This window comes from Bufo gargarizans, chromosome 4 (genome assembly GCF_014858855.1).
Source record: "Bufo gargarizans isolate SCDJY-AF-19 chromosome 4, ASM1485885v1, whole genome shotgun sequence".
Lineage (NCBI taxonomy): Eukaryota > Metazoa > Chordata > Amphibia > Anura > Bufonidae > Bufo > Bufo gargarizans.
In genome coordinates this window covers 51284040-51428218 of record NC_058083.1, presented here as the reverse complement: position 1 = coordinate 51428218, position 144179 = coordinate 51284040, and the positions used below count along the sequence as shown (strand labels likewise).

The window sequence follows — 144179 nt, the reverse complement described above, 5'->3', positions numbered from 1 at the left end:
AGATGTTATCACATGACAGCTTTATGACCGCGATGATCTCACACATGAAATGGTTGATCCTGTTGGGATTACAAGCCTTTATAGGCATCAGAAGTGAAGGGACCACAGAGATAAAAAAGCTCATGATCCATACAAAGGCAGCCAACCAGTAACACACAGTCCATCTCATCAGCATGGGGTAGTAAAGCGGGTAGCAGATGGCAATGCATCGATCGTAAGCCATAAGGGCAAGTAGTAAACACTCCGTATCACCAAGAAAAGTACTGATGTACACTTGGATGCCACAACCAACAAGTGACATAATTCTCTCCTTTGAGAAGAGGTCCACAAGGAGCTTAGGCAAGGCTGATGAGGAGTAGAAAAGGTCAATGAAGGACAAATTGCAAAGGAAGAAGTACATTGGGATATGTAGTTGGGAGCTGATTAAAATGATGGTAATCATAAGAAAATTTCCGACCACAGTCACAAGGTAGATGATAATAAAGAACAAAAATAGAACAATGTTTATTTGGAGGTTATCAGAAAATCCTAAGAGAATAACTTCAGTGGCAGGTGTTTTGTTGTGGGTTTCCATCCTTTAAAGATGGTTAACAGGTTATATAAAAATGTTCTCCAAGATTATGGAATTTTTTGACTGTATACAGATTTAGAAGTTGGACAATAAAGTATCAACAGAAATATTAAAGTGTTTGATATTTAAGGTGCCTTTATTCATGTATGAATGTTTGACTGATACTAGGAGTGATGTATGTAAGTATTGCTGATTATTGACTCATACTCGCAGTTAGGAACATGTTAAAAAAAATATCACCTTACACTTGACTTACATACAAATGTCATGAGTTCATATGCAATTAGCAAAAAAATTCCCAACTAAACGTTTGTGTCCCACCCCAGCATTATGTGACTACTATTACAAGTTCATTACAATATCAAGGAATAGCAAAGAGTAAACATGAATTTTAGTTTTTCAAGATCAGAAGAAAAATTAATCACCAAATACTACATGTTATTGAAGCATATAAGGCACCCAGAAAAGTCAAGGATCCTTGACAAGTCAAGCCAAATTTCTTCAAAGTTTTAATTTACTTTGGAAATATGATAAAAAGTACAAGACAATTATGCTTGGAAGAAGTGAAAAGGAAAGAGCAAGAGGATGATGAGCAACTATATATAGACAAATCTGAGTATTTCACTGAAGACTGAACTTTCTGAAGGAACCCTTTTCAACTGGTCTTTATTAGATAGTTAAAGGGTAATACCAATCAAGCTAATCAAATCAAGGATCCTTAACCAGCTTAAAGCCAATTTTTTTCACAGAAATAGAGAATTAAACTTTATTTTGGATTTAACATGGGAAGACAAAGTCATTAGAGGGGACAATTCTGCTTGAAAGAGGTAAAGATGAAAGAACAGAAGGATGAAGAACCAGAAGAGAGATGGAGACTTTCCCCAGGAGTCATCTGCACGTTATTAATTACCTAGACACAAGACAGGAGCTTTCAGAGCAATCGTCTTCACCTCACCAAGAAATAAAATACTGTATAATGATGCCATTCAAATCAAGGATTCTTAACCAAGTCACGTCAAATTTTCCACAAATATCAAGAATAAAACCTTGTTTTGGACATAACATGAGAAGACCTGGTTTACTGAAGAAGAGCATTCTGCTTGAAGGGGATAAAGGTGAAAGTACAGGAGGAAAAAGACAAAGAATGGATTGATGGACAGATAGAGACGTTCCACAAAATCACTGAAGACCAGGACAAAAGACTAGATATTTTGGCAGAAACCTATTCATATGGTCACCAAGAGCTGAAAGTAAATAAGTAATAATAAGCAAACCAATTTAAGGATTATTGACCAGCTTAAGCCAAAATTTCTTCAACTATTGAAAAATAAACTTTATTTTGGATTTATAATGAGAAGACAAAGAATGAGAAATGTCACTGGAGGAGGCAAATATGCTTGGAAGATATAAAGATGAAAGAACAAGAAGATGAATAACATGGTAGAAATTCTAGAAGTCATGAACACATCACTAAAGACCTGAGTACAAAACAGAACTTTCAGGAGGATGCCTAATCATATACAGCAGTTACAAAGAGTTGAAATCAAAGCACTGATAACAAGTCAATTATTAACTCAAGGACCTCTGACCAAATTAAGCCATATTTTCCACAAATATGTAGCGTGAGCCATATTGAGAAAAGTAAACTCACTGGAAGAGACAAGTATACTATGTAGGTGAATCAAGAAGAGCAAAAAGATGAGAAACGAAAGGACAGATAGAAATATTATAAGCATCACAAACACATCATTAAGAACCCAGAAAAACTGAACACAAAACAGTACACAAAAAAAATATGGTCACCAAGAGCTGAACTGGTCATATAAAATGTGTCAATGAGTAAAAATGAAACCTAAGAATCAATATAATGAGATGTAATGAAACATAATAAAGAAATGTGGGGTTAGTGGTGCCATGGATAGGCTCGTTCCCACACACCCAGCATCCTTTTTATAGTGTTGAACATGAGCCACCACCTGGAAATTCACATCTCTAAATGACGTCAAAACACATGAGATTTATTAATTTTCTGCTTGCAAAAACAAGTCCTTATGGAGCCAAAGCCATAGGTAAGAATTTCTGCTACATTTTTAACAAAGAGAATTCACGTAAAATAAAAATAATATATGATTTAACTAGGAAAACCTACAAAAGTATCACAAAGAAAAACTGTCAAAAACCCATTGGTCCATTGAGCGGACACCTGGATGTTCGGGTTCGACGAGTTCGGCCGAACTTGAAAAAAAAATGTTCGGGTTCGGGACCCGAACTTGACCCAAAACTTGAACCTGAACCCCATTGAAGTCAATGGGGACCCAAACTTTTGGGCACTAAAATGGCTCTAAAATAGTCCTGGAAAGGTCTAGAGGGCTGCAAAATGCATCAAAATGTGCTTAAGAGCATGGCAACTGTTCTGCAAACAAATGTGGATAGGGAAATGACTTAAAATAACATAAAATACAGAAAAATAAAAAATAACAATCTGGATCTAGGAGTAGGAGGTTGACGAGGCGGTGGATGGGTGGATGTGGCGGTGTAGGTTGACGTGGCGCTATAGGTGGAAGCGGCGGTGAAGGAGGAATAGGTAGCCAACACTGATTTATGTTATTTTTCTATTTTTAAATTGGGGTTTCCCCAAAAATATTGGGACAAATAACAAAATAAAACTAAGAATAAGTGCACTTGAGTACAAGAATGGATGGTTGAGGCTGGTATAAATGTCTATTCTGCACAAGGTACGGACAAGTCCTGTAGGATCCATGCCTGGTTCATTTTAATAAACGTAAGCTTGTCCACATTGGCTGCGGCCTGTGATAATGTTCTCTGCCGTGCTAAACACACGTTCACACTATACACTGGCTGCAGGGCAGGTCAGCACCTCCAAGGCTGACAAAGCTTTTCCACATGTCGGCCATCCTAACCCTGCCTTCTCAGGTGCTGGCGGTGCCCCAGCTGCGTTGGCGACCTCTTCCTCCTATTCTGCCTTCGCCTCGTGCTTCCACTGTGCCCCCGCTGTCAGGTGGGAATGCCATCAGCAGCGTGCGCTTGTAGTTGCGAATCTTCCGATCAGTAACAGATGTTTTCACTAAATGTAGTTCCCTGTCAGCAATGCAGAGCAGGGGTTCATTCATGGCAAAATGGGGTTCATGTCACCCAGCAATACAACAGAGGATTTTGAGAGATTTAGGCCCCTGTCACCCAGGCACAGCAGGGATTTATTCACGGCAAAACTAGCTTCATGTCACCCAGCAATAGAACAGAGGATTTTTGAGATTTAGGCCCCTGTCACCCAGGCACAGCAAAGGTTTATTCACGGCAAAACTAGATTCTTGTCACCCAGCAATAGAACAGACGAATTTGAAAGATTTAGGCCCCTGTCACCCAGGCACAAAGTCTAAACTGCGTCTTTTATGCCAGGGTAAACAGTCCGCATAGATATATTGTTCTGAATTTCGGAGATGGGAAGCTGATACTGGTTGGAACGATGCTGCTCTCCGAAGTCAATTTTGCCATGGTCTTTCGAAGGATTGAAAGATGCATTTGCGTTTTATGAGAGACCTGCCTCGTTGGACTATGTCTCTAGCTTTCCGTATTGACAGGTTTCTTAGAGAAAGAGGAGAGACCACTCCTTCATGTCATATTCAGTCCAAGGACAGTGAAGCAGTCTCATTCCGTGCGCAGGGGCCTCAGTCTCTCTCAATCCCCTCTGAGCAGGAGACCATGCAGCTGGGTTTACTTGCCTCTGATAGTAGAGGATTCAGCTCTCAGAGGAGGGTTTGTTTCTCTTGTGGGGGAATAAATCATTTGGCTAATGTTTGCCCCTCTAGGAGATTCATGGAGTTTTCTGAGGGTAATATAGAAAAAAAAGAAAAAAAAAACATTGATTGGCAAGCAAAGCATATAAATGGTTGGAGTGAATTTTGCAGAGAGAATTGCCTCACGGCGTCTCCTTCAGAGGTTTCTACCAAGACTGTACCATCTTTTCTCTCTGAATTTTCGGATGTGTTTTCCGAGAGTGGTGTTCAGGAGCTGCCCCCTCACAGGGAGTACGATTGCCCTATCAATCTCACCCCAGGAGCCAAGCTGCCAAAATCTTGTTTATACAATCTCTGCCAACCTGAAAGAGTCGCTATGCGTACTTATATCTCTGAGATCCTGAGAAAGGGACACATACGACCCTCGAAGTCACCTGTTGCCGCTGTTTTTTGTTAAGAAAAAAGATGGTTCTATAAGACCTTGTCTGGATTTCAGGGAGCTGAACCGTATCACAATTTGTGACCCATATCCACTTCCTCTGATCCCGGACCTGTTTAACCAGATTCTTGGGGCTAAAGTTTTTTCTAAGTTGGATTTAAGAGGGGCATACAACCTAGTCAGGGTCAGGGAAGGGGATGAATGGGGGTTTATTCACAGCAAAACTAGCTTTATGTCGCCCAGCAATAGAACAGAGGACTTTGAGAGATTTAGGATTCTGTCACCCTTGGCACAGCAGGGGTTCATTCACGGCAAAACAGGGTTCATGTCACCCAGCAATTGAACAGACGATTTTGAGAAATTTAGGCCTCTGTCAGCCCAACACAGCAGGGGTTTATTCATGGCAAAACTAGCTTGATGTCACCCAGCAATAAAACAGAGGATTTTGAAAGATTTCGGCCCCTGTCACCCAGACACAGCAGGGGTTCATTCACGGCAAAAGTGGGTTCTTGTCGCCCAGCAATAGAACAGAGGATTTTAAGAGATTTAGGCTCCTGTCACCCAGGCACAGCAGGGGTTCATTCATGGCAAAACTAGCTTCATGTCACCTAGCAAAAGAACAGAAGATTTTGAGAGATTTAGGCTCCTGTCACCCAGGTACAGCAGGGATTAATTCATGGCAAAATTAGCTTCATGTCATCCAGCAATAGAACAGAGGATTCTGAGAGATTTAGGCCCCTGTCACCCAGGCATAGTAGGGGTTCATTCACGGCAAAAGGGGTTTCTTGTCACCCAGCAATAGAACAGAGGATTTCGAGAGATTTAGGCCCCTGTCACCCAGGCAAAAGTGGTTTCTTTAATGTCTATTCTTCACAAGGTACAGACAAGTCTTGTGGGATCCAAGCCTGGTTCATTTTAATAAACGTGAGCTTGTCCACGTTGGCTGTGGAGAGGCGGCTGCGTTTGTTTGTAATGACGCCCCCTGCCATGCTAACTAAATACACGTTCAGACAATACACTGGCTGCAGGGCAGGCCAGCACCTCCAAGGCATAAAGGGAAAGCTCAGGCCATGTGCCCAATTTGGAGACCAAGAAGTTGTAGGGTGTAGACCTGTCATTCAGTTCGTGTAGGCGTGTGCACACATACTGCTCCAACATGTTGGTGAAATGCTGCCTCCTGCTAAGACGTTCCATATCAGCTAGTGGTGCTGGTTGTTGTGGCGTGCTGGCAAACCTTCTGAGGTGCTGGCGGTGCCCCAGCTGCGTTGTCGACCTCTTCCTCGTCCTCTGCCTTGTGCTTCCACTGTGCCCCCGCTGTCAGGTGATACGGGCATCAGCAGCGCATCTACCAGCGTGCGCTTGTACTCGCGATCTTACGATCACGCTCCAGTGACGGAATTAAGGATGGTACGGGGATCCAGCAGCATGGCCACCCAGTAATCAGCACAAGTTAGAATGTGGGCAACTCTGCGGTTGTTGCGGAAACACTGCAGCATGTAATTGCTCATGTGTGCCAGGCTGCCCAGAGGCAACGAAAAGCTGTCCTCTGTGGGAGGTGTTTCATCTGTGTCCTCTGTATCCCTCCATCCACGCACCAGTGATGGCCATGAGCTGGTCTGGGTGCCACCCTGCTGTGAACATGGTTCCTCCTCCTGCATCTCCTCATCCTTATCCTCCGCCTCCTCATCCTCCAGAACTGTGCCCTGGCTGGACAATTGTGTACCTTGGGTTTGTGGGTGCAGGAACCCACCCTCAGAGCCACTTGGGAATGACTGGCCGGAAACCCTACAAAATGATCCCTCTTCCTCCTTCTCCTCCTGTGCCACATCCTCTTCCATTATTGCCAGCAACGTTTTTTCAAGGAGGCATAGAAGTGGGATAGTAACGCTATCTCCCCTGTTAGCTGTGCAGCAGGCCAATTAGGGTGCAGTTATTCATCCTAGACACTAGAGGGAGATAGGGAGCCCCTAGTATATATAATCAGGCCCAGACAGGGAGGAGGTAGTCTGTGTAGTCAGGAGTCTGTGGAGAGACAGAAGTGAGAGGTCACCAGCCAGAGTCAAGCTGAGGGCCTCCTCCTGACATGCAGCCTAGTTGCCACCCATAAGTTAGTGAAGGAGTATAGCCTGCCTAAAGTTCCTGAGCCTGAGTTAGCTCAAAGATTCACCCCAAGAGAAGAGAATACCTCCTGCTGAATGACAGCATTTCAAAGGCAAGTAATTTAGAAATTCCTGCATTCAGGGCTAGGGATCGCAGGTGGGTAGGGGGGTACTTCCTATTCCTCTCCAGCATTTGGGATATGGAGAGCTGAACGCTTCCATGTGACATTGTGGAGATGCTTGGTGACCCAGGTGTTGGTGTTGCTGGCAGATCATTTGTTTGTGGGGTGCCAGGTGGCACTGTTACTCCAAAGGTGGATGAACAGGCCGCGACTGCAGCAGAAGAGAAAGCAGGAGGAGCCAGAGACCTTTCTTGGTTTGAGAGGTGTCTACTCCACTGCAGCTGTCACCGCCAGATCTCTGAGAAGTTCTGATTGACGTTCTTCAGTACCTCCTGCGTGATGTTCTTTTGTTTTGGTTTCGCTTTGACATCTCTTCTCCCTCTTCTAGCTGTCATCTATTAGCAGTGATTGCCTCCCTTTATATCCCCTCCCATACTGCCTCACTTTGCGGTTTATATTACTTCCATTTGTGTTTTCACACCCTTTATTTGTGTTTTCCTGCTTGATTCTAGGTGACCCTGACTCCCTCCTTATTTAGTGCAGGGAGCCTGTGGTTGTGTTTCCTCACTATTCTAGGGTTTTCAGGTGTCACTCAGTCTAGGTACGTGGACATGCAACTTTCTATCACAGAGATCTTTGCATGGGCTGAGCAGTCAGGGAGAGCTATAGGGTGTCACGGATGGTGTAACAGAAAACAAGAAGTTACAAATAAGGATCCGACTGGCTTGATCCGAAACTAAGGACAAAAGGGTGACCCCTATTTAAGCCCTGAAACTCTCCCTGTCTTCTCAGCCCATGCAAAGATCTCTATGATAGAAAATTGCATGCCCTCGTGCCTCGACTGTATGACCCCTGAACACCCTATAATAGTGAGGGGACACGACCACCGGCTCCCTACACTTAATACGGAGGGAGTCAGGGTCACCTAGGATCAAGGCAACTGGAAAACACAAATAAATGGACAGACTTATCTGTAGAAGCATCAATTGCAGTTGGCAGCATGAGCACACTCCAAGAAGTTGTATAAACTGCAAGGTGAGGCACTATGGGGAGGAGATATATAGGGAGGCAATCACTGCTAATATATGACAGCTGGGAGAGGGAGGAGAGATGTCAAAATGAAAGCAAAACAAAAGAAGATCATGCAGGAGGTACTGAAGAGCGTCTATCAGAACTTCTCAAAGATCTGGTGGTGAGAGTACACCTCCCTCTACGAGTGGACTCCAGACACTCAGAGCCCACCTTCTCAGGATGAGACCTATGGAATGCCCTGAAAAGACGAGTGGCCTTAATGTACGCCACTGGAACCCACATCCTCTCCTAAGGACCATAACCCTCCCAATGAACGAGGTACTGAAGAGAACTGCGGACAATACGAGAGTCCACAATCCTAGAGACCTGAAATTCAAGATTACCATCAACCACAATCGGAGGAGGAGGCAAAGAGGAGGGTACAGTGGGTTGGACATAAGGTTTTAATAGGGACTTGTGAAAAACATTATAGATCTTCCAAGTCTGAGGAAGATCAAGACGGTAGGCAATGGGATTGATGACGGACAAGATTTTGTAAGGCCCAATAAACTTAGGACCCAACTTCCAGGAGGGAACCTTCAATTTGATATTCTTAGTAGACAACCATACCAGATCACCAACATTCAGGTCCGGACCAGGCACGCTTATATCTCTCACTCATGCTCTTTAGATTATCCTGAATCTTTAAGGATTTTATCAATTGCAAGACGCAGGGCGTAATTTACAAGATCACCTGCGACTGCAGTCTTGAATATGTGGGAAAAACTAGGCGTGAGCTGCGCAGGCGCCTGGGCGAGCACCTCACCGATATTGCCAACAATCGGGACACAGCAGTGTCCAGGCATGTCCACGAATACCATCAGGGTAACCCCAATTGCCTTAAAGCAATGGGAATTGAAAAAGTTGGACGTTCAATCCGTGGTGGAGACTGGGACCTTGTGTTACTCCAGAGAGAATCCCGTTGGATTTACACACTAGGTACAGTCTCACCCACGGGCCTAAATGAGCAACTCAATTATAGTTGTTTAATTTAGCTAGCCTGCCTTCGACTGTATACATGATAATTCTGTATGCTCTATTGTTTACTCTTTATTTTACATATATTCCCTTGGCCCTCTTCTCTTCTCATCCTTTGTCCTCCCCCTCTCCGCACCCCTTTTCGTTACTCTACTTCTTTCCCCCTTTTCCCCTTTTCCTATGGGTCCGTATACCGCCAGCATATTCACGATTCTACTATTTTCCCTTTTTGCCATTAAATGCCATACATACAATGAGCACAGCTGTATATCTGGAGCTGCGCTGCCCGACAGTGCCTGGAAACAGTGTCCCGATTGCCTGGCAACTGTCGCGCCATCTCGTGTATACAAACGAGACTGGATGCGGTGACGTCATCTCTATCACTTGCGTCCGCCCACTGACCTCTCCCTCTCTCCATGCGATCCGTCGTTCTGCGCATCACAAGCGGTGAGACAAGTAATGTGGACAAAGTCCAACACAGGGACACGCAGGACCCTAACAAAAGCAGTTGTAACATCATAATGGTATCGATCAGTAGCGGGACTCAAACGTCCCCACCAAATACAGAACCCCATTCAGGGAGAGCTAACATTATGCAAACAAATTACCCACGTTCTAACTCCGGAAAGGGCAAGTGATCGCCCAAAGAAAGTAAACTTGAATGGGGGACCCGACCACACATTAGACATAAAGGACACAAAAGGGAAGAGGAAAAGGAAAGGGAAAAGGGAAGGGTACTAAGGGGGAAACGATTGACAAAAACCCTACTTGGGAACGATTCAGGGACGCACCAAGTCACCAAATCTCTGAGAGTCTAAAAAGAGAATCAGAGGATTGTATCTTTTCTGGTAAATCCCACCTCTTTCCTGACTATCTGCAATCAACTCTTCCATCCTAAGGATATGCTTTAATTCCTTGGCCCATTCAGACAACGTAGGCGGGGCAGTGGATTTCCAGTGCCTTGGAATCACCATGCGCGCCGCTGCCAAGAATAGGCGTAGAGCGCCTTTCTTAACCTGCGAGATAGAGCCAGGAAGTAAAGACAGCAATGTAATCTGGGGTGTATTAGCTACAGACTGGTTCGAAAAGCTGGTATAGATACTCAAAACTTTCTCCCAGAACGGTTTTATCAACTGGCAGTCCCACCAGATGTGCAGCATGGAACCTCTCTCCCTTTCACACCGCCAGCAGTGATCGGGAACCGACGGAAACATCTGGTGCAGAGTAGTTGGGCAGTAGTACCACCTAGATACAATTTTGTAATTCTTCTCTTTAATTTGAGATGCCATGGACATCCCATGGGAGAGTGTACATATCTTCTCCACCTCCTCCGCCGAGAAAGTAACCTGCAAATCGCTTTCCCATTTTGCGAAGCAGGGGGCTCTGTCACCATTTTGGGATTGCAGCAAAACCTGATACATGGATGATATTGTAACGCGAACGTCGATGGAGGCCAGGTAAAGTTTATCGAAATCAGACAACTGACTCACTGCTCTGCCCTGAAACGTCTGAGCCATATAAGATCTAACCTGAGCATACCCTAACCATGAAACTTGTGCAAACGCCACATTCTGTCTAAGGCAATCAATGGAGGATAAGAGCCCCGAGGTAACTAAGTCCCTAACTCTCAGGATCCCATCCCCTACGGTCTTAATGAGAAAAGCAGATAGTCGAAGACCCGGTAAAAATGCAGGATTGCCATGCAGTGGGGTCATGGGGCCCGGTCTAGCTGACACCTGTGCCATGGAGATCCATTTATCCCAGATGGATAGAGCGTGTCTCACCAGGTATGGCCATTCCTCAGGGGGCGGACGTTTATCTAGTTCAAGCCAAGGCAGCGCTTGAAGAGGGAGAGGAGACAAGGACTGCTCCAAACCTATCCACAACTTCTGAGAACCCTTATGTAGCCAGTCCTTAAGTCTGGTTAGCACAGAGGCGCTATGATAGATGAGTATGTCTGGAAGGCCAAACCCTCCAAGGGATTTCTGTTTAGTCAGGACTTGCCTCCCCAACCTAGGCTTGCTAGCTTGCCAGATGAACTTATTCAAACCCTTCTGCAACTCTTGGAAGTACGACCGTGGCACATAAATCGGGACAGTTTGAAAGAGGTAAAGAAACCTCGGTAGGATATCCATCTTGAAGGCAGACATGCGGCCAAACCATGATAGCTTTTTGAGGGAGTATTTCTGCATGTCCTCCAGCGTTCTCCTCTGCAGAGGTAAGTAATTGAGAGTAAAAAGCAAATGTAACTGCGCGGGGATCTGGACACCCAAATACACCAAACTCTGCTCTTTCCATTTGAAAGAAAAGTTAGTTCTAAGGGCGCTTACATCCGCATCAGACAGAGAAATGTTAAGTAGCTCCGTTTTGGAGAGATTCACCTTAAAATTGCTCAGGTGGCCAAATCTAGCAAACTCCCTAAGCAAAGATGGGATTGAGATATGAGGGGATGACACATATAGGAGCAAATCGTCCGCATACAACGCCAGTTTCTGATGCCTGTTCCCAACAGTAACACCTGGGATGTCGGGATTGAGGCGGATAGCTTGAGCAAGGTGTTCCATTTGCAGTACGTATAGGAGAGGGGAGAGTGGACAGCCCTGACGAGTACCGTTATGGATCTCGAAAGGAGGTGCTAGAACCCCGTTAACCCTAACTCTAGCTGTGGGGTTAGTGTATAAGGCTGACACATACTCCATGAATCTGTCTCCCAATCCAAGATGCCGCAAGGAGGCTAGCATAAAACGCCAATGGACCCTGTCAAATGCCTTTTCGGCATCTACAGACATCAAACCAACAGGGATCCGATGCTCTTGGACATGGTGGATCAATGTGATAGTGCGTATGGTATTGTCCCTGGCTTCTCTGCCCAGGACAAAGCCCACCTGATCCAGGCTAATACATTGCGGTAGAATACGCCACAACCTATTAGCCAGAATCTTGGAATAGACCTTAATGTCGCAATTTATCAAAGATATCGGCCTATAATTACCACAGACCGTACTATATTTATTGGGCTTGGGAATGACAACGACATGAGCCTCTAAGGATTGTTTAGGGAAGGGACAAGCAGGAGAGATGCAATTAAACGCCTTTGCCATTAGAGGGCTAAGTAGATCAAGGAATCTTTTATAGAAAGCACCAGTAAATCCATCCGGCCCCGGGCTCTTATGACCTTTAAGAGATTTAATCACCAGCTTTACCTCAGCCTCAGAGAAGGGTAGATCTAGATCAGCTTGCTGTTCAGGCGTGATCATGGGCAGGGCCGTCTCAGCTAGATAGGAAGATATACGACCATCCAGGTCCGAGGGCCGCATGTCCGCGAACTGGCCTCTGATATTATATAGAGATGCATAGTATTCTCTGAAAGCTTCAGCAATATGAAGAGGATGATACAATATCTTACCATGCGAATCCTTAATCTCAGGGATATAGGATTGCAATGATTTAGGATGGAGAAGTTTGGCAAGGGCCGAACCACATTTATCGGCATTCTCAAACAAAAAACCCTGATATCGTTCCTTAGCGTGCGCATGTCTCCTGCTGATCTCCTCCCTCAATTTATCCCTCACTGAGGACAATTCTGACAACAGATCTGGAGTGCGAGAACCCTTATGAAGGGACTCAAGGCGAAGTAACTCATCCGATAAGCTCCTGATGCGTGACTCCCTTTCTTTTTTTAGTCTCGAACCGTGCTGGATGAAAACCCCCCTTAACACACACTTAAGTGCTTCCCACTGCAGAGGAGGAGCTGTGGAGTCATTGGCATGAGTGACCATGAAGTCTGAAATGGATTTCTCTATGGCTTGTCTACAAACCATATCCTTCAATAAATGTGCATTGAGCCGCCAAGCCCACTCTTTAGCTACTAAATCAGGTAGAGCCAGGGTAAGAAAAACTGGGGCATGATCTGACCACAATATCGATCCCATATCCACCTTCGGCTGAGAGGACAAAGCGTGGTGGGAGATGACAAACAGATCAATCCTACTATAGGAGTCATGAGCTGGAGAGTAGTAAGTGTAATCGCGGCTCGACGGGTTCAGCACCCTCCATACATCCACTAACCTATTGGATCGCAATACAGAGCGGACCCTAGTAAGGGTCGAATGCGGAATTAGTGATCTACCTACAGAGGTGTCCATCAACGGATCAAGAGGTAAGTTAAAGTCCCCTCCCAGCAGTACAATACCATCCAAGAAAGGTTCCAACTTTGACATAATAGCGGCAAATGCCTTACCTTGACCCGAATTCGGGAGATAAATATTACCTACTGTGTACACTCTCCCATGTATGACCAGCTTTACAAAGACGTATCGTCCGATACTGCAAGATCTAGAATCCAAAACAGAACATGGTAAATTCTTGTTCAACGCTATCGAGACACCTTTTGCCTTAGCATCTGGGTTAGTACTATGGAACCAAGTAGTATACGTCTTGGATCTGAAATTTGGAACATGGTGCGTCCTAAAATGTGTCTCCTGAAGAAGCAGAATCTGAGCCTTTTCTTTTTGTAACCCAGCCAGGATCATTGCCCTTTTGTTCGGAACATTAAAGCCCCTAACATTCAGGGAGACCAATTTGACCTCCGCTCTCTGGCTAGTCGGAGGCGCCATGTCCAAATTACAGGGAGACCCTAACAGGATGAGGGATAGGAACGGGGGTGGGAAATTACACGCCGGTAAAACCACACAACAGAGAGTCCCACAAAGACACAACGGTACACAACGGAGGGGAACGGAAAGGGAAATCAGACAAGACAAGACCACAGAAAGAACAAAGGACAAAAACTACAGACAGAGACAAACCCAGACAGGGGAGACACCCTAGAGTGCCAAAAAACCTCGGGACTGAGGTAAAGAAACGACTAAGCGTTAAATAGGGGACTGTCTTCCAACAGCAGGTATTGAGACCTGCCCGAGAATATAGGTGGCTAACTTTACACTCCAGCACGCCTCAGATAGATGGCGGACAGGGAAGGGGGAGAGCATTCCCCTAAGAAAGCACACAACCCCGGCACTAACACATGAAACCTGAAGTAACCAAAAATAGGACTGCGGGGAAGGAGTACTTGGTGAGATGGGATGCTTCTATCTAAAGAAGGAGAACCCCGACTCTAGAACATATGGAAGAGACCGGTATGTAAGGGCTGGGTTTAAGCCAGTAAAGGCTTCGTAGGGAAACCATGAAGAAGGGCACAACCCCCACCCCAAAACATAGATAAGAGTCACAATCAGAAAGGCTGTCTCCTGTCATCCGCCTCTCTGCCCCGTCTTGGAGAGGCAGCCTTCCAGACCGAGAATCTCGACGGAATCGGGGGGGTAATGGACCAGTCAGGGAGTTCAATATCAGGGAGGCCCAGCGCTGCTAAAAAATCGGCTAATTCAGATGGGTCTCGCAGTTCATAGCGCTTGCCCCCCCTCCTGACCACCAGCTGGAACGGATAACCCCACATGTAGGGGATGTCCCTTTCCCGGAGGCATTCCAACAAGGGACGGAGAGCTCTTCTCTGCTGTAGTGTGGAGCGAGCCAGGTCCTGCAAAAGAGAGACATGAGCTCCCCTGAACTCGATCGTAGCGGTGTTACGCGCCTTCCGCATAATCTCCTCTTTAATGGAATAGTAATGGAGGCGGCATATCACATCCCTAGGCCTGGCAGGATCCGGATTTGGGGGGCCGAGTGTCCTGTGCGCTCTGTCAATCTCTAGGTCATCCGAAATCGGCCTATTCAGGATCATCTTAAACAGTTCTTGTAGAGTACGGATAAGATCAGCAGAGGGAATAGCTTCAGGGAGGCCCCGTAGCCTAATATTGTTGCGCCTACTGCGGTTTTCCACATCTTCGTGTAGGCGATACAGCTGGCTGATGTGTAAATCTCTCTGCACCCCTCTATCCTCCAGCGTGTCTAGGCGAGAGGACAGTTCAGCCTGATGGGAAGACACATCGTCCACCCTTTCCTCCACCACTTGCAGATTCGTGGACAGGGTATGAAGTTCCTGCTTGTAAGAGGCTTCTAGGCGCGCAATAAATTGTTCCATCTCTTGCTTAGTCGGCAGTTGCCGGACATGAGCTCTCCAGTCCCATGGTGGCTCCTCCGAGTCCACCGTAGGGATAGCCTGGGGTGCGGCCTGTTTTTGTGGAGACTGCGCGGCTCGTACAGACGACGAAGAGTCTCGTGGGGCCTGGCAAGATGGCGCTGACCCGCCGTCCCCGCCAAACATGGCACCGGCCGGAGGAGGCGAGTCCTTCTTCTGATGTACAGCGGGCGAGTGGGGCTGGCTCATGCTGCGGCGTAGTACCCCTGATTTCTCCACCTGTCTCGGTGTCTGCAGGGGTTGATATGGGGGTGCAGCGACGTTCAGGTCACTCACAGCTTGCAGGAGCACCGTGGCGCCCACGTCGCGGCCTGTTACCTTCTGGCTCCCCGAGGCGAAAAACTGCTGAATGTTCTTATGCCTCACGTCCGTGGGGGTATTGACGGAACCGGCAGAGGATCCCCTTCTCGTCCGAACCATCGGAGCCCAAAAATGCAGTTGCTGGTGAGCTGGAAAAGCTTGCTACGGCTCTCTCAGGGCAGGAGCTCACAGCGATGCGTGTTCACTCCGCCATAGTCAGGACACGCCCCCTCGGGGGGGGGGGGGGTTTAACCCACAAAGAATTTATTTTTTCCCTGCTTTCTGATACAAGACATGGTAAATTAAGTGGCGACATTTAAAAAATGCATCTTGTCCCACACAAAAAAAGCCCTCATATGACTATGTGAATGGAAAAATAAAAAGGTTATGGCTAATGTAAAAATGAAAATGGGCCCGGTCTTTAAGGTATCAAACTACAATGTTTTATATTGCTTGCCGTTTTTGAGAGCATCAGGGTTTTTGCACATTTTACATACACAACTCTGCTACATGCGTGCACACACACACACACACACAGCTTTGGGTGGCACATTACATATCACTGTGTTGCACATTTTACATACACAGCTGTGCACATTATACATTCCTGTCGCATAGAGCTCTGCTACATACACCACACACACTTCTATGCTAGATTCACACTATACACCTATCTTTGCTGCATTATACACATGAAGCAACCTCAGCACTGCTGCATGCACCCCACACACAGCTGCTCTGGGTAGGCAGACACACACAGCTATGCTATACGCTGTACATCTTGTTTGCAGATTTGACTAAATCTGCAATGTGTGAATGAGGCCATACAGTCCTCTACACAACCCGGCATTAACCTCTAAGTACCCGGAAGTCCTGGGGTGCTAACCTCATATGTTCAAGCCAAAGTCAGGAGCGGATGAGGATCATAAAGGCACTACCAGCCCACAGCCTGGCTCCTCCCACCCACATGACTGGTCACATGGTCATGAAATCATCAAAGGTCCTGTAGCTTAGAAGGATCTAGCATCTACACTGAGCAGCAGGGCACGGCCACGTTGCCCCTATCTCTAGTCCAGGGGCGTACACAGAAATCACTGGGCCCCATAGCAAGAGTCTGAATTGGGCCCCCAACCCCGCCCACTACCCACCCCTGGCCCATCCCACCTCCTGGCTCCTCCCCTGCCACACCCCCATTTTCCAATAAAAAAATGTATATTTCTACTGAAACCGTTAGAAACCTTTAAGAAATAGGTGCTGAATTCAGGTGCTTATAGCGCTTTATAATTCATACTCTCTCTGTATGGGAGTAAGGATCTCAGCCATGTACAGCACACATCACTGCTCCTGCCTGTCTGCTTTGGTAAAGTCGGGCATAAATGGGCGATGTCAGGCTTTAGCAGAGTGGGCACAGGGCGCCATATGTATGCGAGCACAACTGAACGAGTGCAGGGAAGGAGCCCGCATATATATCACTCCTCCTGCCTGTGCCCACTGCGGTAAAGCCTGACACAGCTTTGTTACCAGCGCCATTTTTTCATCACTTCTCTCACCCCAAAAAATGTAATAAAATGTGATTTAAAAAGTCACACACACTTCAAAAGGGTATCAATAAAAACTACAGTTCATCCCGCAAAAAATGAGCCCCCACACAGCTCAGTAGATCATATAACTATAAAAAAGTTATGGGGGTCAGAATATGGTGATGTAAAAAAGTAATATTTTTTTTTTTATCAAAGTGTTAATGTATTTTTACACTATTTAGACATAAAAAAACCTATACATATGTGGTATCGTTGTAATTGTACTGCCCCAGAGAATGAAGGGCACAGGTCAGTTTTGCCACAAAGGTAAAGCTGTAGGAACAAAACCCCTAAAAAGGTGGAAAAATTGTTGGGTTTTCCCACAAAAAAAAGTTATGGCTCAAGGAAGATAGGGAAGGAAAAAAAAAAAAGCAAAAATGAAAAAACCTCTGGTATCCTAAGGGTTAAAGGGGCTATCTAATCCCTATTATGCCCCCCCAAATTGCCCAGGCACCGCATACAGTTAATACTTATGCCCAATGGGGGGGTGCAGACAATAGCAGGCTGCGTCGGAAATGAGCCTCCCTAGCGTCACCCGCGATGCTAGGGAGGCTCGTTCCCATTGTGGCCTGCTATTGGCTGCTCCCCCCTATGTCGCTGGATGTATTAATCTGCGTGACGGGAGGGAGGCAGTGGCGGCTGTGTGGGCATCAGCGACTCTAGACTCGACGAGTACGGGGCACTTTAAGGATCACTCGCATCACGGCGTCGAGCGCACCGACATCAGTCACACGTCCGGCAGCACCTGCATCGCGCCAGTCAATTCTGGTTTGTGCAGGCGCGGCCACGCAGGAAGTGGAGGAACAGACTCTGAGGAGCGCAGCTGTGGTACTCCCTGGTCTGTGCTGTGGGCCGTCGGGGATTGCTCAAAGGGGGGGGGGGGGGGGAGGGCAGGCGCTGGTAATTTTGAAAGGGGTTAATAATACCTACTGTGTGGGTCCTGGGAACAGCTGAAAGGGGGAAATAAATAAGTGTGAAGAGGGGACTGAAAGGGGTTAAATACTGTGAATGAGGGACTGCTGAAAAGGGTCTATGTGAAGGCCCTTCACACTTTCACAGTATTTATTAACCCCTTTCAGCAGTTCCCCATTCACAGTATTTATTAAGCCCTCAGGGGACTGCTGAAAAGGGTTAATAAATACTGTGAATAGGGTACTGCTGAAAGGAGTTACCGTTAATAACTACTACTGTCCCTCCAGGACACCCATGACCCCTCCAAGTTCTTACCTCTCCTCCACCCGTTTCCCGGCATGCGATGGGGGCGTGGCTTCGCGGAGGTGGGCGTGGTTTGTAAGTTCTAGGGGCGTGGCCGGCGAGGTCCGTGAAGCCAGTGGCCACCCTAGTCTCTATGTGTGCCTGGCTGCGCTGCTCCTGCTGCCTGATACACTGGCCAATCAGCAGAAGCAGGATCCTTGCCGGGGAGGGAGCTTCAGCCCGAACAATGGGTGGGGTTGAGGGAGAAGTTCAAGAACGCCGCCTGAAATATGAATACACTGAGTCTGTCACTGTCTTGTGCAGAGTAGGGGGCGGAGCCTTCCATGCGCTCCGGGCCCCCCTGTGCTGCGGGCCCCATAGCAACGGCGTGGTCTGCCTATATTGGCAGTACGCCACTGCCCTAGTCCCTCCACTCTCCACAACAGGTACCCCCTCCTCCGGCCTGGCCCTGCCCCCTCCACAGCCCGAGTCTGCCTCCTGAGTCCTCCCTCTAGTTACTAGGACTCTAGGAGGCGGAGCCGGAGGAAATCTTTCCTGCACCCACTGCGGCACTGGTGCCAGCCTGGCTCCGCCTTCGCTACGCCCCCGTTCCGGCCCCCTCCACCGCCTACCTCATGTTCTCCGAATCTCCTTCCATGTGCGTGCGGCAGACAATGCGCCCCGGCCCGGGCCCGCCTACTCCTACTACAGCTTCTCCTTCCTGTTGGCTTCCTTCCCCCCAGCCAGGCCCGAGCCGCGGACCGCCCGATCCCCGCCCACTACACTGGGCAGGCGGTCGGGCCTGGCTGGCTGCCTGCCTGTGTGTGTTGTGTATTAATAAAAAAATTAAAGAAAAAATAAAATAAAAATTATGCGGTCCGGACGGGCCCCCAGTGGCGTAGGGCCCTATAGCCACTGCTATGGTTGCTATGGCGATCCCTACGCCACTGGGTGTGTCCATCCATTAACACCGGCTAGGCATTTGTTGTTCCAAGGAGCATTTCATCAGAGCGGTAGGACCACCTGGTTATTTTATGGTGCCACCGAGCACCTTTCTATTATTCTGTGTTTCGGTTATTGGCACTACTAGTACCTGTGTGGCGAACTGCCGCGTTGCTTCCTTTTGTTTATGTTATGTATCCAATTATCGTGGGACTTACCGTATTTTCTAAAATTACCATATTAAATGTTACATTTTAATCATTGACCACTTACTCCATATTTTTCTGTATAGGAAATTACATCAACTATTGAAATCCTATTCATATTCAACACATGTACCAACCTTAAACAGTTTTAAACCAAATTTATTCTATTACTATGCTATCCATCACATTCAAGAACTGCAAGGGTAATATTGGAAACAACATTTGGACATTTGAATACACTATTTACAATAACTATGGAAAAACGCGTAGAAATTGCATAAAATTTGCTTTCTAACTGCCGACTTTCTGTCCTGCTGCAACTTCCTTTCTCCAGCCCCTCTAGCTTTTCCCAGAAATTAGGACATGGCAACAAAATAAATAAGAAGCTACTTTTAACAGTCCATTTGAATAAGAAAGCAAATCCTGTGCAGCTATAAGATTACATTTCTTTTTATATTAATTGTCAACATCTCATTAGTTCTAAGAGGGCTGCCCTACTAAGGGCCTCTAGTGGCTAGTCACACAAACTGCATGTAATATCACTCAGCTTATTCAATGTTGTAACAGATGTATTCAATTGTAGTATCATATGTCTCATCTTGGGGGCCCCAGACGGTGACCCTCTCACATCCCACCCCACTAGAGGGTGGCGACCTTGACACCCCTCTCACAGACCCAGGGTTCCCCCACACAAACTCATCCTGAGCATAGCGCTGAGGAGGAATCCCTGCCGTGGGCCTTGTTGTCCGAGTAGTTGAGAAGGGGGTGCCTGACTTGGTATCACCACACTCGAGGGTCACACCGGATCAGTTACAGTTGACCGGGGAGGAAGTTCCTCTGGATAGGACCTGGGCACTGCCTACCACTCATCTGTCATAGCCCCTTTCTGGGAGACCGGTTCACTCCTGGGCGGAGTCTGCTCTCGAAACTGGCACAATCGTAGAATGTTTGTATGTAAATTTCTAATAGGACCTCCGCCCCCCTCTGGTTCAACTTTGTAGACGGGTATATCGAAACCCACCTGGCGCCGAACTATATACGGTGTGGCCTCCCAACGATTGTCCAGTTTTCCACAAGACCTCTCTGACCAGCACGCGATCTTCCGGGGAGAAGACTTCAGTCCATACTGGCACCAAGTTAGGGTGTTGCAGTCGCTGCAACCGCTCTCCCACCACCTTGTGGATGGTCCTCAATCGTCTCAGATGTTCTAGAGTGCACTCGGTTGCAGTGCGTGCTTGCTCACTGTCAGGGGAGGGAACGTTCAACTCTTCCAGCCCTCTTCCAGCCTGACCAAACATAAGCATGTACGGTGAGTAACCGGTCGTGCTGTGCACCCAGTTATTATAGGCCCAAATCAATTCGGGGAGATACTCCGACCATCTGGATTTCTGATCCTTTTCCAGTGTCCTCACCATCTGAGTGTACGATTGAAGTGCTCACATGCCCCATTCCATTGAGGGTGATACAGTGTGGTCCGGGATAGGTGATATAGTTCATTCATCAGGGCCCCCTGAAAGCAGGCCCCCTGATCTGAATGTATGCGACTTGGAAACCCATACACCTGTATAAAACAATAGCAGACTGCCTCCGCTGCTGACTGAGCCGTCTGGTCTCAGGTGGACACTGCCTCCGAAAACATTGTAAAATGATCGGTGATAACCAAACAAAAACCATTACACGAATTTGAGTGCCCCACCTGCACATAATCTAACATCAATAGTTCTAATGGCTGGGACTTTTGGATGGTCTGAATCGGAGCCCTCTGCTCCACACTTTTGTTTAGGTCACAAACTCAGCATGTCTGACAGGCCTTCTCCACCATCCGTTCTAGATCTGGGCAGTAAACCAGCCTGTGTAGCCACTTATAGGTTTGGCGGACAAGCACTCAGACACACAGAAAAACCAACAACCAGGCTCTGAGCGAGAAGCAGGGGAAGGGTCACCTCCTAGCTAATCCCTGACCTCTCTCCCTGCACTGCTCAGCCCACAGGCAGAATATAGTGGTAGGAATGCTGTGTCCTCGTGCCTGGGCTAATACAACCTAAATTCCCTGAGATGGTGAAAAGGGGAAATAGGAGCAGCCTGCTCGCACAGAACCTGGATGGGAGAGATGAAACCAACGCAACTAAAACAGCAAACAACAAGAACAGAAACCACACTTATCTTATCAGAGCTGGGACAGAAAACCTTCCTTCCTTGCTTGCTTCCTAGGCCAGACTGATTTCTATAACCCGCTCAGAGCACTGGAATTGATAGCCATTTAAACTAATGACCCCACCCAGTGCACCTGATGGGAGGCGGATCCAGCACAACTCCAAAACAAACACTAAACACGTGCTGCTATTCTGGCTGACCTCCGCACATAGTCAGAGTACCCCTCTCATGAGCTTCTCAAGCAGCCGTGAGAGCCGTGGCCATCGGGATAACGATTTGTCACCAATGCTCTAACTCTGTCAGCTGTCAGCTTGTCCCACTGGTGCAGCTTGTGGCCCTCAGGCATCAGACTTTCTCGCTGCTCTGGCTTTAGCCACAGTTTTACCCTCCAGATATCTTCACAATCATTCTGGGCCCGCACCCAATCTGCATGGGTCCTTCCTAACAGCACAGGGGGCCCTTGTGCCACCCCACTTGAGTGTGCCACCACTGCCAAGGAAGGTAAGCGACCCAGGTCAGGAGTCTCAGAGTCCTCCAGGTCATAATGAACATCTCCATCCAGGGAGCCCACAGGTACTCTGGCAATGCATCAACATTAGCGTTCTCTTTTTCCAAACCTGAATTTGATCTGGTAATTGAACTTCGCCAGCCGAGCTATCCACCGCTGTTCTAAGGCTCCCAACTTTGCATTATTCAGTTGTGCCAAAGGGTTATTATCTGTCAGCACCAACACCTCCATCCCAGTCAGGTATTCGACGAAGCTTTCCGTCATTGCCTAGACCAAGGCCAACAGCTCTAACTTAAAGGAGCTGTAATTGTCTGGGTTTTTCTCGGACCCTTGGAGGGAGCGACACCCATGCCCAATAACCCGCTCCCGACCATCCTGCATCTGTGCTAGCACGGCCCCCAGCCCATGCAGGCTCCCATCCGTGTACAACAGAAAAGGGGTATTGAACTGAGCATAAGCTAAGATTGGAGCTTTCGTCAGAGCATCCTTCGCTTCATCTAGTGCTTTCTCCTGCCTCTCCCCCCACAAAATTGGACAGTTCTTAGGGCCGTTGGCTGTCCCTTGGAGCAATTCATTCAAGGGCCCCACAGTATGTGCAAACTTGTGGATACATTAACGGTAGTAACCTGCCAGCCCCAAAAACGCCTGCAGTTTTGGTAGGGTCTTCGGTCATGGCCACTTCTGAACCGCTTCCACTTCTCCGAGAAAATGTTGCACCCCTTCTGGGGTCACCACATGGCCCAGACACTCAATGCCTTGACGAAAGAGTTGACACTTTTTCGGTTTTACTGTATCTTCAGCTCAAGGTCCCTTAAGCGTTGGAGGACCTGCCGCAGCCAGGTGGTCTTCAAAGGACTTCCTGAAGACCACCACATCGTCAAGATAGATCAACACCGATTCAAAGTTAAGGTCTCCCAGACAGTGCTTCATTAACCGTTGGAATGTAGCGTTGGTTAGTCCGAATGGCATCCGATTGAATTCATAAAACCCAATCGGGAGGATGAGCGCTGTCTTCACCTTATCTTTCTTTGCCATAGCCACCTGCCAGTATCCGCTGGCCAAGTCGAGGGTGGATAAGAACTGTGCTCTTTCCAGTGTGGACAACGTCTCTTGGGTCCTCGGGAGGGGGTAAGCATCCAGTACCGTATTTCCGTTCATCTGCCGGTAATCAACGCAGAACCGGAGAGACCCATATTTTTTTTTTGGACCAGTACCACTGATGCCGCCCACGGACTTTGGCTTTCCTGAATAACCCCGTTATCCAGCATACTTGCCAGCATGGTTTTCACCTCTTGATAGACTTTGGGAGGGATCTGCTCGAATCGGCGGGGATTCCCCGGTGGGGATTTCATACTTTTTGCTGACTTGGCTGGAGAGTGAACTCCTCTTTCCAGAGCACTTTCCCGTCCTGCACTCTGACTTTGTCCCTCACGGTTGTCAAGGTTCTAGCTACCAACGGTTTTGCTTTTTCTTCTCCACTGGGAAGGGGTTCTACCATGACCTCCAAGCCATTTAGCCTCTGGTTGGTGCCCACGGTCATCATAACTACCCAATCCTGACGGGGGCCAAACACCATTGTGGCATACGATGGAACCCTTACAATCCCAACAGACTGGCCTGGAGCCACACTGTTCTGCAAGCTGCAACTCCTCACCATCTGACGGAGGACTCTCTTTGTCGGTCGATGAGTCATGACATGCTGCCAATAGCGGGGGCCCTCCTTAGAATACAGCCGGTGGTCTAGCTCCTGCAGGACATTCATCCCTAATGTCACGGTCAACCCTCGCCTGAGGGGATGTGTCACTAGGATCTCCCCTTTGGTTCCCATTTCTTGGTCAAAGATTTTTATCCTCATCCATACCACCCCCTTCACTACCAAGCTCTCATTGTTGGCAGCGACCAAGCGGATCAGGCTGCCAGCTTCTGGTCTCATCTTGCACCCGAAATGGGCCTAAAAATAGTCATAGGGTATAATCGTACACTCTGACCCGGTATCCACCAGGCAGAAAACCCTCTGCCCATCAAAGTCTGCTTCCAGCCATGGACTTTCGGAGTACAGGTCTTGGTTCCCATGGATAGGGCGTCGTCTCTCAGTCTCCGCCACAGACCACCCTGTCAATACAGCGGTGGGGAGTTAAAAGGCAGCCCCTCTCCTTCATCTGCTAGATCCGAGGAGCAGTTTCGGGCATAATGACCCAGCCTCTTGCACTTCCAGCAGCGAACCCGGATCCATTCCCTCTGTTGACAGGGTCGTCCCATAGGAATTTCCTCTTCTGCTTGTCGGGTGGCTGGTACGGCCATGGGAGCACTCCTCTTTGTCGAAGCAGCCATCGAGCCATCTTGGCACACAGCGCAGTCACTGCCTCACACAGCTTCTCCTGGACCACCTCTCCAGAGGATTCTTCCCGCACTTTGCCAGTCATCCGCATGGCCAATACAGCCTGCTTCCGTGTAGACTTTTACAAATGGTTTGTCCGGGTTCTGTATTATGTATTCGGACATTTGCTGCCTTAGCTGCTCATCCCCGATCCCTACCACAAAATGGTCCCTCAAGGGATCGTCTCCACCTCCGGGATCACCCAGAGCCCTGACGAACAAGGTTATTTCCTAACTCCTGCAGGGCCATCGCATAGTCCTGTAGGTCCTCATCCTCCCTCTGGGTCCGGCTAAAGAATTGGGCATGTAGAGTCGTGACCTCTGCCAACCTCCCATGTACCTTTTCGAGATAGGCCACGATTTTATCAAATGTGTCACGCTCCTGCAGAGGCATAACCATGATGGTCAGTCTAGCCCGCCCCTCTAGTGCGTTAATGGCCAGGGGGCCAGATTATACATCTTTATGGCTCCCCCAACCTGGTCTACCCAGTCAGATAGCAACATGTTTTTCCCGTCATATTTCACTAAGTGATTCAACAGAGCGCCCGTCCGGAGGTGTCCCAATAGGGCCTGTGGGTCTCCAGGCATGTGATCACTGGGACAGCCTGTCACAGTCATCCATTGGGAAAAAAAAGCAAAAATATGATAGGTTTATAAGATACCAGCATGGTCTAAGATCGTCTTGGTGTGAGAGACTTTCCTGGCTATAAGGTTAGCTGTGACCCCGCTGTCAACACACATTTTTCTTTTCCTTTTTCTTTCATAGGTATTAGTTTTAGCCATATTTAGTATAGTCTTTTGCATGTGTAAAATACACAAACCTGCAAACTTTTTTTATTTTAAAAAATGTTAAAAGGAACCTGTCACCTGGATTTTGTGTAGAGAGCTGAGGACATGGGTTGATAGATGGTTGCTAGAACATCCGCAATATCCAGTCCCCATAGCTCTGTGTGCTTTTATTGTGTAAAAAAAAATAATCTTATATATATGTAAATGAATCTTAGATGAGTCCTGTCTCCTCCATGCTTCAGAGATGAATCCAGCGTTCTCTGACTCTGAGCCCAGCCACGCCCACTGTGAGCCCAGCACCGCCCCGCATCCTCCGATTCTCCACCTTGCTCTTCGACGTCACAAAGCTAGAGCGCCGTAATCTCGCAATACTGAGCTAGCGCATGAGGCTGATGCCAGCACAGGGAAGGAACACTATGCCGACACTGCGCAAGCACTAGCTCGCGTATCACGAGATTACGGCGCTCTAGCTTTGTGACGTCGGGGAGCAAGGAGGAGATTCGGAGGATGCGGGGCGGTGCTGGGCTCCTCCACAGTGGGCGTGGCTGGGCTCCGGAAACGTTAGTAACAGCTCCTAGGGCTTCTTACTTGCCTTATTTACTTATATATAAAAATAGTTTTTTTTACACAATAAAAGCACACAGAGCTATGGAGACTGGATATTGCGGATGTGCTAGCGGCCATCTAGCAGCCCATGTCCTCAGCTCTATACAGAAAATACAGGTGACAGGTTCCCTTTAAAGTTAGGAAGTTTAGGTTTAGCTATAGTTAGTATAAGTATTTTGTGCAATATACACACAAAAAAATCTTTAGTATTATTAGCGTATAGCTGTCTTTTGCTTACATCATATAATCGCATAGAGATCCTATTGTGTACACAGGGCTAGGACGACGGGCAGGTGAGGCTAGGCACCCGCCTAGGGAGTCACCTCGCTACATATTATCAGGGGTGCTAGGCCTGTAGAATTAATATAAAAGGTAGCGATGACTTCACCGTGAACTCCTGCACCGAGTCTCGTGTGATCACATCATTGTGCAGGACCAGGTACTTGAGTCGTGATGTCATCAGGACATTTACACTGAAGGTCCTCACTACTGGGAGCATCAAAAGGGCAGAGGGGAAGCATTATATATACCTAACACTGCACAAAGGGGGGGAGCATTATTTATAACTGCCACTGCACCAAAGGGGGGCACTAAGGGGGGTAGCATTATATGTACCTGGCACTGCACCAAGTGAGGAGCATTATATAAAATTGGCACTACAAAGGGGTAAACACAGAGGGGCATTTTATTTAACTGCCACTACAGAGGGGGGTACCAAGGGAATGGAACATTATATGTACCTGGCATTGCACTAAGGTGGGAGCATTATATATAACTGGCACTACAGAGGGGGGTACCAAGGGAGGGGGGCATTATATATAACTGGCACTACAGAAGGAGCATTATCTAATGGGGGCACCAAGAGAGGGGTGCATTATATAATTATATATACCTGGCATTGCAGAGGGGGCATTATGTACTGGCAGTACAATGTGAGCATTATCTACTGGCATTACTAGGAAGGGGGGGGGGGCAATATACATACCGGCATTACTGGGGACATGGCGGAGTATAATATACTGCCACTACTATATGAATATATATATATATATATATATATATATATATATGAAAAAAGAAAACGAATTCCAGCTCTTCACAATAAAAGGCTTCTTTATTCCACTTCTTTAAAAACAGACATCAAAAGCAGAGTAGTATGCTGTGACGCGTTTCGGGCTGTTAGATCTTAGCCCTTCATCAAGACCCTTGATCTTTGTGAAGGGCTAAGATATAACAGCCCGAAACGCGTCACAGCATACTACTCTGCTTTTGATGTCTGTTTTTAAAGAAGTGGAATAAAGAAGCCTTTTATTGTGAAGAGCTGGAATTCGTTTTCTTTTTTCATTTTGCTCCAGACTGAGTCCAGGTCTGTACATCCGTGCTCTGCTTGGTGTGAGGTGAGAGCTGCAGCAATCTCTACATTTGTCTATATATATATATATATATATACATACACTCACCTAAAGAATTATTAGGAACACCTGTTCTATTTCTCATTAATGCGATTATCTAGTCAACCAATCACATGGCAGTTGCTTCAATGCATGTCGGGTTGTGGTCCTGGTCAAGACAATCTCCTGAACTCCCAACTGAATGTCAGAATGGGAAAGAAAGGTGATTTAAGCACTTTTGAGCGTGGCATGGTTGTTGGTGCCAGACGGGCCGGTCTGAGTATTTCACAATCTGCTCAGTTACCGGGATTTTCACGCACAACCATTTCTAGGGTTTACAAAGAATGGTGTGAAAAGGTAAAAACATCCAGTATGCAGCAGTCCTGTGGGCGAAAATGCCTTGTTGATGCTAGAGGTCAGAGGAGAATGGGCCGACTGATTCAAGCTGATAGAAGAGCAACGTTGACTGAAATAACTACTTGTTACAACCGAGGTCTGCAGCAAAGCATTTGTGAAGCCACAACACACACAACCTTGAGGCGGATGGGCTACAACAGCAGAAGACCCCACCGGGTACCACTCATCTCCACTACAAATAGGAAAAAGAGGCTACAATTTGCACGAGCTCACCAAAATTGGACTGTTGAAGACTGGAAAAATGTTGCCTGGTCTGATGAGTCTCGATTTCTGTTGAGACATTCAAATGATGGAATGAGAACATGTATCCATCATGCCTTGTTACCATCATGGTAGCCACTTACTGATGAAGGGAGAGACTCCCGAAACGCGTTTAAGGAGCAGAGGATTGTTGGAATACCCATCACTCGTAACGGAGCTAGAGGATTACCCAGAATAAGCCGGGACCATTCAATACAAGCAGCGAAAGACCGCAATCACGGGACAGCTTATGTTACCCTACAGACGCGCGAACCATGCCTCCCGGCGTCCCTAGCAACTCCTGGATCCAAGACAGCCGCCCAGGGAGAACAGATCACCGCCAGAGGACCGAAGACAGCAGCGCCGGGTGAAGGGTGAGTGACCTCTGTAGCCAGAGAAAGTGCGGGACGCCGCACTCAGGCACAGAGCACCCCTTCCTCCCACAGCACCCGCATGAGAAGCATCACATCATTTTATTGCTACAATATATTAATGTACATGCTTGCGGCTCTATGAAACTTAGCTGACCTATTACATTAAGGCGCATCACGTACCCTCCACTTAATAGCACGGATCATGTAAAAGGAGTCACAAGGCGCAATATTCATTTATTTATTTACCTCCTATCTAGAGAATATCATCATAAAAGAATAAGACTACCCTATATAAGGAGCAAAACGTATTATTCTGAGATTATTATTTCATGAAAAGACGATTATACTTAAAAGGACAACTACCTTACTCATTTTTTTTTACCTTCTTTATTTTTTACCCTCTTCGTTTTTCTAGCGCACATTTTATATTTACATATATTCATATATATTTTATTTTTATAACATTACCAGCTGGTGACCACTGAATGATAACCCGCTCATCTCTACATCCATTATTTCAGTCCATTAAAAAGGACAGTTAACTCAATCCCCCAATACGATTCCTTACTTTATTGAACATTATTTATAAACATCTTACATTCACTATATATACAAATAAATTAATATATTGACCCAAATCAGAGTGTGCCTGCTTACTTGTTTTCTTTCTTTTTACCACCATGCCTTGGTGGTGGTGGTGTAATGGTGTGGGGGATGTTTTCTGGGCACACTTTAGGCAACCTTAGTGCCAATTGGCCATCGTTTAAATGCTACCTGAGCATTGTTTCTGACCATGTCCATCCCTCCATGACCACCATGTACCCATCCTCTGATGGCTACTTCCAGCAGGATAATGCACCATGTCACAAAGCTCTAATCATTTCAAATTGGTTTCTTGAACATGACAATGAGTTCACTGTACTAAAATGGCCCCACAGTCACCAGATCTCAACCCAATAGAGCATCTTTGGGATGTGGTGGAACGGGAGCTTCGTGCCCTGGATGTGCATCCCTCAAATCTCCATCAACTGCAAGATGCTATCCTATCACTATGGGCCAACATTTCTAAAGAATGCTATCGGCACCTTGTGGAATCAATGCCACGTAGAATTAAGGCAGTTCTGAAGGCAAAAGGGGGTCCAACAGGGTATTAGTATGGTGTTCCTAATAATTATTTATGTGAGTGTATATAGGCACTAAAAGAGTGTATATAATACAATATTCACTACAGGGAAATTAAAACTTCAGGAGGTGCTTTATAAATACTGGGGGCATTATGGTTATATTATTACTACTGGGATACTGGAGAGGCATTATTATTGGGCACAATGACACTAAACTGTGTAAAGTAATTACACTGAAGAGGACAGTATACTACTACAGAGGGTTATGGATAGATTGGAGGCTTGGGCAGAGAAGCGGCAGATGAGGTTTAACACTGACAAATGTAAAGTCATGCACATGGGAAGGAATAATGCAAGTCACCCGTACATACTAAATGGTAAAACACTGGGTAACACTGACATGGAAACGGATCTAGGAATTTTAATAAACAGCAAACTAAGCTGCAAAAACCAGTGTCAGGCAGCTGCTGCCAAGGCCAATAAGATAATGGGTTGCATCAGAAGGGGCATAGATGCCCGTGATAAGAACATAGTCCTACCACTTTACAAATCACTAGTCAGACCACACAAGGAGTACTGTGTACAGTTCTGGGCTCCTGTAAACAAGGCAGACATAGCAGAGCTGGAGAGGGTCCAGAGGAGGGCAACTAAAGTAATAACTGGAATGGGGCAACTACAGTACCCTGAAAGATTATCAAAATTAGGGTTATTCACTTTAGAAAAAAGACGACTGAGAGGAGATCTAATTACTATGTATAAATATATCAGGGGTCAGTACAGAGATCTCTCCCATCATCTGTTTATCCCCAGGACTGTGACGAGGGGACATCCTCTGCGTCTGGAGGAAAGAAGGCTTGTACACAAACATAGAAGAGGATTCTTTACGGTAAGAGCAGTGAGACTATGGAACTCTCTGCCTGAGGAGGTGGTGATGGTGAGTACAATAAAGGAATTCAGGAGGGGCCTGGATGTATTTCTGGAGCGTAATAATATTACAGGCTATAGCTACTAGAGAGGGGTTGGGGATCCAGGGAGTTATTCTGATGGCCTGATTGGAGTCGGGAAGGAATTTTTATTCCCCTAAAGTGGGGAAAATTGGCTTCTACCTCACAGTTTTTTTTTTGCCTTCCTCTGGATCAACTTGCAGGATAACAGGCCGAACTGGATGGACAAATGTCTTTTTTCGGCCTTATGTACTATGTTACTATGTTACAATATATATATATATATATATATATATATATATATACATACAGTATATGGGGACACTCTTGAGAAATATAAATATTGGGAGCACTATTACTATGGGAGGACTATATGTATGGCACTGTTGTACCTGACAGTATAGTGTTTCTGAGCATGGGGGAACACAATATTGGGAGTAGCAGCAGGATGACAGTGGCCCTGGCCAAAGAAATACCTGTGATGGTCTGGGCCAAATAGAGAAGAAAAGGGAAGTGAAGAACTGAAATCCATGGAGATGTCACCTTAAGTCCTGGATCTGCCCCTGGCTGCTTCTTTTAAATGTGTTTTAAAATTTATATTACGAAGTAATGTCCCATTAATGTCACAGTTCAGTATAACATAAACTGCTGCCATCCTGCTGACTCACAGACATGCTACCACCCTTCTGGCTCAGCCACTGCCTCACACTCAATCTGCCACCCTCTTCTCCTGATGATGAATCTGCCACCCTCTTCTCCTGATAATGAAGACGCCCCCTCTTCACCCAGCGACCACGTGGGATCGGCTACAACATTGTCCACTACTGTCTGCTCGTCACTGATGTCACCCTCACCAGTCTCACCCTCACCAGTGCCACGTGCCTGACCACTCTCAACAACAGCACCTGCGCAACTCTCATCACTACTTGCCCGCCTACCAGAGGAAGCAGCGGATGTCTCCTCCACATCTTGGCTGGTCAGTAGCTGCTGACTGTCCTCTAGTAGGTCGTCCTCACTGTATAGTGGAACGGAGCCCACAGCATACAATACTTCTCGAGCTGAGGGAACAAAAAATGACAGAGGAAGGTTCAGGACAGATGAGGGCCTGCTCCTGGGCCATGCCAACTAAGGGTTGTGTCAGAGGAACCCACTGACTCTTGGCTGGGGGTGTCTGATGTCACTTGCAACGAAGTAGAAGACCGAGACAACCATTCAAGGACTGCTGGGTTGCTGGTCAAGACACGACCGCTAGATGACACTGGCAGCTCAGGCCTGTCACTTTCACCCTAATAACAGATGCTTGGATTACTGCAAATACTGCTTAAAACAACCTAAAATCTGTAGCAATAGATCACTTTTTAACCCTAATTACCCTAAGCAAGGTGTAATAGAATCACTCCTATTACTCAGGCTGTAAACTCTCCTATTAGTCCCTGCTCTCTCCCTACAGTGTGGATAATGTCTCCCTATTATATCCCTACACTACAAATAATCTTTCCCTGAACTGCTCAATTGTTTTTTGGGTGAATAAAGTTTTTCCTAATCACTGTCCCTAGTGCCTGTCAGTCTCTCCCTGCACTAAGCTCACTATAAAATGGCGGAGAACGGGGATGAGGAGGGCTATGACATCACAGGGGCTGGCTATCTGCTGATTGGCTGTCTGCATGGCATTATGGGTGCTCTCTTGTTCCCGGATTTCTTACTTTCACTTTGTAACATGTGCAGCAGCCATTTTAGAAAAAAATGTCCTTCGTTACCACGAAGCAGTAGGAAAATCGACTTCGGGGAGAATCAATTTTTTTCTGAAATTCGGATCGAAATCCACTTCGTCAACTTCGATTTGATCATCTCTAGTTACAATTTAAATAAAAAAGATGCCAACAGGAAGGAGGGGGGGGGTCACAAAGCTAATACAGTAAATACAGCCTTAAAATTAATTACATTTAAATGAGCAGAGTCCTAAAACAATGAAATGCTATAAAAACTGTTAAAACTGGTTTTATATTAAAATAAAGGAAAAATAATATGTTTAATATCGTTTTTATTTATTTTATTTTGTATTTGCCTGGTTAGTAAAGTGTTAATCTAACCTAAAACAATGGACCTACTCTGGTACTGGGAGAAGGTAACAGTTCCTAATATTATCCACCAGAGGGAGACAAAATACATAAAAATAAAAGCTGTGCAAACAGTATACCTTCAATAGTTTCTGTGATCTTATTCAAACCCAAGGGGTTAAGGGTTTTATTTATTATACACACTTATATAGCGCTACTAATTCCGCAGCGCTTTACAGACATTATCATCCAACTGTCCCCAGTGGGGCTCACAATCTAAGGTCCCTATCAGTTTTTCTTTGGAGTGTGGGAGGAAACCGGAGAACCCGGAGGAAACCCACGCAAACACGGGGAGAACATACAAACTCAATGCAGATGTTGCCCTTGGTCAGATTCGAACCTAGGACCCCAGTGCTGCAAGGCAACAGTGCTAACCACTGAGTTTATACCTCCAAAATACCCCTTTCCTTCTCAGATTTATGATAAGTTTGGGGGTGAAGTAGTCTAAAGGGGTCATTTGTAGGGATGAGCGAATCGACTTCGGGTGAAACATCCGAAGTTGATTCGCATAAAATTCTGTTTTAATACTGTACGAAGCGAGTGGTAACTTTGAACCGAACCAGAGTTCGGGAAGTTTTTTTTACAGTTTAAATCTATTTCTGAAGTTATTATGCGAAGTCTCGCGAGACTTTGCAAAGTAATAACTTTGGCTCATTGGAGCCAATACATTCTAATGTGATGTGTCATCAGAAGTCGATTCACTCATTCCTAGTCATTTGAATTGGGCTTGTTTCTTCGGGATGATTGCTAACTCGGTGTTTAATATATTTCCTATGTAATTGTTGGGTGGCTCGGCCGACATATTGAAGGCCATGTGTTTGTTCCATCACATGAATTATAAATTCCGTCTTCCAGTTCTTAAAATGTTTAATGGGGAACTTTTCTCCTGTAATATAATGGAATTCGGATAATCAGTGTGAAATGGAACGGCGGCACGAGTAACATTTAGCTCCACGCTTATCACTTCCTGGTGGGTCGGTAAGTACAGCCTTATCTTTTCATTTTCAACAATAGATTTTTATTGAAAAGTATATTGTAAATGGCTCAGTTTACCATCATGCATATCAAGCAAGAATAATTTTACATATACAGAAATAATAAGACATACAGTATAAACAATAATGACATGGTAGACAAAATAATAATAATAATAACACAAAAATAATACAAAAGTAAATACAAAAAGGTACCAGTACTGTTCCCAATATAAAGTGCTAACAGAGTATGCACCATATACCCTAAGGCAGAACCCTACATACTGCTCCCCCTACGCAATTCAGCTAAGAATCACACCCCACTTACATGTTATCCCATAGATTCACAACAGATAATGGGGAAGTGAAACCGCATAAGTGCTAGATAACCAAAGTAGCCATGAATTATGCGTTCCAATTCTAGTCTTTATAGATGAGGCGAAGGTGAATTCACACTGCATATGGTAATTAACCAACCCAATGACCTCTCCAGTTGATAGGGACTTTAGACTCTTCCATTGGCGAGCAATTACCGTTCTTGCGGCTGAGAGAATTCTAGCTACTATGATCCTGCTTTCGATGGGCAAATCCCCTAGACCTATGCTGAGGATCGCCAACTCTGGGGTCAACATACCCTTAATTCCCGTGACTTCTTCCAATATTTTTGCCATTGAGATCCAAAATTGAGTCAAAGCAGCACAACTCCACCACATATGGTACGGCGTACCAATCTGTCCACACCCCCTCCAACATAGAGGCGAGTATTCTGGGTTAGAATGAGCTATTCTGTTGGGGGTGAGATACCATCGTAATTGAATTTTTCTACTCTGCTCAGCATGGTTTATGCATTTCGAGGACTTAATGGACCAAAAAAGCGCGTCATTCCACCTTTCCTTCCCCATTTCAGCCTCCCATCTAGACATGAAGGGTTTCTTACCCTCTCCCTCCGGAGTCTGCATAAGCGAGTACCAAAAGGATAGGCTGGAATGGGGATGGACCTCCACTCCTAGAAGCCTGGTAAGAGGGTCTCGCACGCTCACCACCGAGTCTATGGCAAATTGATGAGAGAAAGTGACGTATCTGAAGATATTGATAAAACGCGGAGTTTGGTAATTTAAAGTTATTGTGCAGGGACTCAAAGGAGTTTAGGACAGATTTTTCAAATATACACCCTAACGTATCTATTCCGCAATTCAGCCATCCTGTGACTTGAAGCGTGGGGATATGATATTCCACTACTGATAAGGGGAACTGCTTCTTCACAATAGGAAAGGGCGTTATATTCTTGAACATATGAGCCCAAGCAAATATGGTAGCTTGCATCGTATCCAGTGGCATGGGGAAAATAAAAGGCTTTAATAAGTATGCCGCCAACAGAGATTTCAAAGATCGCCTTTTAACATAAACCTCTTCTATCAATAGCCATTTATGTGACGAGGAAGGGGACCACCATTCCATAGACTGATCCAGTATCCAGTAGATTGGCCATATAATACTTATGGAGGTCAGGAACCCCCAAGCCCCCCTTGCGAAGAGCTGGGAATAGCGATTGTTTACCAATTCTAGGGTGGGCTCCCCCCCAAATGAACCCCAGCATGTCGTCCTGCAATTTCTTAATGTGAACTCTAGGGATTTTTAATGGTATACATCGGAATACGTATAAGATCTTAGGGAGTATCATCATCTTTACTATATTTATTCTAGCTATCCATGAAAGTAACACTTTGCTATATTTAGCGTAATCCTTTTGTAACTCCGCTCTAAGTAATTTATGATTAAGCGAGATCATGTCCGCTGTTGAGCTGGTTAGCTCCACTCCCAAATATCTTATCGATTCAGATGCCCAATGAAAGGGGTACTTATCACTTAGGACCTGTTGCAAGCTGGCAGGTACATTGATGGGAAGCACATTGGTTTTACTAACATTTAATTTATAGTATGAGATGCAGGAGTACTGATCCAGGATTTCCAACGCAGCCGGTAATGAGGTCAGAGGATTAGTCAACGTCAAAATGACATCGTCAGCATACAGTCCTATGCAGTGCGACAGCCTTATCTTTTCATAATGTTGCCGGAGCCAGCTAGGAGCTAAAGTATTTTTTAGGGTAGGGGCACGTGTACAGGTGATGGCGGGCCTTGGTGGTAGTAATTTACACAGATGAGGGTCTTTCACGAGTAATGGCTAGGGTTGAACGAATCCAAGTATTTGAAGTGAAATACGATCCGAATTTCAGGAAAAATTTGATTCGCCACGAAGCCGAATATCCCAGCGCTTCGTGGTAATGAATTAATTTTCACTGAAATGGCTGTAAAAAAATAAATAAAATACATACTCACCTCATCCATTTGCGCACGAAGAGGCAGTCGTGGTGATGATGATTGAAGACGCCATGGGAAATTTTGTGTGCGGTGGCATATCGGATTAACCCTCAAAAGCCCTCAATGTTAATCTCAGATGCTGCGATCAGCAATGAATGCGGCATCTGAGGGAATCAATGACGATCTTAAAATTCTTTTTACCCGAAAAATCACAGAAGGCAGTGGAGCGGACCATGTATTTGCAAGCAGCACATGATCCACAAGAAGATGATCCCCATCTGGGGCCCTTACTACCAAATATGCCTCCTACTGGTTTAGGGACATAGTGGCTCTTGGTCAGGATGTCACGCAAATTGCGTGACCTCCTCCATGTAATCTAGGGGAATGCAGAAAGGCATACTGCCAGATCCCCATCCGTTTGTAGGACCGGCCAGTGCCTACGTAAAATATTTTGGATGAGCCGCCACTTGTTGTTAAATGGGGTAATAAATCTCACCCCTGAGTCCCTATTTTCCTTATTTTTAATTCGACTTACCAGCAAGGAATCTCTTGTTGCTTTTTTAGCTCTCTCATAGCCTTGCTGGATCATGTTAGGTTGGTATCCTCTTTCAAGAAATCGCTGCGTCAAGACAGATGCCTGCTGTTCAAAATGCTCATCATTGGAGCAAATCCTACGGGTTCTTAAAAATTGCCCTGTGGGTATTGCCTGTGTGGTTTTTGGATGATGTGGAGGAGGGCATTGACAGCCGTAGACTTCCTAAAGAGATTAGTGGACAAATATCCATCAGGCCCCTTTGTGATCATGATGTCCAAGAACTCGACATTCGTGAGACTATACTTCCAAGTAAGTTTAATGTTACGTTTATTGGTATTCAGATAGGCCAAAAAGTCCTCTAAAGCAGGAACAGTGTCCTGCCACAGGAAGAACACATCGTCTATATACCTCGACCATAGGAGTGCGGCATCGTATCCAGGAGTATCATGAACAATCTCTCTTTCCCACAGCCCCAGGAACAAATTAGCATATGAGGGGGCGCAAGACGCCTCCCATTGCTGTCCCCTGGAGCTGTAGGAAGAGGCGGTCTTTAAAAAGAAAATAATTATGCGTGAGCATAAATTCTAATAATGCCACAATAAACTCGACCATATTGTTATCATAATCAGTCATGGATAAAAATAATCTAGATGCCCGCACTCCCTGGTCGTGGTATATAGACGTGTATAATGATTCTATATCACATGTGACAAAAACCACGTCCTGATCGACGTGGATCCCATTTAAACGTCTCAGCATGTCTGTAGTGTCTTTCACGAAAGAGGGGAGAATCTCCACACTCTTTTGGAGAAAAAAATCTATAAATCTCCCCACAAACCCCCAATTCCCGAGACAATCGGACGTCCGGGGGGATGGGTTTGACTTTTGTGCACCTTAGGGAGCAAATAGAGGGTAGGTTTAACAGGAAAGTCAACTCGCAGGTCATCCATCATTTTAAGGGTGATGATACCTTGATCACAGGCATCCATCAGGATGTCATCCAACTCTCTTTTATAAAGAGAGGTGGGGTCCCTTTCAATTCTCCTATAACATTGCACCGGCCATATCACGACATTACCCCCCTTTTCAGCTGGTTTAATCACAGCATCTTTGAATTCCTGTAATTCACGCAGTGCCTGTCTTTGCAAGCGGGTCAGGTTATCTCCCCTAATATATGGGTGATCAATATTTAAGTCTCGTTTGACCAGCTTAAGAAAGACATCCAGCGCGGGACATAAAGTTTTTGGGGGGAATGTACGCGAGCGCCGGTGCAGATGTATGGGAGATTTACTTATCTTGGCCTCCACCTGATCTTCTAGGAGGGATTCCAAGTCCCTAACCGCTTGCCTCTCGGCTGGTGACATGAGAGCAGTAGCCTCGTGGCCACGACTAAAATATTTTTTGAAGAGCAACTTCCGGGCAAATAATTCAAGGTCTTTGACCACTTCAAAGTAGTCAAATTTGCCAACCGGGGAAATAGATAAACCCCTCTGCAAAACCTGCTGCTGTGATAGAGTCAGCTGAATATCAGAGAGGTTAATTACCTTTAGTTCTTTACTTTCTTTTCTCGGCCATTCCCGTTCCAATGTTTTCTCTTTTGTGCTGGAGTACGCAGGTTGTAACCTGTCCTTTCGGGATCCGGACCATGTCCGGTGGCCGAGCGCCTGTCTAAAAAAGACGCGCCACATTCTTCTTCGGATATGGAAGATGCTAGTGATTGAGATCGTGAACGTGGTTTGGACCTAAAATTGGTTCTCTGCCACCTGAACACTTTATTTTGCTGATAATCCCCCAGATCCCTCTGAAATTTCTTAGTTTTCATGAACTGTATTTCTCGCTCCCACTTAACAAGATCTTCTTCTAGACTATTGTCAAAGCCTTAGTCAGGAGTTGCTGAATGCTCTCCTTGTGGCTGTCAATGTCCTTCTCCACAGCCTCCAATGATCTGCGGTCTGCTCCAATTAATAATTCAATTAAGGTCTGTGAACACTTCGTGAGGGTTTCCTCCCATTTGGTTATAAACGTGGGATCATCGCCCTCCAAGGTTGGAAATATCTGTACCCGAAGTCCCCGTGGCACAATATTCCTATTAATTCCTATTAATTAAATAGATAATTCTCTAATGCGGCCTTGTTCCACCACAACTTCGTACGTTTTCTGAGTGCCTCTCTTATCTTATGTTTTAACTCCTTACTATCACATTTCTCTGTATCCTGTGCCGTGTTTTCACCAAAAACTGGGGGGACATCTGGCCTGCAATGTCCGCCCATGCTGTATCTTTCTTACAGTGATCGTGATACTGATCCAAGTTGACGTCCCAAATTTCTGGATGGTCTTGGACCAGTGTGATGAGACGCTCAACATCAATGTACAGAGGCATGATGATGATGCTATGGAGAGCATTACAAAGCAAGTATAAATTGTAGCTAAAATGTTTTTAAAAATAAGTCAAAACTACTGCAGGTGCGCTAAGAGGCATAATAGTATGTGGGCGCAAAGGGGGTACTGTAACGGGGTGCCAAAGGCGCACTCGGTCTCCCATCAGCCACAGACCTGCTGCTTAGCTTCGGGAGTGAGGATCTGTGTTTGACCTCGTTCCCAGGGCAGCTTTGCTAGCTGGGAGGCTCCCTGCTCCTAGGTCTGCCTTGAGCGCCGACCTGATCACTCAGTGCTCGACTGGTCGGTCTGTCGGTCATGTGACGCTGGCCACGTCACATGACCCTCACTCCCCACTATAAATACAGGCAGCCTGCTGGCCACAGGTTGCCTGTTAATTTAGGTTCCTGGCAGCTGTTGGATACCTGTGCACTTACCTGATCCTGTTCCCTGACGATCCTTTGCCTGCTCCTCCTGTACTGCACATCCTTCCTGGTATATTGACCTCGGCTTCCACCTGACTATTCTTTGCGGACTCCTTTGGTACTTCTTGACTCTCGTGGTATTTATGACCCCGGCTTCTCCTGAGCATTCTTTGCTTATCCCTCTGTACTGCGTTCTCCTCTTGGTTTTGACCCGGTCCGTTCACTATACATTATTTGTCTTGTTTGTCCTTCCTGAACGTATCCTAAGTTAGGGACTGCCGTCCAGTTGTCCCTTGTCATCAGGACTCGTGAGGCAAGTAGGCAGGGCCAGGGGTGAGGGTGGAGCGCAGTGGTCACTATCCTCCCCCCTGTGTGCGTGTTTACGTGACCGTTACAAGGGGCATAAATAGTGTGTGTGGGCAAGGGTGCATAACTATTGTGTGGTGGTACCAAGGCACCAGGGAACACGGTAGTAGTAGATCATAAAAAAGGCAAACAAAGGTTTATAATTTTAACGTATATGTTAAATTATTAGATTTTTCACAGATCTGATTTTGGACTGCGACGGATTCGCTGGACTGCATGAACGCGTCATGTGTAATTAATTGCATAAAATGGTCAAAAAGAGCTGTAGGGTGTGTTTTTTTAAATAAAGATTTTTTTCATTGTGGTTTTATTTTTTTCCATTTCATCACTGGGTCTTATTGTCAGCCAGCAGTGTTCTTCTACCCCAGAGCTGACATTAAATCCCCCCCCCCCCCCCCCGCACATTACTATGGTACCCAAAGCCTCAGGGGTGCTGGGGTGCCGTCAGGGGTGGAACCATTTTATATGATGGTTCTGCTCTTGAGGTGGCTGTAGGCTGGTATTTTTAGGGTGAGAAGGGGCCAAGAACCATGGACCTTTTCATCCTGATAATGTCAGCCTCAGCTCTTGGTTAAAGGGGTTATCCGAAACTATAAACTGCCCCCCCATATGCTGGGCCCCATACACGGAATATACTTACCCTGCTTCCCGCACCGCTTCAGGTCCCCGCACCGCCGTTGCTGCTTCTTCTCCTTCACCTATGAAAACTTCCAGTGTCGTGGGGGAAGTTTTCATAGGTGAAGGAGAAGAAGCAGCAACGGCTCCCTAGCATCACCCACGATGCTAGGGAGGCTCGTTCCCGTCTGCCATTGGCTGCTCCCCCCCGACACTGGATGTTTTCATAGGTGAAGGGGGAGAAGCAGCAGCGGCGGTGCGGGGACCTGAAGCGGTGCAAGAAGCAAGGTAAGTATATTCCATATGAGGGGCCCAGGCATATGGGGGAACAGTTTATAGTTTCAGATAACCCCTTTAAACCTAGGCTGATTATGAAAAAGGGGGGACCCTATGTAATTTTTTTGTTTTTAAATTTGGGTTAAAAAGAAGTGGGGCTCCACTTTTTTCATAAGTTCTAGAGATAAATGAAGCAAGCTTCTGTCTCCGTACAGCATTAAAATGCATGGGCACCGCGGATGCATAATGAGTTTTCACAGAAGTCTTGGTTAATAACTAGAGAAATCAATCATTAAAGGGGTTGTCCGAAATCTCCCTGGCACACGCGTCGATCCTGTTCTCGGCATGGCCGCCGCTGTATCTCCCCATTGCTTGGATCAAAACATCCAATGACTGGGGGAGCAGCTAATAGCAGGCGGAGATGACGCTAGGGAGGCTCGTCCCCGTCGTGGCCTCCTGGGTAGACGCAGCGGCGGCCGTGCAGTGATCAGGAGTGCAAGGGGACCGGGCATTTGGGGGGATATTTTAGATATTGGCCAACCCCTTTAATATTTGATTTCCGAAGTTATTCACCAAGACTTTTGTGATAACTCATTACACATCTGCACAGCCTATGCATTTTAATGCTGTACGGAGACAGAAGCTTGCTTCATTCATCTCTAAAACATATTAAAAAGGGGGGGGGGGAGCCCCACTTTTTTAAACACCCAAATAAAAAAATATGACACAGAGTCATTTTCATAACCTGCCAAAGTTTAACCAACAGCTGAGGGCTGACATTATCAGGATGAGAAGGTCCATGGTTCTCGGCCCCTTCTCAACCTAAAAATACCAGCCCGCAGCCGCCTCAAGACTGCAGAACCATCATATACAATGGTTCCACCCCTGACGGCAACCCGGCTCTGCCTGGCACCCCTGAGGCTTTGGGTACCGGGGTAATGGAGAAGGTTTAATGTCAGTTCTGGGGTGGAAGAACACCACTGGCTAACAATAAGACCCAGTGATAGTTATGGAAGCGTCTGTTAGATGCCTCCATTTCTACCACTGCAATTAAATGGCAATAAATCAAACCACAATGAAAAAAATCTTTATTTAAATAAACACGCCCCATTTACAGCCCTCTTTGACCATTTTATTCAATAAGCTCCACATGACTCTTTCATGTAGTCCAGCGAATCCGTCGTAATCCAAAAGCAAATCTGTTAAAAATTAAAGAGATAACAACAATTTAAAATTGGTTTTGAAAAATAGTAGGTATTATGGTCCCTTTGCCCCTTCACAGTAGTTTGCCCCCCTACTGTCCCTAAGCAGCAATTTAGACCCCATACTGCCCCGTAAACATTATTTATGGCCCCTAGCAGTAATAATGTCCTCTTTTTTGGCCCCCAACTATAATCACGACCCCCGTGGTTCCCATAATGTCCTCCATAGTGCCCCTAACAAAAATAATGTCCCCCACAGTGTATATCATTTTTTTATAGTGCCCCCAGCTTTAATAATGCCCCAATGTAGGCCCCTATCTAAAATAATGTCCCCCATAGTGTTGGATTTTATTTATTTTTTTACAACCCCCAGCTTTAATAATGCCCCCAAAGAATGCCCCCATCTTAAATAATGTCCCCCATAGTGTAGGAATTGTTTTTTTTTACTGTCCCCAGCTTTAATAATGCCCCCAATGTAGGGCCCCATCTTAAATCATTTCCCCAATGGTTTAAATAATTCCCCCATAATGGCCCACCGCAGTTTCTTATTTTTTTTTTGATAAAAAAATAAAAAATAACGTTGCAGCAGTTTCTTCTCTCCTCACAGAATGGGACCTGCCGAAGGTGCGCAATGACGTCACTGCGCGCTCCCACATGGCTACATCACCACGCATATCGCAGGTCCTTCAGCAGGTCCTGCTCAATGAAGAGAGAAGAGACTGCCGCAGCGCGAGCAAGTGGATGAGGTGAGTTTTTTCTTTTAACCCCTAAATGGCCTGGGTAAAGTGTACCCGTTTTTAACGGCCGTTAGACGGGTGCACTCCTGTCAATCGGCCGTTAAAAACAGTCGCATTTATTTCATTGGGTCGGTCTGACTGTGAAAACTTTTTTTTGGGACAGACGCTATTCACTGGTCGTTAAAAGAACGGCCATGTAAATAACCCCATAGACTTTCATTGGTGCTAAAAACAGCTGTGTGAAGACTGTTACTGAGGCCTTAGGCTACATGCACATGACAGTGAATAATTTTTTTTAGCGGCCACCACACGTCCGTTTTAAGACCAATGATAGTCTATGGGGTTATGCTCTATCTTGTCCGTTTTTCACTGACAGACTGCCCCCATACAATTGAATGGGTCAATTTTTAACGTCGGTTTCTCAGAAAGGCATCGGTGAAAAAAACGTCTGTTAAAAATGTGTGCATGCAGCCTTAACGTATACAAAAAGAGCAGATGTTAAACGGATGCCTCAGACTGATTTGGCAGTATCCAAGAACATGGTGTGTTGCGTTTTTGTAACCTTTTTTTTCTAACATATGGTACATCAAAAAGAGGAGTAAAGCGTGATGTGAACCCACCCTTAAAAAGGTTTTCCAGATTTTTTTTTTACTGATGACCTATCCTTAGGATAGGTCATTAGTATCTGATCTGTGGGCGTCCGACACCTTGGACACCCGCCAATCACAGGAGCACCACTGCCTTCTCACAGCTCACCAAGCACAGCGCCGTACATTGTATAGTGGCCATGCTTGGTATTGCACTTAGGCCCATTCACTTGAATGGGGCTGAGCTGTTTCTAGGCCATGTAACTGATGAACGTGTCGTCACTGGCCTAGGAAAATCAGAGAGAAGGCCACGGCACCACTGCGAGTGCCACTTCTTTCTCAAACAACTGATAGGCAGGGGTCCTGGGAGTCGGACCCGCACCAATCAGTAGAGATGAGGTATGAAAAATGGTTGGTAAATTTGGCTGTTTTGACGAATTTCACAAATAAATTTGATTTGTGACAAAGCGCATTCCATTGTATGTAGCGGGCACAATGACAGGGAATGGTGATAGTGTTGCCCCCGTCATTGAACCCCTCAGATGCATGTCACCCCTCGTGATATTTTGCATGGTTTCTGCAATTAAGATGGAACCAATCAAGATGAGTTGAGTATGTATTTTTTTTTTTTATAATCTCCATTTCAGGAAAATTCGATTCGTTAGCACGAAGAGTGAGAACATTCGGCTTTGCAGTGAATTGAAGTTTTCCTGAAATTTGGGTCGAAGTCCACTTCATTAACTTTAATTCGCCCAACACTTGTCACCAGTATAAAACTCCAGGAAAACCCCTTTAAGGTAGCTGGGTAGTTGTACCACTTATTTTTGAGGGTAGAGAATTGGTGGTGGCTACGATGGGGCTACCTGGGGGCTTCTGGAATCTTAATGTATTTTTCCGGCAAGTGATAGAAGTAGATAATGGCTGGAAATGGTGTCAATAGGATTTTCTTCTCTTCATTGTCCAAGATGGAATTGCTCTGGGCTAAAAACACCATGTAGGCTTTATCCCCTCATCTACCACCAAGGCCTGCCATCACCTGTACACGTGCCCCCACCATAAAAAATACTTTAGCTACTAGCAGGCTCAGACAACATTGCAAATAGTGATGAGCGAATCGAAGTTGACGAAGTAGACTTCAATCTGAATTTCAGGATAAATTTGTTTAGCCGCGAAGCCGAATTTCTTCGTGCTTCGTGGTAGTGAATCAATTTAACCTGAAATAGTGCAAAGAAACACAAAAAACATACTTATATAGTACCTGCTCCATTTGCTAGCGAATGGCCTGTCGCCGCCATCTTGCTTGAAGATCTCAGCTGAAATCTTGTTTGTAGTGATGTATGACGTCATCATATGTCATCATGTATTTGTCTCCAGGATCTTTGTCCTCCTGGTTGGAATAGCCACCAAGTCCTCAGACTTCTGCCTAGTAGGCCTCTTCGGTTCCTTAGGCCATGTGCACATCTATAGCCCTTGAAGGGCCAGTTCACGGAGCCCAAATTGTCTTCATCCAATAGCTGCTGTCCTAAGGAAAGGTTTGTAGCTTGTTAGACCCGCTGAAGGTGTGTTAAGTGCCATCTGATCTTCATGCCCAACCTCTGCCTGCTTACCTTTATTACCTTACATTAACCTCTTGATCCCCAGAGGATTTTTTGTTTTTGTGTTTTCGTTTTTTACTTTTGGCATTTCCAGATTCATAACTTTTTTATTTATTTTTTTCTGTTCACATAGCCAATGTTCCCTATGCGGTATGTTCCCTAGGTCTACAGTATTCTAAGAAGTGATGTAGTAAAAAGAAAATTGTGCTGTGACTGGCTGTTATGGGATGAGAGACCGGGTGAGAAGCAGTGCCTCACCAGTTAGATGCACACTGCAGCAAAAACCCGTGACTTTTTCAGAACCTTCTAGAACCCTGTCGGATGGACTTGACAACCCCCCAGTATTTTAAGTGAGAATGTGTGGCACTACCATAATGTCTAGACAGCACACCTGCTGTCTCGGTGTTGTGCTTGAAACTGAGCTTTCCTTCACTCCTTATATTCAGTTACTTGCCCGCTCATGCCAACATCTCTACAATCTGCCCCTTTCTCACTGAGGAAATAACAAAAACTCTCATTGTTGCCCTGAGCAGTTCCCACCTCGATTCACTACTAATTGGCCTTCCCCTCACCAGACTCCCCTCTCCAATCTATCCTGAATGGAGCAGCTAGGCTTATTTATCTGTCTAACTGCTACTCCGATGCCTCCGCCCTATGCCAGTCACTACTCTGATCCCTCCGCCCTATGCCAGTCACTACTCTGATCCCTCCGCCCTATGCCAGTCACTACTCCGATCCCTCCGCCCTATGCCAGTCACTACTCCGATCCCTCCGCCCTATGCCAGTCACTACTCCGATCCCTCCACCCTATGCTAGTTATCATATGTACAGTGCTATGGAATGAATGGCGCTTAAATAATAAATAATAATAATTAATCCGATGCCTCCGACCTGTGCTAGTCACTACTCTGATGCCTCCGACCTGTGCCAGTCACTGCTCCGATACCTCTGCTCTGTGCCAGTTACTAATCTGATGGCTCTGCCCTGTGCCAGTCACTACTCTGATGCCTCCGACCTGTGCCAGTCACTGCTCCGATGCCTCCGCTCTGTGCCAGTCACTATTCCGATACCTCCACCCTGTGCAGGTTACTAATCTGATGGCTCTGTCCTGTGCCAGTCACTACTCTGAAGCCTCCGCCCTGTGCCAGTCATTGCACTGGTTGCCCATACAGTACAGGATACAATTTAAACTGCTCGTTGTCACCCACAAAGCTCTCCACAGTGCTGTACCCCCTACATCTCTTCGCTCATCCCTGTCTACCATCCTACCCATTCTCTCCTTTCAGGTAATTACCTACGACTGACAACCACCATAATCTGAACCTGTCACTCCTGTCTTCAAGACTTCTCCCAAGCTGCACCAGTTCTACCCCAAGAAACTAGGTTACGTTCCAACATCCACAGGTTTAGGCACTCCCCAAAAACAGCACATTTTAGGGTGGGCTATCACATCCCTTAATCTTACTCTTCTCCATTCTCCCCCCAACCCCCTTCATCATCATTCTTCTGAATCTGATCCATCCTCAAACCCTTTCCACCAAACCTCATGCACTCAGAAGCAGTACAGATATCAGCAGGTGACGGCTCACATAACATTATACAGTATATACTCCCCTATTGTGTTAAGATGGCCGGACCGTTGTACAGAACAAGCACTTGTTACATTCTGTGTCACCCCTATCTCCTCATAGATTGTAAGTTCTTGTGAGCAGGGCCCTCATTCCTTTTGTTTTAATTTTTTACTTGTCTTTTGCTGTGTAATTTGTACATGAACTCCCTTATTGTAAAGTGCTGCAGAAAATGTTGGTGCTATATAAACAAATATTATATATCATTATTATTATTAATATTATTATTACTATAGGTACCAAGTTTCATTTAAATCCATCAAGGCATGTCGGAGATTATGAAGAACCCTCATACAAATTTTCACTTTTACCAATATATATATTATTTCTTCATTTTCATTTTACCTTAACTTTACAAGTCCGCCAAATATCCATGTACAAAAATAAAATCATAATCATTTATAATTGGAATAATAGAAACGAAATATTAAGAATTCCCAAATCATTGTTCCCTTGTGAAGCCCGAGACTAATTGTAATCTCATGAGATCAGTTCATCTCTTTATAATAAATTGGAAGCAATTGTCAGAGGAGGGACGCAGGGGATTTTCTTTCATTTTGTCTTTCTGTAAAAAAAAAATTGGAACTTATGAGTTTTGCAATAGAAAAAATGGAAGTGAATGAAATAGAACTAATATCCTACATGAGCCAAGTCTCACCCAATTGTGTCATGTGACTTTTCTATTTATGCCAAGGAAATGTGTATTTTCCCTTTACTTTAGTTTGCTCAATGCTGTTGCTTGTATTATTAAACTATGGGAACATTTATTGAGAAAAAAGTTGCAAACTGTAATTTGGAAATAATTTAGTGTTTTTCGTGTGAACACCAATGGAAAATGTTTTTTAAATCTCGGAAAGATTGTGCCAACATAAGAATTCATGTGTGATTTAAATTTCCATAGAAATGTTCTTGTCACAGATAACAAAAAAATAATCTTAAATGAAAAGCTCCATTGTTAAGTTTTAGGTCTACAATTCTGTGCTTACAGATTGTGTTATAATTCTGACTGCCTTGAAGCCACCACTAGGGGGAGCTGAGAACACATGGATTTATACAGCTTTGTATAAACTCATTGAGGGTAATTTACAGAATTTTTTGCTTTATAAAATGCACTTGTTTCCCCCAAAAGTGGGCGGAAAATGGCCATGCGTCTTATAAAGCGAGTACTAGTGAGAGCCTCAATTATGGAAGCGCTCACTAGTATGCATTAGGTGCCGGGAGAGGGGAGTGCAGTGCTGCGAGCGCTTCCTGTACTCACCCTCCCTGGGGCCGCAGGTGCACTGTGTACAGCATCAGGACGTAGTGAGCGCACTACGACCCGATGCTGCACGCAGTCCAGTGACCGTGCAGCGCGGGCCAGAGCAGATGGGAGCGTGACTTCTAAAGAGACCGCCAAAGTTTTTTTTATTTTAAGATCTGATTTGAGGTCTGAATAGGAGGGCTGATATGAGGTCTAAATAAGGTCTGATGGGCCTCTGATGAGCAAATCGAGGGTCTAATATGAAGGTCTCATGTAATGTCCTGATATGGGGGTTTTATGTAATGTCCTGATATGGGGGTCTGATGTGATATCTTGTTATGGGGGTGTGATGTAATATCTTGGCGGTCAGTTCTGAGGATTTGATATGGGGGTCTGAGCTGAGGCTCTAATATGGGGGTCTGATCTGATAATTTGATATGGGGGTCTGATCTGATAATTTGATATGGGGGTCTGATCTGATAATTTGATATGGCGGTCTGATCTAAGGATCTGATATGGAGGTCTGATCTAAGGATCTGATATGAGGTCTGATGAAAAAAAAAATGTCTTATTTTCCTCCTTTAAAATCTGGGGTGCGTCTTATCAACAAGTCTTATAAAGTGGAAAATACAGTATTGCATTTGCACCAGAAAACTAGCAGATTAAAGGTTTCATAATTTTATGTATGCCATATTTACAAAAAAAATGTTGCTTCTTACGATCTTACACCACTCTAGACACTTTTGAAAAGTGCCTGTAAACTGGGCATGTTAATTAAGTGCAGGCGATTTTAATCAATTGTAACTTTTTACAAAGATGCAAAAAAATGCAAGATCTTCCTCCAGTAGTGGGGTGGATTACAAAAGCTGAAGTAAAAACTCCAGATAAAACTATTAGACAAGAATAGGCATTTATAATGCCAGCGCCCATTCCGTTCCGCAAATTGCGGAAGGCAACACAGGCGGCTTCCGTTTTTTTGTGGATCCGCGGTTTGCAGACCGCAAAAAACGGCACGGCCGTGTGCATGAGGCCTAAGACTGAGTTGACATCTGCAGCTGTTTAAAACCAGAATAGAAAACTAAATGGAATTTCGCTGCAGATCTGAAGTCATCATCAAAGGGGTTGTCCCATCTAGGACATTTATGGCATACCCTTAGGTATGCACCACAGGAACCTACTCCTTTCTGTAGAACTGGACCCTGAAGTCACACATGCACGGCCACCCACCATTCACCACTGTGACAGTTACAAAAAAAGACAAGCTGGGTTGTTGTCATAAGTCCCATAGCAGTGAATGAAAAGGACTCTGCACATGCGCAGTGTGCTCTCTGTTCACTTTGGGGCCCTATTTTGGAATTAGAAACTGGTACCAGAGGTGGGACCTGTATCTATCTGACATTTATTGCATATCCTTCAGATATCCCACAATTTTACCAAATGGGACAACCCCCTTTAATTACTCTCAGTGTTATAAATCTGCATACAATGAGCTCCCCCTAGTGGAGGCTTCAGGTAGCTGCTATGACAGACATGGCAAACAGTTCAGTACGGAGTCCCTCTAGCTGGATGAGGAGGAGCTGTTCTGCAGTCTCACAGTGAGAGCACAGGCAGAGGTTGCAGAAAACATGGAAATAGGGGGAGCTCAAGAAGAAAGTTGCAGATAACAGAACACAGGAACTGCACGACTTAGGCTAGTTTTACACTAGCCATGGTGATCCAGCAGGCTGATCTATGTGCATTACAGCATTGCTGGAAGTTTGTAAGACTCCATTCTTGCAGCGGTTTTCTTCTGGACGATTCTCTGCATATTTGCCGGAATGTGGCCAGATCTCCACCGGTCTCCATTATAGTTAACCTGACTTTAAACCTAACTTGTCATATAAGTTTTCTGAATAGGCTTCTCATGTGTGTATATGCGAGTGATAACACTATATCTGACCATTATCTGACTTGTATCTGGAACTTTAGTGGTTTTCTGGTTACATCTATAATTCTTACCTTCAAAAATGTTTTTCTTCTTGCCACTCTTCCATAATGTCCAGATTTGTGGAATACATGACTAATAGTTGTCCTGTGGACAGATTCTCCCACCTGAGCTGCAGCTCCTCCACAGTGACTATGGGCCTCTTGGCTGCTTCTCTAATTAGTGCCCTCCTTGCCTGGGCTGGCAGTTTACCGTAGGTGGACGACCATGTCTTGGTAGGTTTGCAGTTTTGCCACACTCCTTCTATTTTCAGGTGATGGATCGAGTGTTAGGTTGCAGAAGAGCTAGTAATCTAATGTCCTCCAGATAGTTCAGTGGTTCCATATTTTTTTGACTTGCTCAATATATTATTGATTATTCTGGGAATATCTTGGAACATGCATTAGCTCAACCATCCATGTCTTGTGTTTATAGGAAAAAGAACCTTATGAGGTCTTCTTATCATTCTTGATCCATTATCTTAAGACAAACTTCCAAGAAAATCCTTTATAGCTATGAACTATTTGCAGATGACTTACCAGGACATGCTGGTTCCTGCCCTGATAACACACTGTAAAAGTGAGTGTTGTTCTCCTAATGACATTGACCTTTTCACTCAAAAAACATCTAAAAAATGTCATAGGTACTCAGTATTTACTTAAAGAGACAATAACACAGTATACCTGCCGCTACAGGTCAGGAGGGTTTTATGGATTTTTACATTGATGGCCACCATCAACATTTGAAACCTACTTTAGAAGAATTTTAAAAGGAGTTTTCCAGGACTTATTTATTGATGATCTGTTCTTAAAAATAGGTAGTCAATATCAGATTAGTGGGGGTCTGACTCCCTTCACCCACACTGATCAGCCATGCTGCTAATTTCCTTCTTGGCTGTCAGTGCAGACAGAGTCCCGCTTAGGGCGGGTTCACACTTGCATTAGGGTATTCCGTTATAGGCTCTGTTTATAACAGAATATAATGGAATTTGTAAGATGGAATGCAAAATGGAAGCCTTTAAGAGGTATTCCGTTTTGATCTGTCATAATAGAGGTCTATGGGCAAGCATAATGGATCTATCTGGTTTGCGTTATGCAGGACGGAAAACAAAGTCCTGTGGACAACTAGACGGTTCATTTTTTGTTGTGTGTGTAAGGTTTGATGAGTTGGTGGTTGGTGTCTCACTATCACAATATTCTGAGGCCCCAAGGCTGTGTTCTTTTCTCTGGTGGAATACTGTAGATATCACACTGAATCATGGTCAAGCAGAGATTTTTCTCCAGACCACATACACAGCTCAAATGTGCATAAGCCCAAAACAAAATGCTTGAGCACTTCCCATCCACATTAAATTTCCTTCCCCAGAAGCAGCAATTCATTTTCCAGCATGTGGCACATTAGACCTTCCCATTCCATCCTCTCCATTTCATGTGTGTCCATTTAATTGTCCTCAGATCTGGAGATCAATCAGCCAAAATTAGGTAGTTGCGAATCTTGTACCTTAGAATAATGGTTTTCCACCAATTGCACAGAAGACCTTTCTCTTCTGTCGAATAGCCTTGGCCCTTCCTCAAGTGGAAACCAAGCAATCATCATCCACTCATGTTACTTATACTGTTGGGGAATAGGTTATGGTGGGCATTAATGATTGTCTGATGGATGTGCAAGTTCTAAAGATGTTTGTGGATTAGGCTTTCATACAACTTCATAAGGGTTGGTCTCCCACCTCCACTACAACCTTGGTTCTGTTAGAATGATGGCTCCTGGATCCCTGGCTGGTACCAATTGGTACATGTAGCAGTACTTCATGGCCAGTTAGTGCTACTAGAGGTGTTGTAGGCACTGTTTCACAAACTGGGCAAATCCAACAGCACCCCATGGATCTGGCACTTCTTCAACATTTTCCACAGGACTATTTGTGGGAGTTACGACTCCGGATATGTTGCAAGTGCTTTTACCAAAGTTTACTTGTCAAGTCCATCCAAATCTCGCAATATCTTCATCTTAAGAAAAACTGGAACATGTGGGTCGATGGTATTCTCTACCACTATTCCTCTTTTGCTGAACTCTCTGCCCCAGACCAAAATGTCCACTTGCATAACATCTGCCTTGAAACACATCTAGGTTGTGCGCCTTTTGCATAACAAGGAGATGAAATGAGTTTAAAAGACCTGGTTGTGGTCATTACTTGAGATCCAGTGCCTTCTAGAAAGTATGGGGAAACTCCATTAAACTTGCCCATAACCATTGGGAACTCTCCTACGATGTAGTTTGCCTCTAAAATGCAACTTAGATCAGCACATTTCTGTTCATTTCACCCCTCAACCAGAGGTTGGTATGGTTTAAATCTCTCTGGCTGGCAGTTGCAGGATGGCATGGACATCCCCAGGTGTAACGTCTTTCTTGACCATGCCTTCTTTGCTGGGTTGGTCTTTCCTTCTAGCCTGCCTCCCAGCTCTTGTATCTTTCTGAGCATCAGGGCAATGGTAATGCTGTAGGACAAGGCCGACACATAACTCATCAAGATCAGGACAGACAACAGCAGCAGGTAACGGTGGAGTATAAGGCCAACACATAACTCAACATGATCAGGACATACAGCAGCAGCAGATACATGGTAACGGTTGAGTCTAAGGCCTACACATAGCTTGGCCTAACTCAGCAGGAACAGATAGCAGCAGGTTCTTTGTTTGCAGCAGGAATGTGTTCCCAAGAATGGGCCTCCACCAGACCTGGACAACAACAAAAATAAACTTAAACACCTCTGAAAGCAGCAGCAGGTTCTTTGTTTGCAACAGGAATGTGCTCCCATGCATACAAAATGCTATATTTTCATTTGAAAAAAAAGTTTATCGATTGTATTTTATGTTTGTACAGCCCACAATAAATTCATGCGACATTAGCTACACACGCTGCCTGCATCGGTCAGCTTTCAGTTTCCATATCGGGCACATCGAGTCAAGAGAAGAACACTGCGGTAACGCAGCCTCCCGTGGACTGGCGTGGTTTAGCAGCAGCTCTCTTATCCTCCTTTTGTCTGTAAATAGGCATAGTTACCGCGGATCGCAACCAGCCATCCTCTGCCGGTCAGAGCATATAAGCCAGTGAGGAACCAGCTTGCCTTGGCCCGTGTGTGGAAGTGTCCCCGGCTCTGCCGCCGTGATTAGTTCCCTTCCCCTCGGTGATGACTCAGTCACGTTCCCCGGCTGCTATCGGGGTCCTCGGCGGCTGCCTCTAGTGCGCAGGCCGGATCATCAATTGTAGGTCATGCTGTAGAATAAGAATTTAGCTGCAAGGCTTGGCTACACACGGGGGGTAGTGTCACACAGCCCGCTGAAGACTTCACCATGAAGAGGCTGACAGGCACCGGGGAGCACTTACACTGTCATCCAGCAGAGCAGAGTTTGGAGTCTGTTTTGAAGGCAACATGTGTTCTCGAGTTACATAGAACAGCCGGTAAACTTACCCCACAAAACGAATGCAGCTGTGCTTCATCTTTGTGGACTTGACATGGAAAATCAGATCCTGTAGGTTCCAAAAAAAAAACGTTCAGTAATCCGGTCCTCTACAATGCAGATGTCTGGAGGGGAAGAACATTTCAGGGTTTCCAGGGAGAGATTGGGTAGACAGATTATAACATGATGGACAACATGTACAGTATATATCTATCTACCCCATCTCTCCCTGGAAGCCCTGCATTATTCTCCCCCTCCAGACATCTGCATTGTATAGGACCAGATTACTGTACGTTTTTCATGAACTTAAGGGAATATGAATTTCTATTTCAAGTCCACAAAGATGAAGCACAGCTGCATTCGTTTTGTGGGGTAAGTTTACCGGCAGTTCTATGTAACTCCAGAACACATGGTGCCTTCAAAACAGACTCCAAACTCCGCTCTGCTGGATGACAGTGTAGGTGCTCCCCGGTGCCTGTCAGTACCTTCCTGGTGAAGTCTGGCCCGGGCTGTGTGACACTACCCCCCGTGTGTAGCCAAGCCTCACAGCTAAAGGCTTATTCTGAAGCATGACTTGCGATCGATGATCCGAGCTGCGCACTGGAGGCAGCTGCCGAGGACCTCGCCAGCAGCTGGAGACCATGACAGAGTAATCACCGAGGGGAGGGGAACTGATCCCGGTGGCAGAGTTGGTGACACTTCCACTTCCGGGCCGAGGCAAGCTGGTTCCTCACTGGCTTCTGTGCTCTGACGGGCAGAGAATGGCTGGGTGCTGCTGATGGCTGGAGCACGGCGTGTGTGTGGCGCTGATCATGTATGGGTCATGTGAGCATCGGTAACCATGATTCTTAACAGACGAAAGGAGGATGACAGAGCCGTGGCTAAACCACGCCAGTCCTGCTGCCCTCTGGCTTTGAGGAATCAGCACACGGCGCGGCAGGCTATGTTACCGCAGTGTTCTTCTCAAGACTCAATGTGCCCGATATAGAAACTGAGAGCTGACCGGTGCAGGCAGCGTGTGGAGTGCTGTGTGCCAATTGGTATCTGAGAGGTCTATTTTCCAATATGATTTATGTATGGAGGGTAGTGTGTAGAGATCACACAGAGGAATAAGGGTTACACTATACTAGGGCTGAAACGATTAATCAATTGAATCGAGCTATTCAACACAAAAAGTCAATGTGGTCAAGTTCCCTTGATATTTAGGGTACATGCACGCGTTCAGGATTCATGTGCGGAGAATCCGCACTGAAATCCGCAGGTGTTCGCAGGCAAATCTATGCTGTCAATTCCCATCAATTGGTGCAGATTTGCATACGGATTTGGTGCGAATAAAGAAAATCTGGTCAGAAAAAAATAAATAAATTGACATGCTGCGGATTTTAAAATCCGCACCACAGGTCAAAATCTGGATTTTCCACACGCAAATCCACGCGGAAAATCCGCACGCAATCCTGATCGTGTGCATTTAGCCTTAAGATATAATGTTTCTACTAATGTTTATGCACTACTGTTATTCAAACGGGCTTAATGTGTGTATATATATATATATATATATATATATTGTGGGGATGTGCTTGTGGTAGGCTACGGTAGCGGCGGCAGTATTGAGGCAATCACAGACAGTCTTTGTGATACACCGTGACTTTATTCACACCAAAAGCATAACAGGCAATGTGCAGACCACACAGGTGCATATCCACATAGTGCATAAAACAAAAGTCCTTCCATAGAAAATAAACAGCAGGTTTGAGTCACCTTGTTTTGGACAGACCACAGCAGTTCTGCAGGCTTGTAAGCTACCTGCCTTTGTCTCCCTCAGGCCAGAGCCCCTTCGGCTTGTAGCACCACAGGTCCCAGGCTATCCTTCAATGTGTGCTGCGCCCAGACTCTCCTTCACCAGCACTCACTCTGTCTGTCTGTGGAAATCTCCAGCACAGCAAGACACACCCCACCCCCATCATCAGCAGGCTGGGTTCTTAAAGGCCCAGCTCCACCAAAAACCTGGGCTGGCCGTGGGGAACAGGCACCCCCCCACTCTTTACCTGTTCCCAGTAAGAACCGGCCCGGACACGCTGCGCCAGCAGCATTCGCCGCTGTAACCGCAATGATCCGGTTCTTACTCCACCGAGGCCAGGACCTGTAGCCTTACTCCACCGAGGCCAGGATCCAGTAGCCCACGGGGATGTCGCCCATATAACAACTCAAAGGGCGAGAACCCCGTGGACGCCTGGGTGTCATGGTCTTACCTCCTTGCTGTTCCCTTCGTTTGACATGTGCTGGCGGCCATCTTGGTTTCTGGGTTTTCTTGTAGCCTCCCACCCTGCGGCTCCTCCTTCCCACTGGGAGGAGCTGGATGCCCAGCTCATATATATAGGAGGTCTGTGGCTTCAGTTCCTTGCTTGGTCCTCCTGTGTTCACATGCTTCCAAGACTGCTGCTGCTTCTGGTTCCTGATCCTGGCCTCGTCTGACTACCCCGTTGGTTCCTGATTCCGGCTTCGTCTGACTACCCCGTTGGTTCCTGATTCCGGCTTCGTCTGACTACCCCGTTGGTTCCTGATTCCGGCTTCGTCTGACTACCCCGTTGGTTCCTGTTCCTGGCTTCGTCTGACTACCCTTCTGGTTCCTGACCTCTGTCTCCGCAAGACCCTGCTTCGGTTTAGCCATCCGTTCGGACTTTGCTTACGGCTTGCTCTTCAATAAAACCTTCTTATTTTCCACTTATCTCTTGTTGTACGTCTGGTTCATGGTTCCATGACATTAGGACCAAGCCATGAATTCTGACGGTACAGGGCCACCCTCGCTACCTACGCTGGTTGCCAGACTTGATCAGCAGGATCACCTGTTGGGTCGGTTCGCTGTGGCGTTGCAAACCCTGCTTGAACGCACAGCTCATTTAGCTTCCGTTGCCGATGGGTCGGTTGTCGCTCCTGGGCCCGCTCCTACTGCCGCTCCGGTTGTTGCGCCAGAGTCTACCCTGACACCTGTTGCTGCGCCTGTGGTGTTTCAGGGTATGACCGGTTCTGCCCCCCTTCCACAGCGCTTTGGGGGAGAGCCAACTCAGTGCCGAGGTTTCCTTAACCAGGTGGGCATTTACTTCGAGTTGCTGCCACATGCCTTTCCTACTGAGAGATCAAGGGTGGGCTTCTTGATCTCGCTGCTCTCGGACAAGGCCTTGGCCTGGGCCAGCCCTTTATGGGAGAACAACAATCCGGTGGTTGCCGAGTTTTCCGGTTTTGTTGCTTCTCTTCGGAAGGTATTCGATGTGCCGGCTCGTGCTGCCTCTGCTGCGAAGCTCCTTATGTCCATCAGACAGGGTTCACGATCCGTAGCTGAATACGCCATTGAGTTTCGTACCCTGGCAGCAGAGGTGGGCTGGAATAATGAGGCTCTGGTCGCTGCTTTCTCTCATGGTCTCTCGGATGCCTTGAAGGATGAGGTTGCAGCTAAGGACCTACCAGTGGAGCTCGAGTCTCTTATTTCTTTCCTGATTTTGATTGACACCAGACTCAGGGAGAGACCTTCCTTTAAGGAGAGCCTGCGGAGGTCTCCTAACAGATTGGCGCCTACGTTTGCTGTCCCACCCGTGCCTCCCTCTCCTCCCACGCCTCCTGGGGATGACTTGTCTGGGGGTGAACCCATGCAGCTGGGGTTTGCTCGCCTGTCTGAGGGGGAGAGGGTACTCCGGAGACGCGAGGGCCGATGCATGTACTGTGGTCTCGGTGGGCATTTTCGGTTGGCATGTCCGAACCGTCCGGGAGAACGCTCGCACCTGAGGTCCTGTCGGGGGCAGATCTTGGGTGGAGTCTCCTCGTCCCCGGTTTCCCGTGTTGACAAACCACTGATCACGGTTGTCCTCTCCTGGGTCGGGGGCTCGGTGACGACCCAGGCGTTGGTGGACTCTGGTGCTGGTGGTTTGTTCATTGATAGAGTGTTCGTTGCCGCCAATTCCATTCCTCTGCAGCCTCGAGGTTCCCCACTGGCTCTTGAGGCGATAGACGGCAGACCCCTTCTGCCGCCACACGTGACTCATGAGACCCTTCCAGTGGGGATAGCCATTGGTGCCGTTCACAGAGAGTCGGTCTGTCTCCAGGTTATTTCGTCTCCACACTACTCGGTGGTCTTGGGGTACCCCTGGCTCCAGAAGCATAATCCGACTTTCGATTGGAGATCGGTCGAGATCCTCTCGTGGTCACCGCAGTGTGGGGCTAGTTGCATCCATGGGCCTGTCAAGTTGCTGTGTACTTCCTCGGACTCTCTGTTGCCTCCTGAATACGAAGAGTACCGGGATGTATTCGATAAGGTGCGCGCGGTTGCCCTACCTCCGCACCGCCCATACGATTGTGCCATAGAGTTACAATCCGGTGCCATTCCTCCTCGTGGCAAAGTCTATCCACTGTCGGTAGCGGAGAATGAGGCCATGGAGGAGTACGTGAGGGAGGCGCTTTCACGCGGACACATTCGCAAATCCTCGTCCCCGGCAGGGGCTGGATTTTTCTTTGTGAAAAAGAAGGGCGGCGAGTTGAGGCCTTGCATCGATTACAGGGGTCTCAATCGCATCACGATCAAGAACGCTTACCCGATACCCTTGATTTCCGAGCTGTTCGATCGCCTCAAAGGGGCCACGGTCTTTACCAAACTCGACCTGAGGGCGGCATATAACCTGGTAAGGATCAAGGCGGGCGATGAGTGGAAGACCGCGTTTAACACCAGGACCGGTCATTATGAATCCTTGGTTATGCCCTTTGGGTTGTGCAATGCGCCCGCAGTCTTCCAGGAATTCATCAACGATGTTTTCCGTGACCTGTTGCAGCAGTGTGTGGTGGTCTATTTGGATGACATCTTGGTATATTCTGCATCCATGGAGGCCCACATTCTGGATGTCAGACGAGTGTTGCAACGCTTACGAGAGAACAAGCTGTTCGGTAAGCTTGAGAAATGCGAATTTCACCAATCCCAGGTAACCTTCTTAGGTTACATCATTTCCGCTGAGGGGTTCTCCATGGATCCTGAGAAGGTTTCGGCTGTCTTACAGTGGCCCCAGCCCAGTGGGCTTCGTGCCCTGCAGCGCTTTTTGGGCTTCGCCAATTATTATCGGAAGTTCATCAGGGACTTTTCCATGCTAGCCAAGCCTCTCACGGATCTGACCAGGAAGGGCAGTAATCCTCAGGTCTGGCCGCTCGAGGCCATCCGAGCTTTTGAGGCTCTAAAGTCCGCCTTTGTGTCGGCTCCGATTCTGTCGCATCCCAACCCTGGGTTGCCTTTTGTCCTCGAGGTGGACGCGTCTGAGACGGGAGTAGGCGCCCTCCTGTCTCAGCGTAGAACACCAGAGGGTCCTCTGCTTCCTTGTGGGTTTTACTCCCGGAAACTGTCTTCCGCGGAGTGCAACTATCAGATTGGTGACAGGGAGTTATTGGCCATCGTGCAGGCCCTTAAAGAATGGAGGCACTTGCTCGAGGGCTCGGTGGTTCCGGTTCTCATCCTGACGGACCACAAGAATCTGACCTACCTCTCTGAGGCCAAGAGATTGACACCACGTCAGGCCAGATGGGCTCTGTTCTTGTCACGTTTTAATTACGTGGTCTCCTACCTACCCGGCTCCAAGAACATCAGAGCGGATGCCTTATCACGGCAGTACTCCGAGCTGTCCGGGGAGGAGTCGATTCCGACTACGGTCATACCCCCGAATCAGATCCTGGCCGCTATTCGCACCAGCCTGACTTCTCCTCTGGGTGAGCAGATTTTGGCGGCTCAATCTGGTGCTCCCTCTGGGAGACCCAACGGCAGATGTTTTGTGCCTGAGGAGTTGCGCACTCGGTTGTTGCGAACCTACCATAACTCCAAGGCCGCGGGGCACCCTGGAAAGAATCAGCTGTCCTGGGCGGTTTCACGTCTGTTCTGGTGGCCTTCTCTACGTTCCGACATCGCCGCATATGTAGCGGCATGCTCCGTTTGTGCCCAGAGTAAGTCCCCTCGGCACCTTCCGTTGGGCCTTTTGCAACCCATAGCCACCGGGGAGCGTCCATGGTCACACCTGGGGATGGATTTCATTGTGGACCTCCCTGCATCCCGAGGCCATACGGTCATTCTCATGATTGTGGATCGGTTTTCCAAAATGTGCCACTGTGTTCCTCTCAAGAAGTTACCCTCTGCACAAGAGTTGGCCTCGATTTTTGCCAGGGAGGTCTTCCGGTTGCACGGTTTGCCCAAGGAGATTGTGTCGGATCGGGGGAGTCAGTTTGTGTCCAGGTTCTGGCGCGCCTTTTGCTCCCAGTTGGGGATTCATCTCTCTTTCTCCTCGGCCTACCACCCTCAGTCCAATGGGGCCGCAGAACGATCCAATCAGGCCTTGGAGCAATTCCTTCGTTGCTATGTCTCCGATCACCAAGACAATTGGGTTGACCTCCTGCCTTGGGCTGAGTTTGCCAGGAACACGGCGGTGAACTCTTCCTCTGGGACGTCTCCCTTCATGGCCAATTATGGGTTCCAACCTGCCGTGTTACCGGAGGTATTCTCTCCCCAGGATATTCCGGCTGTGGAGGATCACCTTTCCGTCCTACGTGCTTCTTGGGTACGGATCCAGAGGTCCCTTGAGGTCTCTGCGCAGCGCCAGAAACTCCAGGCTGATCGCAGACGAGCGCCCGCTCCTTCCTACCAGGTCGGAGACCGCGTATGGTTGTCCACCCGCAACCTCAACCTTCGAGTGCCCACTCCCAAGCTGGCGCCTCGCTTTGTTGGTCCCTTCCGAGTGCTTCGCAGGGTAAACCCGGTAGCCTATGCCCTTGCGCTTCCTCCTGGCATGCGGATCTCCAACGTGTTTCATGTCTCCCTGTTGAAGCCACTGGTGTGTAATCGTTTCACTTCCTCGATTCCTCGGCCTCGTCCGGTCCAAGTGGGCAATCGTGAGGAGTATGAGGTGAGCAATATCCTGGACTCACGCCTGGTCCGCGGCCGGGTGCAGTTTTTGGTCCATTGGCGTGGTTATGGTCCAGAGGAGCGTTCCTGGGTTCCCTCCGCAGATGTCCATGCTCCTGTCTTGCTCCGAGCCTTCCACGCACGCTTCCCTCAGAAACCGTTCCTTACTCCGCGGAGGAGGGGCCCTTGAGGGGGAGGTACTGTCATGGTCTTACCTCCTTGCTGTTCCCTTCGTTTGACATGTGCTGGCGGCCATCTTGGTTTCTGGGTTTTCTTGTAGCCTCCCACCCTGCGGCTCCTCCTTCCCACTGGGAGGAGCTGGATGCCCAGCTCATATATATAGGAGGTCTGTGGCTTCAGTTCCTTGCTTGGTCCTCCTGTGTTCACATGCTTCCAAGACTGCTGCTGCTTCTGGTTCCTGATCCTGGCCTCGTCTGACTACCCCGTTGGTTCCTGATTCCGGCTTCGTCTGACTACCCCGTTGGTTCCTGATTCCGGCTTCGTCTGACTACCCCGTTGGTTCCTGATTCCGGCTTCGTCTGACTACCCCGTTGGTTCCTGTTCCTGGCTTCGTCTGACTACCCTTCTGGTTCCTGACCTCTGTCTCCGCAAGACCCTGCTTCGGTTTAGCCATCCGTTCGGACTTTGCTTACGGCTTGCTCTTCAATAAAACCTTCTTATTTTCCACTTATCTCTTGTTGTACGTCTGGTTCATGGTTCCATGACACTGGGGCACTTCCCGTACCGCAAACAAAACATAGGGCAACAGTAAGTCCCAATCTCTCCCGTCCTTATCCACGACTCTTTTTAGCATGGACTTCAGGGTCTTATTAAACCGTTCTACTAACCCATCGGTTTGGGGATGGTAGACGGACGTGTGCAGGTGTTTAATATTTAATAGCTTACACAATTCCTTTGTTATTTTGGACATAAAGGGTGTCCCCTGGTCCGTCAGAATCTCCTTTGGTATCCCCACCCGGGCAAACATACTCATGAGCTCTTTAGCTATTACCTTGGCCGACGTATGGCGCAATGGGACCGCCTCCGGATAGCGAGTGGCATAGTCTAACACTACCAGGATGTGTTGGTGACCTCGGGCTGACTTAATAATGGGGCCTACCAGATCCATGGCGATCCTTTCGAAGGGCACCTCTATAATGGGCATAGGTACCAGTGGACTGCGATACTGAGGTTGGGGGCTAGTCAGCTGACACACTGGACAGGACTGACAGAACCTCCGGACTTCCTCATATATCCCAGGCCAATAGAACCATTGTAGAATTCGCTCCAGCGTTTTCTTAACCCCCAGATGACCACCCAACACATGCGCATGCGCTAAATCCAAGACCTTTCGCCGGTAAGGTTGGGGCACCACCAGTTGTTCCACCACCTCCTGCCTCACCTTGTCTACCCTATATAACAGGTCCTGGTTATAGGCCAGGTGAGGAAATACGGTATCGGCGCCGGGACGCTGGGCAACACCGTTAATCACCGACACACCTTCTCTAGCCCGCAATAACGTCGAATCCTGGAGCTGTGCGGTCCCGAAGGTTTCTCGGGGTACCTCCAGATCCAGGATGGACGAACTTTCTACTGTCTCACCCGCCAATACTTCTAGGGGAAACCGGTCAGGGTTACACTCTACCTCCTCTACGGTGACCCCTACAGCTGGGGCCCCTGCCTCGGGGTCCTCGGGCTCGGGACCTGGACATTTTCCTTTCCCACAGGTAGGCAACCCGTTCCTCCACAAAGTCCAGAACAGGGGAAAGTCCCTCCCCAATATTGCGGCATAAGGGAGCCGTCTCCCCACCCCGACAACATGTGGTACCTCCTTTCCACACACTGCCAGGGTAACCTTAGTGGTGGGATACTCCCTGCGATCACCATGTATACAGACAATGGTAAGGGTTCGCCTTTCTGGGAGTTTGTCCATTACCAGCGACTCATGGACCAGAGTTACCAGGCTCCCAGAGTCCAGCAGGGCCTGCACGGAGTGTCCATTAACAACGACATCACACACCGGAGGGGTGTCCGCCGCCAGCATGGGGTCAGCTATATACACCGGTTGGGCATAAAAAGAGGACCGGCGAGCGAACCCGCAGTCCATGGGTTCGGATGCCCTAGGGCAGTTGGATGCCACATGTCCCCAGTCCTGACAATGCCAACATCTGATCCTCGCAGCCTCCCTCCTCCCCAGGGTATTCCTCCCACGGACTGGAGATCCACTCCCCTCCTTATGTGGTGGGATCCCTTTTTCAGGATCCCGGGTCGGCAACGGGGGCTGACGTGACTTCGGTAGTACCTCTGAGTCCCGCACCAAATCCTGAGTGGCCATATACCTCTCCACCAGGCTAACCAGTTGTTCCAGGTTGCCTGGATCGCCTTGTCCCACCCAGCGCTGTATGGCTCTCGGGAGGGTACGCACGAACCTGTCGACCACGACCCTTTCAACCATCTGAGAAGTGCTCAATATTTCAGGCTGAATCCATTTTTTTACTAGGTGAAGTAAGTCATAGGCTTGTGACCGGGCGGGTCGGGACTCGGCAAACACCCACTGACACACCCTGTGCGCTCGCACATAGGTGTTTACCCCCAACCTGGCCAACACCTCAGCTTTTAGCCTCTCATAGTCCTTGGCCTCATCGCAGCTGAGGTCAAAATAGGCCTTTTGTGCGTCCCCCACCAGAAAAGGCGCCACCACCTCGGCCCACTGCTCCAACGGCAGCCTCTCTTGCTCAGCGGTTCTTTCGAACACCATCAGGAATGCCTCTATATCATCTCCCGGACCCATTTTCCTCAGGGCAGATCGGACTTTGTCCCTGGCGGTAGACACAGTCGGGGTTGTCGCAGTTGAAACTCCTTGCAGGGATGTTCGCACCGACTCTTGCATGGCTACCAGCTGCTGCATTAGGAGATTGTTCGTTTGCTGCTGTGCACACATAGCCTCCTCATGTCTTTTTTGCTGTAGCTCATTACTTTCCCTCTGAGCCTGCAATGCCTGTTGCTGCTGTACATTACTCTCAATCAGGTGCTTAATGGCCTCCTCCATCTTGTCAGGAACCATAAAACTTGCAGGCCTGATATATGACATGCAGTCCAACACAACTTTTGCCTCAGGCCTGCCTCACTGCAGGAATGCCCGCTCCAAGCCACCAATTGTGGGGATGTGCTCGTGGTAGGCTACGGTAGCGGCGGCAGTATTGAGGCAATCACAGACAGTCTTTGTGATACACCGTGACTTTATTCACACCAAAAGCATAACAGGCAATGTGCAGACCACACAGGTGCATATCCACATAGTGCATAAAACAAAAGTCCTTCCATAGAAAATAAACAGCAGGTTTGAGTCACCTTGGTTTGGACAGACCACAGCAGTTCTGCAGGCTTCTAGGCTATCTGCCTTTGTCTCCCTCAGGCCAGAGCCCCTTCGGCTTGTAGCACCACAGGTCCCAGGCTATCCTTCAATGTGTGCTGCGCCCAGACTCTCCTTCACCAGCACTCACTCTGTCTGTGGAAATCTCCAGCACAGCAAGACACACCCCACCCCCATCATCAGCAGGCTGGGTTCTTAAAGGCCCAGCTCCACCAAAAACCTGTGCTGGCCGTGGGGAACAGGCACCCCCCCACTCTTTACCTGTTCCCAGTAAGAACCGGCCCGGACACGCTGCGCCAGCAGCATTCGCCGCTGTAACCGCAATGATCCGGTTCTTACTCCACCGAGGCCAGGACCTCTGGTGGCACGTATCGTCCGTCCATTATTATTCCGGGGACTCTCCTACAATATATATATATATATATATATATATATATATATATAAATATTTCAACAATTACTTAAATTAATGAATAAATAAAAAGATTTAATAAATTAATGAAAAAAAAGAAAAATAAACTGAAAGATGTAAAAAAAAAAAAAATTGGTCGCCAAAAAAAATTCTAAGAAATTCAACAATAGAGAAATATATAAATCAAGTCATCAATAAATAAATACATACGGTAGATAAATTCATCAATACAGAAATATATAAATAAAGTTATCCATAAATAAATAATTAAATTCATCAAGAAATATATACAGAAGTTAAAAAACAACAAAGTTTTGAAGGGAGAGACAAGGAGAGGGATGGACAAGGGACCATTCAGCGCCCGGAACCAATGGCGGGGGCAAAGAAGTCGCTGCCAATACAGGATTCATTTTGATAAATGTCAGTCTGTCCACGGAGTCAGTGGACAGACGGGTCTGCTTGTCGGTGACCACCCCACCTGCCGTGCTGAATGTCCGCTCAGACAGTACGCTGGAGGGGGGGCAAGACAGTACTTCCAGCGCATACTGAGCGAGCTCACGGCAGGTGTCCAGCCTGGCAACCTAGAACTCCATGGGGTCGTCGGTGCCGATGCTGTCGGAAGCACCAACAGACCCCATGTAGTCTGCCACCATGCGGTCTGCCACCTGCTGCTGCTGCTACTGGATCGCCCATGCTGGTAGAACTGACTCATCTCACCCAAAAGATCACCTGCTTGGCCTGAGGTGCTTGGGCCAGCAACCTGCTGGGTGAGATGGGCAGGGAGAACTGGAGCGTGAGCCTGAGGGTTTGCCTGCTCTAGCTGGAGGAGCAGACAGGCCCGCAGGTTTTGCATATGGGCCTCCCTCCGGCTGGCTGGGATGAACTGCTCCAGTTTCCCTTTGCAGCAAGGGTCTAAAAGGGTGGCCAACCAAAACTCATCCCTCTCCTTAATTTTCCTGATCCGGGGGTCCCTCCTGAGGCATTGCAGCATGTGGGCAGCCATGGGGAAGACTATAGCCAGCTGTGACTCTTCTCGGCTGCCCGGAACCATGACATCTTGGTCCTCCTGCTGCAGCTGCTCCCTGTGGGAGCTGCCGCACCCCCGGACTAACGGTGCCCCCCGCACCGGCTCTCCCTCTAACTCTAACCAGGCCCAGACTCCTGGACGTCGGCAAACTCCTCAACAAATTCTTCCTACTCTTCCTCCCTCCTGGGCCTGGTCTTGGTGGAGCATTGTTGCCTCTTCATTTCTCCACCAAGGCACTCTGCCCAGCCTCGAGCAGGCGATCTAGTGTCCTTTCCAGCAAGAACACTATGGGGAGCACGTCATTGAGGCCGACATGCTCCCTGCTGACCATCTTGGTTGCCTGCTCGAATGGGGCAAACACGTGGCAGATCTGGTGTATCTGCTCCCACTCCGCATTGGTGATGTAGGGTAGTAGGTGTGATGGCCTGGAAGTGCCTTGGTTTAGCAGGTATTCTTTCACCGCCTGTCGCTGCTCCCACAACCTCTCCAGCATGTGGAGGGTGGAGTTGAGTTCCACTGCTTCACGCTGTCCACAATCAGCCTGTGAGGGGGCAGGCTGCTGTCCTGCTGCAGTTTGGACAGGGACATGGTGGCGGTTGGGGAGCGTCGGAAGTGGCTGGCAATCCTGCGTACCCTTGGCACAATGTCACTTAACCTTAGGTATGTGCGCAGGAACTTCTGTACCACAAGGTTGAGGACATGTGCCATGCAGGGCACGTGTGTGAGACTACCAGCATGGAGGGCAGCGAGGAGGTTGCTGCCATTGTCACAGACAATCATACCTGCCTGGAGTGTTCGGGGTGTCAGCCACTTGTGGACCTGGAGGGCAGCCAGAACATTAGGTACAATGTGTCTCCGTTCCCCTAAGCTCACAAGCTGGAGCATGGCCTGGCAGCGGACGTACCCCACACTTGCATATCTACGGGGATGCTTGCTGGGGGGATCAGATGCGGTGGAGACAGTGGCTTGAGGGAGAGCAGCAGTTCTCCCCTGGACACCCCGAACTGAGATGCCGCCACATCTGATGATCCCTCCCCAGCGCCTCGGAGGGACACCCAATGGGCAGTAAAGCTTATGTATCGTCCCTGCCCATGTCTGCTGGTCCAGGCATCCATTGTCAGATTCACCTTGTCACTGAGAGGGTGATCCAGCGACAGGGATACATTCTGCACAATGTGCTGGTGTAGGGCAGGTACGCCGGTTCTGGCAAAGAAATGGTGGCTGGGGACACGCCATCTGGGTTGGGCCTGCTCCAACATCTGCCTGAATGGATTGCAGTCCACAATATTAAAGGGCAGCATTGAGTGAACGCACTCGTCGGTCCTTGGGGGTGTAGGGTGCGGATAGTTCAAATGCGTCGGCAACCGACAGCTGGCGCCAGGCGGCAGTGGAGGTGATAGGGGAGGGTGCAGAGGAAGCAGAGATTTGGCTGCTGGTACCAGTACTTCTAGGAGAGGGAGTGGGAATGCATTGTTGGAAGGGGTTGGTTGGGCTGCAGGACAGTGGCAGGAGCTGCTGTCTCTTGCACTCTGCTGGTGGCGCTGCTACGACCACCCTGCATCTGGTCCCACTCCCGCCAATGGTTGACTCTCAGGTGCTGAGTAAGGGCAGTGGTACCCAGCCGAGCAACAGACCTCCCTCTCCTCACCCTAGGGTGAAGTAAGCCTAAACAGGCGACTTACGCACCGACCCCCTGTCAGATTGGGTGGTGATGGCTTGCGCCTGTTCGAGCTCGGTTCGTACAGGTGGAGCCGGCACCTGCTGCTGATGCTGCTGCCTCCTGCTGCCATTACCAATGGAGCTCCTGCCACTGGGCTCCCTGGTGACCTGGCGTACAGTTTGCCTCGGGTGCCTACTTTCCTCATCAATGCTGCTGTCACCTGACAAGGGAGGTGGCACCCATTCAAAATCACCCTCCTCTTCATCGCCTCAAATGTCAGACCCACGGTCGACCAGTGGTTGACTGAGGGGAACAGCAGAGGTGAAGACCCTGACCTGGCTCCACTGTCCCCTCGCTGACACCTGTGTCTGACTAGGTGCGGGGGTTCTGTGGCTGAAACCACCCGCACCAGTTGGAAGGGATGTCATTGGGGTACTGACGGGCGGTGCCCCCTCCTCCTCCTCCATCCCTTCCAAAAGGTCCTGAGCATCCGGACCAAGCTCTAGCTCACTCTCCTGCATTACCACCCCGAAGATGTCCCTCTCACTGTCGCTGTCAATGCTTGGGGGCTGGGGGCTGGTCCTGCAGGAGGCAGAGAGCTGCTGCTGCTCAGAGGCGGGGCAGAGGATTCCGTGCCACTGTCTTGGGTCACGAATGAGACCATTGCCTCGACGTCCTGAGATGAAATGGGGCGGCTGTCATGCCCAAAAAAATCACAGATCAGGCGGACGCCCCTGCCACCTGCGCCCGCCCTCTGTGGGTAGAGGAGCGGCCCTGTGCTAGGAAGCGGTCCAGCACTGGAACCAATTCCCCTACCACACGACCACGTCCACTCATTATTTCACCAAAGGAGTAAATAACCACAATGTTTTTAAACAACAGAAAAAAAATATAGAAAGAAAATAATGAGGGAGTTTGGGCAAACTTTATTGGGTTGGGGACAATGGGGCAAAAAAGACAAAAAATAGACACGAAACCTTAAAACAATAACACTAAGGCCGAGGCAAAGAATTTTTTAAATTTTTTTTTTCACAGACAAAAGACGCAGGAAAATATCCCTCCCTAACCTAACAAACGAAACCCTAACGCTGGGTTCACACCTAGGCGTTTGTCAAACGCGCGTTTCTATGCGCGTTTTTGTCGCAGGTTTTATGCGCGTTTTTTTTAATAGTGAACGCGCGTTTGACGCGCGTTTGGGTGATTGACAGCAGTGTTGTCCAAAGAGTCTATGGCCCAAATGCGCGTCAAACGCGCCAAAAAAAGCTCCTGTACTTGTTTGAGCGTCGGGCGTTTTACAGCGCGATCGTACGCGCTGTAAAACGCCAAGGTGTGAACCCTTCCCATAGGGAATCATTGGTTCTTGCCTGTTGTGCGTTTTACAGCGCGTAGGAACGCGCTGTAAAACGCTCAGGTGTGAACCCAGCGTAAGGCCTCATGCACACGAACGTATTTTGTTTCAGTGTCCGTTTGTTTTGTTTTTTTGCGGATAGGATGCAGACCCATTCATTCAAATGGGTCCGCAAAAAATGCGGACAGCACACCATGTGCTGTCCGCATCAGTATGTCCGTTCTGTAGCCCCGCAAAAAAAATAGAATATGTCCTATTCTAGTCTGTTTTAGGCATTGTTACAATGGATCCGCAAAAAAAAAAACGGATGGCATACGGATGTCATCGTTTCTTTTTGGCGGATCCGCAATTTGTGGAATACATAGGGTCGTGTACTGTTACACTAAAACACAGGCAAATACATTTTTTTATTTTTTATTTTTTATTTTTTCACATACAAAAGACGCAGGCAATAATCCCTACCTAACAAACGAAACCCTAAAACTGCTACACTAAGGCCTCATGCACATGGCCGTTGGGCAGCCGTGGCTGTATTGCGGGCCGCAAACGGCGGGTCGGCAATCCACGGTTGCCGGCCATGTACACCCCGCAACACGGATGCGGACCCATTCACTTGAATGGGTCCGCAATTCTGGAGATGCGGAACGGAGTCACGGAATGGAACACCAGAAGCACTTCGGAGTTGCTTCCGTGGTGTTTCTTTCCGTGGTTCCGCACCGCAAAAAAAAAAATAGAAGCTTAAGCTAGAAGCAGGGAGGGATCATGTGTACTGTGAAAAAAAATCTAGAATATTCGAAATTACGAATATACTGTATATCACTATATTTAAAATATTTGCGAATTCTCAAAGTGCCGATATTCGCGATTAATATTCGCGATTCGAATATTCGCGCTCAACACTACTATAGGCTAATTTGCATATTATAAAAGTTACATTTATGGAGTAACGGGGCATGGGTAAAACTAGGAATAGGCTAGTTAGGTTCAGCCGACATTAACACAACACTGATGTCAGCCGGGTTAATTTAGGTATTTCTGGTGACAGAAACCCTTTAACATCTTTACTGACATTACTGGGCCAAGGAAAGAAAATCTCAGCGAAAGCTGAGGAAACTGTTTCAACATCTCACATACTTCCTGTAGTACAGCCACAACCACACGAGTGGAGCAAGAAAGATATCCCCGACCACAGGAAAGAATGGCCGACCTGCTGCATGAATCCAGAGCTTACACATGATAACTAACCCAAAGTCTCCTGAGGTGGAACCTCCTACCTCACTGTTCTTCTATGAGCCCCAATCTCACTACTGTGCTCTGAGTTCCTCACCTTACTTTTCTGCTCTATGGGCCCCTCTCCATTACTGCTCTTCTCTATGAGCTCCTCTTCATTACTGCTGTATGGGCCCCTCTCACTTACTGCTCTTCTCCATGGGCCCCTCTCCATTACTGCTCTATGGACCACTCTCCATTACTGCTCTTCTCCATGGGCCCCTCTCCATTACTGCTCTTCTCTATGGACCCTTCTCCATTACTGCTCTTCTCCATGGGCCCCTCTCCATTACTGCTCTATGGACCACTCTCCATTACTGCTCTTCTCTATGGGCCCCTCTCCATTACTGCTCTTCTCTATAGACCCCTCTCCATTTCTGCTCTTCTCTATGGACCCCTCTCCATTACTGCTCTTCTCCATGGGCCCCTCTCCATTACTGCTCTATGGACCACTCTCCATTACTGCTCTTCTCTATGGGCCCCTCTCCATTACTGCTCTTCTCTATAGACCCCTCTCCATTACTGCTCTTCTCTATGGACCCCTCTCCATTACTGCTCTTCTCTATGGACCCCTCTCCATTACTGCTCTTCTCCATGGGCCCCTCTCCATTACTGCTCTATGGACCCCTCTTCATTACTGCTCTTCTCTATGGGCCCCTCTCTATTACTGCTCTATGAGTTCCTCACCTTACTTTTCTGCTCTATGGACCCCTCTTCATTACTGCTCTTCTCTATGGGCCCCTCTTCCTCACTGATGTGCTCTATGGGCCCCTCTCACTTACTGCTCTTCTCCATGGGCCCCTCTCACTTACTGCTCCTCTTTATGGGCTCCTCTCCATTATTTCTCTTTGTTCCCCTCTGCCTCACTGATTACTGCACTCTCACTTACTGCTCTATGGGCCCCTCTCCATTACTGCTCTTTTCTATGGGCCCCTCTCCATTACTGCTCTATGGGCCCCTCTCCATTACTGCTCTTTTCTATGGGCCCCTCTCCCTTACTGCTCCATGGGCCCCTCTAACTTACTGCTCTTCTCTATGGGCCCCTTTCCCTTACTGCTCCATGGGCCCCTCTAACTTACTGCTCTTCTCTATGGGCCCCTCTCCATTACTGCTCTATGGCCCCTCTCCATTACTGCTCTTTTCTATGGGCACCTCTCCCTTACTGCTCCATGGGCCCCTCTAACTTACTGCTCTTCTCTATGGGCCCCTCTCCATTACTGCTCTATGGGCCCCTCTCCCTCAATGATTTGCTCTATGGGCCCCTCTCACTTACTGCTCTTCTCTTTAGGCTCCTCTCCCTCACTGCTCTATGGGCCCCTCACACTTACTTCTCTTCTCTATGGGCCCCTCTACATTACTGCTCTATGGGCCCCTCTCCATTACTGCTCTATAGGCCCCTCTCCATTACTGCTCTATGGGCCCCTCACACTTACTTCTCTTCTCTATGGGCCCCTCTACATTACTGCTCTATGGGCCCCTCTCCATTACTGCTCTATAGGCCCCTCTCCATTACTGTTCTATGGGCCCCTCTCCCCTTTACTGCTCTACTCTAGGGGCCACAGCTCTTTCTGACACAGATGAACCAAGATGGGGATTGGGTTAATAGTAAATAGCAGAACTGTGGACTGTCTGGTCCAGAGATGTCATTTTGTAGCTCAACATTTTCTGTTTCGCAGGAGAAGTCTTTGCGGTTCACCACAGATCCAACTTCCGAAAACATACAGCAAACTGTTCCTTATCCTATTGTAGATATGAAAAGTGATGACATTCATCATCCTTATCATCATCATTATAATTATCATCACTGTCACCTGCCATCATGATCACATCCCTAACACAATTATTATCATCATCCTGATAACGATCATCTAATAATGAGATATATTTCCAATAAATGTGACAAATCCACCAGGCCATGTAATGATACACACAGGCTAGAGGCCGTATCTCATCTTGTATCCAGGCTAGAGGCCGTATCTCATCTTGTATCCAGGCTAGAGGCCGTATCTCATCTTGTATCAGGCTAGAGGCCGTATCTCATCTTGTTTTCAGGCTAGAGGCCGTATCTCATCTTGTTTTCAGGCTAGAGGCTGTATCTCATCCTGTATCCAGACTAGAGGCCGTATCTCATCCTGTATCCAGGCTAGAGGCCGTATCCCATCTTGTATCCAGGCTAGAGGCCGTATCTCATCTTGTATTCAGGCTAGAGGCCGTATCTCATCTTGTATCCAGGCTAGAGGCCGTATCTCATCTTGTATCCAGGCTAGAGGCCGTATCTCATCTTGTATCCAGGCTAGAGGTCGTATCTCATCCTGTATCCAGGCTAGAGGCCGTATCTCATCTTGTATTCAGGCTAGAGGCCGTATCTCATCTTGTATCCAGGCTAGAGGCCGTATCTCATCTTGTATCCAGGCTAGAGGCCGTATCTCATCTTGTATCCAGGCTAGAGGCCGTATCTCATCCTGTATCCAGGCTAGAGGCCGTATCTCATCTTGTATCCAGGCTAGAGGCCGTATCTCATCTTGTATCCAGGCTAGAGGCCGTATCTCATCTTGTATCCAGGCTAGAGGCCGTATCTCATCTTGTATCCAGGCTAGAGGCCGTATCTCATCTTGTATCCAGGCTAGAGGCCGTATCTCATCTTGTATCCTGGCTAGAGGCCGTATCTCATCTTGTATCCTGGCTAGAGGCCGTATCTCATCTTGTATCCTGGCTAGAGGCCGTATCTCATCTTGTATCCAGGCTAGAGGCCGTATCTCATCTTGTATCCAGGCTAGAGGCCGTATCTCATCTTGTATCCTGGCTAGAGGCCGTATCTCATCTTGTATCCAGGCTAGAGGCCGTATCTCATCTTGTATCCAGGCTAGAGGCCGTATCTCATCTTGTATCCAGGCTAGAGGCCGTATCTCATCTTATATCCAGGCTAGAGGCCGTATCTCATCTTGTATTCAGGCTAGAGGCCGTATCTCATCTTGTATCCAGGCTAGAGGCCGTATCTCATCTTGTATCCAGGCTAGAGGCCGTATCTCATCTTGTATCAGGCTAGAGGCCGTATCTCATCTTGTTTTCAGGCTAGAGGCCGTATCTCATCTTGTTTTCAGGCTAGAGGCTGTATCTCATCCTGTATCCAGTCTAGAGGCCGTATCTCATCCTGTATCCAGGCTAGAGGCCGTATCCCATCTTGTATCCAGGCTAGAGGCCGTATCTCATCTTGTATTCAGGCTAGAGGCCGTATCTCATCTTGTATCCAGGCTAGAGGCCGTATCTCATCTTGTATCCAGGCTAGAGGCCGTATCTCATCTTGTATCCAGGCTAGAGGTCGTATCTCATCCTGTATCCAGGCTAGAGGCCGTATCTCATCTTGTATTCAGGCTAGAGGCCGTATCTCATCTTGTATCCAGGCTAGAGGCCGTATCTCATCTTGTATCCAGGCTAGAGGCCGTATCTCATCTTGTATCCAGGCTAGAGGCCGTATCTCATCCTGTATCCAGGCTAGAGGCCGTATCTCATCTTGTATCCAGGCTAGAGGCCGTATCTCATCTTGTATCCAGGCTAGAGGCCGTATCTCATCTTGTATCCAGGCTAGAGGCCGTATCTCATCTTGTATCCAGGCTAGAGGCCGTATCTCATCTTGTATCCAGGCTAGAGGCCGTATCTCATCTTGTATCCTGGCTAGAGGCCGTATCTCATCTTGTATCCTGGCTAGAGGCCGTATCTCATCTTGTATCCTGGCTAGAGGCCGTATCTCATCTTGTATCCAGGCTAGAGGCCGTATCTCATCTTGTATCCAGGCTAGAGGCCGTATCTCATCTTGTATCCTGGCTAGAGGCCGTATCTCATCTTGTATCCAGGCTAGAGGCCGTATCTCATCTTGTATCCAGGCTAGAGGCCGTATCTCATCTTGTATCCAGGCTAGAGGCCGTATCTCATCTTGTATCCTGGCTAAAGGCCGTATCTCATCTTGTATCCAGGCTAGAGGCCGTATCTCATCTTGTATCTAGTCTAGAGGCCGTATCTCATCTTGTATCCAGGCTAGAGGCCGTATCTCATCTTGTATCCAGGCTAGAGGCCGTATCTCATCTTGTATCCAGGCTAGAGGCCGTATCTCATCTTGTATCCAGGCTAGAGGCCGTATCTCATCTTGTATCCAGGCTAGAGGCCGTATCTCATCTTGTATCCAGGCTAGAGGCCGTATCTCATCTTGTATCCAGGCTAGAGGCCGTATCTCATCTTGTATCCAGGCTAGAGGCCGTATCTCATCTTGTATCCAGGCTAGAGGCCGTATCTCATCTTGTATCCAGGCTAGAGGTCGTATCTCATCCTGTATCCAGGCTAGAGGTCGTATCTCATCCTGTATCCAGGCTAGAGGCCGTATCTCATCTTGTATTCAGGCTAGAGGCCGTATCTCATCTTGTATCCAGGCTAGAGGCCGTATCTCATCTTGTATCCAGGCTAGAGGCCGTATCTCATCTTGTATCCAGGCTAGAGGCCGTATCTCATCTTGTATCCAGGCTAGAGGCCGTATCTCATCCTGTATCCAGGCTAGAGGCCGTATCTCATCTTGTATCCAGGCTAGAGGCCGTATCTCATCTTGTATCCAGGCTAGAGGCCGTATCTCATCTTGTATCCAGGCTAGAGGCCGTATCTCATCTTGTATCCTGGCTAGAGGCTGTATCTCATCTTGTATCCTGGCTAGAGGCCGTATCTCATCTTGTATTCAGGCTAGAGGCCGTATCTCATCTTGTATCCAGGCTAGAGGCCGTATCTCATCTTGTATCCAGGCTAGAGGCCGTATCTCATCTTGCATCCAGGCTAGAGGCCGTATCTCATCCTGTATCCAGGCTAGAGGCCGTATCTCATCCTGTATCCAGGCTAGAGGCCGTATCTCATCTTGTATCCAGGCTAGAGGCCGTATCTCATCTTGTATCCAGGCTAGAGGCCGTATCTCATCTTGTATCCAGGCTAGAGGCCGTATCTCATCTTGTATCCAGGCTAGAGGCCGTATCTCATCTTGTATCCAGGCTAGAGGCCGTATCTCATCTTGTATCCAGGCTAGAGGCCGTATCTCATCTTGTACTCAGGCTAGATACTGTATCTCATCTTGTATCCAGGCTAGAGGCCGTGTATATGTGTATACAGCAGGGATCAGCAACCTCCGACACTCCAGATGTTCTGAGACTACAACTCCCAGAATCCTTCTTTCACTTCTGTGGGAGTTACTAAAACAGCCAAATAGGTTGGCATGCTGGGAGTTGTAGTTTCACAGCGGCTGCAGTGCCGGAGGTACACAGTATATCTGTGTGTCCTTGTATATCTACGTTTGCAGTATATATGTATGTGCGCTCCTGTACGCCGTGTACTGTAGAGTGTAAGCTCTTGGGGACAGGGCCCTCTCTCCTCGCTCACGCTTATTGCTGTAGCTCTGTATTATGGATGGGCACCGCTTATCATATGTACAGCACCATGGAATGATCAGAGCCCCTGAGTGTGACAGCCGTGCTGCACGCCCCTTCCTGACGACGCGCTCCCTCTCACGCCCTCTGGGTGCTGCTGACTCTCTGGTCACATGACTCCTTCTTCTCTCTGTGCAGGAAACAAGCAGTTGTTGTCAGCAGCTCCCGGTACCTGAGCAGCGGCGCCCGGGCACTGGACATGGCGTGGACGTCGTACCAGCTAATCCTGGCAGGGATGATGCTCGTCACCGGCTCCATCAACACGCTGTCGGCCAAGTACGTATTGTTTACCGCAGCGCCTATGTACGTGTGTACGTTCAGATGTAGCAGAGCTGAGCTCGTCATGCCTCACAACTCATTATGATATCACAGCAGGTTCTCTGTATCTGGTATCTAGTAGCACGTTCACCTCTGCTACATCATCGCAATCCTATAGACTGGTGATGCAGAGCAGAGGATGTCATTTGCCGCAGCTCCTCAGGCTAAAGCACTGGGTAGATGTAAAGTTTTACTGGTTATACTGGGAAATAATTATAATCCATCTGAGGATCAGCGGCGCCGGGCGTGTCCTCAGCATTCTTCCATTCCGGTCCTTGGATAAGCGGCGCTGTAGGAGTATGGCGGCCACTTATCTCCCCTCTGTAGAAATAACATAGCACTCAATCAGTGAGCAGTGAAATGTTCTGCGACCCTCATTGTTTGCTTTACTTTTCAATTCAAGATCTCTGCTTGCTGTTTGTGAACGGAATGATTCACATACAATGACTGTTCGCAGCAGAGGATTTGTTCCAATGTATCATCATAGGTAATCATCAGGGAGCCAATCAGCAGCTCAGATTTCTCTTCTGCCCTGGGCTCCAGCTCGGACCTTCGCTGGCACATTGTAGCGAACCCTCCAGCTGTTTGAGGAGGATCTGGGCCAGACCCTTGAATGTGGCTTTGGCACAGCTGAGGGTTTGTTACAGTTGTATCCAGTGTAGACAAGGCTCTGTGACTCCAGACTGATACATTGTAGCAGACAGATGTGTGATGTCCACACCGGATACATTTATATACAAAGGCTGAGAGCCAATGTGACCCAGTCCTGCTCGCAGCAGAGGATTAGTTTCAATGTATCATGCTAAGTGATCATCCGGGATCGGACTCAGCCTAGACAATCCTTGAGATTCCAGACTGATACATTGTAACGGCAGGGCAGGTGATCATGTGATTAGCGGTTTTCTGTGGGATTTTTAAAACATTACATACAGGGAAACAGTCAGCAGGTTGTGAGCGACAGTTCGGGGACCGTCCAGAACAGTTCTAGGCTTGTGTGAGCGATCTATACACATATACAGACATAGCAGAGCTGACTTTGTCATGATAAAGACCACTACTAATACACTGCACCAAATGACAAACTCATCACTGCTACATCGGCACATAGGTTTATGTCAGTTTTAGCACTGGGTGGTTGATACTGTAAGTCGGCAGAGGCATCCATGTTCAAAAGTATAAGCCCCCCCCCCCCTCCGTACAGTGAAACATCCTTGCAATTAGTAGAGGGGTGGGGGGGGGGCACTAACTTATGAATCTGCCTTGCAGGGCCCCATGTTGATTTTTGGCCCCGATACCTCCAGCAGCGATCGGTGATTTTTGGCCCCGATACCTCCAGCAGTGATCGTGATTTTTGGCCCCGATACCTCCGGCAGCGATCGGTGATTTTTGGCCCCGATACCTCCAGCAGCGATCGGTGATTTTTGGCCCCGATACCTCCAGCAGCGATCAGTGATTTTTGGCCCCGATACCTCCAGCAGCGATCGGTGATTTTTGGCCCCGATACCTCCAGCAGCGATCGGTGATTTTTGGCCCCGATACCTCCAGCAGCGATCAGTGATTTTTGGCCCCGATACCTCCGGCAGCGATCAGTGATTTTTGGCCCCGATACCTCCAGCAGCGATCGGTGATTTTTGGCCCCGATACCTCTAGCAGCGATCGGTGATTTTTGGCCCCGATACCTCCAGCAGCGATCGGTGATTTTTGGCCCCGATACCTCCAGCAGCGATCAGTGATTTTTGGCCCCGATACCTCCAGCAGCGATCGGTGATTTTTGGCCCCGATACCTCCAGCAGCGATTGGTGATATTTGGCCCCGATACCTCCAGCAGCGATTGGTGATATTTGGCCCCGATACCTCCAGCAGCGATCACTGATTTTTGGCCCCGATACCTCCAGCAGCGATCACTGATTTTTGGCCCCGATACCTCCAGCAGCGATCAGTGATTTTTGGCCCCGATACCTCCAGCAGCGATCGGTGATTTTTGGCCCCGATACCTCCAGCAGCGATCGGTGATTTTTGGCTCCGATACCTCCAGCAGCGATCGGTGATTTTTGGCCCCGATACCTCCAGCAGCGATCGGTGATTTTTGGCCCCGATACCTCCAGCAGCGATCAGTGATTTTTGGCTCCGATACCTCCAGCACCGATCGGTGATTTTTGGCCCCGATACCTCCGGCAGCGATCAGTGATTTTTGGCCCCGATACCTCCATCAGCGATCGGTGATTTTTGGCCCCGATACCTCCAGCAGCGATGACTTATAAAAGAGACGTTGTCAGATCCATAAAAAAATTATAAAAATTTGCAAATTCTAAAAGGGAAACTAAAAAATTCTGCGTCCGCCACGACTTCCCGTCTTTCCGTCTTCCCCTTTGACTTATTTTTTCTTTCCGGATTTATTCTACGTTTGCACTTTTGAAATCGCCACTTATGTGAAACTGCGCGGTCACCTGACGATCGGGGTCGGGGGTCGACGCCTCACGTGATGAGTCAGGCCTCGCCGCCGCTCAGTCACAGGAAATCTCGGCCTTAGTCAGCAGAAGGTCTTGGTCGGTGCGGTGGCCTCGGTTCCTTGAGGTCACAACGTCAGGCGGCAGCTGAGAGGTGTAAAGCCAGGGTTTTCTGGAGAACGTTACACCAAACATTCCGTATTACAATGAATTGTGCGATATGACAATCTCAGCTCTGCTACATATGTATTGTGTTGCTCGGCGCTGTAATATTAGAAGGAAGTACAGAAAGTTCTCATCTGCGACCAAACACTTCTGCTGCCAAAAGTAGACGCGAGGAACAAAGTCCGTCCTCTGGTTTTAATCATTCTCCGGCTGAAAGTGAAACTTTGCGCGTAGGTAGCAGAGCTGAAAGGGAAACGCCACCTGATAACAACAGTTTTACAGCACAGCGCAGGGTCCATTCACCTGATAAACCCGCAGCGTTGCTTCTCTTGCACGAATCTGGCTCGTACTCTAGTCACATCCGGAGCTGCGTTCAGAAAGATGCCGATTCCCAATGCCACAGGGAGCATGGCTGAGATGACAGGTCATGTGACCAGAGGCAAAGTGATGCTTTGTCTGCAGGAGCAGAACTTTGAAAACTGCTCTGGAGGTGACTAGAGAAAAGGTGTTCCTCCTAAAGGGGGCGCTGTGACAGGGGGACCCATCGTCCGTACCAGGAGTGGGGCCGCCGGTGACGGTGGATGAGACCAGCGCTGCACAGGGAAGCTGCAGCTCTATCGTTCTGGAAGTCAGACCCTAGAAGACCCCCAGGAGGGGGATGGGGGGCGGGGTTTAGTAAATATGGCCGTAGTCTGGTCATGAAGGGGTTACGCTCCGCCATAGCGTGCGGCCCCATATAGATTGAGGTCACGAGGTGTTGCCCTGTTTACCTGGATCCTCCGCAGGTTCCTCGCCGGTGACTCATGTGCGCTGTCCTGACAGGCGGTGTCAGCTGATGCTGCATTCCTGAGAGGTATCTGCGGGGGGCCCCAAGCACCTGAACTGGAGCTGAGCTGCAGTACCAGAGAGCGGCCACCAGGTGGTGCATGGGGCTGTGCTGTCATAGGCAGACCCCACCGATCTCAGACTGATCCGAAGGACAGGCCATCAACAAGAAAAGTCCCTGAGGGTGAGACCCCCGGGAGCCAACTAAAGAAACCAAGATTATGTGGGCACTATATGGCAGTATTACATGGGCACTATATGGCAGTATTACATGGGCACTATATGGCAGTATTACATAGGCACTATATGGCAGTTTTACATGGGAACTATATGGCAGTATTACATGGGAACTATATTGCAGTATTACATGGGAACTATATGGCAGCATTACATGGGAACTATATGGCAGTATTACATAGGCACTATATGGCAGTATTACATGGGCACTATATGGCAGTATTACATGGGAAATATATGGCAGTATTACATAGGTACTATATGGCAGTATTACATAGGCACTATATGGCAGTATTACATGGGAACTATATGGCAGTATTACATGGGCACTATATGGCAGTATTACATGGGAAATATATGGCAGTATTACATAGGTACTATATGGCAGTATTACATAGGCACTATATGGCAGTATTACATGGGAACTATATGGCAGTATTACATGGGCACTATATGGCAGTATTACATGGGCACTATATGGCAGTATTACATAGGTACTATATGGCAGTATTACATAGGCACTATATGGCAGTATTACATGGGAACTATATGGCAGTATTACATGGGCACTATATGGCAGTATTACATAGGCACTATATGGCAGTATTACATAGGCACTATATGGCAGTATTACATGGGAAATATATGGCAGTATTACATAGGTACTATATGGCAGTATTACATAGGCACTATATGGCAGTATTACATGGGAACTATATGGCAGTATTACATGGGCACTATATGGCAGTATTACATGGGCACTATATGGCAGTATTTTTTGGGAACTATCTGGCATTATTACATGGGAACTATGTGGAAGTATTGACCAGGAACGATATGGCAGAATTATGTGTAAACTATATAGAAGAAGTCTGTGAAAATTATAAAGCAGTGTTATGTGGGGACTATATGGAAGTATTGCACAGGGACTATATGGCAGTTTTATGTGGCAAGTATTTGACAGTATTATATGGAAACTATATGGCAGTATTTGGTGGGAACTAGATAGGAGTATTACATGGGAACTATATGGCAGTATTATATGAGAACTATATGGAAGTATTGACCAGGAACTACGTATATGTGGCAGTATTGTGTGAGAACTGTATAGAATTAGTATGTGAGAATTGTAAGGCAGAGTTATGTGGGAGCTACATGGTAGTATTATGTTAGAGCTATATGGCAAGATTATATCAGAACTATATTGCAGTATTATGTGACATCTGTATGGCAGTATTATGTAAGAAATGTATGGCAGTATTATGTGGGGACTATATGGCAGTATTATATGGGAAATAATGTATGTGGAAGAATTATAAAAGAGCTATATGGCAGTATTATATGAGAACTATATGGCAGTATTACGTGGGAACTATATGATAGTATTATATGGGCACTAAATAGCAGTATTATGTGGCCATTATATGGCAGGATTACATGGGAACTATATGGCAGTATTACATGGGAACTATATGGCAGTATTATATGGGAACTATATGGAAGTATTATATGGGCACTAAATGGCAGTATTATATGGGCATTATATGACAGTATTATATGGGAACTATATGGCAGTATTACATGGGAACTATATGGCAGTATTATATGGGAACTATATGGAAGTATTACATGGGAACTATATGGCAGTATTATATGGGAACTATATACCAGTATTACATGGGCACTATATGGCAGTATTACAAGGGAACTATATGGAAGTATTGACCAGGAACGATATGGCAGAATTATGTGTAAACTATATAGAAGAAGTCTGTGAAAATTATAAAGCAGTATTACGGTATAAAAGCAGTACTACGGTATATGGAAGTATTACATGGGACCTATTTGGCAGTGTTATGTGGGGACTATATGGAAGCATTACACAGGGACTATGTGGCAGTTTTATGTGGCAAGTATTTGACAGTATTATATGAAAACTATATGGCAGTATTGTGTGAGAACTGTATAGAATTGGTATGTGAGAATTGTAAGACAGAGTTATGTGGGAACTATATGGCAATATTATGTGGGAGCTACATGGCAGTATTATGTTAGAACTATATTGCAGTATTATGTGAGAACTATATGGCAGTATTATGTGACACCTGTATGGCAGTATTATGTGAGAACTATAGGGCAGATGTATGTGGGAACTATATGGAAATAATGTATGTGGAAGTATTATGAGAGAGCTATATGGCAGTATTATGGGAACTATATGGCAGTATTACGTGGGAACTATATGGCAGTATTATATGGGCATTATATGGCAGTATTACATGGGAACTATATGGTAGTATTATATGGGCACTAAATGGCAGCATTATATGGGCATTATATGGCAGTATTATGTGAGAACTATATGGCAGTATTATGTGGGAACTATATGGCAGTATTATGTGGGAACTATATGGCAGTATTATGCGAGAACCATATGGCAGTATTACGTGGGGATTATATGGCAGTATTATATGGGCATAATAGGGCAGTATTATATGGGATCTATATTGCAGTATTACGTGGCAACTATATGGTAGTATTATGTGGGAAGTATGTGGCAGTATTATGTCACAGATAGCCATCTCTAGAAGCTACATACAATACAGGTAGGATAATCAAACACTGTAATGGGCGGCATCAGTGAGACCTGGGGACCTGTCAGGACAGATCAGGACCTTCCAGTCCTCAGGTTCTCCGTTTCTTCACGCTTTCTTTAGCTTTGTACTTGACATTCACTATGTCTGACAGCCTGAGGCCTACAATCTGCTGCGTTCTAACTCCCATCAAATGACAGGGCTGCAACGTCGCCATCTGGTGGCAGAACTGCAGAACTTCTCCTGTGCCTTTCATAGTATTAGGCCCCTTTCACACGAGCGTGACGGATGCGTTCAGTGAAACTCACACCATTTTGCAAGCAAGTTCAGTCAGTTTTGTCTGCGATTTGCATTTTTCACGCGCGTGATGAAAAACTGAAGGTTTACAAACAACATCTCCTAGCACTTGTTCGCGGATGCAATGCGTTTTTCACTGAAGCCCCATTCACTTCTATGGGGCCAGGGCTGCGTGAAAAACCCAGAATATAGAACATGCTGCGAATTTCACGCAACGCAGAACTGATGCGTGAAAAACAACGCTCATGTACACAGACCCATTGAAATGAATGGGTCCGGATTCAGTGCGGGTGCAATGCGTTCACGTCATCGCATCCGCGCGGAAAACTGGCTCGTGTGAAAGGGGCCTTACGCTGGGTGATGACTGTGTTCTTGTCCCATGTTATTAGGCAGCACCTCCTCATCACATTCACGTAGAGTCCGGGGAACACACTAATCAAATCTATATCCACGGAGGAGCGCGGCAAAGAATATAGAGTATAATAACACGACGGCGCGCGGCGCGCAGGGACTGAATCATAAAAATCATTGACTGCGCCGTCATCAGCTCAGCACTTATATAAATAATTTGTGGTCATTTTTTTACAAATGCATAGAGATATTGATTAACATTATGTTTTTCTTCCTGAAAAGGTGATTTTTTTATTTTATTATTTTTTTCACTGAAAATCAGTGTCACCGTTCTGGGGGGAAAAAGCCAAGTTTGTGGGAATTTGTGGGTATTTGGGAAGTGCCAGTGATATCGAGCAGGGCATTTCTCACGTTCTTTTGCTCGTCTTGCAGGTGGGCCGACAATTTCGAAGCTAAAGGATGTAAAGGGTCATCGTCTCATCAGTTTCAGCATCCGTTCCTACAGGTGAGAGATGTCACGGCCTGGTCACATGTGGCCACATCACTCCATGTTACTGTGTCGCTCCAAGTATCTCCAGCACTCGAATGGTTACACCGAACGTCTGCATGTGGTCTCCTGTTATACGCAGCCCAGGCGCTATCAGATATTTATGGCGTAGCTGGAGGAATACCCCTTTAGGTTTCTCATGACCAACACTTACCCACCAATAGGACGACCCGGTGAGTACACAATACTTCTCATGGCTCCAGAGCTTCATTGTGTTAGGGAGGTAAGTAGCCAGTGATCTTATGCTCCAGGTACTTGCTAGCGGGGCAACGCTGATGCGCTGCTGGCTTTGGATCTGCACTCACCATCCTTCCTTCTACCACGACCCCACAGTACACAGCACAGGAGATGGCCAACAGGACGGGGAGAGGGGGCCACCCAAGACAAGCAAGTAGGCGGGTGGGGGCAGCACACGCAAGGAAGGGACAGATATTGGGGGGAGGCAAAATGCAACTTGAAGCGTCAGTAGTACCCCCTTTGATTAAGTGGTCCCACAAAGACCTGGAGAAGACCATGCTTGGTAGATATCAGGAGAGGAACCCCCACTACAGGTGACAAAGAGGGGGACACCCGGCATAGAGGAGGAGGTAATGTCTGTGCAGTGAATGTAAGGGTGTCACCATCTTGTGCCAGGCTGCAGAGGTTATGTCTGTCTTTCAGGCAGTGGGCATGTTCCTGGGCGAACTCTCCTGTCTGGCCGTCTTCTACATCCTGGTGCTCAAGGACCGGCGATCTCCTGAGCCGACCCTGGCACCTTCCCAGCCCTTCAACTCCCTTCTCTTTCTGCCGCCGGCTATCTGTGACATGGCCGGCACCAGTATCATGTATGTGGGTGAGTATATCATCAGTAATTGTTACAGGGCTTTTATAAATGAGCTGTTCTACAACCGTCTAATGGGCTTGACGTGTTAATTTATCACCAGTTTTCAAGATATCTGCTTGCTGTCAGTAAATGAGAGCACTCTTGTTTACATTCAGAGACCATACACTTGTCCATAGCTGGTCCTGCTCTCAGCTGAGAAGTGGATACAGATGTATCATCTACACACAATGCTCTGTGAGCTCAGCTGATTGATACATTGTATCAAAGTAGCAGAGAGAGAGAGTTAGAGACAGAGAGCTACAGAGAGAGAGAGCTAGAGAGAGGGAGCTAGAGAGCGGGAACTAGAGAGAGCTGAAGAGAGAGCTAGAGAGAGGGAGCTGAAGAGAGAGCTAGAGAGGGCGCTGAAGAGAGAGCTAGAGAGAGAGGGAGCTAGAGAGAGGGAGCTAGAGAGAGGGAGCTAGAGAGAGGGAGCTAGAGAGAGAGAGCTAGAGAGAGGGAGCTAGAGAGAGAGCGCGAGAGCTAGAGAGAGAGCTAGAGAGAGAGTTAGAGACAGAGAGCTACAGAGAGAGAGCTAGAGAGCGGGAACTAGAGAGAACTGAAGAGAGAGCTAGAGAGAGGTAGCTGAAGAGAGAGCTAGAGAGGGAGCTGAAGAGAGAGCTAGAGAGAGAGGGAGCTAGAGAGAGGGAGCTAGAGAGAGGGAGCTAGAGAGAGGGAGCTAGAGAGAGGGAGCTAGAGAGAGAGAGCTAGAGAGAGGGAGCTAGAGAGAGAGCGCGAGAGCTAGAGAGAGAGCTAGAGAGAGAGTTAGAGACAGAGAGCTACAGAGAGAGAGCTAGAGAGAGGGAGCTAGAGAGCGGGAGCTAGAGAGCGGGAACTAGAGCGAGAGAGAGAGAAAGCTGAAGAGAGAGCTAGAGAGAGAAAGAGAGCTAGAGAGAGTTAGAGACAGAGAGCTACAGAGAAAGAGAGCTAGACAGAGGGAACTAGAGAGCGGGAACTAGAGCGGGAGAGAGCTAGAGAGAGGGAGCTGAAGAGAGAGCTAGAGTGAGGGAGCTGAAGAGAGAGCTAAAAAGAGAGATAGAGAGCTAGAGAGAGGGGGCTGAAGAGAGAGCTAGAGATAGAAAGAGAGCTAGAGAGAGGGAGCTACAGAGAGAGAGACAGAGAGATAGAGACAGAGAGCTAAAAAGAGAGATAGAGAGAGCTAGAGATAGAAAGAGGGCTAGAGAGAGGGAGCTAGAGACAGAGAGCTAAAAAGAGAGATAGAGAGCTAAAAAGAGGGAGCTAGACATAGAGAGAGGGGACTAGAGAAAGAGCTAGAGATAAAAAAAGAGAGCTACAGAGAGAAAGCTAAGGAGGGAGATATGCAACACGCCAGACCTGCAGGGTATAGACGAAGTGAGGTCACAGTTATGGGCAATCGAGGGTACTCACTATATTTGCGGAACCCTGGGCAGGCGCGTGGCAGTGAAGGAGAGGTAGACACAGTTCCTCTGGGGCACGCTCTGTAGATAGGGACCAGGCCTGATGGTAGTTGAGGTGCCCTGGATGTTACAGGTATTTTATGTGCCTGGGGCAAGGTCCCTGTGGTATTCGTGACGCCAGTGCCTTTTGCCGGTGGCACACCGGTTGGTGGTTGGAAAGATGAAGGTACACAAGTATGCAGTGAACCAAACGTAAACTTTACTGGACAATCCAACTTTGTACAGCAGGGAGTAGTATAGTCTCTGTATTACAGTTCCACACAAAGGGGCTTATTTACAGGTATGGCAGGCAATAGTCATGCAAGTTACACTGAGGGTAAATTCCACAAGCACTCAGCAGCAGGTTGTACTTTTCCTCAGAATCACTGTACACTGTCCTTTCTAGAACTCCTGCTCTGGCTTTATATCTCCCAAGGCCCGGATGCCTAAAAGGGTGGCTTATATCCTTGGTTACTTTCTTCCTCAAGTAATATACTGCTTGCTATGATCCCTAAGTTCCTCTGCCTATCAGGGTCACTTCGCTTACCCTGGGACGCCTCCTCCTATCAGGTGGGTAACTGTTGGTTTCTCCCAGGAGGTTGAATCCTGCAACTGGGGTATCTCTTCAGAGCTAACTTAGGCTCTCTTGTTCTCAGGCAGGCTGGAGTTTCTCAACAGCCTCCTGGACATCATTAGCAGCCAGGGCTATCCAGCTGCATGTCAGGAGCAGGCTTCTTAACCTGTGTCTTCTCAGACTCCTGACTCTGCACTGCCTCTCCCTGTCTGGGCCTGGACATTTATACTAGGGGCTCCCTATCTCCCTCTAGTGTCTGGGATGTCTAACTACACCCAACTAGGCCTGCTGCTGCATTAGACAGGGGTACATTGTATATAACAACACATTAAAACATACATTAAATGCAGAATTAAATATGACATTTCTGTTCCTTGTGAGTAGGAGTAACGCGCACATCAATTGACCCTTGTGTAGTGCCCACCCATACCTAGTGGGACACTACATACCCCCACGCTATAACGTTGCCCGTCCTCGGCGCAACATGGAGGGTCCCTGCACAGCTGGATACTGCACCTGTAATGAGGACAATAAAGCAAAGCAGGAAAACACATCTACATTTGCAAAATATACATTATATGTATACATATATTAGGCAGTTCCACTGGAATAGGAGCAAGTAATGGTGAAAAGGGGCGTCGTTCTCTTCTCTCAGGATAAAACAATGGGAACAGGGGCGCTGACCTGGCACAGCGTAACAATAAATACCAGGATAGTCCATATAATACTCTTAAGTGCAAATTGTCCATGTTAGAACAGTTGTAGTCCATGGAATATGTAAAACATTAAATAACAGTTTTTGGAGGCTCAAAGCATATAAAATGAGTCCGTACCCAGGTTCTTTTCTTTTCTTGTTTAATCCACAGCTAAGTAGAGATATGAGACCTTTAGAAATCATAGCAAGAATCACAGAGGCTCGCACGAGGTGGAGTCCATCTCTGGGCACATTATTTTAAAACAGTAGCAAAATCTCAGAGGCTCATGTGCATTTGAGTCTATCCCTGGGCCCAATTCTTTTAAATTCCAGTTGCATAATAAAATAGCAGCACATAAAATAGTCCACATTATTTAAATGGCATACATATAAAAGTAAGTGCTGTAATACCCTCAATCAACCTAAAAAGGGGGTTAAAGGGTTAAGAGTGCAACTTATGAAAACAGGCACAACTGGGTTTTCACTCTGAGAAAGCAGGCAGGAGGTCCTGTAAATAATATGGCCTTGCTGCACGTGGTATTTCAGTGGCTCACCGCCTCCACTGAGCCGTGGGTAACTGGCAGCAGCAACAGAGGGCCAAAACAACGAAGGACTCCTGTCCTGAAAGGGTTAAATCTTCTTTAGGATCCCTTGGTAAATAAAGCACACATCAAGGGCCTAGCAGGCCAATTCACAGGGGCATATCATATTCACTTTGCATTTCAGTGGTGCTCCCTGGCTCCATTTGTACATTGGGCCTGTATTGCGATTCAACAGATGGATGTGCCCACAACACAGTATTGGGGGGCAACTGCAACATAAACGGACCCCTAATAGGTATAGGCCCCATAGGCCTAGGGGTAATCACAGTCGCTGACCTCACCGGAGCAGGCATAACTATTGTAGGCTGCTGCACTGGCCTGGGTACCGCTGCTGCAAGCGGTCCGGTGGGTTCTGGGCCGACTGGCTCTGTGCGCCGGTGCACAGCATAAGAGGATCCCACCGCAGGTGCCGGTACTAAGGAGGGACGACTGGCAGGGACAGGTACTCTCACCTTTGGCCCGGAGACGTCCGGGTCCTTACGTTGTAGGCCAGGTGGAGTCCGGATCCTGGCGGTGGCAAGCTGGCGTAGCTCCCGCAGTTTCAGCTCCAGCCGCACGATCTGGTCGTCCAGGCTTTCGGAGTCGGGATCGCTGGTCTCCGCTGTCGTTGTCGGCACTTGGGCGGTGGGTGATTCGTCCTGCGCAGCCGCTGCAGGCTCAGGTGAGGCGTCCGCTTTCCTCCCTCTGCGGATATTCTCCAGGGCAGCTTTAAATCTCTCTGCATCCTGAAGCTCACGGACAGTTTTCTCCCTGCGAGGCAACTCAGGTGAGGGCCATGGGCTCACCCTCTTCTCCACCACCGTCGGCTGCCAGAATACATTCGGGCCAATGAAAGAGCCCCGTTCTTGGAAGGCGTGATGGGCCGGTCCTGGAGAGCATTCTGATTCACGCTCGCAGCCAGGGTTGTCCTCCGGAGAGCGCACAGACTCACGCTCGCAGCCAGAGTAGTCCTCATCAAAGTCCCAGTCCTCTGTCTTCTTCTTAGGACGGGACACGGCAGTGGCGTAGGGGCCTCGCAGGCCCTCAGCAGGGGTAAATTCAACCTCCTCTCCCTCGCGGAGGTTGTGTAGACGTTCTGGGAGGTAACTCCGCTTGACGGACCTCCTGTTGACATATACAGTCATGTGAAAAAATTAGGACACCCTTTGAAAGCATGTGGTTTTTTGTAACATTTTTAATAAAAGGTTATTTCATCTCCGTTTCAACAATACAGAGAGATTAAAGTAATCCGACTAAACAAAGAAAACTGAAGAAAAGTCTTTTCAAGATCTTCTGTAAATGTCATTCTACAAAAATGCCTATTCTAACTGAGGAAAAAGATAGGACACCCTTGCCCCTAATAGCGAGTGTTACCTCCTTTGGCTGAAATAACTGCAGTGAGACGGTTCTTGTAGCCATCTACCAGTCTTCGACATCGGTCTGAGGAAATTTTACCCCACTCCTCAATGCAGAACTTTTTCAGCTGTGAGATGTTTGAGGGGTTTCTTGCACGTACAGCCCTTTTCAAGTCACCCCACAGCATCTCAATGGGATTCAAATCTGGACTTTGACTTGGCCATTCCAGGACTCTCCATTTCTTCTTTTTCAGCCAATCTTTGGTTGATTTACTAGTATGTTTTTGGTCATTGTCATGTTGCATGGTCCAGTTCCGCTTCAGCTTTAATTTTCTAACTGATGGTCTCACATGTTCTTCAAGCACCTTCTGATACACAGTAGAATTCATCGTGGATTCTATGATGGTGAGCTGACCAGGTCCTGCTGCAGCAAAGCAGCCCCAAACCATGACACTTCCACCTCCATGCTTCACAGTTGGTATGAGGTTCTTTTCTTGGAATGCTGTGTTTGGTTTACGCCAAACATGTCCTCTGCTGTTGTGTCCAAATAATTCAATTTTGGACTCATCTGTCCAAAGAACATTATTCCAGAAGTCCTGGTCTTTGTCAACTTTATCTATGGCAAATGTCAGTCTGGCCTCGATGTTTCTCTTGGAAAGCAAAGGTTTCCTCCTTGCACACCTCCCATGCAAGTTAAACTTGTACAGTCTCTTTCTGATTGTAGAGGCATGTACTTCTACATCAACAGTAGCCAGAGCCTGCTGTAGTTCTCGAGATGACACTTTAGGGTTTTTGGAGACCTCTTTTAGCATCTTGCGGTCTGCTCTTGGGGTGAACTTGCTGGGGCGACCAGTCCTGGGCATGTTGGCAGTTGTTTTGAAAGCCCTCCACTTGTAGACTATCTTCCGGACAGTGGAATGGCTGATTTCAAAATCTTTTGAGATCTTTTTAAATCCCTTCCCAGACTCATAGGCTGCTACAATCTTTTTTCTGAAGTCCTCTGACAGCTCTTTTGCTCTCACCATGGTGCTCACTCTCACTTCAACAGTCAGGAGCACACCAAACTAAATGTCTGAGGTTTAAATAGGGCAAGCCTCATTCAACATGCAGAGTAACGATCTACTAATTATGTGCACCTGGTGTGATATACCTGTGTGAGATCTGAGCCAATTTAAGAGGGAATACATGTGAGGGTGTCCTATCTTTTTCCTCAGTTAGAATAGGCATTTTTGTAGAATGACATTTACAGAAGATCTTGAAAAGACTTTTCTTCAGTTTTCTTTGTTTAGTTGGATTACTTTAATCTCTCTGTATTGTTGAAACGGAGATGAAATAACCTTTTATTAAAAATGTTACAAAAAACCACATGCTTTCAAAGGGTGTCCTAATTTTTTCACATGACTGTAAGTCTCGTCCAGTCAGGTAGTCTTTAATGAAACCGAAGCCTCGGTCCTTGTCAAAGGCCACAACCAACCCCCTTCTCCTTTCCAGGCGGGGTTGTGTATCGGTGTGGCACTCGTGAACGGTCTTTGCCAGTTCTTCATAGTATATCTTGGTTTTGGTTGTCTTCTTTATGGCGGCCTCCCGGATCTCTGCCATCAATGCAGACCACTTGAACGAGGGCTGGAAGAAGTCTCTCCAGGAGCCGTAATAGGTCTCCGGTTGCGTCCTCGGTGGCGGGCAGGCGGGTCTCTCCGGTCCCGGAGAGTAGGCCGGTGGAGCGTCCTCTTGCTCAACACCAGTCACATTCATGGTTAATAAGTCAGGCGCGGACATATCAGCAGGAAAGTCCTCACTCCTCAACATGCTCGATCCTTCTCTGGAGAGCGACAGGGTGGCGCCAATAAGTTCAGACAGATCCTCCCATTGCACTGGGAGGCCGCCCCCCAGGTACTCCAGTATGGGGGAGGCGGAGTCCATTACAGCAGACATGCAAATGTCCAGACAGGGCGGTGGCGCCAGCATACAGCCTTCCCGCACTTTTAGCAGAAGGCGCCAATTTTTACCGCCAATTTAAGATGAAGATGACGCAGCAAACAATTTCAATCAAGCTCAGCGGCCATCTTTGAGCAAAATAGCTGTCTATTCACTGACAGCAAGCGGTGGCTTAAACAAGTAGAAAACAGTCCATACAATGCTATTTTCACACCGCAATCAGTACAGTTCACTTTGGCCCAGCAATTTTCAAATAAACAATTGGGGCATGTCACTTTAAGATAATTTTCAGCACACAGTTTTTAAATCCGCTATGGCGCAGGAATATTCGGATCCTGTTCGTGACGCCAATTTATGCAACACGCCAGACCTGCAGGGTATAGACGAAGTGAGGTCACAGTTATGGGCAATCGAGGGTACTCACTATATTTGCGGAACCCTGGGCAGGCGCGTGGCAGTGAAGGAGAGGTAGACACAGTTCCTCTGGGGCACGCTCTGTAGATAGGGACCAGGCCTGATGGTAGTTGAGGTGCCCTGGATGTTACAGGTATTTTATGTGCCTGGGGCAAGGTCCCTGTGGTATTCGTGACGCCAGTGCCTTTGGCCGGTGGCACGCCGGTTGGTGGTTGGAAAGATGAAGGTACACAAGTATGCAGTGAACCAAACGTAAACTTTACTGGACAATCCAACTTTGTACAGCAGGGAGTAGTATAGTCTCTGTATTACAGTTCCACACAAAGGGGCTTATTCACAAGTATGGCAGGCAATAGTCATGCAAGTTACACTGAGGGTAAATTCCACAAGCACTCAGCAGCAGGTTGTACTTTTCCCAGAATCACTGTACACTGTCCTTTATAGAACTCCTGCTCTGGCTTTATATCTCCCAAGGCCCGGATGCCTAAAAGGGTGGCTTATATCCTTGGTTACTTTCTTCCTCAAGTAATATACTGCTTGCTATGATCCCTAAGTTCCTCTGCCTATCAGGGGCACTTCGCTTACCCTGGGACGCCTCCTCCTATCAGGTGGGTAACTGTTGGTTTCTCCCAGGAGGTTGAATCCTGCAACTGGGGTATCTCTTCAGAGCTAACTTAGGCTCTCTTGTTCTTCAGGCAAGCTGGAGCTTCTCAACAGCCTCCTGGACATCACTAGCAGCCAGGGCTATCCAGCTGCATGTCAGGAGCAGGCTTCTTAACCTCTGTCCTCTCAGACTCCTGGCTCTGCACTCCCTCTCCCTGTCTGGGCCTGGACATTTATACTAGGGGCTCCCTATCTCCCTCTAGTGTCTGGGATGTCTAACTACACCCAACTAGGCCTGCTGCTGCATTAGACAGGGGTACATTGTATATAACAACACATTAAAACATACATTAAATGCAGAATTAAATATGACATTTCTGTTCCTTGTGAGTAGGAGTAACGCGCACATCAATTGACCCTTGTGTAGTGCCCACCCATACCTAGTGGGACACTACAGATATAGAGAGAGCTAGAGATAGAAATAGACATACAGAGAGAACTAGAGAGAGGGAGCTAGAGAGAGAGCTGGATAGAGAGATATAAAGCTAGAGAGAGACATAGAGAGATAGAGTTGGATAGTGAGATAGAGCAAGAGAGAGAGAACTAGGGAGAGGGAGCTAGAGAGAGAGCTGGACAGAGAGCTAGAGAGAAAGACCTAGAGTAAGAGAAATAGAGAGAGCTAGAGAGAGAGCTGGAGAGAGAAAGATATAGAGTTAGGGAAGTAGCTATAGAGATAGAACTAGAGAGAGAGAGAGAGAGAGAGAGAGAGAGCTGTTTTAGCTCACAGAGTTTGTCTAGACTTGATACAAGAAGAATGTTCCCATTCACTGACAGCAAGTAGATTTGGAGTGGTGAAGCACATGCCAGTCCTGGAGATTCAGGTGCTTCACCTTGTACTGAATCCCTCCCCGTTAGACATTGCAGGGCGAGGGCCCCGGACTTCCATGTATGTATTATTTTTATCATTCCAGCTTTGAACATGACCAGCGCCTCCAGCTTCCAGATGCTACGAGGAGCCGTCATCATCTTCACCGGCCTTCTTTCTGTTGCCTTTTTGGGGAGGAAGCTGGAATGCAATCAGTGGGTGGGAATCTTCGTCACCATTGCCGGACTGATCATCGTGGGGCTGGCCGACTTATTAAGCGGTCCTGGCAGTGGGAAGAATCTCAGCGATGTTATTACAGGTAGGGTATTCTGGTGTACCGTCACTTTAACATTGGTACAGCCTCCTAAAACTGCCCAAGAAGCATCGCATCCTGAAGAAGCCATGACCATGTCCTGGAATGTGACTGCCACATCTCGGTCTCCAGTACTGAACCTGATTGCCCCAAGATTCAGGCTAATAACATTACCCTAATAAACCCCCCTAACTGTGCCCAACAATATTGCCTCAAAGTGAAAAAATATTACTGCCATACGGCGCCCAAATAATAGTGCCGACTATGTCCAAATCATCAGCAGTCATCCCCAATCTTCCATGCTTGAAGTTCAATACCAGGTGTGTAAGAAGTAGAGTCTGAGCTAAACGCCCAGCCCATGATTGGAAAGAGGTTCTCAGGGTTGGACCCCACTATTTCCAGAAATCTCCTGAATCTGGATGCCAGCCTGTGGCATAGATCACAAGTACCGTAACTAACTGGTGAAAGTCCAGGGGCACCACCCCATGATCTGACGAAGGGCAAATGCAAATCCTTAATCTTCTCATCTTCTCCACTGTGCAGGGGACCTGCTGATCATCATGGCCCAAATCATTGTAGCCATCCAGATGGTCTTAGAAGAGAAGTTTGTCTACAAGCATAACGTGCACCCGCTCCGGGCAGTGGGCACAGAAGGTAAGTCCAGGGTACACTATATGTATTATAGTATCAGAGCTGGCCAGAAAACACCAATAAAGAGTCACTGTACTTTCACACAATTTAATTTCATTTAATAGTCATGTAACTACCGTAGCAAATTTCCACCTGAAAACAAGTGTTAAAGTCATGGCCACTAGGGGTCTCACTCCCACCTAAGTTGCAATGCACTTCCTGTTGTTGGACAAGATCCGTCCCTGGTAGCAGAAACTCAGAAGATGGATGACAGGAAGTGGGGGCATGTCAGAGCTAGCAGAGATCCTGAGCCTGATAAAACAACAGCTTCTGAAATTACAGGAGCCTCCTGTGTGTCTGTGAGTGTATTCTCTCACTCCTTATTAGCTTTCTGAGCTCCCTAGAAGAAAATAAACATAGTGGTAAGTAAAGGAAGTGAGGTTACTTCATACAGTACTGGCAGAAGGGAGATATCCCCTGCTTCTGAGAGAAATGCATCTAGCTGTGCAGCTGAAACAGGAGATAATATGGCTGAAAGAGACTTAAGAGAAGCCCAAACATAATTGTTAATTCACAGTTATGATTGTACAATGAAGCACAGCCATTATGCAAACTTCGCCCCCTGCTTCTGAGAGAAATGCATCTAGCTTTGCAGCTGAAACAGCAGATAATATGGCTGAAGGAGACTTTAGGGAAACCCAAACATAATTGTTCCTTTGCAGTTCTGAGTTTACAATGAAGCACAGCCATTATGCAAACTTTGGGTGTCAATTATTAAGACTGGCATTTTAGACACAAGTCTTAATAACCCCTATAGCTGATGGTGGATGAGCCAAAGTTATGAAGAGGAGCAGGCCTCCCCTTCCCCGCCTACACAGCGGCCCCTTTTTTTAGACCTGGCATGAGCGGGGGAAAAGTTGCAGATTGTGGCACAAATGACCCCCTTTGTTTGAAAACGCAGGTACGCTTTAAGATCATGTCCTATGCTGCAGTCACCTCCAGATCTGCATTCACAATTTTGCAGGTTTCCTGTTAGCTCTGCAGCACCTTGCCATTTGAATGGTTGTAGACGCATGTCCTGCAATGGTGCATTGTGGAAGATGTAGTTTTTTTTACAAAGAAAAATAGGGTGATGCCCACAATGCAATGAACCAGGCTTGACCAGCTCTATCTCCAGTGTAACTACTGAGCATACTACAAAAAAATACAAGAAAGCTCCACCTGTGGCTTGATTTTTATGGGCCATAGCCTCGAGAATGATAGTCCAAAGTGGACATCCCCTTGAAGACAGGTGGGCGGGGCGACTGATTTAACAGTGGCTTGTTTGTCTTCCGCAGGTCTGTTTGGATTTTGCATCCTCACTTTGCTGTTGATCCCCTTCTACTACATTCCAGCCGGCGAGTTCAGCGGCAGCGACCGTGGCGTACTGGAAGATTCCTTGGATGCCTTTTGCCAAATGGGGAATCAACCTCTGATCATTTTGGCTCTGCTGGGCAACATCAGCAGCATCGCCTTCTTCAACTTTGCTGGTATCAGTGTCACAAAAGAAATCAGCGCCACCACTCGTATGGTGCTCGACAGCCTCCGGACTGTGGTCATCTGGGTGGTCAGCCTCGCGGTGGGGTGGGAGAGGTTTCATGCCCTGCAGATACTGGGCTTCATTATTCTGTTATTAGGCACCGGACTTTACAATGGGTTGCACAAACCATTGATGTGTGGACGTTGTAAAGAACAGAGCGAGGAGACGCAAAGTCTTCTACAAGGGGAACGAACACCCATCAATGCAGACTCCTAATGGCCATTAATAGATGTTTTTGGGAAAAATATGCCATGGACATCTTCAGATCTAGAATTCATCGGAACTGTTTCTACTGAATGGACTATACATAGTGCATGTGTACCGCCATCTCTTGACAACAATCTGGATAGATGTTATCTTGGTGGATTATACTCCCAAGAGAGTTACAAAATATTAATGAAATCAAATTCGCTGAAGAATAAGCTTTGCTGGCCATACTGTGGTCTAATCTACTGTCAAGGATGGGCAGACGACTCGCCAACTACCAGTGTCAGTGTAGTATGAACTCCTCGAAGGATGTATCTAAATGAAAATATAAGGTTTTCCAGGATGCCCTTATAGTCTTCGTAGGCCTGTAGGCAACGGGAAGCTTTACATGACCTTGTAGAAAAGGGTTGAGAAATTAGTCCTAATACAGTATAGATTTCATACTACAGTAATTCTAGGATAAATGAGAAATCTAGAGCTTTCTTCTGTGTTTTTCATGGAAGACGACACTTATCCTCCTAAAAAACTTTGTAAAGAACCTACATTATATGGACATAAGTATTGGGACATCTACACGTTACACCTAAAGGAGCTTTTATGACATCCCATTGTTACGCTGCTGGGCCCATGTCCACCGCTGTCCTGCTCTCCTGGCCGGGCACAGGCATTCCTCCACTTTCCCTGTGTGTATGTATTGGGACCAGTGCTTAGTGAACTTATCTTCAGCGCTGCTAGAGCTTATCTTGCTTTCTTGCTTGTTAAGGCTTGCTTTCTGTCCAGCTGCTGGCTAAGGTGCTGATCAGTTTTCCTATTTAGCTGGGCTGGTGGTTCCGCCTCGTTGCCTGAGCTTTGGGTAGTTTAGACTTTGCTAGCCCTAGTGAAGGTATGCCTGGTTCTCAACTCTGATTCTTCCCAGCCAGCCCTGACCGCGGAATGCTTTCTCGTATATGCTAGTAAGCTGCCTGCTCTGACCTTGGCCTGTCTCCTGACTCCTCAGTGACTTGCACCAGTGACTCTGATCCCTGTGGGTCAGCGTCCAACTAAACTGAGCCTGTTTGTTTTCCTTCAGTGAAGTCTAAATCATTGTATAGGGGTTAAAGGGTGACTACCAGGACACCGCCAGGACACCTCCTTTAGTTTTAGCCCAAAGCCAAACCGGTTAGTTGGAACACAGCATTAATATGGAGCTGGGCTTTCTACAAGATTTTGACGTGCGTCTGTGGGAATTTTTGCTTATTCACCCAGAAGAGAATTTGTGAGGTCAGACATATGTTGGAGGAGAGGGCCTGGCTCGCAATCACCATTGTAGTTCACCCCAAAGTTGCTGGATGGGGTTGAGGGGATAGTCCTGTGCAGCCAGTCAAGTTCTTCCACGCAAAACTCCCCCAACCATGCCTTTATGGAGCTTGCTTTGTGCACTCGGGTCTTCCCCAAACTGGGCTGAGCCCGGCCCCTAAAAACCCACCTATATTATTATCCCTCCTTCACCAGACTTTACAGCTGGCACAATGCAGTCAAACAGGAAATGTTCTTCTAGCATTCACCAAACCCAGACTCGTCCATCAGATCGCCAGATAGAGAAGTGTGATTGGTCACTCCACAGAAGACATGTCCACTGCTCCAGAGTCCAGTAGAGCCATGATTTACATCACTCCATCCCAATCTTGGCATTGTGCTTGGTGATGTTAGGGTTGCATGCAGCTGCTCAGCCATGGAAACTCATGCCATGAAGCTCCTGGCATAGCACAGTTTTTGTGCTGATGTTCATGGCAGAGGAGGTTTGTCACTCTGCAGTTATAGGGTCAGCAGAGCGTTCATGACGTTTATGCACTATGCTCCTCCATATAGGTTTTCTCCATATACTGTAGTGTATCAATTATAGTTAGACACAATATATTGCACTTTGTACTTGTAGAGCTCCTTCCAATCCTTCTTCTAAATTTCTGATATCCTTCCATTATTGTAAAGACTATTTCCATGCTAAATAAATACTGTATTGGGAGGATTTAAAAAAAAAAATCCAAAAGTCATCCTACATCTTCTCAGGAGTGGATCTTCAACCAAGTTGTGAGGAAAACCATGAGATAGCTAATATGGGCACCACAAATGGTATCCATGAAAGTTTTCAGTAGGTCCTGGGTTTGGTGGAGGCCTGGACTGCACAGTCTACACCTTCTGTGGTGGAAATACTCCTCAAGGTTCTAACATAAACTTCTTGTCCTTCTTATCAGACTTTTACAAATATAATGTGTATTATATTGTTGCTCTCCTGCTGCCTTAATTGCTCCTCTACAAGTATAGGTCTTCCAAAAATTGATTAATTGTTACCAACTTTAGTCTCATCTAGCAAGGTAACTGATTTTTGGGATGTTGGAGATAGGGGAGGACATGTACAATGCACAATTGCAAATACAATAAAGATGTTATTTTATAAATTAACTTTTATTAAAGGGATTGTCCAGTTGAACTGAAGGCTGTCTTAGAAAAAATTGTTCATTGGTGGTGCTGTTGGGAGACCGGAACATTATATGTCCACCAAAATGAATGACATCTGCACATTTTAGTGGGCATCAGTGGTTCTGTAGGACAGGGTAGAGCTAGCCATGGTCCTATGCTCTAGCTCTCAAAGATATGCTATCCACTATCCTCTTCTCTAGCTCTTAGAGATGTGCTAACTACTATCCTCTGCTCTAGATCTTAGAGATGTGCTATCCACTATCCTTTCTCTAGCTCTTAGAGATATGCTATCCTCTGCTCTAGCTCTTAGAGATGTGCTAGCCACTGTCCACTACCTCTTAGAGATGAGTTAGCCACTCTCCTCTCCTCTAGCTCTTAGAGATGTTTTAGCTAATGTCTTTTGTAGCTCTTAGAGATGTACTAGTCAATATCCTCTGTTCTAACTCTTAACGATTTGGTAGCCACTGTCCCCTGCTCTAGTTCTTAGAGATGTGCTAGTCACTGTCCTCAGCTTTATCTCTCAGAGATGTGCCAGTAACTGTCCTCTACTCAAGCTTTTAGAGATGTGCTAGCTACTGTCCTCTGCTCCAGCTCTTAGAAATGAGGCGCAATAAAGGATGCCACCCTATTATCTCAAAATACCTCAAAGTTAAGCATTGGACATAAGGGGATATTTAAATCAAACGACCCTTGCTTGAGAGTCCTAGTGAAGCTTCAGTCCATGTGGTCAACCCACCATATGTCCATAAATATTGGTACACCGACACAATTCTAAAATTTTTGGCTCTATACACCACCACAATGGATTTGAAATGAAACTAACTAGACTTGCTTTACCTGCAGACTGTCAGCTTTAATTTGAGGGCATTTACATCCAAATCAGGTGAACGGTGCAGGGATTACAACAGTTTGCATATGTGTCTCCCACTTGTTAAGGGGCCAAAAGTAATGGGACAGAATAATAATCATAAATCAAACTTCACTTTTTAATACTTGGTTGCAAATCCTTTGCAGTCAATTACAGCCTGAAGTCTGGAACGCATAGATATCACCAGATGCTGGGTCTCATCCCTGGTGATGCTCTGCCAGGCCTCTACTGCAACTGTCCTCAGTTCCTGCTTGTTCTTGGGGCATTTTCCCTTCAGTTTTGTCTTCAGCAAGTGAAATGCAGGTCAATCGGATTCAGGTCCGGTGATTGACTTGGCTATTGCAGAACATTCCACTTCTTTCCCTTAAAAAAACTCTTTGGTTGCTTTTGCAGTATGCTTTGGGTCATTGTCCGCCTGCACTGTGAAGTGCCGTCCAATGAGTTCTGAAGCATTTGGCTGAATATGAGCAGATAATATTGCCCGAAACACTTCAGAGTTCATCCTGCTGCTTTTGTCAGCAGTCACATCATCAATAAATACAAGAGAACCAGTTCCATTGGCAGCCATACATGTCCACGCCATGACACTACCACCACCCTGCTTCACTGATGATGTGGTATGCTTAGGATCATGAGCAGTTCCTTTCCTTCTCCATACTCTTCTCTTCCCATCACTCTGGTACAAGTTGATCTTGGTCTCATCTGTCCATAGGATGTTGTTCCAGAACTGTGAAGGCTTTTTTAGATGTTGTTTGGCAAACAAATAGGACGTGAACCCAGCCCTAGTGTCAGAATAAGCCCCAGTACACAGCAGAGCAGCGTGGCGGAGCGGGGAGGCCACCATGTACTGACAGAGCGCTACCTGGTCCTGGTGGTCAGGGATGAGGACTGTGCTTTCCAAGGATCATTTTCTACTGGGAAATACGAGGCACAGTATAATACACTAGAATCTCTATAATATAAAGATATTAGCCCTACCCCCGAATAATAATACAATTAGGTGGTCATTTATTATATAGAAATACGTCTATGTTAGGCCTATTTCTGACACAGATTGTGGCGCAAAGGTCCTTAGCACCGCAAACTGCATATTTTTCCCGCTCATGCCAGGTCTAAAAAAGGATGGCGTGGGCAGGGAAAGGGATACAGTTATGGCCATCCAGATATTGGATACCACCGCCATACATTGACCAGATAACACCTCTGTACAGTGACCGGATAACACCGTCATACTGTGACCGGATAATAGTGTATAAGAGGGCACAGTAGGGGGAATGACTAGGGGCACTGCACAGGGTGTGGTAAGAGGGCACAATGCAGGGTGTATCACACCTATCGATAGCACACCTATACTAGTGCTTAAAAGGACTTTTGTGGCCCTATTAGCTAGCGTTTGGTGTCCCTAACAGCCTGTCCCTGCTCCACACAGCAACCTCTCCCTACACTGGCAAAAGATTGAATGTAAAATGACATGCACGCTGCTGCACACAGCACAGTCTGATGCCTCTCCTGGGCCTTTTCCTGCAAATGTGCTTCTTTAAGAATCATTTATCTAACAATATAACAGGACATGTAGATACCAGAAATATGGTCTAAAGACCTTGTCAAGAGGTCGGCTTATTTTTTGCAAAGCAGGTTAAGCAAGGGGGGGTGACAAACTAGGTCCAAGACAACTGTTTCCTTGGAAGCCCCAAGGACATGAATACCAAACTCAAACCACCTAGAAGTAGCAGTAGTGGCATAATATGGTATTATAATATTATCTGGAACCATATAGCAGCATTATATGTGCTTTTTAAGGCGGTATTACTTGGATAATTCTACTGCATATCACTTGGACATTATCTGGTGTTATTACATGAGTTGTATGTAGGACTGCAGTAAATCTGTATGACTAATGGGAATGGTAACAGTAGAGTAGAACGTGGTACGACTTGACCAGAAACTGATCCTTCTGTATTTCAAGAGACACTTGTGTCCTTCTCCTCCAGGAGGTCTCCAGTGTCCTCCTCTTACAAAGACCTGAGAAGCCGATGCCCTTTTCACAAATTCTGCTGCACAAATTATCACTTGTCTTTGCCAAATTCCTTCTCAGGTTCCCTCAGCTCCTCCTGCGCTCCAGCTTAGTGAGAAGGAACGAGGCGCGAGGTGTTTAGTTTCCTCTTCACAGACTCTTTGGCCGGGAACTAGAAATCAGATCTTAGAAATTTCCAAAGGGTTTTTGTCAAAACAAAGAGATTTTCTTGCACCTTGAAGATCTGTGGTGTAAGTGCTGGCAGCAGAACCTCTGCCTATACAGTCGTAGCCAGGCTTGATTTTATCTTCATGCCCCAATTGCAGAAAACCTGATGCCTCTGAAATCCAAAACCAATCTGCAAAGTCCTTGAATCAGCCTTGTGAAAATATTGTGATGGTCACCTGTACCAGGGTGTCAGCCCGCTGATCCTGAATGCCAATGTTTGTTGTGTTACATTCCATTCACATCCCTTTCTTCAAATGTAATGTGTGTACGTATATGTGTCAGTCTTCACTGCAGTTCTGGAATTCCATTCTTCATCCAGGACGTACAGGTGAACAAAGAAAAGATAGGAGTAACGCAGTGAATGGAACTGAGGGAGGTATTCTCCAATGCAAGAATAGCTAAAGACAGTGCTGACAGGATGAGGCACACAGTGGCTTGTGCCTCATTATGGATGATAGTTCGTTTTTAAAATACCGCCCATCCCCTCGCTGTTGGGACTGAGATGCTGCATTCATCACTGATCGCAGCATCTGATGCTACAATTGTAGGGTTTCAGAGGTTAGTCAGTAAAAAAAAAAAAAAATTACAAATTACATAGTCTCCTTATCCATTTGCTTGCGGAGAGGCTATCGCGGCCATCTTGATTAAATACACCTCGCAAAATCTCACACGGTGATGACATCATCACTTCTGGCCAGGCGTGGTGACGTCACACATCAAGATGACCACGACGGCCTCTCCGCGAGCAAATGGTTGAGGTGAGCATGTGCTTTCAGGTGAGATTTGTTACCATAAAACGCGAGGAAATCCGTCTTCGCGGTGAATCATATTTTTCCTGAAATTCGGATCGAAGTCAATTCTTTTGGCTTTGATTCGCTCAACGCCAATCATCGGGCTACACAGTATGGGACTATTATTTGAGCAGCATACTGTGGTTTGTTCGCATGATGGGGCATATGTAGAAAAGGCTGGGCCCCATAGCAATTTATTTAAACAAGGCCCCCCAGCAACTTCGCCGTAACCCTCTCCTGCGGGTGGTCGAGACCGCCCATGTTTGCCAGACAACCTCCCACCCATTAGTCATGTAAAAAAATAAAAATATAGGCTTTACCAGCGCTGGGCAGGCGGAGGAGTCGCGAGTTCACCGTACAGTATGACGTCCGGTCCCTGTACGCTCCCACACAATAGGAGGAGTATTTTTAGCACTATATGACGGTGTTATACATCTATTGTATGGTACTGTTTAGCAGGTGCTATATGGCCGTGGCGACTTCATGGTGGTGTTTTTACACCTTTTATACTTATTATATGATACTCTTTTGTAGTTGCTTTATAGAATTATGACGTGGGCACTGTATGGCAGTATTTTTTAGCACTATATAGCACTATCCATTCCCTTTTTCCGCTAACCAAACATACGGAGCAAGAAAAGGAGGAGAACCATATATATGGGTTCAATAACGTGTCTACATAGGGTCCGAGCAATTCAAATCCCTACAGAACTTACACATGGCATAATGTGTAGCACTGTGTGTCCATATAAACATACGGTACCTTTACTAGCAAAGACAATGCACGACACAAAACACCTCCGTTAAAGGCAATTTTTTTATTTTTTTACATTTTTGGTCCCTACAAAAAAAAGCAGCAAACATTAGAACCAGTAGTAATAATGTGACAGCAGTTAGACTGGGTTTCAGCGCCGGACGAGGAGAGTTACGTAGATGATTGTCCACGAACCTCTAGAGATCTGGACCAGAACAGTAAAGGCTGATTTCTAGTGGGTTATGGAAAGTGGTGGCTTTAGGTGGAAGCATGCGGCTACAAAGCCCATTGTGTCCAATCAGGCGGCCTCACTGCGGGACGAGAAGCAAAGACACGATCAGATATCATGAAGGTAAGAACGTTTCATTATATCATAGCAGGCAGCAGTCCACACAGGTAAGTGGTCGCAGTATCACCAAATATCCACATATTCTGTCTTCTAAAGGACAACTCCAATTCCAAAATATTCCCATCAGAAATCTAATCTATCACCAAAGAGCAAAAGAAACCTGTGCAATAAATTGGGATTTATCGAGAAAATGCTGAAACCAATTCCCACGGTGACTGGGTAAAAGGACAAGTCTCCCACGTTATGGTGAAGACTCGGATATACCATAACTCAAGCAGTTTATAGTCATCATGGAATAAATCTTACATGACGTCTTTCTTGAATCTCTTCAAAGCCTCCTCAGCTATGAGCTCTGCTAGTTTTGGATCCTCAATACTGATATTGCCCGGTACAGTGAAGGTGAAAGGCTCAGAGTCAAAAAGGTTCACTGTTACAGTCGTCTCAGATGGTTCCCCACCACTGCTGGAATATGCCTGAAAAAGGGGAAACTATATTACACCATGTTGATTGATATACCCGATATAGAAAAATATAGCTGATATAATACTGCCTTCTATGTACAAGAATATAAGTACTATAATACTGCCTTCTATGTGCAAGAATATAAGTACTATAATACTGCCTCCTATGTACAAGAAAATATCTACTATAATACTGCTCCTATGTACAAGAATATAACTACTATAATACTGCCTTCTATGTACAAGAATATAACTACTATAATACTGCTCCTATGTACAAGAATATAACTACTATAATACTGCTCCTATGTACAAGAATATAACTACAATAATACTGGCTTCTATGTACAAGAATATAAATACTATAATACTGCCCCTATGTACAAGAATATAACTACTATAATAATGCCCCTATGTACAAGAATATAACTACTATAATACCGACTCCTATGTACAAGAATATAACTACTATAATACTGCTCCTATGTACAGGAATATAACTACTATAATACTGCTCCTATGTACAGGAATATAACTGCTATAATACTGCTCCTATGTACAGGAATATAACTGCTATAATACTGCTCCTATGTACAAGAATATAACTACTATAATACTGCTCCTATGTACAGGAATATAACTACTATAATACTGCTCCTATGTACAGGAATATAACTACTATAATACTGCTCCTATGTACAGGAATATAACTGCTATAATACTGCTCCTATGTACAAGAATATAACTGCTATAATACTGCTCCTATGTACAAGAATATAATTACTATAATACTGCCTCCTATGTACAAGAATATAACTACTATAATACTGCCTCCTATGTACAAGAATATAACTACTATAATACTGCTCCTATGTACAAGAATATAACTACTATAATACTGCTCCTATGTACAAGAATATAACTACTATAATACTGCTCCTATGTACAGGAATATAACTACTATAATACTGCTCCTATGTACAGGAATATAACTGCTATAATACTGCTCCTATGTACAAGAATATAACTGCTATAATACTGCTCCTATGTACAAGAATATAATTACTATAATACTGCCTCCTATGTACAAGAATATAACTACTATAATACTGCTCCTATGTACAAGAATATAACTACTATAATACTGCTCCTATGTACAAGAATATAACTACTATAATACTGCTCCTATGTACAAGAATATAACTACTATAATACTGCTCCTATGTACAAGAATATAACTACTATAATACTGCCCTCTATGTACAAGAATATAACTACTATAATACTGCTCCTATGTACATACAAGAATATAACTACTATAATTCTGCCTCCTATGTACAAGAATATAACTACTATAATACTGCTCCTATGTACAAGAATATAACTACTACAATACTGCCCCTATGTACAAGAATATAACTACTATAATACTGCTCCTATGTACAAGAATATAACTACTATAATACTGCTCCTATGTACAAGAATATAACTACTATAATACTGCTCCTATCTACAAGAATATAACTAATATAATACTGCTCCTATGTACAAGAATATAACTACTATAATACTGCTCCTATGTACAAGACTATAACTACTATAATACTGCTCCTATGTACAAGAATATAACTACTACAATACTGCTCCTATGTACATACAAGAATATAACTACTATAATACTGCTCCTATGTACAAGAATATAACTACTATAATACTGCCCTCTATGTACAAGAATATAATTACTATAATACTGCTCCTATGTACATACAAGAATATAACTACTATAATACTGCCTCCTATGTACAAGAATATAACTACTATAATACTGCTCCTATGTACAAGAATATAACTACTACAATACTGCTCCTATGTACAAGAATATAACTACTATAATACTGCTCCTATGTACAAGAATATAACTACTATAATACTGCTCCTATGTACAAGAATATAACTACTATAATACTGCTCCTATGTACAAGAATATAACTACTATAATACTGCTCCTATGTACAAGAATATAACTACTATAATACTGCTCCTATGTACAAGAATATAACTACTATAATACTGCTCCTATGTACAAGAATATAACTACTATAATACTGCTCCTATGTACAGGAATATAACTACTATAATACTGCTCCTATGTACAAGAATATAACTACTATAATACTGCTCCTATGTACAAGAATATAACTACTATAATACTGCTCCTATGTACAAGAATATAACTACTATAATACTGCTGCTATGTACAAGAATATAACTACTATGAGGCGGAGCCTGGCTGCAGATCTGGCCAGACGCATGTAGGAGAGCTCTCCTTCATACCACCTTGCTAACTGGTAAATTTAGCGGTCCAAACCACCCCAGAATGCGGAAAGCTGGCAGATATATGCCCGGAGAGAAACCAGAAGCCTGCAAACCGGAGCGCAGAACCTCCAACATGGAGAAATACCTCAATAAAAAACCGTCAGCTCCTGCACCGGCCGGTCCTAAGATGGCGCCGCCGGAAGCAGATGAATGGAGCAGGGAATCGGAGGGAGAGGAGGATACAAGCCTCGAGACAAGCCCTGAACCTCTAAGCACCGCTCCGGTGTCCAGAAGATTTATACAACAGGCATTGACAGCGGCCCTTACCCCAATCGTACAGGACCTGCAAGAAATAAAGGCAGATCTAAAACACATCGGCGGGAGGGTGGAAACGCTGGAAAACAACCAGTCGGCCATCACGAATTTCGTCAGAGCAGCAAGCGATAACACCATGGCTCTGGCAGCCTCGCTTGATACCGCATATTCGCTCATTGAGGACCAGGAGAATAGGAATAGGAGGAAGAACCTCCGGATCCGTGGCCTGCCTGAAAGCATACCGCATGACAGCCTACCAGAAGCTGCCGGCGCCATTTTCTCTTCACTCCTGGGAAGTTCCAGTGCGGCCGATATTCAAATAGAACGCATCCACAGGGCGCTCAGGCCGAAACCGAAAGAGAAGGAGAACCCCAGAGATGTGGTGTGCGGTCTCCTGAGGTATGTGGATACCGCTGCCTTAATGCAAGCTGCCAGAAATCAGAAAGAAATCCTGCATGAAGGTGCTAAGATCTCCATCTATCAGGATCTGGCATCCTCCACACTGAATAAACGGAGGGCGCTGCGGCCCCTCACTGACCACCTGCGCCACCACAAAGTGCCATATAAATGGCTATTCCCCTTTGGCCTCACCTTCACCATAGATGGGAAGCGCTGCACCATTCGCCTGCCACAAGATCTCCAGGCAGCCTGGGAGCTGCTGCAAACAGATCCACTAGATGTGCCATCATGGCTGCCGTCTGCAGAGATTGGGACACAGCTGCCAGAACTTCCAGAGGCTTCAGGATGGCTTCCAGCCCCACAGAGGAAGAGGAACCAGCACAGGTCTAGAGACACTTGAAGTCCTAGAGACTATGTTGAAGTCCTTGCTGACTCTTTACTGCGTCTCTACGCAATCTCCAGAGAGGGGAAGGTTTCCACTTGTTTTTTGCTCGCCATAATTCCGCAAGTATACCTGTATGCCACTTGAATTGTATTGCTCCTGTTCTTGTTAGTGCCGGCAGGGTAGATATTCTGCCTTGTCAATGTTACTTTTATGCAGAACTGTTTGGACCAAATGTACACGGTGCTATTTCGCACCAGTTCAGCGGGTGACGCAATTTGGATACCATCATGAGTAAATGGTTCCACTTTGTACCCCCCCCACCTACCAGGGTTATCTTGGCACAAACCTGGTACATGTGCCTAATTGCATGGCTGCTCACGCCCGCTTCACTGCAGCTAAGTGACCTGCTGCAGTGTTGCTGGCATGGGGGCCATTACATAGTACTATTTGTCATGTTGACAGAGTATTTAGTTGTGAAGTTTTCTGTTCACCCCCTAGATACGGTCAAATGTGCATGTCTGGAATTTTCGGTTCCAAAGTTGCCCTATTCTTGCAATGATGTCGTCCATTAAATGTACAACGTACAATGTTAGGGGCTTTAACACCCCACAAAAGCGCTCTCAGGTCATCCGTCTGCTAAAAAAGAATAACACAGATATCTGCTTCTTTCAGGAGCTGCATTTTAAAGAGTCTCATATACCCAAAATTCAAAACCCATACTTCCAGCACTGGTATTTTAGTGCTTTTGAAAAGGCAAAGAGAGGGGTGGGTATTGCTATTTCTAAGAGAGTACCATTTACATTGATATCTAAGCTGACGGACCCTGAGGGCCGCTTCATATTCGTGAAGGGCCTCATTGGTACACAAAAGGTTACGCTTGCCAGTTTATACAGCCCTAACCGTGGTCAGAAACGCTGGATCAAGATCACTCTGAGTAAACTGGAGCTATTCGCTGAGGGGATTAGGTTGATTGGGGGAGACCTCAATGTTACGTTGAATCCCATCATTGATGCCTCTGATGGTTCCTCCCAGTTAACCCAGTCAGCTTTAGGATGTATAAACAGATACATTTCAGATATGAACCTGCTAGATGTCTGGCGACTGGCCCACCCAGATACTAGGGATTTTACTTTTTTCTCTGCACCGCATAAATCGCATAAGCGGTTAGATTACATATTATTGTCCAGCAACGCTGTAGATATGGTGGACTCGGCAGACATAGGTGTTGTGACCGTCTCTGACCACGCCCCAGTCTCCGCTGCCCTTCGATTCTCCAGCTTACCAGCCTCAATCAGACAGTGGCGTCTAAACGAGACGTTATTGGATAGACAAGCAGATACCTTGATCCTAGGACAAAAATTAAGGGACTTCTTTGTAGTAAATGCAACACCCGGCATGCCCCAGACGACACTTTGGGAGACACATAAGGTGGTTATCCGGGGAGAATTAATAGCCTTAGGCAGCAGAGTCAAGAAAGAGAAGCAAAAGATCATTCATGATCTCTTGGTTCAGATAGCAGACAAAGAAGCGGTCCATAAACGGTCTAAAGCAATAAAAGTTCAGACAGAACTGAACAAGCTGCGATCGCAGCTAAAAGACCATTTAAACATCCAAAACGCTAAAGCCTACCAATACGCCCAATATAAACATTATTCCCATGGGGACAAGGGATCTAAGTTAACATCTTCCCTCACGAAACAAAAGAGAGATTCCATGTTTATTCCCAACATCAAATCCAGAAATGGTAGTATGCTGCATAAAACAGCTGATATTGCAGAGGAATTCCAGGAATTCTACAAACAACTTTATGGCCTATCGGACCCAGACCACCCAGACCCTTCATTACAAGAAGCAACAGACTTGTTTCTGAGAGGCCTTAGTTTACCCCAGATATCCCCACAAGAAGGTGATACCTTATTAGAGCCGGTCACTGAACTCGAAGTAAAAACCCTGCTAACCTCTATGCCCATGGGCAAATGCCCCGGCCCGGATGGATTCCCGGTGGGCTATTATAAAAAATTCCCAGATATATTGATCCCACATCTAGTAACGTGGTGCAATGCACTCCTGAACGGGGAAACCCTACATAAGCAATCTCTGGAGGCCACAGTCACCATACTCCCAAAGCCTGGGAAAGATCCCCTTCTCTGCGGTAGCTATAGGCCAATCTCACTACTTAACGTAGATATAAAAATTTGGGCCAAACTACTAGCAACACGGCTGAGTCGCCTGCTCCCCAAACTCATTCACCCCGACCAATCCGGCTTTGTTCCTGGGAGGGAAGGGAACCACAATTCCTGTAGACTGATCACTGCGATACAGTGGGCCAAGAAGAAAAATCTCCCTTTAGCGCTTCTTAGTGTTGATGCGGAGAAGGCCTTCGACCGGGTGAGCTGGGATTTCATGAGAAGGACAATGTCGAGGTTTGGAATCCCGACAAGATTTCAGGAAGCCGTCATGTCCCTATATAAAGGCCCGAGCGCAAAAATCAGGGTCAACGGTACATTGTCTCCGTCCTTCCCCATCTGTAATGGGACGCGTCAGGGCTGCCCTCTATCTCCCGCCTTGTATATACTGGTCATGGAGACTCTCCTTCAGGCTATTAGGGAGCATGTGGATATTCGGGGGGTGAAAACAAGAGATAACGGTACAGAATATATTAATGTGGCTTATGCCGACGATTTACTGATCATGGTCTCCAACCCGGTCGAGGCCTTCCCGCATCTTCTGAAGCTATTTGAGGAGTATGGTAGGCTTTCGAACTACAAAATGAATTATTCCAAGTCAGAAGCTTTAAATATTGCTGCCCCGGCGAGCGCTATAGCCATTTTAAAAACCACTACGCCCTTCAAATGGCAACCCACATGTGTTTCCTATCTGGGGGTTAAGATCTCCGCGTCCACGGACGATCTATTTCGGCTCAATTATGCTCCCCTATTAACAGAGGTCCAAAAACTGCTTCAATCACTACGCCTCCCCTATTCCTCTTGGATGGGAAGGAAAAATATCTTAAAAGCGTTTGTCCTTCCAAAAATTATGTATATACTACAGATGTTGCCAATATTCCTACCTAACTCGTACTTTGCGAAGCTCCGTAGGCTATTTGCGACTTACTTGTGGGGTGGGAAGAAGGCTAGGGCTCCTCACCAGAGGCTTGTACTGGGGCGTGGTCATGGAGGTATAGCACTGCCAGATGTCCAAACATACTACAGGGCCATACACCTGAAGAGGTGGTTGCAGCTCCACTCCCCTGCCTATCACACATTGGGCACGGAATTGGAACTAGTGCAGCTTACCCAACAGCAAAAAGCAGCTTTATGGGGTCAATCCAATGCATCACTGCACTCCTACGTGCTCCTAAAGGGCACCAGTTTGGTCATTAAACAGCTCAATAAGGCTCACGGGCTCCTACAGAACCCTCCCGGTGCGATGCCAGCGGACCTTATACCACACACTATCCAATCTTCAGGTACTCAGGTCTCACAGATCTGGCACAGATTCAGAAGTTTTTCCGCAGCCGATTTTATAGGGAAAGTACGCGGCACCCTACCAGAACAACACCCACTCAGTCTGATTTGGAAGGCAGCTAACTTCCTAGACCTCATATCTATAACAGCTGCTGGGAAACAGCTACTCACCCAGAAACCATGTGTACTGACCTCGACATGGTTCGAGAAGTTAGCGAGCCCCCCCTCCCCTCAACGCAAATTGATATCTAACATATATACGGCCTTGAATACGCCTCAGCGCCGCATAACCCCACAATATGTTCACACCTGGGCCAACGACCTTCAGACCACTTTCTCAGAGACGGATATTCTCCGCATGCACGCTCACTCGCATGGCTTCTCCCGCTGTGTGAAGATCCAAGAACATTCATATAAGGTTCTCACGCAGTGGTACCTTACCCCCAAACAACTATTTCTTAGTGGCTTGAGTGACCACGACAGGTGCTGGAGATGTGGAGAGGAGGGTGGCACTCTTCTTCACATTTTCTGGTCCTGTCCTAAAATAAGAGGATACTGGGATAACGTCTCCCGGATCATTAACGAAATTCTAAACATTAAACTGACATTATCCCCTCAACTGGTCCTTTTATGGCTCCCAACAAAGGACCTTTTGCCATCAAAGAACAAGCTTCCTACACACCTGATTCAAGCTGCACGCTTACTCATCCCCCAAAAGTGGCTGAGTGAAGACCCCCCTACAGTCTCTCAATGGTTAGACAAACTAGATCATATACACCGTATGGAAGAACTGGCAGGGTGGGAACTTAGGACACACGAGAAACATAAGAAGTTATGGGCCCCATGGGTTGAGTATAGGCGAGTGAAGGGTACTTCAGCATCTTAGGGTTTTTTAGCAGATAACAACCTTATGATAGCCTCATAGTCGTGACAGACACATTAGCAGGAAAGGAAGAAGCCAACCATCTTCCTCTCTTTGGATCCATCACATGCATCTCAACTGCCTGGACCGTATCTGTCCAGTTCTAGGGACATTTTGTATCCCCCCCCCCCCCTTATTAGTTTATGTTGACCTTACCTACCTCAGGTAATACTTTGATTGTCATTTGCCAATATTTCCTGACCTTGACATGGAAAATGCACCTTTTATATGTCTTTGCATATGTCAATTGCGGATACGATTGTTCGCAACAATCTTGACATATACATCACTGTATGCTGTGCTTTTCTTGATGCTTTTCATATGTCTTGAGCATAATGTCTATGCATTTGTCATTTGCGGATATGATCGTTTGCAAGAATCTGAATGTATACATCATTGTATGTTATGCTTTTCTTGATGCTTTTCAATAAAAAGACAATTGACAAAGAATATAACTACTATAATACTGCTCCTATGTACAAGAATATAACTACTATAATACTGCTTCCTATGTACAAGAATATAACTACTATAATACTGCTCCTATGTACAAGAATATAACTACTATAATACTGCTCCTATGTACAGGAATATAACTACTATAATACTGCTCTTATGTACAAGAATATAACTACTATAATACTGCTCCTATGTACAATAATATAACTACTATAATACTGCTCCTATGTACAAGAATATAACTGCTATAATACTGCTCCTATGTACAAGAATATAACTACTATAATACTGCTCCTATGTACAAGAATATAACTACTATAATACTGCTCCTATGTACAGGAATATAACTACTATAATACTGCCTTTACGTACACAAATATCGCTAGTATAATACCACCCATATGAATACTGCTCTTCCTTAAGTTGATCTGGTTTCATTAATACGATCTGAGATATTTTCTACCAGGGGAAACTGTGGGGAGCCAGATGAAATAATAAAAAATCTTAAGCTCACCCTCCCATCCTCCTCCGACCCAGCGCCACTACTTCTTCCTCTTCCACAGGCTGCTATATTGTGTTGGCTGCAGTGGTCACATCCTGTACACTGCTGCAGGCAGTCACTGGCCTCAGCTGCCTCCTGCTTTTTTTTATTTGATCAGGATCCTGACAGTTTCCCCTAATAAAAATACCTTGGACCCCTTTATCCCCAGAACTCACTGTTGATACTTGGAATATTCCGTTCTTGTCACCCTGGGTGAGGTTGGCGAGCTTGGACACCCATCCGTATTGCTGACTTAAGTCTTCTAGAACACTGGTCGCATTTAGCATCTTCTCCCGGAACCTCTGCAGTAAGTCTTCATACTGCCGGGTGAACTTCTCAGCCACACGAATGGATTCCTCAAACTTCTCCTTTAATTTCTCTTGCACTTGATTTCTGTTGGTGCAGTCTGCAGTGGAAGAAACGTTCCATCATCAAGAACATCCTAGTTGTGTCATCATCACCACCATCAGCAATCTTCCCAACCTCCCCGGAACCAACTGGACAGTCCTGGATTTACGTGGCTGTCCCGCAGTCCCAGGAGAGTTGAGGTGAGATCACATTGTGCCTGCTGGAGAGAGCAGAATGTCCTCCGATCATCCGGGGGAACGGCCAAGGTGAGTATTTACTTTTTTTTATCACCAGAAGTGGAGGTCCTAAAAGAGGGGCACAATAGGGGCATAACTACAGCAATAGAGTACAATGTGGGCATAACTACTGACAGGGAGGCACCATATGGGCAAAACTACTGAAAAGGGGCACAATTTGGGCATAACTACTGAAAGGGGGTGCAATGTGGGCATAACTACTAAAAGGGGGGTACAATGTGGGCATAACTACTGAAACGGTGTGCAATGTGAGCTTATCTAATAAAAGGGGGCATAATGTGGGCATAACTATTGAAAGAGGCCACAATGTGGGCATAACTACTAAAAGGAAGCACAATGTGGGCATAGCTACTGTGAGAGGGCACAATGTGGGCCTAACTGCTGAAAGGGGCACAATGTGGGCATAACTACTGAAATGGTGGCACAATCTGGGCATAACTACTGAAAGGGGGTGCAATGTGGGCATAGCTACTGTGGGAGGGCACAACTTGGGCCTAACTACTGAAAGGGGGCACAATGTGGGCATAACTACTGAAAGGGGGCACAATGCGGGCACAACTACTGAAAGGGGGCACAATGTGGGCTTAATAAATAAAAGGGGCACAATGTGGGAATGACTATTGAAAGAGAGCAAAATTTGGGAATAGCTACTGTGAGAGGGCAAAATGTGGGCATAACTACTGAAAGGTGGCACAATAGGGGCATAACCACTGAAAGGGGGGGCATAATGTGGGCATAACTATTGAAAGGGGGGCACAATGTTGGCATAACTACTGGAAGATGGCACAATGTGGTCATAACTTCTCCGACGGGCACAATATGGGTATAGCTACTATGAAGGGGCACAATTTTTGTTTGATAAATTTGTCTCATCCTTAAACCTAATACTGTTCTCTAAGAAAACTCCTCCAGTTTTCCTACTCCGCCCTCCTGGGAGAGTGAGAGTGCCACTTTTTTGTGACTTTATTTTAAAAAGTGTCACTGATCCGAAATTAAACTCATTAAAATAGCTGACCACGCCCACTTATCCATCCACATTACCAATCTGGAGTGACTGGTGTAAGAATGCAAAAAGGTGCAAGATTTGTGAGTGAGTGCAAAAAGCCCTATTTTGCAACTTTTTGAAGCCATAATTCTGGAGTACAGCAAAGATAAATCAGGGCCCATGTCTTCTGAAGGTATCATCATCACTAGAGTTGCACCTTCATCGTATTAAAACCACTTCTTCCTTCATTTCTGATCGGTTACACCTTGGATCTTACCAATCGCTAGGATCTCCTTGCACTTTTCACACTTCTCCTTCATCTTCAGGCACCCGGCGGAGTTCCTCCTCAGCTCCTGGCAGACCACTTTATCATCTGTTGAATTCCCTGCTCGGAAAAGACTTTTTTTAAAAGTTCAACCAGTAAAATCATAGTAACGCTGGAACTTAAAGGGAAAGTGTAGACAATGCTGTAAACACCCAGACTCCAGACTGATACATTGTAGCAGAGAGGTCTGCCCAGCGCCCATGTGATCAGACCCTCAGATGACCTGCCCGTCTGGACTATTCCACCAAGGGTGATTAAGGGGTTACAGGACTATATCTGGTAGGCACACTTACCTTGGCCCTGGGTGGGTTGTCGTGCCAGCTGGTTGTGTCTTTCCATGATCTTCTTTGCAGCATCAAAAAGAGACTCGAAGTTGCCTGGAAAAAATGGGTCGAAGAGAGTGGAGCGCTCCCTGCGGGATGGTTGATGGAAGGGGAAGTTGAGTCTATCGAAAGGAAACGGGTTCCACCTTGGGAAATTGGGCGTACCCTGGAAAGCACTGGTGACAAATGGTTTCATGTGGGCGAAGGCTTTCATGCTCTCCTGGAAGAGCTCATCCACACTGTCCTCCACAATGCTGTAGCCATCCTCCAGGTCTTCCAGCGTCATGTGCTGCTGCTCGTCCTGCTTGCTCAAAGCATCCACCTTCTCTCCATTGATAAAAATGGAAAATGGAGATGATCGGTTCAGGAAGTCTTCAAACTATGGAGAGAAGAAAACATGGAACTACAACCAAGGACTACTTCTGTGACTGGTGGACAGGGATCTTGTTCTCCAGTTGTGTTTCCTCCATATCAGAAAACATACTGGAAGGGTTTTCAGACCAGTAAAAACATGGAAGTGCACTTCCCTTTATGACCACTAGATGACACTGCAGAGCACAGCACTCTACTTGACAGCACACCCTGTGGTCAGGAGTGGCATTACAAGTGAAAGATGAAATACTATCATAGACTAAGGAGCAATTTTGAAGAATCACCAGATGGAATCTCCCATCTCACACATCTAAGGCGCTTTACCCATGCAAAATAGATGTGATCCCACCTAGATCGGGAGAAGGGGGCCCGTGACCCCCATTCCTTTACTCTGTGGGGCAGCTTTCCCCATTGATTTCAATGAAGAGGTGGCTGCTCTCTCCAGTCCATCTGTAACAGTTTATAGACTTAGAGAGGACTGCACACAACATGGTCACCTCTCTACTGAATTCAATGGGTTGCGTAGGCACACAGAGTCAACTAATGGGAGTCACTGGACCCCTGTCTTCTCCACTGATGGGGGTTCCAGAGGTGGGACCATCACTTATCACACATTAGTGGCATATCTTGCCAGAGATACAGTATATTAAGCTTGGAGTACTTCTTTAAATAAAAGTAGTACACTGGTACGGTAGCATCAATGTCCTCCAGTAGGTGGCGCTGTGTTCATCTTATGCATGTCACCACATATAGCACAGTAGACAATATTATACAAAGCCTGTGGCTGAGGAGGGCTGTAACCCAGCTTTCCTAGAGGTCAGAATGGCAATTGTGCAGTAGATATCCTTTGATATGCCACCCTCTTCCATATACCGCAGCTTTATAATTAGGCAGATTTGCAGATTAGTGGCCCTTTAAGATAATGCTGATTTATAATTTGTCGCGGATTGCGTTTGGCTACTATCCACCGTCCTTAATCTTGGCTGTCCATAACGTTTATTGTTGCAATATTATGTTCAATTCCCTATGGTTCGTTACTTGTAAGACAGAAAGTAATCAGTGACCTGCTGAGCATTCGCCTGGTTGTTCGGTAGAAACACAATAGCTTCAATGGATGTGTCAACTGGACTGTTGATGGGATTACTTCTCAGGCTGAGGGGATGTGTGGCTGTAACCTGTCTGTGATTGAAGAAGGGATCATTTTCTGTGGGTGTCTCCCTTGCATGGGAGAGGGGCATAAAAGCAGGGTGTGCGGCATTAAACAGGGTCCCGCTCCTGATACTGTGTGTCGCCCAGTTATTGGGAAGAGGGATGGGATATTCGTGGATGGTTTTTATTTTATACTGATGCTGTTCTTCCTGTGCTAACTACTTGATCCCGAAGTAACCCTTGGAAAGACACCAATATGACCGTATACATATTAGAAACTGACCTGGCGTCCGACCAGGCCCGAGCCGCTCCGGCAGGTCTTGGAGTAGAACCGGACACAGCTTTGCTTTAAGCAGGGTTTACACTCCTCCCACAGCGCAAGCACCGTGTCGTTGCAGATCTCCTGAGAGTCCGACAGCTGCTGCTCCGATTCTAGCGCATCTTTCATGGCGCCCTGGAGACAATGTAATAGGAGCATACGGTCATCATCACCAGCGTCACTACTGCCCCCCACAAGATCAGCACACTCCTCTCCTGAAATACTCTGTGCGGGGACCCTGCTCCTTCTACTATGTTACCCCCAGTCTGTGACCTCGCACGTGATCAGCACATTCATCTCTAGTGCTGCCTATAACTTTCACCATATAACACCAGTAAATCCTGGAAATCCTCTGTGCTGCTGTTATATGTTCACCCTGTAACACTAGTAAAATGCTAGAAATCCTCTGTGCTGCTGGGAGGACCCTGCTCCATCCACTATTAACTCTCAGCCTGTGACCTCCACAGGATCAGCACACTCCTGAAATACTCTGTGCTGCTGGGGGGCTGCTCCTTCCACTATGTATCCCTCATCCTGTGACCTCCACAAGATCAGCACACTACACTCCTGAAATACTCTGTGCTGCTGGGAGGATGCTGCTGCTTTCACTATGTCATTATCAGTCTATGACCTCGCACATGATCAACACATTCATCTCTAGTGCTGCCTATTACTTTCACCATTTAAATCCTGGAAATCCTCTGTGCTGCTGTTATATTCTCACCCTGTAACACTAGTAGAATGCTAGAAATCCTCTGTGCTGCTGTGACCACCAGGAGGGTAATGTCACATAAAACACTGACCTCCTTGTGCCTCTTGGTCTCCTCCAGAGAGCGCAGGATCTCCTGGTGCTCCCGTGCAGCTTGGTCCATGAGCAGCTTCATCTGTGTCACTCCATTCAGGGCGTTCTCAAACTGGGTGGTGACGTACTTACCGCCCTCCTCCGAGATCTCTGCACAGCGAGCGAGAAACGATCGGAAATCTCAGTTATCACTGCACAAAACTTTACTGATGTAGCAGAACTGAATTTGTCATCTATCACTTTGGAGATATAAATAATATGGCAGATGTTACTGGCTGGGTTTGAGAGCCAGACAGGTAAGTAACCACTAGACACCAGGACTATTTAACCCTTAGTCCTCCAGAGATGTCTCCATTAATTCCTTCTTTACCCTAGACCATCGAGAATGTCTCTATTAACCCCATTCACTACCCTAGACCACCAGGGATGTCTCCATTTGTCCAAATCCCTCTCCTAGACCACCAGAGATGTCATAATTAACCACAGTAACTGCCCTAGACCTCCAGGGATGTCCATATTATCACCATTTGATGTCCTAGTTCTGGGAATGTCCAGATTCACTACCCTAGACCACCAGGTTTGCAACACATATCCTAATTACTCCCGTAGACCACCAGGGCTGTCTTCATTAACCCACATTTACTACCATAGAGATCCAGAAATGCCCCTCCAGCTCCAATTACTAGCCTAGACCACCAACCTTACCTACAATAACCCCATTTACTGCCCTAGACCACCATGGATATCACGATTTACTACAATAGACCACCAAGCTTGTCTATATCAACCCCATTTACTGCCTAGACCACCATGGGTATCTCGATTAAGCCCATTAGACCACCCGGCTTGCCTACATTAACTCCGTTTACTGTCCTAGACCACCATGGATATCTGGATTAACCACATTAGACCACCATGGATATCTCAATTAACCAGGCTAGACCACCAGGCTTGCTAAATTAACCCCATTTACTACCCTAGACCACCATGGATATCTCAATTAACCACACTAGACCACCATGCATATCTGAATTAACCACACTAGACCACCAGGAATCTCTCCATTTAACCCATTCACTAAACCCAACCATTAGGAATGTCTGCACTAATCCCTTTAACTGCCCTAGACCACCAGATATGTCTCCATTAACCCCAATTACTGCCCTACAGGGATGTCTACATTATCACCATTTGATGCCCTAGACCAGGGATCTCAAACTGCGGCCCTCCAGCTGTTGCAAAACTACAACTCCCAGCATGCCCGGACAGCCTACAGGTATCAGCCTACAGCAGGGCATTGTGGGAGTTGTAGTTTTGCAACAGCTGGAGGGCTGCAGTTTGAGATGCCTGCCCTAGACCATCAGGAATGTCTTCAATAATCCCATGTGTGTACTACCCTAGACCTCCGGGAATGTCCCATTTAGCCAGATTTACTAACCTACATCACCAGGTTTGCAATATATTTTCTAATTACTGCCCTAGACCACCAGGGCTATTTTCAATAACCCACATTTACTACCATAGACTTACAGGAATGTCCCTCCAGCTCCAATTACTACCCTAGACCACCAGGCTTGCCTACATTAACACCTTTTACTGCCCTAGACCACCAGGGATATCTTGATTACCACAGTAGACCACCAGGCTTGCCTACATTAACCCCATTTACTTCCCTAGACCACCATCTATATCTCAATTACCCCCTTTAGACCACCAGGCTTGACTACATTATCCCCATTTACTGCTCTAGACCACCATGGATATCTCGATTAGCCACACTAGACCAGGAATTTCTGCAATTAACCCGTCACTGCAGTCACTGAACAGACAAATATGGATGTTTTTGTTTCAGCATTTGCATTTTTCAGCTTTGTGTTTACGAAGTGTACGCTTCTCCTGTGCTAGAATTGTCCTTCTGGATTCATATGTCTGGCAACCCTGATGGATCAGGGAACGCCAAGTATAACGATCATGTGCCAAAGATTCCCAAGAGGTGATGTTGATATCCAGGGACTTCAGGTTTTCAGTGTATCTTTGTATCACTTATTTTGCCCCCCGTGTTATCGCTTACCCTTAGGCAGCTCACCATAGAAGATCTGGGTAGGGATGCAATGGTCTGACATCCGTACGATGTGGCCTGCCCAGCGCATCTAGGCTTTCATCAGTAAGGTGTAAACTGATGGTAAGCCTGTCTGGAGAGGACTTCTGTATCTGGCAATTTATCCTGCCTGAAACAAGTCATGTGAAAGTGCTTCAGCTGTCTAGCATGTCTTCTGTATACTGTCCAGGTCTCACTAGCATACATCAGGGTGGTTAGACTTTAAGCTTTGTAGCAAGGCTTATTCCACGGCGGTCCCACAAAATGGTCCGCAGTCTGCCGAATGCAGAACTTGCCTTTGCAATTCTGCAGTTGACCTCAATGTTAATTGTCACTGCATGGGAGAGGGTACTGCCAAGACACGTATATTGGTCCGCTGAATGCAGCTTCTGTCCTTTCACTGATAGGTTCCTGATATTGAGCTTTCGGAGCTGGCTGGTACATCACTTTGGTTTTCTTCGCGTTGATGATGAGGCCAAAGTTGTCACATACTGCTGCAAATTTGTCCATACTGGCTTGCATTTCCTGCTCTGATTCCACATTAAGGGCACAATCGTCAGCAAAAAGAAACTCATGAATCACAGTCTCTTTTACCTTGGTGACAGCCTGGAGTCTTCGTAGATTGAACAGTTTGCCACCGGTTCTATACCTCAGATTGATTCCCGGTGAACTGTTCTGGCAGCATTGCTGAAAACATTATGCTGAACAGGGTTGGTGCGAGCCCGCACCCTTGTTTCACGCCATTTGTAACAGGGAAGTCCTCTGAAGATTCACCATTGCTCAGAACACGAGCTACCATACCATCGTGGGATTGCCGTACCATCAGGATGAATCTGTCTAGCTGTGTCAAAAGCCTTGGTAAGATCGATAAAGGTGGTGTATAGTTCACGATTTTGCTCCTGACTTTTCCCCTGAAGCTGTTGAGCTGCAAATATCATGTCCACCGTGCCACGCTCTTTGCGAAAACCACACTGTGTACCACACCAGGTCGGAGACCCCTTTCCAGATGATCAACCAGACGATTTAGCAACATTCATGCCAAGATCTTGCCTGCAATTGATAAAAGTGATATTCCTCTACAATTATTGCAGGCTTGTCTACTTCCTTTCCTCTTATACAGGTATACGATGGACACGTCTTTCAGTTCCTGAGGTATGGAACCTTAATTCCAAAAAGACTGGAACAATTGGATGAGTTTTTTTTTAACAAGCACTGAACCACAAGCCTTATAGACTTCCGCTGAAATTCCATTAGATCCTGGCGCCTTACTGCTGTACAGTTGACTGATGGCCTGTAAGGTTTCAGCCTCTGATGGTGGGACATCCAGGCTATAGTTGATATCCACCTGGGGTATTCTGTCAATTGCCTCAGAGTGAAAATGTTCAGCCCAACGATCTAGAGTCAGAGTTCTCTCGGTGATGAGAGTTGTACCATTCAAATCCAGTAGAAGAGAGCTTCCTGAAGACTGAGGTCCATACAGGGATCTGATGGCTTCATAGAAATGTTTGGTATCATTTCTATCAGAAAACTTCATAATTTTATCTGCTTTGGCACTCAGCCAGGAGTCCTGCATCAATAAAAGCATTTTTGTTTGCAGTTGACGACGGGTCATTTTGGTGAGCACGGTGAAGGCGATGTTTTTCGGCTAGCAAGGCCTTAATCTCTTCATCACTTTCATGAAACCAGTCCCGCTGTTTCCTGCATGCGGGTCTGAGAGCCTTAAGTGCAGACGAATGCAAGATGTTCTCGAAGCATTCCCAGTCCTTCTCAGCACTTTCCTGCATCTGTAGGTTCGTGAGTTGATTATCAAGATCTTCTACCAATATTGGGATTTGCCAATGTATTGACATTGGTCTTCTTTATCACAACTCTGTTTCCCTGTGGCCGCTTCTTAGGTTTGATGTGGATATTTAGTTTAGAAATGATGAGTCCATGGTCAGTCCAGCAGTCAGCACGGCCTTAGTCACTCTTACATCCGGTATGTCTTTCCTCCGCACTATGACATAATCAATTAGATGCCATTGCTTGGAGCGTGGGTGCATCCAGGACGTCTTTTTACGAGTTGGTAGGCGGAAGATGGTGTTAGTAATGACCAAGTCATGAGCAGCACATGTCCTCAATAGTAACAGACCATTGCTGTTACATGTGCTGACACCATCCCAGGTGGAGTGATCTGATCCAACACTCGCATAAAAATCACCAAGTAGAATCATTTTGTCACTGCGCTTCACAGAAGAACATAGGGCATCGAGATCATTATAAAACTTGTCCTTTACTTCATCTGGATTTGTCATTGTGGGCGCATAGGCACTGATCAGCGTAGCTTGTTTTACACGTAGTAATGGAAGTTGCAGTGACATGAGCCGATTGTTTACACCCTTAGGAAGATTGAAAAGTTGGCAAACAAGAAGCCAACTCCAGACTAGCAACGTTGGTCACTGCCACGTCCACACCAAAGAATGTGCAGCCGCCTCCCATTTTTTTGAGTTGACCTTCATTTTCTAGGTGAGTTTCCCACAGGGCCGCGATGTCGATGTCGAACCTTGCAAGCTCTCTAGCTACCAGAGCTGTTCTTCTTTCTGGGCGATCTGCTAATGGGTTGTCTTGAAGCGTACATACATTCCATGTACCAATAGTAAGTGGTAATACCTTTTGTCTCATCTTGGGTTTTGTATTTCAACCACATAAAAAGGGGTTCCCTCCAGCCGTGGTAAGCTGGACAGGGTTTTGAGAGAAGCAACACTGTTTAGGGCACCTTTTCTAGCCCCTTCCTCATACTATGGAGGTGAGCAGTGTTATCCTAAAGAAGGCTGCTCAGTTACTCAGGTAGACGCCGAGTCCAGCTATTGCTTCGTCAACATGAAGACGACCATTAGACCCGAGCCGCCTGTGTGCAGGTCCACGTCCACAGCTCCCAGTGATTCCACACCTGCTGCTTCATCGCTCGCCTATTGCCACAGGACTTTGAACTGGTCGAGAGATGTCAAGACTTGCGCGTAAATTGGATTTAAGTGAGGGAGAGGTGCGCAGAGTCAGCCTCACCCTCTCTTCCCAGATTACATCTTGCTCCAATGGCAGGAGAGAAGTCTTCATTTTGTATACTGCACAAGACCACCGATGATGGCTGCAATATTCATGTACTGTCCAGGCATATCACTGTTGCAGTCATGTAAGCAAGGCCCGCCGTGCTGAAGCGGATGATGGGGTTCTTAGCGGTCAGTTTAGCATTTTTTTATGGCTTTAACAACATTCCTGCTTTTACCACTTTGTAATTGTAAACCCCTTCACTACCCTAGACCACTAGTCCTGGGTTAATCCCATTCACCCTGTTGGTATTACAGTATATGGACAACATATAAAGGTGTTATTAGGGTACTCTATGGGGGTATTCTATGGCACTGTATAGCAGAATTCAATGTACTCACGTTTCAGGGTCTCAGGGGGCAGCAAAGCCTCAGTGGCACTGAACAGAATGACCACCGGGAGGAGGTAGAGAGCAAACGACTTCATCTCCGGCTCTGGAGTCCAGCTCTGAGAACAAGAAAACAGAGATGAAAGAAAGAGCAGCACGTCCGGGATCGGGAGTCAATGTGACGATACATACTGCCGATGTAATACGTTGACTTCCTTTATATAGGTGGGCTCAGCAGTATTGTTCTGCCAGGGTTACCAGGTTCATGAATAGAATGCCAGAACTACAGTGAAAACTGACATACACACAGGCAGAGCAGTTACAGTGGGGGGCTCTACACAGAAGGCTCACCAAAGCACCAGTCACTATTACGTTGATAGAGAAGTTATCACCCCAGATTCATACACTTATGCATGAGGTCCAGCAGAGAGCACTCCTCCTGGGAGCATGTCACAATGGAGGGAAAACAGATGTGGATTGTGTAAGTGCTTCCCAGAAGCTTATGTAACATTGTTACTGGTACCATGTGTGGAAAAGTCTGATCACCGGAGGAAAAGCTACGGCCGCACTGGTGTTTTGGAGGGAGACTATTCCCATCAGCCATTTCAGGTCGGGGTGAGGATGACTAAAGGACAGGAGAACACAATCCTGGGTGTGGTCGCTCTGCAGTTGAGCTCCTGAGTGAGAACCAGAGAGGAGGAACTGCCATCCCTCCGGCCCAGGAGCCAGTTGATGGCTGAGATCCACAGGCTGGAGTCCCCCGACCTCAGCCAGTTTTATTTTGGAGGCAATGAGGTTCCTGACCAAAAGATGGTGAAGAAGATCAAGGCCACCAGCCGGGAAGAGGTGATGTTCTCCTATGTCCCTCTAAAACAGACGGTGGTGGAGGAGGTCGTGCAGCATGGACGCACAGAGCCCAATATCAATCCTAGCCCGGTCTCTAATGTGGTACTGCGGTGGACATGTCGGGAGAGTGAGGTGAAGGCTGAGGTGAGTGGCAGTATCCCCGCTTGTAGTAGCGGTGGTAGTGCCGGTGCAGTTTTGTACAAAAGACTGAACAAGAAGGTTGATGCTGTATCTGGGGCCTTGGGTGCAGTATCCAGGGCTAATGTGGTGGAAAAGCGCCGCTCTGCAGGCAAGGGGAAGGGGTGCTGAGGTCTCGGGGATGGTCCCAAGGCCTATAATTAATATCTCTGAACAGAATATCCCAGCTGTCATAAGCATAAGAGTTGGTGCAGAGGCCCTTGGTAGCCGGTCCGGTGAAGGGTTAAAACTTGCTGGTACTGGTGCAGGTGACGGGAAGATCTCTGTGGCGAGCACAACTGCCGGGGCAAAGGAGGACTCTGCCCGTGTGAACTCTGTAATGGCGGACTCTGCTAGGGCTGGCGATAGTGTTGTTATGGCCCAGAAAGGGCTAACCGGCAACACTATGGCCGCCCATGTGGTGGTTCATGCTCCAGCCAGTCCAGGAAGCGAGGGATTAAGTGTTGGAGTGAAAAACGGTGATGTGTGAATGGGGTGCAGCCTGCAAAAACTGCGTCAGATAATGCAGGTAGTGTGAATGGTGCTGTGAATGCAGCCACTGGAGACTGGTGTGAGGCCAACGAGCAAGAAAGGTGATGGAGTGAAGGACGTGGGACCTGCAAAAACCGCAGCCAAAGTCGCAGGCAGTGTGAATGGTGCGGTATGTGTGACTGCAGCGGCTGGAAGTGTGGATGTTGTTGCTGAAGGTGTGAATGATGGAGTACGGAGTGCTTCTGTGGTGTTCCGTTCTGTGCTTCAGTTGCGCAAAAAAATAGAACTTGTTCTATATTTTTACGGAACGGACGGATTGCTGACCCAATTCAAGTGAATGGGTCCGCGATCCGCATGCTGCTGCCCCACGGCAATTTGCAGTCCACAGCACGGGCACGAGTCCAAAGTCAATGAGGAGATCGGCCCTGATTATTCTATCAAAGGGAAAAGATCCGTGCCATATTGAGAATTGGCATTTAGGGTTGTTTCGATACCAAAATTCGATACCGCGCAAAAAAAATAAAATGCAAAAAAAAGCCGCGTGCATTCCGCATTTTATGGAACGTCCGGTCCATAATCGAACAGTCTTATCCTATTTTTTGGGGGGACAAGGTGACAAAAAAAAATGGCGAATCGCGCAGTTTTTCTTTTCTATTTTTTCTTTTATGGTGTTCACCGCATAGGAGATATTTTTAAATATTTTAATAGTTTGAACTTTTTGGACGTGGCGATATGTAATATTTTATTTAATTATTGTTTATATATTTTATATGTAAAATTGGGAAAGGGGGTGATTTATACTTAATATTTTGGTGTGTGTTTTTTTACTTATTTTTTTTTACACTTTTTATTTAATAACTATTTCCCCCCTTAGGGGCTAGAACCTGGGATCTTTTAATCCCTTGTCCTATTCACCCTGATAGGGCTCTATAAGAGTGAATAGGACTTTACACTCTTCCTGCTGCTCTGTGCATAGTACACACAGCAGCAGGGAGATTACCATGGCAGCCAGGGCTTCAGTAGCGTCCTGGCTGCCATGGTAACCGATCGGAGCCCCAGGATTACACTGCTGGGGCTCCGATTACAGGCTGCCACTGCCACCAATGAGAGGAGGTGAGGGGACTCTGTGGCCACTGCCACCAATGATTTTAATACTGGGGAGGGGGCGGGGGGGAGGGCGTACTGTGCCACCAATGTTTTTAATACTGTTGGGGGGAGGGCGCACTGCGCCACCAATGTTTTTAATACTGTGGGGGGGGGGGGGGCACGCACTGCGCCGCCAATGTTTTTAATACTGTTGAAAGGAGGGCGCACCAATGACAATTAACGTTTAATATACAAATACAGCCGGCGGCAGAAACACATTGCCGGCACCCTGCCTCTGACAGGGCGCTGCGATCTGCGGCAATTAACCTGAGGGGTTAACTGCCGTGGATCGTAGCACCCTGTCAGAGGCAGGGTGCCGGCAATGTGTTTCTGCCGCCGCCTGCATTTGTAATGTATTAAACGTTAGTTATCATTGGTGGCGCAGTGGCCACAGCCCCTCCCCTCCTATTATCCTCTCTCCTCTCATTGGTGGTAGCGGCAGCAGCAGGGGGGAGGGAGACACTGCTTCCTTCTCCCCTGTGCTGCTGAGGGAACATGGAGCACGCTGAGTGCAGCACAAACCATATTCTCTGATACTGGGCTCTGCAGTAGAACAGCTTAGTATCGATAAAAGACAAATCCCCGTATAGTATCGATACTGGGCTAAAATTATCGGTTAGTTATCGAAAGTTTGATACCCGAAACAACCCTACATCCCATATCTCAATACGGATAGGAAGATTCTGGCCAAGATGCTGTTCAGTCATCTGGTGAAATTTGCGCCAGGTCTCCTCTCGCGGACACAGCACTGTTCTGTTCCTGGTTTAAGCGCTGTCTTAAGTGTCTGGGAGGCTGTCGAGCAGAGCAGGGCGGGTCTTTGGAAGGGGTACCTGCTGTCTTTGGATTAGGCTAAGGCTTTTGACCGGGTTGATTATGAGTTCCTGTGGTCCATCCTTTTGAAGCACAACCTGCCAGGGAGGTTCGTTAGCTGGCTACAAACTTTGTATGCGGGGGCAGAGAGTTTCCTATTGGTGAACGGTTGGATTGGCCGCTCTTTTGAGGTAGGTTCTGGTGTCCGTCAGGCATGTCATTTAAGCCCTTTGTTGTACATGTTCGCGATTGACCCTTTTCTTAGAAGGATAGATCGTGGACCGTTGGCAGGGGTTGGGATGGACCTGGCGTGGCAGGGCCTGTCTCTGAAAGTGGTGGCGTATGCCGATGATCTCACTGTCTTTGCCGTTTAGCAAGAGGAGGTAGGATGGGTGATATCAGAGATAAATTGCTACCCGGAGGCTTCCAGGTCCAGTGTCAACCAGGAGAAATGTGAAACTCTCTGGCTGGGAGGAGGAGAGACTGATTGTAGTCTCATGGGCCCCCTCCCAGAACCCCAGGGTAAGGCAAAGATTCTAGGTATTAAATTCGGCCCCGATGATTATCATCAGACAAATTGGGAAAGCAGATTGAAGGATGCCACCTAAAAGGTGGACCAATGGAAGGGTTGGTCTTTAACCCTTTGGGAAAGGGTCAACCTGAACAAAACTTACCTGATCCCTTTGTTGATATACTTGGGCAGTCTCTGTATCTTGCCAGATCCTCTCTGGCCGCAGGTTTATAGTCTGCTTTTCCAGCTAGTATGGGGGAACAGACTGAACCTATTCAGGAGGGAGATCACATACCACAAAAGGATACAAGGCAGGTTGGGTATGGTCAACCCAGTGGTTTTCTTGCTGAATACCTTTCTTAAAGAAAACATTGCAAACCTCTGGAAAGAGAGGGCTCCTTTGTGGGTAGTCTTATGTAAAAGATGGTTTCAGCCTTTCTTCCAGGAATGGGAGACAGGTGGGTGAGTGAAGGATCTCCATACACCACACGGGCATCTCCCTGACTCTGAAGATCATCTGGATGTAGGGCTTGGGAGTGAGGGAGATTAGGACCATATTGAAGAGATTCCTTGACAGTAGGGTCCTGTCTTCTCATTTGCAGGTCCTGCCGGCCCTCAGGGACTGCCCAGGTTGGGATTTAGAGATTTAGAGGTAGGGTTGTTGCTTTTGAATTCAGTAAGGATCCCTATGAAATTTCGGGATTTCACCTGGCTCTGCTTCCATGGTAAGCTATTGTCACGGCCATGGTCATGTTCGTGACTCCGGTACCGCATGCGGTTGTCAGCGGTTTTGGTTTGGTTGTCAATCACAGGTGAGGGCTGTGGTATTTGCCTCACCTGTGGTTGCCGCTGGCAACAGTATGTATGTGGCAGCTTGATATGTTGTGCATGCGGTTGCGTTTGGTAATGTGTGTATGTTATGCACTTTTGTTTGTTGTGTGTGCACTAGGACTCTTCCCTTCACTGTGGCTGCCCGTGGCAACGTTTGGTTGGATGTCCTGGTTACCTGTGTGTTATGTGTGCTGTGTCCTCTAGTTGTTCTGTGGACATTAGTAGTGCATGCATGGGTTCCAGTCAGCGTGGCTGTGACAGGTACGTGTGGAACTAGTAGTTTCCCTGTCATATCTGTATGTTGTATGTGCTTTCCTTGTAGCTTGGCCAGTGAGACCCCTGTTCCTCTGTGTCCAGAAGGAACAGGCCGTCTTACCTTGACTCCTAGTTCAAGGACCGGTCGGAGGGTGAGTTAGGGATCCAAGGTTCCTGAGCATGGGGCCTCCTACCTTCAAGGTCGGCCCATGCAGCTAGGAGTTAGGGTCAGGTTAGGGATGCTTTAGGAGGTGACCTGCTCCCTAATCCTGTCGTCCTGGCCGAGCAGCCTAACATCTTCTGGCATCGCACGGCTGAGGATTTTCCCCATTCTCAGCCGTGACAGCTATATGTGAGGGGCAATCTGAAATATAGGAAACTCGAGGAAATGTGTCCCCGGTAGTAGTGTGGCGAAGTGCTGGAGAGCATGGACCACTTCCTGCTTCAGAGCCCCTTTTATACAGGGGTTTACCACAGGGTGGGGACTTCCATCGGCTGGCGTCTGCTGGCCGCTCTATCCTTTGCAGAGTGGGTCTACGGGGCGTTCAGAGACCTAGGTGGTAGGGACCGCTGCACTTCTTTCTTAGTTAGTATAGTGGTTAGGTACCACACATGGAACATAAGGTGTCTAGTCTCGACGCGTCATAAAATCCTTCCTGAGGAAGAGGGTGATCTGGTGAAGGTTCCCTCTATGGAGTGTGGAAGGCTGGGTGCTGCCAGTGCCTCCAAATTTTTAAGGGGTTTTTGCTTTGGAGTGCCTTAGCTGACTAAACCTCCAGTTCCTCCTAGTGATGGGCTGATCTTACACTGGTAGTTTTTGTTTTGCAATGAAATTATGAGAAGAAAAAAGGACTTTGGGGAGCCGAACGGGGCCTGGTGTGAGAAGTCAGTGTTTAGGGTTTATGGTAAGTGATTGCATATATTGTAGATAATGTTTATATTATATTATTCTCTGGTTAGGTTTGGTGGGGGACTTCGGGTGAAGAGGATAGTGATCGCGTGGACTGTTTTGTATATAGTGTATATGTTATGTGTGTCGGAGATGAGAGGTGTTTGGTATATGTAGGATGTATGGACTGGCTGGAAGGAAGGATATGTTTTGAATTATATTTATATGCAATTATTATGTGGTTATGTTTTATTTTATTTTTAATTTTTGTTATGTTTTAAAACAATTTCATAATTAAAGGAGAATACAATCTATTGCTCCCTGTTATCAGTCATTTCAGGCCGGGGAGAGGATGACAGCAGGATAGAAGAATATCAAGTGTCACTGTTCCTTTAAGAATGAGCTGCACCACAGGGAGTCTATTATTTTTATGCTGTTTGTTTTTTTATTATTACAGTCTGCAGGCGGGTGGGGGTGATCCACAGATGTTCTCCCTGAGGGGGCTGCGGGTGACCTTGGCTGCTGAGGCAGAGACTTTTGCCTCAGTCAGAGATCTGACGAGACGTTGCACAACCGCTGGACATCGGAGACTGATGATAGTGTAATCACTATATCATTATTAGTGTCTGACACATTAAAAGCATAAAAGACAATAAAATGTTGTCAGAAATGCTCTAGCTTTTTTTTTTATTAATGACTAGCAGAAGGACGCGGCTTCACACGGGTATATTTCATCTATTTAATTTAATGTTTCTGTGTGTCGTTAAAAGATATCGACATTAGTGACCTCTACAGTACCCTGCCCCCGTAACAGTTAACTGCACAGTCCCCCACCCCTTAACACTGACCCCCCCACAGTGCCTCGCCTCCTTAAAATGGGACCTCCACAGCAGCCTATCCCCTTAACTTTGACCTTTACAGCAGCCCGCCCCTTTAACAGTGAGTTTCACAGCACCCCACTCCCTTGACAGTGACCTCCTCAGGGGCCCGCCCCCTTAACAGTGACCTATACAGCACCTCACCCCTTAACACTGACCTCCATAGGGGACTGTCACCTTATCTGTGACTTCCACTGTTCCCTGCCCCCTTAACAGAGACCTCCACAGCACTCGTCCCTTTAACAGTGACTGCCACAGTACCCCGCTCCCTTAACAGTGACTGCCACAGTACCCCGCTCCCTTAACAGTGACCTCCACAGTACCCCGCTCCCTTAACAGTGATCTCACAGTAACCTGCCCCCTTAACAGTGACCTCCACAGTGCCCACCCCTTTAACAGTGACCTCCACAGTGCCCACCCCTTTAACAGTGACCTCCACAGTGCCCACCCCTTTAACAGTGACCTCCACAGTGCCCACCCCTTTAACAGTGACCTCCACAGCAGCCTGCCCCTTTAACAGTGACCTCCACAGCAGCCTGCCCCCTTAACAGTAACATCCACAGTGAACGCCCCTTAAATAGTGGCCCCTACCCCCTTAACAGTGACCACCACAGCGCTAGGGCTACACGACGACATGTGTTGCGCGACATTTTGTCGCACCAATGTCGCACAACAATTTTTATAATAATAGTCTGTGGTGTTGCACTGCGACACGCTGCGACTGCAACACGACAGTCGCAAAAAATCATCTAAGATGGATTTTTCTGTGACTATTGCGTCACAGTCGCAGTATGTCGCAGTGCAACACCACAGACTATCATTATAAAAATTGATGTGCGACACATGTAGTCGTGTAGCCCTAGCCTAAAGCTGACCTACAGCAGTGAAGAAAAATGGCTGGGTTGTTATGGAAACCTGGAGTAACACTGTGTGTATGTGGAGACTAAGGGCCTGCGAGCTTCTATTGGCTGATAAGGGACATGTGACCGTGTGTATGGCAGTTGGGATATGAAGAGAAATACTTGCAGGCTTGTATTGTCTAATGCAGATCATTTTTGGGGAATATCTCAGGAACGGTACGTCCTAGAGAGCTGAGACCCGGTCTAAAACCTTCCCGGACACCTGATGTACCTGTGTGCCAAGTTTGGTGAAGATCGGTCCAGTCGTTTGGTCGCGCATAAAGAACAGACAGACAGAAACTCATTGTGTACCGGCATGTTACCTCCACAGTATTCTTTCCCAGATAGTAAGTGATATGTCATCAAGTTTAGTAGAAATTGATCGATTAGTTTTTGACTTACAGAGCAATATGTGTGCAGCAAAAACAGATAGCATACTAACTCCATGCAGCTGCTGTGTAGGGGCGGATGACCCCCACAAGATTTCTTTCCGTGTAGCAAGAGATGTGTATACCAAGTTTCAATGAAATCGATGGTTGCGTCTTTAAATGATATCTGAATCTAGAAAAGATAGGTGACAACCAATAGGGCAATCCAAGATCTTGTCACCCATCTCTCCGAGACTGTTGAACGGTCACTAAGTCTAGTTTTACATCATTCATACAAGTATATCACGATGTGAACATTTCTCTCACAGCGAAACCTGAAAAACTATCACATGGAAACTGTCAGCAAGCTGCTGTTGACTGATCTGTTAGTCTTTATTCAGTATTTGAAAGGGTTTGACTCATCTTAGACATTGGTGGCATGTCCCTAGGATATGCCACCAATGTCAAAAAGGTTTGGGTCCCAACTCTGGGACCCACACTTATCTCCAGAACAGGACCCCCCAGGGGGCTGCCCTCCATTCTTTTCTATGGGACTGCAGAAAATAACCGAGAGCTGGCTCTGCTATTTCCGGCAGTCCTATAGACATGAATGGAGCAGTGGACGCGCAAACACTGTGCGCTCTCCTTTACTTCCCGAGGCCTGTTCTGGAAATAGGTGGAGGGGTCTCAGAAGTGGGACCCTCACCTATCCGACTGATGAGTCAAAGAACTAAAGAACTAAAAAAGCATGTCCATCAAGAGCAGCATGTTGACAATTTTCAGTAGCAACATTTTCTAACCACGGTAAAATTGAACTAAAAGCAGCCAAATGGCAATGAGATATTACAACTACTTTGAGGGCAGCATAGGGGAGGGGGTGACCACCAAGGATCTCGGGGACTCAATCCCATGTTACATCTAAAGAATCAGGAGACTGTTGGACGTCTCCTCAGAGGAGGAACCCTTTTCTGGGAGCGTATCAAGCAATGCCCGCCCCTGCTGTGCTAGGATCTGTGCCCATTCGGCCCCCATAAATTTTAGAAGAAACTATGAGAATGACTCTTAGAGTAATCCTTGATGCTCTTAGGTGTTCTGGGGTCTTTGGAGAGCAAATCTGGGTCCCCACCACAGGCACTAGACCACGACCGGGCCAGGCGGCGGGGCCCACAAGTGCTTTTAGCCAGCCCAGTCCCCCTCTGCTTTGCCTATTTAAAAAGTAAGTGACTAGTGCGGCTGCGCTGCGTACATCCCCATACATACACCTCAATGTCGGCGAGACCCGGCGCTAGAGGTCACGGGTCTCACGGGAAGACGTGATGATGCTGCCAGTGAGACGGGATGACCGAACGCAGAACAGAGCAGAGGTAAGTATTTATTTTATTTTATTTTAGGTATGCACACGCTGCGCGCCATACTGGGGGCACAAGACACCGACCGGGCACTATGAATTGAATTCAGAAAGGGCCAAGGAGGGGGGGGGGGCACAAAAATCTATACAGAGAGGGTGGTAGCCTGGCGGGGGCACCTGGTAGTGGCCCTATGAACTGAATTTAGAAAGGGCGGCCGCACCAGCCATATAAGAGGGGGCCACAAATAAATAAAATCTATACAGAGTGAGAGGGGGGCAGGGGCAGCTAATCATTCTATTATATACAGGGGTCAAAGTGATATATATACAGTCTGGGTGGGGGCCAAATAATATATACAGAGCGAGTGGCAGGGGGGGGGGCGGGGTAATAGGGTTGCGGTTTAATGGGGGTGGGGGGCCCAAATTCATAGTTTGCCCTGGGGCCCATAGAACTCTAGTTACGCCACTGGGGACAAGGCAATCCCCATCCTGATCCACAAAACAGGAAAAAAATCTATAACCCCCCCCCCCCAGGAGCCCCGTAATGTCACACTAACCCCCATTCAGCTAATAAAGGTGAAGATGGCGGATCCGATTTTTTTCGGCCCACGGAGTATCTATTCATTACCAGTACTCAGAGAGTTATCACTGTGTTATCTGTGGTGTTACATAGGACTGCAGGTGATATCTACTACATTATCTGTACTCAGAGAGTTATCACTGTGTTATCTGTGGTGTTACATAGGACTGCAGGTGATATCTACTACATTATCTGTACTCAGAGAGTTATCACTGTGTTATCTGTGGTGTTACATAGGACTGCAGGTAACACCCACTACATTATCTGTACTCAGATAGATATCGCTGTATTATCTGCGGTGTTACATAGGACTGCAGGTAACATCCACTACATTATCTGTACTCAGAGTTATCACTGTGTTATCTGTGGTGTTACATAGGACTGCAGATGACATCTACTGCATCATCTGTACTCAGAGCTATTAGTGTGTTATCTGTGGTGTTACATAGGACTGCAGGTGACATATACTACATTATCTGTACTCAGAGAATTATCACTGTGTTATCTGTGGGGTTACATAGGACTGCAGGTGACATCTACTACATTATCTGTACTCAGAGAGTTATCCCTGTGTTTTCTGTAGTGTTACATAGGACTGCAGGTAACATCCACTACATTATCTGTACTCAGAGTTATCACTGTGTTATCTGTGGTGTTACATAGGACTGCATGTGACATCTACTGCATTATCTGTACTCAGAGCTATTAGTGTGTTATCTGTGGTGTTACATAGGACTGCAGGTAACATCTACTACATTATCTGTACTTAGAGAGTTATCACTGTGTTATCTGTGGTGTTACATAGGACTGCAGGTAACACCCACTACATTATCTGTACTCAGAGGTATCACTGTGTTATCTGTGGTGTTACATAGGACTGCAGGTGACATTTACTACATTATCTGTACTCAGAGAGTTATCACTGTGTTATCTGTGGTGTTACATAGGACTGCAGGTAACATCCACTACATTATCTGTACTCAGAGAGATATCGCTGTATTATCTGCAGTGTTACATAGGACTGCAGGTAACATCCACTACATTATCTGTACTCAGAGTTATCACTGTGTTATCTGTGTTGTTACATAGGACTGCAGATGACATCTACTGCATTATCTGTACTCAGAGAGATATCACTGTATTATCTGTGGAGTTACATAGGACTGCAGGTGACATCTACTACATTATCTGTACTCAGAGAGTTATTACTGTGTTATCTGTGATGTTACATAGGACTGCAGGTGACGTCTACTACATTATTTGTATACTGTGTTATCTGTGGTGTTACATAGGACTGCAGGTGACATCTACTACATTATCTGTACTGTTATAGTTATCACTATGTTATCTGTGGTGTTACATAGGACTGCAGGAAACATCTACTACATTATCTGTACTTAGAGCTATCAGTGTGTTATCTGTGGTGTTACATAGGACTGCAGGTGACATCTACTACATTATCTGTGCTCGGAGTTATCACTTTGCTATCTTTGGTGTTACATAGGACTGCAGGTGACATCTACTACATTATCTGTACTCAGAGAGCTATCACTGTGTTATCTGTGGTGTTACATAGGACTGCAGGTGATATCTACTACATTATCTGTACTCAGAGAGATCACTGTGTTATCTGTGGTGTTACATAGGACTGCAGGTAACATCTACTACATTATCTGTACTCAGATAGTTATCACTGTGTTATCTGTGGTGTTACCTAGGACTGCAGGTGACATCTACTACATTATCTGTACTCAGAGTTATCACTTTGCTATCTTTGGTGTTACATAGGACTGCAGGTGACATTTTACTACATTATGTGTACTCGGAGAGGTATCACTGTGTTATCTGTGGTGTTACATAGGACTGCAGGTGACATCTGCTGTGCATTCATTATAGTGCACACAGAAAACTGACATATGACAAGTTGAGCTCTGCTACATCTGTAAGTAGTTCTCCAAACTAAAGTTGAAAATATTGAATACGTTTCTATAGCTCCATCTTTGATGTGTCTTATGTAATGATACACAATGTATCAGTGATGGGAGGCAGGCTGTGTACATGGCTACAGAATATGTCAGCGCCACATAAATAATGACTAAGAAATCTCCTAGTCATGACATATCATATTACTGATACATATGGTGACCTGGTCCTGGACAGGTTCTTCTCTATGAAGACTGGTGGTGCCACAAGGCAGAGCCTCTTACCTGGATGCTGTCCGGCCGCCTGATGTGCAGGGTCTGCAGACAGTCCTGAGATGCTCAGATATATATGCAGGGCCTCCTATGCAGGATCCTGAGTCATCAGCAAGGAATGTACCACCAGCAGCAAACAGTCTGCAGAGCTTTCTGGAAGAGAGTCTGAGCTCACAGCAGCAGTACAGCCAGCTGGCCGCCAGAGGGCGTTCTAGAGGCTGTACATAAACACCATTGTAATGTATCCTAGGGCTGCAGCAGCACCAGAACGCCACTAGATGGCAGACAGGAGAAAGTCATTTTTATGCATCACTTCTCAGAAAAGGTCTTGAGAAACCTTTTATTTGTGTTGTATTCACGTGGGTGAGGTCTGCAGGATTAGGATAAGTGTGCAAAAACATGAGCGGTAACTAAATGTCACAGCCGCGTTTTAAATTTTAACCTTTTATGTGGATTGAGCAATGGATGACTAGCTTCTGCTCTGTCTTTATAAAAAAAACACACAAATTAAGTCCTTTAAAGCTCTGATTCTGGGCATTTTGTTTCAAGACAATTCTGCTGGTTATTATTGGAAACTGTCAGCAAGCATGTTTATAGAATGTGATTGTCATTGTATTGTATGACATATGAGATGCTCCAATGCTAGCCTCAGGGGGGCTACCTGGGTGAAAATAGGGGTATGTCCGGGTTCAGCTCTGAACCCGGACAACCCCTTTAAGGTCCAGGATTAAAATAGGGCTCCTGCTCAGAAGTCGAGTGGGCACCATAGCTGCCGGGTTTTGAACAGCAGATACCAGGAGGCAAAATATTGTCGATCATGGACATTTGGACATTTAACCCCTCAGATGCTGTGGTCAATTGTGAGCATGGCATCTGAAAGGTGAAACCACAGGAGCGTTGCGCTCCCTGGGCCCAAACATCTCCCATAGACTGCAATGGTAATGTATTGCAGTCTATGGGAGAAGTGATCAGATGATAGCATTTTAACCCTTTCCCTACTGCTCCACGTAAAAATATGTCAGTGTTTGGGCATTTAAAAAGGGCGCCCACTTGCGAGCAGAGCGGGTGCTTAGCTGCCCTTAGCCGCCGGGTGCCTGCTGTTTCATACAGCAGGCACCCGCTGCTAATGTCCACAACCGGTGGTAAATAGAAACATAGTAAAATCCTCATAGACCCCAAATATTTATCCTATACGGAAAACCGTGAAATGGAAAAAAGTCAAAATGGCCGATTCGCTGTTTTTTAGTCACTTCTCCCACAAAATAAAAGTGATCAAAAAGCCATACACACCCCAAATGGTATAATTGAAAAGTAAAGATCGCCCCCAAAAAAGAGCCCTCACACAGAATATGGCAACTGAAAGAAAAAATCATCCGTTCATCCGGAATAATTTCAATGGATTATCCAAACCCCTACAGTACGATAATGTCCTCAATAGCGACCCCATCTTTTTTTTTTGACTGCCCACACAAATAAAAAATACTCGCCTCACCCACTTGCACGTGCATGGATATTCTCTCCTCCCCGGAGGCAGCAGGACCTGACGCTCTGATCAGCTGATGTCATTATGCAGGGAGCACAGGTCCTGCTGCCTCCAAAAACAATCCTAAAAACAATGTTGCACAAAGAGTCAATAATGAAGAATCAAGATTTAATTCCTTTGGGAATGCATGAACCCACACGAAAGATCCAAAAGGATTCCCTATTCAATAATTTCCTTCTGTGGTCACCTCCTCGAACTGGGGGATTAACTCTTTCAAGTCCCTTAACCTGTATTCCCGTAGCATCACCTCCATGAACAGCCGCATAGTGTGAACTGACCGCAGTTGGAGGAGGTGACCACAAAAGGAAATTGTTGAATAGGGAATCCTTTTGGATCTTTGGTATGGGCTCGTGCATTCCCAAGGGATTAAATCGCAGACACAAGTTGATTCTTCATTATTGACTCTTTGTGCAACATTGTTTTTAGGATTGTTTTTCATTGAAACGTTGAAACATAAGAACATTGTGTATTTTATTTGCATGATGGCGTGGCTAAGATTAATTGTGGTCACCTGATTCTTTCAGCTGGTCACTATATAAATCCAAGCCTGTGTAGTCTATCCATGAGTAAGGATCAGTATGCTATGATCCGAAACGCGTAGACATGGACTTCCTTTCTGGTTTTTAATGCACTATTTCAATAAAAGCTGCCACGTTTGTATTGGAAGCTGGATCTCTGCTCTTCTTTTTGGACATTGTCTTCACGCTATGTTCCCGGCGTGCTCCGTGCTTCCGTCATTATTTATAGTCAGGTGAGCGCACCTCCTTTTCTTTTTTGTTTATTCACATTGTGGGAACTGGTCCGTAGCTCCGTGTCTTGCAGCTGTCACTTTAAATACGTGTTTTATTAGTGCTTTATATTTAAGAACCAATTGGATTTTTGTAACATGTCACACACTTGGCTAAGAGTCATCGATGACTGCAAAAAATGAATGCAATTTTTGACATGGATAATAAAGATTGGCAGGATACGCTGGACCTTAATATCCATATGGCCTCTCTTGAAAAGCTTCTCATTAAGGAGACACTTACCTGGTGGGGTTTAAAACCTTAAAGAAATATGTTGAAAAGAACATGATACCACGAGGTTTGCGACTGCGCAAAAAACCCACCGCTCTCTATTCCGATGCTTTTGTTTCCCAGTGGCAGAATATTCTGTCTGAGTGTTCCCTTAAACTTTCGGAATTAATCATCACTCATGAAGAGGACACTCTATCTAATTTGAGGGAAGAAATAAAAGTCATTCAGGATTCCATCACTCCTCTTTCTAATTTACAGGCTTTTTCTGACATGGACACTAAACTTTAGGAAAATCTGGGCAAAATAGAAAACAGCCTGATTTCTGTTAAACATGATAAGCTCAACCGTGACCTACAGGATTATAAAAGCCATGCTGTATACACTTGGACTGATACAAAAGTAAATACTCCACGTTTCATCATGAAGAGAATGAATCGCAATAAAAGGAACAGAAATGAAAAAGTGTTTTTTAGTTCTACAGAACCTAACTCTTCGGACTCCGCATCGGAAGGGGGGGGGGCAGAGGGGCAGCTACATCAAGCGGCATCGCCAGCGATAATGCCTCCAACTTAAAATCTTCAAAAAAAAAACGCTGTGTCGGGCGCAAACATAATATCCATCCCGAAACAAGAAAACATAAATATTCTTCAGGTTGTAAATCTCTCATCCAAAATACTCTCACAACCACAAATGAAAGTGTTGGCCAGAGGACTTACCTTTTCACCTGTGTGTCACTTTGATATATATTGTACGATCGTGGTTGTGGACGTTAACAGACTGGCTCGCAATTTTACTCTAAAAAAAACATTTCTCCAGTCCTGATGTTCCGAATGACACTCCGACGTTGACTCTTACACAACCTGGTTTCTCTTCTTCTATGTGTGCAGTAGCGTTGAGCGCGAATATTCGAATTATGAATTTTTATCTCGAATATTGCAACTTCGAGAATTTGAGAAGATTTCGAATATAGTGCTATATATTCGCTATATCGAATATCTGTCATTTTTTTACATCTGAAAACATGATTCCTCCCTGCTACTTTCTTGGGGGCCAATGAGTCATTGGCCCATAAGCAACTTAAGCAGGAAGGAATCATGGCTTCAGATGGGAAAAATGACGAATATTCTAAAAAACTAATATATTCTTAATATTCTAAAACAAGAATATATAGCAATATAGGGAATATTCAAAAAAAATGAATGTACAAACCGGATTCCAAAAAAATTGGGACACTAAACAAATTGTGAATAAAAACTGAATGCAATGATGTGGAGATGGCAAATGTCAATATTTTATTTGTAATAGAACGTAGATGACAGATCAAACGTTTAATCCGAGTAAATGTATCAATTTAAAGGAAAAATACGTTGATTTAAATTTTCACGGTGTCAACAAATCCCCAAAAGGTTGGGACAAGTCGCAATAAGAGGCTGGAAAAAGTAAATTTGAGCATAACGAAGAGCTGGAAGACCAATTAACACTAATTAGGTCAATTGGCAACATGATTGGGTATAAAAAGAGCTTCTCAGAGCGGCAGTGTCTCTCAGAAGCCAAGATGGGTAGAGGATCACCAATTCCCACAATGTTGCGCAGAAAGATAGTGGAGCAATATCAGAAAGGTGTTACCCAGCGAAACATTGCAAAGACTTTGCATCTATCATCATCAACTTTGCATAACATCATCCGAAGATTCAGAGAATCTGGAACAATCTCTGTGCGTAAGGGTCAAGGCCGTAAAACCATACTGGATGCCCGTGATCTCCGGGCCCTTAAACGACACTGCACCACAAACAGGAATGCTACTGTAAAGGAAATCACAGGATGGGCTCAGGAATACTTCCAGAAACCATTGTCAGTGAACACAATCCACCGTGCCATCCGCCGTTGCCAGCTGAAACTCTACAGTGCAAAGAAGAAGCCATTTCTAAGCAAGATCCACAAGCTCAGGCGTTTTCACTGGGCCAGGGATCATTTAAAATGGAGTGTGGCAAAATGGAAGACTGTTCTGTGGTCAGACGAGTCACGATTCGAAGTTCTTTTTGGAAATCTGGGACGCCATGTCATCCGGACCAAAGAGGACAAGGACAACCCAAGTTGTTATCAACGCTCAGTTCAGAAGCCTGCATCTCTGATGGTATGGGGTTGCATGAGTGCGTGTGGCATGGGCATCTTGCATGTCTGGAAAGGCACCATCAATGCAGAAAAATATATTCAGGTTCTAGAACAACATATGCTCCCATCCAGACGTCATCTCTTTCAGGGAAGACCCTGCATTTTTCAACAAGATAATGCCAGACCACATTCTGCATCAATCACAACATCATGGCTGCGTAGGAGAAGGATCCGGGTACTGAAATGGCCAGTCTGCAGTCCAGATCTTTCACCTATAGAGAACATTTGGCGCATCATAAAGAGGAAGGTGCAACAAAGAAGGCCCAAGACGATTGAACAGTTAGAGGCCTGTATTAGACAAGAATGGGAGAGCATTCCTATTTCTAAACTTGAGAAACTGGTCTCCTCGGTCCCCAGACGTCTGTTGAGTGTTGTAAGAAGAAGGGGAGATGCCACACAGTGGTGAAAATGGCCTTGTCCCAACTTTTTTGGGATTTGTTGACACCATGAAATTCGGATTCAATATATTTTTCCCTTAAAATGGTACATTTTCTCAGTTTAAACTTTTGTTCTGTGATTTATGTTCTATTCTGAATAAAATATTAGAAGTTGGCACCTCCACATCATTGCATTCAGTTTTTATTCACGATTTGTATAGTGTCCCAACTTTTTTGGAATCCGGTTTGTAGAGCAATTTAGCTAATATAGTGCTATAATCTTTTTTTTTAATAGTTGTAATTTTTTTTCCAATCTGAACTTCAGATGAGAATAAAATTACTATTATTGCCCAAAACTATTAGACAAAGAAGATTATAGCACTATATTAGCTAAATTGATCTATATTCGTTTTTTCAAATATTCGCCATATTGCTATATATTCTTGTTTTAGAATATTACGAATATTCGCAAAAACGAATATATTTTTTTTTTTTAGAATATTCGTCTTTTTTTTCCATCTGAAGTCATGATTTAAGTAACTTAAGCCGGGAGGAATCATGACTTCAGATGGAAAAAAAAGATGAATATTCTAAAAAACAAATATATAGCACTAAATTCTATAGTGCTATATATTTGTTTTTGACCCACGCCTGTATTGATTATTACCTTGCCGATTTTTCAAGTAAAAAAAAAGTAGAATATAACGAATATTCGAATTCGCGAATATTTGACAAATATTCTACAAAATATTTGCGAAATATCGCAAATTCGAATATGACCCCTGCCACTATGCAACAGTCCAGCACCATTTCAGATGTTAATTCTTCCAATGATTTTTCACATAATTTTGTCACTTATAACCCTGACTTCTATCCAATCCAATCACGTTCTGTCACGGTGGGGAGTGGGGGAAACCCCCCACTGTACAATGTCAGGTATAATGGGGAAGCAGCTAGGCCAGGATACCGGAATCAGGGAGCAGGTCACCTCCTAAAGAGTCCCTAATCCTCGCCCTAACTCCTCACCGTATGAGCGGACCTGGATGGTAGGACGGCTCATACCCAGGATACCTAGGACCCTGAGTCGCCCTGATAATCCCTCACCTAGGAGCAGGGGAGAGACGACCTGTTCTTCCACCACTCGGATGAACAGGAGTCTCAACCAGCCTAGTTGCAGAAAAATGCCAAGTGGAACAGCAGGTAAGTTTCCAGTGGTGGGGCTAACCACTGAACCTAGAACCCAGGAAGGCATCGTAACTTACCCCTGGCAGCTGCTGGATGGCACAACAGAAGACCACACCAAGGTAAACTGGAACCCATAAAAACATACTGCAATCCAAACACCAAACAGATGCAGTATGTACTGACACACAGGAACCAGCACTCCAGCAACAGCTCACAGACTTGACATTTGGTTCACCCCTCCGGGAAACCATGAGACCCCCTATCGGAGGTCACGACAGACAAATAGGGGAACATCTAGCATCCATGCTGGACAGAATAATACACCAAACACTGACCAGACACAGAACAACAACTAGACGAACAACCACCCCAGAACATATACCCACACCAAACATAACCACAGGTAAGGTAGGGAAAATTGAGGAGACATAACGAAGACATCGCTGGAGACATCGATGTCCCACTAGGTGGCCCTTACACTGGAAGATGGAACATCCAGACAAGGAGCATAACTCCAGCACACACCAAGGCTGGAGTTCAACTGACTCCTGGCCGAAGGCCACAGGTATAAGAAGCACCTAGTGACCACACCCAATCAGGGGGTTAACCCTTACAGCACCAGACAGGGGAAGACTACAACTTAAAGGGGAAGTGCACACACCAGCCACCACGTTGCCACCGGCAACAGCATGCGTGGCAACCATGTCACAGCGCACACAGCGAATGCCAAGACACTGCCACCACATGCCATAACAGCACCACCGGCAACCGCAAGCATGGCACAAGTGTCACGGGGCACACAGCAAAGGCCATGACACGTTCGTTTGAATTGGACCAGTTTCAGGATCTGATAGAGCGGGATTTGTTTGACCTTCATGCGTCTATCCATTCTTACAATCGGAGTGCGCCTGCTAATAATTTATCTTTTCCAGAGCGCACTTCTTTGCAGGAATTGGAGAGGCTGCCAGATATTGTGATAAAGCAGGCTGATAAAGGCTGTTGTTGTCATGGAAAAGCTCATATATAAATCCCAAAATCTTAATATGCTGGAGGATTCCAGTACTTATCTTGAGCTTGCCCATGACCCCACACCCCTCTATCAAAGGGACCTCCTATCACTTCTTTCTCTTGGTTTACAGGGAGGGTACATGGAACAGAAGCAGGTTGATTTCATCCATGTTCCCCATCCTGTTATCCCTATTTTTCATTCCCTACCCAAAATTCATAAGGGAAGTTTTCCCCCCTCCATGCACCCAATAGGGTCCGGCATTGGCTCTTTTACTGAGAAACTATCTGCTTGGGTTGATGGTCTTTTACAACCCTCGATTCAAACTATTCCTGCGTGATACCACAGCGGTTTTACAAGCTTTTTATGAATTTACCTGGAAGCCGGAATTTATTTGGATCACGGCTGATGTCGACGCACTTTATACTGTGATTCCACATGATTTAGCTATAACTTTCCTCCAATGGTTTCTCAGTATCTACTCAGAGTTTTTCTGTTAATTTTCGGGAATATATCTGTCAAGTTGTCCTTTTCAATCACCGTTTTCTTCTGCAACTCACCGGTGTTTCGATGGGAGCCAAATTTTCACCGTCCATGGCCAATATCTATATGGCCTCTATTTATTTTCATCTAGCAATCCATGGGGGGCCTCCCTTGAGTGGTACGACCATCATATCGACGATTTGCTGTTTCGCCGTGCCACTCTTTGGGGGCTATCTCAACGATAATATATGGACCATCTATTAACAGGCTCTGCAGAACAATCAATTGTAGTCACCCACACTTTCCGTGAGGAGAGGGCAGGCAATACCACACTCTCAGCGACATCCTGCCATCCCCGCCATGTTTTTCCAAACATACCTAAGGGCGAGTTTATTCGCGCAAGATGTAATTGCTCCAATGATGCAGCCTGATTTGATCGCTAGCCGTCTCTCGGACCGCAAATTCTCTGGCTATGCACTAAAATCAGCCAGAGAGTATGCCCTCAGTAAATCCCGATCCGACCTGATTTTCCCTGTAAGTCCCACTATCACAAGAATCTGTCAGTCCCGGTCTTCGCCACTAGCTACAGCTTGGAATACTCACGTATCTGCCAAATAATTAGGAAGCATTCACCTGTTCTTAGTTGTGACGAGCAGTGGGCTGATTTTGCCAGTGCCGGTGATAAATGTGTAGCTCGTCGAGCACCTACTCTGGCTCAGAAAGTGAGTCCTTCCCTGTTCTCTGATATAGAGCGGGGTCGACCCACTTGGCTGAGACATAAGGGTAATTTCAAATGTGGCCATCGGGTATGCAATTCAAACTGGGTGTCACATCGTCTCTACTGCCAACCAACAATCTTTTGAATTAAAGCAATACATCAATTGCAATACTAATTTTGTAGTTCACTGCATTACATGCTCCCGGTGCCACCTCCAAATCTGCAGACACATTTCAGACATTCCTCATTCTAGAGTGAGAAATGTGTCTGCGGTCAGTTCACACTATGAGGCCGTTCATGGAGTTGATGCTACGGGAATGAGGGTTCAGGGACTTGAAAGCGTTAATACCCCAGTTTGAGGAGGAAATTGTTGAAAAGGGAATCCTTTTGGATCTTTCGTATGGGTTCATGCATTCCCAAGGGATTAAATCGCAGACACGACTTGATTCTTCATTATTGACTCTTTGTGCAACATTGTTTGTAACGGAACGCCGAGCACCTCGACCGGGTACCTCCGTCGATAGATGCTCCTAGTGCTTTCCGAGGACTCCAAGCACTCCACTTGACACCGTACGCACTGCAGACCCCACGAACCGCCGAAGCTTGGTTGAGGTCTCACCGTCTCCTACCCACCCTGGACCTACGACAAGGCTCCAGGCTCCAGTGGGTGAACCTCTCCTAAAACCAGAGAGCAGGAACAGCTCTTACAAGAGCTAGTAGTTATGCCAGGGGAGTATAGCAAATCTTCAGCGTATAGCAATCCCCCAGTTGTGATCAGTTATCCAAACACCAGTCTCAACATGATGAATGATAAAACAGGAACTCACTGTACTTGCACGTACAGCCTCCTTTTATTCACAAACCACAAACATAGTACTGCCCACAGGGTTTTGAAATACAACCAATCAATATATTACAACACATACAATGTAAGTACAGCAACCAATCGTTCACGCCCCTAGGGGACCAGAAGGGAGACTGCGACACAGGACAGATATGTAGCAATTCAGGATAAAGACACAACACATCCCTACAATGCATCATGGTTTCCTCCTCTCTGCCCTGGAGACACCCGAGGAGCAATCCAATTATCTCTCAGGACAAAGGGAAATCGCCAATACACATGTGGAGACAACAGGACAGACATCACCATTTAAACACACAATGGGACAATGGCAGAATGGGACAATAGAAACACACCCAGCATATTCCTCCCCTCTGTCTAGGAGACAATTGAGTCAATTTCTGTATCACCCAACTATCTCCTAAGCTGAAAAGTTACACCTCTCATAAATTGCCACAACTTTGTGAGCCTACATTGTACATACACATAACCCACATCAACCCAACCAGTATAACTTGGGGACAAACCCATCCAAAATTCACTTGAATAGGTTCAGGGGTTTTAAATGTTAGTAAAAGTATCTCAAAGGGCCGTAATCCTGGGGCAGGAGGCTGGCAAACAGCCCCCTCCAAAACACCGTGGCGAGGTTGGTTTCGTCACACATCTCCCCCTCCCAGGGAAGACTAACCAGATACCTGACCTCACGATCAGTACCTGAGTTAGTCTGGCAGTCCAACCACAACCCTATACTGGACCTGTTGAATCTTGGGGCCTGGCTCTGTTCTGTATGTCCCCAGCTGTTGAGTGGGCATCTGCGACTCCTTGCTTCCTTGTGGTTCTCTAGCTTGGAGCTGTAGGTACTTGGTGGGCAGAGGCCGACTGCGCTCTGCCCAGATGCCAGCTCTTCCGCTGGGGTAGCCTGTGTGAAGTCCGGCTCTGAAGAAGAGGATAGGGGAGGGCAGAGGCCTATGGTGCTCTGCCCCGTTGGCAGCTCTTCCGCTGGAGCAACCGGGGTATAGTCCTGCCTGGTGACAAAGAGAAAGTTAGGGCAGAGGCCAACTGTGTTCTGCCCAGATGCCAGCTCTTCCGCTGGGGAAGCCTGTGTGGAGTCAGCCTCTGGAGAAGAGCATAGGGGAGGGCAGAGGCCAACTGCGCTCTGCCCAGATGCCAGCTCTTCTGCTGGGATGGGGTCATGGAATCCTACCCCCAGGACCTTGTTGCGGATCAGCTGTGGAGAGGAGGGATCGCTTACCTCCTCCTCCTGGCATTCCTGTGGGGTCGGTGGAAGCTCTGTAACGGCCGTCCAGCATTCCGGTAGGCCTGGTGCAGAGACTGCGGTTCCATCTGCATAATTGGAGTTAGGGGTGCTGTCCCCCTGTGGTTGGGGAGAGAGACCGGTTGTCTCCTCTCCCTTCAAAGTACACTGCCGCTGGGGAGCAGGACCAACTGTCCCTACTCCCTGAAACTCCGGCTGCCGTTGGGGATCTGGGCCGACTGCCCAGCATCTCTGTAGGGCCGGTGGAGAGACCTCGGTCCCATCT

At 46.6% G+C, this 144179-nt stretch overlaps 2 protein-coding genes across 2 annotated transcripts; one reads left to right on the top strand and one right to left on the bottom strand.

Annotated features, from left to right (window-relative positions):
* Positions 1–74252: 74252 nt before the first annotated feature.
* On the top strand, positions 74253–96422 carry SLC35F6 (solute carrier family 35 member F6). Its single transcript, XM_044290029.1, has 6 exons — positions 74253–74418; positions 81809–81881; positions 82584–82755; positions 91328–91540; positions 92078–92188; positions 93502–96422. The coding sequence occupies exons 1-6, from the start codon at positions 74342–74344 to the stop codon at positions 93957–93959; spliced, it is 1104 nt and encodes a 367-aa protein (XP_044145964.1). The 5' UTR covers positions 74253–74341; the 3' UTR covers positions 93960–96422.
* A 4685-nt stretch (positions 96423–101107) lies between these two features.
* On the bottom strand, positions 101108–133450 carry CLU (clusterin). The gene is made up of 9 exons (XM_044289295.1): positions 133304–133450; positions 121080–121185; positions 115558–115706; positions 114719–114889; positions 112885–113293; positions 112544–112651; positions 110853–111082; positions 101718–101884; positions 101108–101373 (listed from the first exon to the last, which is right to left on the bottom strand). The coding sequence occupies exons 2-9, from the start codon at positions 121162–121164 to the stop codon at positions 101361–101363; spliced, it is 1332 nt and encodes a 443-aa protein (XP_044145230.1). The 5' UTR covers positions 121165–121185; positions 133304–133450; the 3' UTR covers positions 101108–101360.
* Positions 133451–144179: the final 10729 nt, after the last annotated feature.

Coding starts and splice junctions, on each gene's coding strand:
- SLC35F6 (XM_044290029.1), top strand. CDS start 74,342: ATGGCGTGGACGTCGTACCAGCTAATCCTGGCAGGGATGATGCTCGTC. Junction 74,419..81,808: donor ATCAACACGCTGTCGGCCAA/GTACGTATTGTT, acceptor CTCGTCTTGCAG/GTGGGCCGACAATTTCGAAG. Junction 82,756..91,327: donor CACCAGTATCATGTATGTGG/GTGAGTATATCA, acceptor TTATCATTCCAG/CTTTGAACATGACCAGCGCC.
- CLU (XM_044289295.1), bottom strand. CDS start 121,164: ATGAAGTCGTTTGCTCTCTACCTCCTCCCGGTGGTCATTCTGTTCAGT. Junction 114,890..115,557: donor AGACCAAGAGGCACAAGGAG/GTCAGTGTTTTA, acceptor CATTGTCTCCAG/GGCGCCATGAAAGATGCGCT. Junction 111,083..112,543: donor CAAGGAGATCCTAGCGATTG/GTAAGATCCAAG, acceptor CTTCCACTGCAG/ACTGCACCAACAGAAATCAA.